Genomic DNA, 144,179 nt, shown 5'->3' on the forward strand with positions numbered 1-144,179 from the left:
CTCCAATTATGGCAGCCACCAGGATCTAACTCTGCTTCCTCCAACTCCATCTTGATCTCCCCCGGAATCTCCTCCTCTTCCTTCTTCCTAGCTTTTTCCCCGCCTACCTCTCCACTGTCCAATCATGTATCACCTTAACATAAATCTACAGCCTTATTATTTTGAAGTCGTGTATAGATAAGCTAGTTCATCCTTTATTTTCTGACCTTGTACCTATAATAAATTGCTCATTTCCAGTTTGTGACCTTTAGTTACCAGATAGTGGCCTCATTCCTAACCTAGAAGGGATGTTTTCCTTGACTGCAAATTTGTTCCAAGCCTGTTTTATTTTCCTAGTACAATTAGTTCATGAAATGATTGGATGATAATTAATATCTTTTCCCCCTTTTTTATTGGGTATATTTTCATTTCAAATGTTATCCCCTTTCCCAGTTTTCCCTCCATAAACCTCCTATCTCATCCCCTCTCCCCCTGCTTCTATGAGAGTGCCTCCCCACCTACTCCCTCTCACCTCCCCGCCCTGACATTCCCCTACACTGGGGCATTGAGCCTTGGCAGAACCCAGAACTTTTCTTTCCCATTGATGCCCAACAAGGCCATCCTCTGCTACATATGCAGCTGGAGTCATGGGTCCGTCCATTTGGATAGTGGTTTAGTCCCTGGGAGCTCTTGTTGGCTGGTATTGTTGTTCTTATGGGGTTGCAAACTCCTTCAATCCTTTCTCTAACTCCTCCATTGGGGACCCCATTCTCAGTTCAGTGGTTGGCTGTGAGCATCCGCCTCTGTATTTGTCATACTCTGGCAGAGCTTCTCCAGAAATAGCTATACTAGGCTCCTGTCAGAATGCACTTTTTGGCATCAGCAATATTGTCTGGGTTTGGTGGCTGAATATGGGCTGGATCTCCAGGTAGGGCAGTCTCTGGATGGCCTTTGCTTCAGTCTCTGCTTCAATCTTTGTCTCCATATTTCTTCCTCTGAATATTTTTGTTCCCCCTTCTAAGGACTAAAGCATCTGCAGTTTGGTCTTCCTTCCTCTTGAGCTTCATGTGGTCTGTGAATTGTTTCTTGGGTATTCTGAACTTTTGAGCTAATATCCACTTATCAGTGAGTACATATGATGGTGTTGGGTTTGGGTTTTTGTTTGTTTGTTTGTAATTAGGTTATCTCACTCAGGATGATATTTTCTAGTTCCATCTATTTGCCTAAGAATTTCATGAAGTCATTGTTTTTAATAGCTGAGTAGTACTCAATTGTGTAAATGTACCACACTTTCTGTATCCATTTCTCTGTTGAAGGACATCTGGGTTCTTTCCAGCTTCTGGTTATTGTAAATAAGGCTGCTGTGAACATGGTGGAGCACGTGTCCTTGTTATATGTTGGAGTGTCTTTTGGGTATATGCCCATGAGCAGTATATCTGGGTCCTCAGGTCCAATTTTCTAGGAACCTCCAAACTGATTTCCAGGATGGTTGTACCAGCTTACAATCTCAGCAACAATGGAGAAGGATTCCTCTTTCTCCACATCCTCGCCAGCATCTGCTGTCACCCGAGTTTTTGATCTTAGCCAATAATTAATGTCTTGTACCCATTTTTTGGTTTTTTGGCAAGTTCCAGATTTGTTTTTGTTTTTGGTTGTTTATTTATTTATTTATTTATTTATACACTTCAGATTTTATTCCCCTTCAGGTCCATCCTCCGACTGTCCTCCCCACCCCCACTGTCTCAGTGAGGATGTCCTCACCCCACCCACCTTGCCAGACCTCTGAATTCCTGGGGCCTCCACTCTCTTGAGGGTTAGGTACATCTGCTCTGACTGAACTCAGACTGGCAGACCTCTGCTGTGTATGTGTTGGGGCCTCATATCAGCTGGTGTACGCTGGCTGGTTGGTGATCCAGTGTCTGAGAGATCTCAGGGGTCCAGGTCAGTTGAGACTGCTGGTCTTCCTATAAGGTCACCCTCCTCCTCAGCTTCTTCCAGCTTCTCCCTAATTCAACCACAGGAATCAGCAGCTTCTGTTGATTGGTTGGGTGCAAATACCTGCATCTGACTCCTTCAGCTGCTTGTTCTTGTACCCTTGCCCTTAGCCTCCTGATATGATTTAATAAAAGCTGTTAGTGAGTGGGTGTGCACCCTGAGGATCTAAGGTAGAAATTACTGGGTTTTTATATATAAAAGCTCAGATTTGTGGTTCTTTTAAGAGTTTTTATAAGATATCCCGTTACGATAAATAATAAAAAGAATCGATTCTTTCTTTGTGGCTGTAAACTGTAGCCCGCCAGTAAGAGAAACTGGCTGAGAAAATTAGCTTGCCCACTTACACTTTGTTAGTCTATAACAAATTGCCTAGTTACAGATGTAAGTGGGTTCTTAGTAATAATTTGGTTTTCACCTGTACATTGTGACTTTTGTATTGCTTGAAATTTTCTGCTGGGATCTATAAGCTATGGGAGAAAAAAATAAAGAAAGTTGTTGGAGCTTGGCACCATCTACCAAATGTGTGTATATGTATGTATGTAAAGTTGTTGGGGCTTGTTGGATCCTTGCTTCATTCATGGTGTGTGGGGGTGGAGAGAGGGAGACAGACAGACAGGGAGATACAGACAGACCAGCTCTTGACCGCAGAGCTTCATGCACTTTAGGCAAGCTCTCTACTACTGAGTTACACCCCAATCCTCCTATTTTGTGTTTCTGCCACAGCAAATGACCACAAGGTTGGTGTATTAAGAGTGCTAGGTTTACAATATTGCCAACCCTACATCCCCAACTTGGATTGGGGACAGGCTGTCAGAGCTGGCCTTTGACAAACCCTCTCTCAGGGCATTCTGAGAAATGTGATGTGACTTAAATCTCACACTGACTTAGGAGAAGGTACTTGAAGTGCACTTGGGTTCTGACATGAGGATGCTTGGGGAGGAAGACCGACCATTGGCCAACAGTGGGGAGTATTGACTAAACAGATTATCTCTGCTCTGCAGAGAACTGACCGACCCACCGGTGACCAGAGGGAACTGTGTGGTGTGACAGAACAGGGCGATCACAGCCACAAGTCATGGAGGCCAGCTGGGGAAGTGAGAGATAAGCAGCAGGGCTGTGTGGGGGCTGGGGCAGAGGGCGTGGCCCTGCAGCTGGGACACTGGGAGGAATGGGGATCTTGGTGTGAGCGCAGAACAGGCTGGACCTGCCTATGGAGGCTTGCTCTGTTGATCCTCACTCCTACCAAGTCATTCCTGATTGGTTAATGCCTACAGCTTAAGGCTGGGCTGAAGAGACTTAGGTGGAGTTTCGGTTCCCAGGCTTGGGGGTCTGAGGTACGACAATGAGAGGGAGGAGAGGGCAGAGACGGTAGAAGACGCCATAGGGCAGGTGACCTATGAAAACTTCACCATGGAGGCTGGCCAATCGGAGTAAGAACGGCCCTGGTGGAAAGTAACAACATGTATCTCAGGGTTATTGACAGGGAAATAGGCAAATAGCTTTGAGGGCAGATCTCTGCCCAGAACTAGTGCTTTAAGGATTATTATAAATATAAAGGTTTTGTGGGGCTGGAGAGATGGTTCAGTGGTTAAGAGCACTAACTGCTCGTCCAGAGGTCCTGAGTTCAATTCCCACAACCACATGGTGGCTCACAACCATCTGTACTGGGATCTGATGCCCTCTTCTGGTGTGTCTGCAGACAGCTACAGTGTACTCACATTTTTTAAAAAAAGTATTCTGACTGAAAACTACTGGTGTAATTTCTATATGACCTAATAAAGTTTGTTAAAAAAAAAAAGATTTACAAAAACTTTAAAAAAAAACAAAAAAACAAAAAAAACAAAAAACAAACAAACAAACAAAAAAAAAAAAAAAACCCAAAGGTTTCGTGTCTTTTATCTGGGAACTAAATGATCCAAGGTGGGGTAGAAACCCCCAATTAATATTTATCACAATATTTGTCTGTCCCACAAAGAGTCTGGAAAGTGCTTCCCAAATGTGGTGTAACCTGTTTGGGGTTGCTGATATCGAGGACAGAAGGGTGGGTTAGCCAACACCCAGGTCTGTGCGGAGGTAAAGAAACAGGGGCATACAGGGTAGAAAATGGCCGTCTTGTGGAGGTAATGGCTGGACTTGGGGAGAAGGTAAGGTCCTGAGCTGTAGCATGCCGGCCTGACTTCAGCGCAACCGGAAGACGATAGATGAGCCTTGAAGGCAGGGTTGGGTGAGTCCCACGCACAGTTCTGAGAGTGTAGCTGGGAGCAGGAGCCAGCCGGTAGAAACCTGCACAGACATAGAAAATTAGAAGCCAAGGCCTGGGAGTCTAAATGTCAGGCTAGGATGCGGAGGAGGAGGAGGAGGGGGAGGAGGAGGAGGAGGGGGAGGAGGAAGGGGAGGAGGAGGAGGGGGAGGAGGGAGGGGAGGAGGAGGAGGGGGAGGAGGAGGAGGGGGAGGAGGAGGAGGAGGGGGAGGAGGAGGAAGAGGAGGAGGAGGAGGAGGAGGGGGAGGAGGAGGAGGGGGAGGAGAGGGATCAGGATCACAGTACTGCTTATATAAAGCCTAGTTTGGCTACAAGTCCACTTGACCTCCTGGAGAATAGTCACGGTACTGGTCAAGTTCTGTTCATCCACTTGGCAAAGCCACAGGTGTGGTTGTTACCTGTGGGTCATTTTCTAGTGTGCATGCTGAAGAGCTCTTGCTCTGAACTACTCCATTTTTTTATTTTGAGGTAGGACCTTGCTAGATTGCCCGAGGCTATCCTTGAATTTGGGATTTTTTTTTTTTTTGTCTTAGCCTCTGTCTTAGTCAGGGTTTCTATTCCTGTGTAAAACATCATGACCAAGAAGCAAGTTGGGGAGGAAAGGGTTTATTCAGCTTACACTTTCATATCGCTGTTCATCACCAAAGGAAGTCAGGACTGGAACCCAGGCAGGTCAGGAAGCAGGAGCTGAAGGAGAGGCCATGGAGGGATGTTACTTACTGGCTTGCTTCCCCTGGCTTGCTCAGCCTGCTTTCTTATAGAATCCAGGTCTACCAGCCCAGGGATGGCTCCACCCACAATGGGCTGGGCCAGGGATGGCTCCACCCACAATGGGCTGGGCCCTCCCCCCTTGATCACTAGTTGAGAAATTGCCTACAGCTGGATCTCATGGAGGCATTTCCTCGACTGAGGCTCCTTTCTCTGTGATTAACTCCAGCTTGTGTCAGGTTGACACAAAACCAGCCAGTACAGCCTCTTAATAGCCAGGGTGGCCTCTGCCACCAGACCAGACTCTTAACTCCTTCCACCGTTTCTTAAGAGTCAGTGCCAAGAATCTGAGAATAAAAGGCAGTGTCCCTAATGTCAAGGGATCTAAGAGCTAAGCAGGTAGAGAGGAAACTGCTCCTTATTTAGGAGGAGGTGAGACAAAGGGACAGTGCTCCAGCTGTAATCTATGAGTGTGAAGCCTGCTGTGGCGTGTGGAATCGTGAGATGACCAGGCAAAGACTTGAGACAAGGATGAGGCTCTGCAATCACACCTTTCAAACCCTGTGTGGAGTTCTTTCAGGTGCTTCAAAACAAGACTTAGACATATTCATGTATTTGGCCCTCAACAACTGTATTTTGCCTACCAAGAAGCCCTACTTCAGCAGATTTCATCATTGAGACACACTACCTCGCTTTTCCTCAACATAGTTTTGTTGTTGTCTGTCTCTGTCTGTCCATTTGTTTGTTTGTCTTTAAATTAACTCTGACTTTACTGGGGCAGTGAGTAAAGGAATCCTAATTTCTATTTAATTAGTGAACTCATTAGTCATCTATACAAGGAGCCATGTCTTCAGCTCCTCACAGACAGACAGACAGAGATGGTAATTGCTCTTATGTCTGCCTCCCAATTTGGGCATTTACAAGAAACCCTTGTGAAGTTCCTTAAAGTTATCTCAGACCTGAATGAACACTCAAGATGCCCATCCTGTCTAGCTGCCCCACCTCCAGATTTAAAAACAAAACAGCTAGTAAATATATTGGCTGTGCATCTATAACTCTAGAGTTTAAAGTCTGAGGCCAGAGCATCGGGAGTTCAGACAAGCCTGGGTTACATCCATAGACCACAAGCAAGCGTGTCAATCAGAGCCTGAAACCCAGAGCCAGAGAGGACCAGAGCAAGGATGGAGAGTCAAGTACAGGGGCGTGCCCAGACCTGCTGAGCCCCCCCCCCCACCTGAAGCTACCACAGGAGGTGTGGGAGGCAGAGACAAGCAGGAGGTGACCAGGACGCTGCAGAAGCAATTAGAGGAACTGACTGGCCCACGGCAGGCCGTGTCTCATGACCTTCCTGTTTTAGAGTCAGCCTCCTCCGGTTTTCTTCTCTTCTTCCCTTTCTCTCGCATGCTAGCTCATACGTCAGTTCCTGAACAGTGGGGAAACTTCCTGACAATATGAAGACGCCCACAGGGAGGTTAGACCCCATTCTGTGCACTAGGCTGGGACCCTGAAGCCTGGAGCGCCCCGCAGCTCTGAGGAGAGACACCTTGAACTACCACCCTGCCTCCTGGTAAGCACCTAACCATGTCCCTAGCTGAGGCCATCAGACTCTGGAATGAAGGGGTGCTGGCTGCCGACAAGAAGGACTGGAAGGGTGCCCTGGAGGCCTTCAGCGAGGTGCAGGACCCCCACTCCAGGATTTGCTTCAACATAGGATGCATGTACACCATCCTGGAAAACATGCAGGCAGCTGAGCAGGTAAGTTGAGGGGCCCCTGTAATTACAGCCTTTCCGACCTCTGGAAACCTCATCTCCCAAAGCCGGGAAAGAGACAGAAGCCTTCCTGAGCCAACCCAGGGGCCCCAACTGCCCCTGGCCTAGCAGGCAGTTTTAAACCTCCCAGGGCAGGTTTTACAAGCCACCTGTGGGTGGGCTTTGCTCTTTACAAGCTCTCTACCTTATCCAAGATCAGTAACCCTCTGTGAAGACTTCAGTTGTGTTTTCTCTGACAGTGCCTCCAGGATAAGCTTTCTCTGTCTTACCCTGGCATCCAGTTGTAAAATGCTTCTTAAGGCTCCCAGGAACTTAACACCCGGGCAGTTGGTCCTGCTCGGAGAACAATTCTGATAAACAAGGCAGGGTACTTCTCTAAGGATTCTGAGGCTAGTGGAGGAAACTCACTGTAATGAAGTCATGAAGTTCAAGGACAGGGCATTTTTAGCATCTTTTTAAACCTTTTAAAATTTCTCTGGCCCGGGGTTGAACATGTTCAATCCTCGTTACGTAATTTTGATTTTCCACGACAGGGTTTCTCCGTGGAGCCCCGGTTATCCTACAACACAATCTATAGATCAGGTTGGCTTTGAACTCACAGAGATCTTCCTACCTCTGCTTCCCAAGTGCTGGGACCAACGGTGTTCAACATGACCGCCGGGCCTCTTGACTGAGTGTGTGTGTGTTTGTGCGAGAGTGTGAGGTGTGGGTGGGGCGGCTACCTATGTCAGGGCACTCGTGTGTGCAGTTATCTCCCTGTTCCTCAGGAGCTGTCCACCAAGAACTTGCCCATTAGACTTGGCTAGGTAGAGCGCCCTCTCTGTCTCCCCAGCATTAGATTAGAAAGGATGTGACCCCCCACACCAGTTAATTTCACCTGGGCTCTGTAGGCTGTCAAGCTTGTGAGGCCAGGATTACTTCACCTACTGAACCATCTCCACAGCCTCCACAGCTCCAGAGAACCAGTTCGCACTGGTCATTCTCGGACCAGCAGGTGAACAAACTCTGTGCGCATCCTGACAGGAGGGGAGAAAGTAACTTGATATGTCAGACTTGACAGTGAGCAAGCAGGAGGCACAGAGCTGCTCCATCCAGCCTCTGCCTGGAGGGAGGGCCGCCCTGTCCATCTCCTCCCCTGGGGGGGGGGGGCTGCTCCTCACCTGAACAAAGCTCTGCCAGAGGCCCTGAGTGCTCATACCCTGGCCAGGACCTGGGACTCTTGGCCAGGCTGTGCCCAAGGCTACCTCACACCCTCAGATCACAGGCTTCTACCCTTACTGGTCAAGATCTTTCCATTTTTCTGTTGCCAGACTTTTCATCCCTTCTATCCTTTTCCTGTTTAATCCAATATGAATAATATTATATATGTATTTTTTAAAAGAGTTATTTGTTATATATAAGTACTCTGTATCTGTCCTCAGACACGCCAGAAGAGGGCATCACATCCCATTACAGATGGCTGTGAGCCACCATGTGGTTGCTGGGAATTGAACTCAGGACCTCTGGAAGAACAGCCAGTGCTCTTAGCCGCTGAGCCATCTCTCCAGCCCCTAACATATGTATTCTTATTTGTTACTATTTTAGTGATACAAATGATTACACAATAAATTTATATCAAGCAAATACAACATCCATTCCAACTATATCACTGTCATTTTGGTTTTTTTTTATTATTTTGTTTAATGAGAGTGGGTGTTTTGATGGCATGTGTGTTCTGATACCATGTGTGGACCCGATTCTCAAGGAGGCCAGAAGAGGCTTTCAGAGCTCCTAGAACTGGACTCGCAGGTGGGTGTGAGCCACTCTGGGTGCCAGAAGAGCAGCAAGTGCTCTTATCTGCTGAGCCATCTCTCTGTCCTCATCACTTATTTTACAGAGAAAAACAGGGAGGTTCAGGAAGATTAGGCAATTCACCACAGGCTGTGTAAAGAGGAAATAACACCCCAGGGCCTTCTGACCCAAAATGTCTGTACCCCCAAACCAGTTTTGTTACATAATTGCTGAATCATTGTGACACACTTCTTGCCTCTCCCTGTCAATATTCTCACACTTCCTCTCGGCCTGGCCCTGTGACCGTGTATGGGCCCTTCCTCCTACAGGCCTTCACCAAAAGCATCAACAGAGACAAGCACTCGGCGGTGGCCTACTTCCAGAGAGGGATGCTCTACTACAGCATGGAGAAGTAAGTGGTCCAGGCTACTCAGGCAGCGGGGGTATGGCAGCGGCCTTTCGGTCTCTGTGCTGGTAGACTTAGTATTCAGTAAGTACCCTCCAGCTTCTGTGGGTAGGAAGGCTGGCTGGCTTTTTCTGGGGAGGGAGGGCAAGCTGACCTCTTTGTAAGTCATCAGGGTAAAGCCAAATTAGCCTGAAATAACCACTGGTTAGTTGGCTACCGGGTCCCCTCTCGACAATGTCCCTAATGAGGACACTCACCATGTCCCAAAACATGGCTCATCATGAAATCAAATCAATCCTGGCTTCACTCATGATGAATGTGTTGCAAAACCCAGTTTAAACTATAGGGTGGGGTCAGGAAGGTGACCCTGTCACAAGAATAAGAATACATACTGTTAGCAGCATGTGTATAAGTTCATACAGACAAACTAAATATGTGTGTGTTCAGGTATATAGATGGATAGATAGATGGATGGATGGATGGATGGATGGATGGATAGATAGATAGATAGATAGATAGATAGATAGATAGATAGATAGACAGATGATAGATTATATTAGTATGGCTTACAGTTAATGGCAAATTTTGAAGAATGACTTTTAAACACCATATTAGTACAAAACCCATTTGTTGCACAGTCTAGAAGGGCATCAGCCAATAAATATACCATTCTAGTTGTTTCTGTATGGTGGGACGATAATAAAGTCCCTTTCCTTTCATCACCTTGTGCCCGTTTTGGGCTACTTGCCATTTTAAGTAAAAAGGCAAAACAAAACAAAACAAAACAAAAAAGCAAACCAACAAAAAGTCTACCCTCAAATGCCCAAAGAACACACACACACAAACACATCAAAGGGATAATATTTCAGACATTTTAGGCAAAGTCAGGAAAGTGTCCAAGTGTGTGCACACGTTCTAGGGAAGAGGAAAATGGCTGAGTGGAAGGACGAATTTTCCAACAGTAAAACTGGGAGAGCATGGTGTGGCTGGGGTGGGGGGGGGGGTCGAGGAGGACTGGGGAGCACAGTGGGGGGGGAATGGACGATGAATCCCTGGAAGTTCTCAAGCAGACCCTGGAGGGATTAAGGGCTTGGGACTGGCACTTGGGAAATCAATCTGAAAGTGAACACAGTCGTCCTTGTGAACAAAGAGGCTCTGAACCAGGGCCAGCACCAGTGACAGGGACCAGAAGTGGATTTCAGAGGTGGTCACCCTGACAAGGCCCAGGTCGGGAATGTTCTGAGTAGACTGTCACCAGAAGTAGCTGGTTGCTTACAGATGGAGTTGAGTGCTTTGATAGAGGGTGGCTCCTTAAGGACCACAAATGGGGGCTGGAGAAGATGATGCCTTAGAGGATAAAAGCACCATCTGCTCTTCCAGAGGTCCTGAGTTCAATTCCCAGCAACCACGTGGTGGCTCACAACCATCTGTAAGGGGATCTGATGCCCTCTTCTGGTCTGCAGGCAGGCATTCAGGCAGAATGCTGTATACATAATAAACAAATAAACCGGAAGGAAGGAAGGAAGGAAGGGAGAGAGAGAAAGACAAGATCACAAGTGGGCTTCCAAATGCAAGCCTTGCTGGGCCAGGTATGTCAGAGAAGACACTTCCTAGGAACCTTGCATCGAGACAGATAAGGCCGAGAAGATGCTAGACCTGCTGGTATTTCCTCACTAGAGAGCAGGAGACCAAAAGATTACATTTGGCAGATTTTTTCCTCAGATTTAGCCATTATCATTCAGATTGAGTTCTGCTTCTTATTCTGAATCCCCCTTCCCACCACCACCTTCTTTCTTTCCTCCTTCCTTCTCAACTTCTCTTCTGCTTTTGAGACAGGGTTTTATGTAGTAAAAGCTGTTGGTTGAAGAAAACCTTGAATCCCTAACCCTCCTACCTCCAATTCCCAAATGCTAGGACTACAGGCATAAGTTACCACACTACCTTGTCTGTTCCCCCTCCCCCTCCCTCGTTGCTTGTTTGTTTGTTTTCCCCTAATTTATTCAAAATCTTAGCCTTCCAGGCTCTGGAACTTTCTGATATTTTTATGTAGGGATGCCTTCTGGAAGTCTGTTCTCTTTTTCTACTGTCTCGTCGTCCTAGGTTGTAGGAGATAATTAAAAGGAAGACCCTTGGAGTTTGTCTTTTGAGATTAAACAGGTAGGGATGGGGTAGCGTGGGATGTGGCTGGCTTCTGTAGACATTCTGCGCCTCTGGAGATCTTGGATTCAGGAAGCAGAGATGAGAAGAGAATGTTTGAGGTGAGGTGAGCAGCCACACTGTAGAAGTAGAGATCTCCATCTTCCCCCAGACCCAGGCCCCCTCTCCAGATGGTCTCCCTGTCTGTGCCTTTCCTTCCAATGAGACTTGCATTTTATTCTCACTCAGATGACTAACCTCTGAAGTTCTGTGAGCACCAGTGGTTGCCCTTAGCAACAGCTGAGCACTGTACTTTACAGGCTGACGGTACCCACAGATCAAAGCCTTCCAGAGCTCATTCACTGAATACAGCGTTGGCCACTGTGTTCATTTGGCTGGCCCACGGATTCCCAGGGTCTGCTTGTCTCTAAATCTCTAGATCTGGAATTATAGGTGCATACTATCATGCTTGGCTTTTCTTTTTAAAGATTATTTTATGTGTGAAAGGACCAGAGTCAGCCCCAGAGTCCCAGACACACCAAGACCAAGTTCTCAACACAAAGAAGATTTATTTGCCCCAGAGGGCCAAAGGGCAGGGAATAAAAGAAAAAGACAGAGGATAGGGGCAAAAAAAAAAAAAAAAAAAAAAAAAAAAAGGAACAAAGGAAAGGATATTTGCCCCAGAGGGCCAAAGAACCACGCATCATAGAGAGGAGGTAGATGTGGCACATAGGCTAGTGGCACTTTACACAGGGAAACAGGAACCCTGTGTTAGGATGGGCTGGTTTGTTTTGATTGGGTTTGGGAGGAAGAAGTGGCCAGATAAGAAAACAGACCTTGGGCTAGCTTTAGGAATGCAATCTAATGGTTTTTAGCAAAGCCACCTGCTCTATGTCCTCCATGCGATCTGTCCATGCCCTGCAGGTGTGTACCGTGGGGATGGCTGATGCCCATGGAGTCCAGAGCTTGTATCAGGTCCCCTGGAACGGAAGTTGTGGATGGTTGTGAGCCTCCATGTGCGTGCTTAGATCCAAACCCCAGTCTTCAGCGAGAGCAAACACCACTCTTAACCACTAAGCTATCTCTCCAGCCACCTTGGCTTTTGTTATGTAGTCCTTGAGATCTGAACTCAAGTTCTTATGCTTGAGGGATGAGGACAACTGAGCCACCTTCCCAGCTTCTCCCTCCCCTCCCCTTCCCTCCCTTCCTCTCCCCTCCCTTCCCTTGTTTGTTCAAGACATCTTTTCTGTAGCTGAGGCTAACCTTGACTTCTTGGCCCTCTTGACTTTACCTCCCATCCCCAGGGATTATGGGCATATACTATGCCTGGCTCTTTTGGAATTTTTTTAAACAACGAAATCTTTACAGACTCTTTGTCTTACATAGGGTTTCATTGCTGTGAAGAGACACTGTGACCAGAGCAACTCTTTGTTTTATATGAGTACACTGCAGCTGTCTTCAGACACACCAGAAGAGGGCATCAGATCCCATTACAGATGGTTGTGAAACATCATGTGGTTGCTGAGAATTGAACTCAGGACCTCTGGAAGAGCAGCCAGAGCTCTTAACTGCTGAACCACCTCTCCATCCTTCAAGGCAACTCTTAGGAAAACATTTAATTGGGGCTGGTCTACAGTTTCAGAGGTTTAGTTCATTATCATCAAGGTGGGAAGCATGACAGAGTCCAGGCAGACATGATGCTGGAGAAGGAGCTGAGAGTTCCACATCTTGATCGGTAGGCAGCAGGAGGTGACTGAGCCACTGCGGAAGTGTTGAGCACATGAGAGCTCAAGCCCAGCCCACACAGTGACACACTTCCTCTAACAAGCTGACACCTTCTAATCATAATACTCCTTATGGGCCTATGGGGGCCAATTCCATTCAAACTACCACACCTATATGTGTTGAGTTAATTTCATTAATATTAAATGAAGTAGACAAATATTTACTTGAAGGAAGGTGTAGATTAAAAGGGGGAACTAAGTCATCGGGGACTGTGACTGTGCCAGAAGTGCACAGTGACCTGGAATGACTTGGTGCTGAATGGGTTACGAGTTTCTTCCCACTGCAGTGGGGTTTGTCTCAACCGTCATTCCCACCGAGGAGGGTCTGTCCCCCAACCGCCATTCACCTGGCTTCAGTGTTGCTCCTCTTAAATTCTAACAGAACGAAGTCAAAGGCGGTTCCCCAAAAGCAGCAGATGGTAGCTCAGGGTGACTCTCTCCCTCCCATCAAACTTCCTGGTCCCCACCTTTGTCATCCCAAAGAAAGGGGGTTGTGAGGGAGGGGGGGAGAACTGTAAGTTATCTTTCATACCACAAGCCTCGCGGATCTTCAGGAAATAAAAGCAGGATGGCACCTTTCAGAGTAAGACAGAGCTGGTCTAGAAAGGGAGGGGCAAAGCCTTCTTCCTGCTGGGCGGGTAGGGTTGGTCCTGTCCACCAGTTGCAGTTGCCTGGGCAGCGTGCTGGGGGTATTGCCTGTTTCGACTCCTCCCTCTCATCGAGACGCTCTTATTCCAGAGTACGAGCTCCGGGACTCTAGACTGTGTGTATATTGGTAGCAAAAGACAAACCGCAGCTTCAGCAGTTACTAAGGAGTCCTGTGGGGCCAAGGGAAAGTCCCTTTGGAGCCCAGAGCCTGCCTGCTCTGGGGGTGTGGCGATTTCTCATCAGATGTCTTAGGAAGCCTCCAGATGGCATAGGAGGGCACTTGGAAGGGGGCCAGCGGGGCTGGGCCTCTTTCAGAACTGATCCTCCTCAGACCTGTGCGGTGGGATCCAGTGCTGTGTGTTAAAGCCATGGGTGCTGCTGAGCTCACAGGCACAGGGGTGACCAGGGAAGCTGCAGCCAGGTGGGAGGGGGCTGCCAGGCAAATGACCTGAGCAAAGGCACGTTTTAAAAATGGACATCAGGGCTAGAGAGATGGCTCAGTAGTTAAGAGCACTGACTGCTCTTCCAGAGGTCCTGAGTTCAAATCCTGACAACCACATGGTGGCTCACAACCATCTGCAACGAGATCTGATGCCCTCTTCTGGTGTGTCTGAAGACAGCTACAGTGTACTTAAATGTAATAAATAAATAAATCTTTAAACATGGACATCAGAGCTGGGAGTGTAGCTCAGTGGGTAGAGCGCTTGGGTAGAGAGGATAGAAGCCTTAGCTCACTTGGTCCCTAACGTAAACTGAGTGCAGCCCAGCATTTGAGACGCAGAAGCAGAAAGATCAGAATTTCAAGGTCACCACAGGTTACATATTGAGTTTAACCAGCCTTGGACACATCAGACTTTATAAAATAACAGCACCGACAAATGGATGTTAGCAGGACTAACCACCCACCAGCTTCTTCACACAAAACAAGCACTCTGGGTAACCCTCCCCCCCCCCTTTTTAAAACCACTGTGGGCAGGAGACAGAGAATTACGCGGAGAACTTCCCTGAGCCCCTACAGTGCCAGGTCGACTCAGGGCATCTCCACAGCTGGAAACCACCTGCTCAGCCGACTCAGCAGGGACCAAGGCAGGATTGTAAGCTAGTGCTGATGACACTTAGAAGTCCCTGTGAGATTGTCCCAGCTCCCAAAACAGCTGTGGAACACAGTGGAAACTGTATCTGCTAGGGGACAGGGCAGCTGTGCCTCCACCTGCCCTCTCCTAGCTTCGGGGGAACAGATAGCCGCACCCAGCCTGTGCGTACAGACAGGGGTCCAGGAAGCCTACCTTCTCGTTCTTTACGGGATGGCCTGAGACAATGCCTCCCTCTTTCCCAGAATGTGTGGAGGAGGCAGGAGGCCACAAAACCAAAAGCTAAACTTTAGGACTCAGCAGAAGATGTAGAAGGCTGTGGGCAGGAGGAGGATACCCACAGCCTTAACTGTAACGAGGAACCCCTGGCAGCTGCGGCCAGGCAGATCTGTCTGCGTGTGAGGGTGGTAAGCACTGCTTTGAGTCTGTCCTGAGACTCTTCCAGGGAGAAGCAGGGAGGTCCTGCTTGGGAGCTCTCCAGCGAGACCAAGAGCTGTGTTTGGAGGTCACTTGGGTCATCAGAAAGGTGGGAATTATGTACACAACACATAGAGAAAACTAATCTCTATTGCTGTCATAGGATGAAGGCCCCTACAGGCTGTGCTTAGCCCCAGTGTGCAAAAATCATCCCTAGTCTGTAGAGTCTCTGAGCTCAGGGTTAGTGACGAGGCAGAAGGTCAGACGTGGGTTCTGCATTTCTTCTCCCCCCTGTCCTGCAGGTACGACCTTGCTATTAAAGACCTTAAAGAGGCCTTGACTCAGCTTCGAGGGAACCAGCTGATAGACTACAAGATCCTGGGGCTGCAGTTCAAGCTGTTTGCCTGCGAGGTAAGGAGGGCAGGGGTGGTCTGGAGAGGACAGTTTGGAAGCTCAGTGGTCCATTCTGGCAGCAGCCTGCTGAAGTCATGTGACTTCTGTGTCCTGAGACTCAGGATGGCTGTTAAGAAAAAAAATGGAGATGGGTGTAGCTTAGAGGTGAAAAGGTGTTTTCTTTGCATGTGTGAGACCTAGGATCTGACCCCAGCAATGGCAAAGGGAGGAAAGAAAGGGAGTGGAAGTCGGGGAGGAAAGGAAAGAGGAGGGGAGGGAGACTTGAAGATGTCAGGCTGTTTATAGAGTCATTAGATACCTGAGACGGAACTTTTTTTTCTTAGTTTCTGACTCAAAGGCCGATGCAAAAAATAAGCTCCTTGTGTGCTTTGATGGGGGACCAGACAGGAATGTTGTGCTGGCCTTGGAGAATATTCAACGCAATTTCCATATTTTACTGGGCAAATCAAGCTGAGAAGCTATTTGCTCAGTGTCTTAGTCAGGGTTTCTATTCCTGCACAAACATCAGGACCAAGAAGCAAGTTGGGGAGGAAAGGGTTTATTCAGCTTACACTTCCACATTGCTGTTCATCACCAGAGGAAGTCAAGACTGGAACCCAAGCAGGTCTGGAAGCAGGAGCTGATGCAGAGGCCATGGAGGGATGTTGCTTACTGGCTTGCTCCCTCTGGCTTGCTCAGCCTGCTTTCTTATAGAACCCAGGTCTACCAGCCCAGGGATGGCACCACCCACAGTGGGCTGGGCTCTCCCTCCTTGATCACTAGTTGATAAAATGCCTGACAGCTGGATCATGGAGGCATTTCCTCAACTGAGGCTCCTTTCTCTGTGATAACTCCAGCTTATGTCAAGTTGACACAAAACCAGCCAGTACAATCAGCATTATTGTAGCATGTTCAAAATCACGAGCTCTCTGTCTGTGATCAACCTGTTGTAGCCCATCTAGGTACTTGGTTAACACTCGAAGAGAGTCTGTGAGTCATTTGGTACAGGTCTGTTGAAGAACAGCACTAAGTACACATTGAAGTAAAGTTCTCCAACAAGGGCAACCAATTCCCTGTATTACTGAAAAGGACAGGCATGGCTGGCTTTGGCTTGTGAGTTTATGAACTTTTCTTCCACAAATAACCTTTCCTATCAAACTTCCAAATATATACCACCAGCTTTAAAAACAAAAAGCCCTGGAAATGTCATTGACCTTTATTTGGAAGCAGTGCTGAACAAACGTCTTCTTTTGCTGCACTTTCTCAGGCACAAGAAGTGAAGCGTTCCCAGGGTTGCTCGGGGCTGCAAGTAAAAATAGATTCTATCTCTGCACGAGTCCCTGGGGACATGTGGCCCATCCTGCTCTGTAGCAGGCGCACAGCTCACAAGGGAAGATGAGCCTTTGCTTTGGGAATTGGCTGGCATGAGCCTGGCTCCCCAAGGACAGGGATTATTCTTCTCCATAAACTGTAGCAAACACTTTGCTATAGGGTCTGCTCTGTACCTTGTGGGATTTTTGGCTCTCTCTCTGGCCTCTCCCCCACTAGACACCAGGAGCATCCTTCCTCACCTTTTGATGACCAAAATGGTCTCCAAACATTGCCATTCACCTTGCTGAGGGCCACTTGTCACAGGTATGAAGGGGGCAAGCAGGCAGCTCTAGAAAAAGAAGTGGACCTTGTGGTACCAAGCAACTCCTTCATGGGAGGGAGTCCTTTCTGTTGTTAGGGTCAGAATGACCCAGCGAACAGGAACTAGTCATTTTCCTATGTAAGCCATTCTGTCGAGGAGCCCCAAAGTCTTTCTAATCATAAAAACTGGTTATGAGGAAGGGCTAAAGAGAAGGTAACTGAGAAAACAAAACAAAACAAAAACATTCAAAGCTTATTGTGGTCTCTTTTCTGTCACATGTCCTAAATAGGTTAGGGCAGCCAAGTTTGTGCCACCTGCTTCCCAACTTATGATGATAGGTTCTGTCCAGATAAAAATCCATCTCTCTGTCTCTCGCTGCCTGTTTCTATCTCTGCTTCTCTGTCTCTCTCTCCCTCAGGTGTCTTTCTCTCTCTGTGTGTTTCTGCTTCTGACTGTCTCTCTGCCTCTCTGTTTCTCTGTCTCTTGTGGTTTTCTCCCTCTCTCTATCTCTCTCTCCCTCCCTCTTTCTTGGTGTCTTTCTGTGTGTCTCTCTGCCTCTCTGTCTCTCTGTCTCTTGTGTTTTTCTCCCTCTCTCTGAATCTGTCTCTCTGTTTTGTCTGTCTGTCTGTCTGTCTCTGTTTCCTTCTCTTCCTCCCTTCCTTCCTCCCTCCTTCTTTCTGAAAGGGACTGCTGTAGCCCAGGCTAGCCTTAAATTTGGTGTGTAGCCAAGTCTTCCTGCTTTCCCCTCAAGAGTACTAAGATCACAGGCAAGCCCCGCCAGTGGGGTTTATGTAGTACTGGGGATGGACCTCAAATGCTACACAAGCACTCTGCCAATTGAGCCACATCCTTAGTCTGTGTAAAGGAGAAAGTTAAGTTGCTTGCAACGATGACCTTTGTTCAAACCCTTGGACCCACATGGTGGAAGGAGAGGACTGACTTCTACAAGTTGACCTCTGACCTCCAAGCATGTGCCATGACTCACACACGCAGTAAATACTCGTGAAAAAAATCCTTATTTTAACCATTCTAGGCCAATGATGACCTGTGAGAAGGTACCAGCTCATCAGCACTCAGAACTGGGTGTGGAAGGGAAGCTAGAGCTCTGCTTCTAGGGTTGATCCTGGCTCCCAGCACCAGCCCTTAACTCCACGGAAACACCAGTCCCATCACGCAGGTGTGTCTAGAATGATAGACCTGTTTGTTGCCCAGAGGCCTTCAGGTCTTGCTACAGAGCATCCCTGCGGAACTGCCTAACGGCCTCTTATTAATATGCATGAAAGTTTAACTGGTTCTGTGCACACTGTGCAACTCCGACCACTGAGCCATCTTGCCAGGCCCAAGGACTTGGGATTTGAACTCAAGATTTTTTTCTAAACTTAACTAGAGTACAAAAGAGAAAAGCATTCAGTAGAAAGAGGACATCAGAGTTTTAATTTTGATCTTTTCCCACACTATTGACACACTACAATACCCTCTCGCAATTTGGTCATTGTCACACAGCCTCCTACGTGGCATGAAACCACAAAGGAAAACAAGTGGCCCACAGTAGGAGGTGAGAAGGTTGGTGTGGTGTATCAGGGTGGGCGGTGTCTCTGCCACCACCACAGCCAGCAGAGTAAAAATCTATGGGACACAAGAAGGCAGTTTAGTTCAGAATGACTAAGTAGCCCATGTTGGTTCAAACTTTGAGAGTCTGACCCCCAGTAGTTTATTTTAGGCATAGTTAAGCACAGCACAGTTTGATAGAAACTCAGTTCGTGTGCATAATAAAGCACAAAGTAAGCTAAGTAAAGATCAGAGGTGATGGCATAGGAACTCTCCAGAGGACATGTGACATCTTCCATAAAGATGGGATCTGAGCGAGCCAGGTGGTGGCACAGGCCTTTAATCCGCACTCCGGAGGCTGGGGCAGTGAATTTCTGAGTTCAAGGCCAACCTGGTCTACAGGGTGAGTTCCAGGACAGCCAAGGCTACACAGAAAAAAAAAAATCTATTATAAAACAAAACAAAGAAAGAAACAAAGGGAAGATTCTATTAATTGGCTAAGAAAAGCCGATTATGAGAGGGTCTGGGGAAATCAAATGTGGTCTGGGCTGCACAGCACAAAGGTTACCAGGCCATTAACCACATCTGACCCAGCCTTCTGGGTTGATAGCGGGTTACACATCCTTTCCTCTGGAGGAACAACACCATGTTTTTAACATTCCGGGTTTCCCCTGTGCTTGTCTGCGAGCACAAGGGACTCCATGCCTGCTACAGCAACATACCGGCGTGCTGCCTCAGAGATCACTCACTGATGTACACGGTGAACCTTTTCCCACCCCGCTGGGCCTATGGCTCAGCCCAGGTTCGATGGCAAGAGCAGGAATTAGAGACCACACACTTTCACTTTCCTTCTCAGTGCTGTCTCCACCCCCCCAAAGGGGCCCCATGAAAGCTCTTCTTTTCTACGTTAGAACACACTAGCTCTCGTCCCCTTGTGCCCTATTTGATTGGTGAAGAATGCACTTGATACTGGCTTTACATGATTCAGTGTTTCCCTAACACCGCTTACGTCTGACATAACTCCGTAGCTAGAGTAATTGTTTCGATCCCCTCATTTCTGGGGAAGGGCACTCTGTCACCAGACAGCATTCCCTATTTGTACATGGGAGCCGTCCCCCTGTGCCTGGTTTTGGAGGAGGTTCTGCTCTCCTAGGTGCTGTATAACATTGCTCTCATGCACGCCAAGAAAGAGGAATGGAAAAAGGCAGAAGAGCAGTTAGCACTGGCAACAAACATGAAGTCTGAGCCCAGGCACTCCAAGATTGACAAGGCCATGGAGAACATCTGGGTGAGTGTGGTTGGTGGATGGGTTTCCTTGGACACCATGATGAGGAGCGTTTCTTTGTTGGTTCTGGCCAACAGATGCTCTTTCAGCATCTTCCATCCTGTATTTGAGCTAAGAAGCCACGTCCTAGAGAATGGAACAGTATAACCCCGGGACCTTCTAGTGGATCCCTGGACAATATCTGTGGTTTCTTAGGGATGCGCAGCCTCCAAGCACCATGAAGACAGGCTGTGTGTGCTTGCCCTGAGTCCTAGGTGTCTGGCACCTAGGTTCAATGTGGCACCCACAGAAAGTTTCCAGTCCTACCAAGGAACTGTGAAGATGACTTCTCATAGTTTGATTACATTTGGAAGCAAAGGTGTGTGTGTGTGTGTGTGTGTGTGTTTTGGAGCTATTTTATTTTCAGTTATGTGTCTATGTGTGAGAATGTGCATGTGTGGGTAGGTGGTCGTAGAATCCAGAAGAGTATTGGATCCTCTGGAGCTGGAGTTACAGGCAGTTGTGAGCTGTTTGATGTGGTGTTGGGAACCAAACTCTGATCCTCTGGAAGAGCAGAAAGTACTCTTAACTTCTGAGTCGCCTTCCAGCCGCCAGAAGTTAGTTTTAAATAAGCTGTATTTAAAGACCAAGAAGAGGGCTCGAGTTTTTGTATGCCTGTGTACACGAACAGTCCTTGTCCCCAAGAGAGCGCTGTCAGAGCCCGAGCCCTCCTTGTGGTGGTGTTCTCTATACTGGGACAGAAATTCAAGATACCACGCAGAGTGAAAAAGAGTCAGTGCTCTAGAGAAAGAGTGGTGGTTAAATAATACCAACATAAGGTGATGGTAAAGCCAGCTGCTGCCAGTGGGCTACCAAGAGCATTGAAAATAGTCTGCACTGTTGTGTGTGTGGGGGGGGGTTTTCCTGGACACTCCTCTCTGATGGTCCGAGGTCAAGTATCCCATACCTGACACGGGTATTCTGGGATGAGCAGAATCCTCCCTGTAGGGCAGCTCCAACAAGACCCCATTGCTTACGGCAGCACACACACTAGTCAAAGGGCCCACGTGGAGAAATCAAGTTGGTACTGACCAAGAAGCTTCCTCCATGCCAGCTGGCTCTGATGGTACTAGAAGATTCTGTGCAGGCTGCTGGGAGCAAAGTCTCCCTCAGCTGTGAGCCTGGTGAACTGAAGTGACATCAGTGCTGTCCGATGTGTCCAGGGCGCAATGGTGGCATCAATGCTCCGGGGCAACCAACTGTTTCACAACTGAATTTAAGGTCCTCTGCACAGGAGAAAACACATGGCTAAAACTGACCACAACCCATTGTTGGGGAGCTCACAGGCACCAAAGGCTAACAGGACATCGTACCACACTGCACTATACACTTGTACTGATGTACCTATAGATTACCAGTCTCTGTCCTCATCAGACGAGTGTCTGTGCTGTGGAGCAGTGGACGGTGGTCAGCACAGAAACCCGCAGTTTGTCCACGTGCAGAGAGTGACTGAGCTGCTCAGACACAAATGGGCCATCGGGGTCACAACCTGTTGTTAAGGTTCAGGGCCATCGTAGATGAAGGGGACAGAAAAGTTGTAAGAGCCAGAGGTGATGGAAAACCAGAGTAGACATGACAGTAGACATTTAACACACAGCCTCTGTGATTGCCTGCAGAGGATCAAGCCAGTCAGAAAGGGGTTCATGAGCCCCATCCCTAATTGAAGAGCTATGGTCAGCTTCTAGGGAAGGAGAGCCAGTCTTTTTTAAGGGGTGTGGCTCCTGATATACAACCATACTCCAGTGGATAGCCACATACAGAAGGGGTTATTTAAAAATAAAAATAAAAAGAGGCTGGATGTGGTAGTGGCACACACCTTTAGTCCCAGGACTTTAGAGGCAGTGACAGAGAGATCTCTGTGAATCCCAGGCCGGCTTGGTCTACATCACGAGTTCCAAACTAACTAAGGCTACACAGTAAGACGCTGCTTCAAACAGATAAACAAAGGACACAGCATTGTGGAGATTAAGGAGGTGAGGGTGGATCTGGTAGGAGTTAGGAGGAGGAGTTAGCTGAATACAATCAAAATGCATTGAAATTCTTGAAGAATTAATAATAAATAAGCCCAACCGCTCCCGCCTAGCCCTCTCAAATAACAAGCCATTATGGTTTAAAAGAGCACTTCTCTTGAGGTGTTTTCTAATAGTCCATTTGATAGGGAAAGCAAGAATGGTTTTCTCACTCCCATTCTTAGACAAGGAGACACAGACCCGAGAGATACAAAGGTGTTTTAGCCAACCAGTCTCACATTCCACAATGGCTGAAGCACCAAGGTTGTCCAGGCGCATTCTATGATGATGCTCACATGAGCTCACCTAACAACTATTGCTCAGAGCGAACCCACACTGCTGAGTGACATGTGACTGATCATTTTTTTACAGAAGCAGAAGCTGTTTGAGCCGGTGGTGATCCCAGTGGGTAGGCTGTTCCGTCCAAATGAGAGGCAGGTGGCTCAGCTGGCCAAAAAGGACTATCTGGGCAAGGCTACGGTAGGTGGGCTGTTCATCTTTCCATTTCTCTGGTGCCCTGGGTTGCATGGGGTCCGGTTGAAGGGCTCTAAGAAGACACACTCCTCTCCCCACCCTGTGGCATTCAGGATCTTGCTGACAGTAAGGAACAAACACTTCCAGTTTATTCTCCTCAGGACCGTCCAGTTTCTTCCGCCATCCCAATCCTCACCAAACTCCTGAGGTTCCTCCTGGGATGCTGAGTCACAGACAGAGGCAAAGGAAAAGAAGACATAGTGGGGGCTCACTGAGAGTCCGGAGGGTGTTATGGGAGAGTCCATGGCTCAATGCTCTTGCAATTGACTGCTCAGAGTTTTGAGGAATCTCCCTCATTTCCACAGCCCTGTGGCCAGAACCCTTCTTTAGCAGAACTTCTGAGCACAGGTCTTAAATTCTTTCAGGCATGACTTGAAGTGAGGCAGTTGCACTTTATCCAATCTGCATTGGACAGTTTGGAAAAGAGAGTCACCCAGTGTGGGTAGCTGGACCTGGCAGAGCCACAGAGACTAATAGAGAAACCCTCCCCCACCAAGAGTCATCAATACTTGAATGAATATATGCAGTGTGATATGTTCATAAGGTGGGCTACTCACCCACAAGAAGTGCTAATGCATGCCACAACACAGATGGAAATGTACGTCATCTAGCAGAAACACAGATGCCGAGGTCCAGGGCTGGGGATAGCTCAATTGTTAAAGTGTTGGCTGTGCAACATGAAGATTGGATTCCAGATCCCTAGAACCTGCTTAATTGCCAGGTAGCCATGGGGATTCCAGAGTCAGAAGGTGGAGGTGGGACCCTCAGTCGAGCAAGAGGACCCATAGTAGCTAGCTTGGAGTTTGAGACCCTGCGCCACTGCAGTGACGGAAGAACAGTTGAGGATGATTCTTTGGTTAACTTGCAACCTCTACATGCACGATCAGACACACATGAATGTGCACCCAGACATAACACACACACACACACACACACACACACACACACACACACACACACAATATAGTCACATACACACACACAATATAGTCACATACACACACACACACACACACACACACACACACACACACACACCATGAAAACTGAGGAGAAAAGGCACACGCTATATGATTCTATTTATATAAAGTCTTTATAAACCTGTGTTGCCAGGTTAGGAGAGAAAACTGCAGTCTTAGTAGCTTCAACATTTTCTTTTGTGGGTTTTCTTTTTTCTTTTTTGGCACCAGATAGCATTTAACATCGCAAAGTATTGTGGGTGTATGAAATACCGCAGAAGTTTTCACTTAAAATGGTCAATTTGATGATTTGGTGTTATATGGACGCCAGCAGTTTTTCATGTTGTTGTTGTTGTTTTAAACTAAAGGAGGGGGCGAGAGTTCTAGTTCAGAAGAGGTGCCTTACCCCCCATCTCCCTCCAAACCTACACAAGTGACAATGGCCCTGTGGTTTGAGGAAGGAGGAAAGGGCAAAGGAGCTGGCAGCCGCAAGCTCAACCGCTCACCCTCTCTTGTCTGTTTCAGGTCGTTGCATCTGTGGTTCACCAAGACAACTTTTCTGGCTTTGCCCCTCTGCAGCCACAGGTGAGGCCGGACAAACTGATCTCAAGGGTTCATTCTTCCACCTCTCGGCATAGCTGAGCATCTGACCCCTAGTCTCAGTCTCGGTTTACACGGTTGGCCAGGAGCCCGTCCAGTCAGCTCTGTCTCCCGTCCTCTGCGGTTCGTTCAGTGGTTCTTCCAGACCTCAGTCACTCTTTATGATCCTAAGAGACCTGTTGGTCACCTCATGGGTTCAGGCGTGTCGGTTGAGGGGGTGGGGTGGGGTATGGAATACCAGGGTTCAGGCGTGTAGGTTTCAGGGGATGGAATACCAGGGCTTGGAGCCTTGGAGGCTTTGACTCTCTCGGCTCTATCCATTTGTACACAAGAGATTCCTTTGGGAACACAAGTCAGGGTGCCAGCACAATTTGGGCTCACTGGTCCCTTATGGCACGTGGCAGTCAGTTCAGAGATGGAGACAACGCTTGTGACGGCAACAGGGAAGCAGATTAAGGAAAACTCACTCTTGGGTAGGAAGAGTGATCAGCACTAGCAAAGGAAAGGACCTTGGACCTGGTCACCTTCCTGCCATCTGCTTACACACCCTCTAGGGGCAAAATGACTGCTGCCCGACCATCATGGGACCTGTGCTTGGGTCATGATGCTTGGGCCATGGGGACAGGAGGAGCAGAGGGGCAGAAAGAGGGCCAGCATCTAGATTCCTTGTCTCCTTTTGGCATGGTAAAGTTGGGGAAAGGTTGGCTGCGGTCCCGGGAACCCAGGTAGAGGACAAGGAAGGAAAGTCCCAGATGGCGGATTCTGTGACACTCAGTGCAGAACAGGGAACACATGTTAAAGGGAGACTCTCGTGGATGCTGAGTTGATTTCAAATATCCAGAAGTGTCACATATTGTGGTGAACATTAATTGTAAACCAGAGCTTTTGGAAAATACTGGGAAAGGGTTGAGTTGAGGCTCGAGGTCAACAAAACCTTCAGACGCTGGCTCTGCGTCTTGCAGCTGCTACAGCGGTGAAGCCCACGTCCAGGCGTCTGGTTTCTCCGAACTGTGCTTTCTCTCCAGCGACCACCCAGAAATTAAGTCTTTGTTTTTGGATCTGGAGCAATGTTCTAAATTACCATTAACGGTCCGTTCTCTCCCTCCCCCTCACTCTTTCTCTGGTCCTCCTCCCCTTCTTCATTTTCCCGAGCGTTCCACAGTCAGCGGAGCCTCCACCCAGACCCAAAACCCCAGAGATCTTCAGGTGAGTTAGATTTAGGTCTGCAGGCAGATTGGCCAACTCTGCGTCTGACTTGATGGGAGACAGGATGTGAAGGATGGTAGGCTTCTCCTGTTTCTAAGGTTAGAACCAAATGATATACTTTGGGATGGGAGTCTCACGCTGGGGTCACCACGGGGGTCCTAGTTGCAGCAACCTGGTGTCCCTGTGGGTGTGGCCACCCTAGAATGGGAGGTCACTGACGTGAATGAAGCCCAGGCCAGAGGTGAGAGGTCAGTTTGTACTGATTACTGGCCCCATAGAAGCTGTCTCCTTCCCGTATGAGCGCTGTCACTCACTGCTGACACACGAAAAGACTCAAGAAAAGGAAGTCTACTCAGTAAACAGAAGCAGAGTGGTCTAACCTCAGCTAAAAAATTCCTTCTAAGGAACAAAGCAAGCCTTTTTCCCCCTCCAACAAAGGAGTCAGAAAAAGTGTGTGAGTGTGTGAGTATGTGAGTGTGTGAGTGTGTGCGTGTGTGTGTGCGTGTGCGTGTGTGTGTGCGTGTGTGTGTGTGTGTAGAGGGGCTTGCTGTGTGGTTCCCAGATGAGGCTTGAAGGAGCTCAATCCCAAGTTCTCTAGGCTGAAGAGGTTACATTCCCCACAGCATCAGGCAAGGATGCTTCAATTGCTCCGCTGTGCCTTTCGTTGCCTGGCTCTCCTCTGGCTCTCTACCCCCTTCCCACAGACTGTCTGAGGTGGTCTCTCCCCTGGAATTCACTGACTTCCACCCTGGTTCTCCCCTGCCTGTACTTCCTGTCTACCGAAGGCAAGACCTGGGAACTAACTTCCTCCTTAGCAGGGAAAGGAGGTTAAGGATTGAGTCCAGCCTTGGCTACGTGGGGGTTTAGAGGTCAGCTAGAGCTAAGTAACCCACCTCCCTGTATGAAAAACAAGCAAAGAAACAGCTGCAAGAAGTTTTACATTGCTTTCCATTCTGAGCAGCGTGAGGTAATCCCAGCTGCTGGGATTCATCCGCCTCAGGGATATATCCTTGCTGTGGTCCGCCTGCTAGCCACTCAGTAGCCATCTGTCTACACAGGATGTCTGTCAGTCCAGGAGAGTACAAAAGGAAGGTTAAAGAAAGGGAGAGAGCGGGTTATAGGACACCTGTAACATGAACACAGGAAGAGGATGGGACGTGTGTGTGTGTGTGTGTGTGTGTGTGTGTGTGTGTGTAAAAGGTCTTCGGGGTGGGGTTTGAGAGAAAGAGAGGAAAAATCAACAAAATCATATTTTATTTGAAAAATACCATCATGAAACTTAATACTGGGTATGTTAGTTAAAGCAAAACGAAATAAAAACAAAAACAAAACAAAAAACAAAAAACAACAACAACAACAACAACAAAAAACATGGTCACGACACGCTCAGAGGGTGGAGGAGCTTGCCTGGTGACCTGAGCTGGGTCCTCAGACTCACTAACAGGTGGAGGGAGAGAAGTGACAGCACACAGTTGTCCCCTAACCTCTGCTCCTGCACTGCGGCACATACGCCCTCCAGACACAATAAATAAAGCTTTACAAACAGAAACGAAGAACGTCCAATTAAATAAAGAAAAGGCAGTGTCTTTTGGGAAGGATTGGCACAGTGCCATGAGGCTTGTCCAAATACCCTTTGTGTTCATTAACGATGGACCCAAAACTCGTGGTACTGAGAGCCGCAACTTGTTTATGTCAAAGCTATAAAGTTGTCTTTACGTTCAAGAGTGAAGGTTGACTTAATAGGGAAATGAGCAAGGTATGGGGCAGAGGAGGGAGGGCTGATGGAAGCCGGGGCCAGCCAGTCTCAAGAAACAGAGACAAAATAAAATGGCTGAGTAATGGGGGTAGGGGCAGGGGTGGTATACAATGTTTTATTCACTAAGTGCGAAGGGAAAGGAATGTATTCTGGGGGTGCACCACAGGCTACAAAGTTACAAGCACGTTATTCAGCTCTGAAGCAAGCATCACATTTGCGTGTGCAGACGCAGGAGAACTCAGGGCACACAGGATTCACCCATCTCTTGGGTTCTTGGCTCGCATCACGCTGGATGGACAAGAGGAACTCCTGTGTGGCTATGAAACACACGCAGGCAGCTTCTTGCCCAGTCTTCTCAGGGTCCGAGGCAGGAAGCTATGGAGTCAGACTGAGTGCCAAGCTAAGTCTCTGGCCTCCAGTTCTTCTCCAGTAGGGGGTGTGGTCCAAGCTGATTGACCAGCCCAGTCCTCTGCTACCCCTCAGGGCTCTGGAAGGTGAGGCACACCGTGTGTTGTTTGGCTTTGTGCCGGAGACGCCAGAAGAACTACAGGTCATGCCCGGCAACATCGTCTTTGTCTTGAAGAAGGGCAGTGACAATTGGGCCACAGTCATGTTCAATGGACAGGTACTCAGGGTGTCAGGGGGAGGTGCTAAGGGCACAGGGACAGTATCCACCGCACTATTTTGCAGAACTCCCAAGGGTGATCATCTGAGTGCTGTACCCTGGGCTGCAGGCTGTTCTGTATTTTGAGTACTGACGAGTCTTTGTTTTCCCTTCTGGATTGTGACGCTGCAGAAGGGGCTTGTCCCTTGCAACTACCTGGAACCGGTTGAGCTTCGGATTCACCCTCAGTCACAGCCCCAGGTACTGTTGGGCCAAAGCCTAGCTTGTTTCTCTTCTTCACACAACTCTCTAGAGGGAAGTGTGAAAGAGATGGCCTCCCTGCCACAGAGGAAAGACTCACTCGTCCTGGGCCACTTTAGCTGGTATCAGATGCCCAGAGCTGATAAGTCATAAAACCGAGGTGCTTTGAAGTTTCAAATGCCCTGCCAGTGGGAAATGGAATTTTCCCTTTCTCAATACACTCTGTAGCCGAGGCAGAAGTGTGTCTTGTCACTCGACATTGGTGGGTTTTCAAGGGCTTTGTTTGTGGGCTAATGCTTCTTACTGTTCTTACTGCTGCTGAGAATTAGTCTCCCTTTCTTTAGTCGTCTCCCTGGGTCATATCGGTCCACTTTTAGAAAGGCATTTGCATCCAGCTTCTTTCCAAGGAAGCCTTCTCACTTTTGTCTGACTTTTTCGTTTCCTCTTGTCACCTCCAGGAAGACACCTCCCTGGAATCTGATATTCCACCACCTCCTAACTCTAGTCCCCCAGGAAGACTCCAATCGTCACCAGGTTGGTGGCCCTGGGGAAGGAGCTCTCTCTCTCTCTCTCAGATGCTTTAGGAAAGCAGACAGATGTTTTCAGAGCCATCTAGGCAACTGGTTTCTTTGCCCAGCATGCCCCTTGCTTTTCCTAGCATGCCTCTTGTTTTACCCAGCATGCCCCATGCTTTACCCAACATACACCTTGCTTTATGACTACATTTTCCCAGAGTTCGGTCTTGCCCAAACTCCACTATCATCCATTGAAACCTGGTGGCAGTGCCCTGCTTAGAAATGAGTGCAGGTAAAGGGGCTGCCAGTGCCTATCATCAGAGCAGTCACTAGATGATCCTTTGTTAATTAATTACCTAAAGCAGTGGGAAGAGAAAGGCTAAAGCAAGTGCATTTTCTCAGCTCTTGTCAAACCACTGAGATGCTCATGTCTGCAGAGCGGACCCCTGGGGCTTGAGCAAAGGACCACTGAAGGTGTGGATGTGAGATCTTTCCAGAAGGATTTCTTGTAATCTGGGGTGGGAAAATGTCTATTTGCTCCTGGTGAGCTTAAGCAGATTGTCATGTAGATGACAGAGGTATCCTGTGTTGAGACCTCCTGATTATCAAAACTGCTTTGGTGGCCCTCTCCTGCATACTTATTTGGAAAGCTTCAAACCTACAGAAAAGTTGGAAGTGGGGTTCACTGAATACTACAACACTTTTCACCTAAATACAGCAGCTAAGGGCCAGCAAGGTACTTCCATAGTCAAAGACGTTTTCGAGAACCTACACAAAGCCGGCACTGGGCAATCGACATTGTCCTCAGGGCGTGTCAGGCAAGTGCGCTTGTACCAGGCACACAATAAGACAGGAATTTAAATGGAAACAACTATCAGTTACTTACATTTTACTTCATGCTCTTGCTTTGTTCTCTACCCCTACTCCCCCAGAGCCACTTAACTGTGTTAGAGATCAGTGGTTGAACCTACCTGGATATAAGTCCCTGTCAACAAGCATGGGCTCTTTCTAAGGGTGCACTTCTCATCCAGAACACCTGCCATTAATGGCTATTGCCCATTCCACATGTAAATGCCTCAGTGCCCCCCCCCCCCCCCCCCCCCCCCCCCCCCGTCCAGCATCCCTCATGGTTTTTTCTTCTCACCCTCTCTGGAGGTTCATGAAGGGACACAGTGGAGAGACTGGAGTACCAGGTTCCTAGGCCTTAGACTGATATTAGCAAAAGTTCCCAAGCGATTCAATAATCGGCCGTAAACAGCCTCAGACTTCTCTCTTATACACACTGATGTGTTAACACACTGTGCATTTTAGACCAAACACACAAAACAACAGGACCATGAAATAGCAATCATTCTGGTGCTTCTGCCTGGGGTCTGGGATCATCAAACGTCTGTCTTGGCTGCTCCTGGCTTAACTGGCCTTTGGGCTAGTGACCGTCGTTACCTGCCTGCAGCTGCCTGGAAGCAGACACCAGCTCCGCTCACATCCTGGTGCTCTCTGTGCTTCTCCAGACGCAGCCCAGACCTGGAGGGTAGGAAGGTGGGCATTGGCGGGTACCACTGTGAGTGTTCATTTACCATCTCCTTTTCCACTTAGGCCACAAGCAAAAAGAAGAACCCAAGGTTAGTTCTTCCTTCTGTTTCCAATTGAAGAAGCCGGGTGAGCATGGCTTGTCTGACGTGGCCTATCACTTAGATTATGGGACATCAATGAAAAGGGTTGAACCAGTTGACACTTGATACCCCATCTACAGGCCAGGGACCCCTACACACGTCATCCTATCCCCCTGAGCACATAGCTCAGTAGAGATTTCTGTCTCAGTGTGTTGGACTGGAGCCCTTTGAAGGCCTCTCGGGGACTCAGTAACCAGCTATTTATTTATTAATATACAGTTGTTTGTTTATTTTTACTTATTGAATTTATTATTAACTGGCAAAAAACAGTTGTTTGTTTATTAAACACCCCCCCCCCTTTTCCTGGGGTACTCCTTGTGCCTATATACAAAGTGGCGGAAGCTGTGGTGGTCCAGGATATTGCCAACAGCCTCAGCCACTAAAGTGTACTTTCTTCCTCCTCACCCAGGAAGTGAAGGTCAGCGTGCCCATGCCTTACATGCTCAAGGTGCATTACAAATACTCGGTGGTCATGGAGACTCAGCTTGGCCTCCCCTACAGCCAAGTTCGGAACATGGTGTCTAAGAAGCTGGAGCTCTTGCCGGAACACACTAAATTGAGGTAAACCCCACAAAGCTAGCACATGGGGGTGCAGGAGGCATGGAGGATGGGGAGGGGTGGGGATGGGTCTTGCCGATGTTCTCTGTGTTGATGCTTTCTGCCTTGGCTCTTACCCATCATCCCTACCAGCTACCAGCGTCGGGACAACACGGAGCTTCTGCTCCTGTCTGAAGAAAGCATGAAGGATGCTTGGAGCCAAGTGAGAAACTACTGCCTGACTCTTTGGTGTGAGCATACAGTGGTGAGTGGAGGGAGCTCGGCACCGAAGGCCATTTCCAACCTCTCCAGCATGTCACACGTTTGCTCAGTGATGGGGACACTGCGGCTCATCCAGTTGTAGCAGGGAGAGGGCTTCAGAGAGGTGGGGCCTAGAAGTGCACAGTGAGTCTCAAGCTGCCTCACTAGATTGACTTTAAAGTGAGATTCACAGGAGTTTTCTGTCAGTCCGTAAGTGGCTTTTAGACAGGACCTTCCCATTCCTTTTCCTTGTTCAACGGCATATGCTGTACGGGTAACCTCAATTTCCTCAGCCAGGGAACATTTGCCTAAAAAGGATTCTGCTCTAATTGTGAATGCTTTCACGTAAAATCTTGTCAGTTACTCCTGTTTCCTTCCACGAGGCCAGTCTATATCCACCTCTGTAAATGGATCTCCCCCATACTCCCGACGTAAGTCTTTTTAGAACACCATCCACTGCTGGTATTCTTTGCCACTATTGCCCATACAGGCTGTGACATTCTCATCCACTAATCAGGGAAAGCAAAGCAAATTACCATTTGCCTTGTGTGTCCACTTAGTGCAGCAACATCTACCAGATTCCAGTACTCCCATGTCCCCCGAACAGACCCGCTACAGAGGAAGTATTCAGTGGGCCAACTGTCATGATGGCACACCCCTCATTTCATTCTTTAGTTTCAATATAGGTGTGGAAACAGGTTCAGAGACGCTACCCTGCTCCTCGGGAACCCACAGCTAGTGTATGAAAGCCTAAACCTAGTAAACCTAGGAACCTAGGACTAGGCTATAGAGATGACTCAGCAGTTAATCGACTGGTTGCTCTTCCAGAAGACCCAGGTTCGAGTCCTGGCACCCACATGGCAGCACCACGCATGCACCTTGTGCACAGACATACATGCAAATAAGACACATAAAACAGAAAACGAAAACCAAACTAGGTCAAGCCAAATCAAACCAGTGCAGACTCAGTGGGGCTATTTCCACCTTACTGGACTACCTTAAAGAGGACGTACAGACATGGTAACACACACTGGTAATCTAACGTAAGAGGCTAAAGCAGGAATACGACTTCCAAGTAACCCTGAGCTACCCCAGACTCTGGCTGAAAATATTTTTAAAAGTCATCATGCTGAAGCTTTAGAGAGTAGCAGAATAATCAGCTCTCAGGAAAGCCGTCTTAGTAGGTTTGATGGATGCTTAGTGTCTGTGCTAGGGAAAGGCTGAGTTCAATGCCAAGCTTAGTTAAGGACAGCGGAACGACCAGCAGGAAAAGCCGTTTGCTGCCCACGCAGAAGAAGTGACCTGCCCAAGTTGTGCCTGATCTACACACACACACACACACACACACAAAAGCTAGCTGAATCTATATCATAGACCACCATTTACTTGGGGCTCAAATTATTTTCCAATCTGACAATGTCTACTCCATCCCGGGACTGTTGTAAGGCGTGTTATGTAAGGCCATTTAGGGTTCTGCACACACTTCGGTTCAGCATTCATACAATGGGTTAGGCCTATAAGGAAGTACCGAGCATCAGCTGCTTCGTTACTGGTTTTCAATATTTGCTGGCCACGAGTTAGCAAATTTAACAGGCCCCTTACCATTTCAGGGTGATCAAGGTTTTGTAGATGAAGCCAAGGAAAGGGAAAACTCTGATGCCAATAACCAGACAACAGGGCCTCAGCCTAAGGAGGGGACCCAGGTGGTAGCAGTCTTCAGTTATGAGGCAACCCAGCCAGAAGACCTGGAGTTTGTGGAAGGAGATGTAATCCTGGTACTATCACATGGTAAGCGCTACTCCAAGAACACAGAGCCAGCCTCATGCATGTATCAGCAAACCACAGTCAAGGGCGGACAAAGGAAAATGTCCACTCTTAGCCAATAGTTTCAACTATTAACAATTCCTTTTGTTAAGAGGAAGCAAAATTTACTAGACACAAAATGACAGCACACTGACTGTTCCAGAATGTAACTGGCTGGAATTATTCTGCGTCTGCTATAAGCCATCAAGTACTTCCTAGAGAGTGGGAGGCTCATTCTGCTGTAGAGGCAGCCAATTCAGTGACATACCTGATTATTAGGAACCCACGGATTATAGTGGCACGGCAGGAAGGGTTAACAGTGGTGGTGCTAGTAGCCATGTGAAAATCTGTGGCCTCACACCTCTAACTCCAGCACTATGGGAGCTGAGACAGGCAGCTTGGTGTCGATTTAGTGAGAATACATTTTAAAGGAACAACTGATAGAGTGGGGCACTCAACCTTTTCTGATCCTTGTGTGTGCAGAGGCTCATGCAACACATACACACGGGCACAACAAAACAGCAGCAGCAATCGAAGAACTCTTCGGTGATCCTTAGTTCATTATGTCTAAGCATCCTTTGAAGGGTTAAGTTTCCTGGCCCATCTTTCAGAATCTGGGTCATTTGCACTTTTTAGTTCCCAGAGGACACTGGTCCAATTACTATCAGGAAGCACTGCTGTGATTTAGGCGTGTCTTATTTACCTGGTTCATGAATGCTGAGCATCAGCAATGCAAAGTAGTGTGTAGCTGATTAGAATAGTAAATCCTACAGACTTGAGAGGTTTGAAGCCTACCTGGAGTATATAAAGACGTTTCCTTCCAAAGGAGATCGGAAAATCAGTAAGGACTGGGCTTAAGAATGCAGCACCCCTATGCGTGTGGTTGGTAGACACAGTATCCCGCTGGGGCGGAGCTCTATCAGGATTAACAATGAGAGACAATTCACATACACGGAGCTGGAAGAGTTCAACTGCTGTCAATCACAGATGCTTTGTTTCATTTATATTCTCTAAACTTTAATGTGTTTGTGACTTGCTGGGAATTTTCAGATGGACTTTGGCTAAGATATGGTCTGAGATTCTGCATTTCTGACATGTTCTTAAAACCCAGGCAAACTAGATGCATCTAACCCACACCCATCCATAAATAAGAATGAAGGTAGTCACATTCCCACACTATCAGATTTTGTTTTTAATTTTTAAAGACAGGGCCTCATTATGTAGCCCTGGCTGACCTGGAACTCAAGAAATCTGCTTGTTTCCTAAGTGTTGGGACTAAAGGTGTGTACCACTATGCCCTGCCCAACTACAGAACTTCTGAGGTCCCCAACTTCTAAATGGCTCTGTGGTCTAGATAATATAATGAACTTATGTGGTCCAATTCGACAATTAAACTCTGTATATCCCTGTCCTTAGTAAAAGCAGAGACAATAGCTGTAACTGAGTCTCTGTGAGGCCTGAGTATGTATTTAGTAAGTACCCGTAGTATTTTACTGAAGGCCTATTATGCTTATTTTTACAAATGTACTAGATCCATCTCTAGCTCCAATTCTTAAGGCATTGATGAATCGTACTCGGGCTCTCACTGACATGCTTTCACGTTACCCAAATGAATTCCAGCAAAGCTCGGGAAGACCTTTGGTAAAGTTGCTTCTTACAGAAAGCTGCGACGCGAGGATCCATGCTGTCTTGCTTATTGCATATTATGGTAATTCATCCTACACTATCACATCTACACCACAACCCCGTTAAGATGTTAAATGCTATTTTCACTTTAACCTCAAATTACCTTCCAGTTATTGTTACCACAAATGGTAACGGGGGTGACCAACAGGGTCTGCGGCCCACTCGTGATGGTACAGTCCCTCCTATTTTTAGTAACTGGTATATCTTTTGCCTATCAGTGAATGAAGAATGGCTGGAAGGGGAGTGTAAAGGGAAAGTTGGCATTTTCCCTAAAGCTTTTATTGAAGGATGTGCAGCTAAGAATTTGGAAGGCACTCGCAGAGAAGTCTAGGATGCTCTACAGTCTACGAAGCTGAAGAAAGTTTTTTTTTTCCCTCCAAGATTTACCTGTCTCTGTTGTGTGCTATAGAGCACACCAGTTTGGAAATGTAGACTGACTTATTAACGTTTCCCGATTAAAACCGAACCTGCCACATGGTAATGTAAAGACTCTGAAGACTTTCTTACAGGTGAAGGGGGAGACAAATTTTCTGGAAGGGAAATGAAGGTTTTTTTTGGGGGGTGGGTGCTGGCTTTGTGAATATACTTAAAGTTCCCAGAGCTGCTTACCAATGGGTGCACCCTTCTGCTATGAAAATAGACACCTAGTGTCTAAGCCCAATAGCTGAGTGAGAAAACATCCTTCCTTTATTAATAGCTTAGGTTCCAGAGCTTGAAGCATTTACACGTAATCCTGAAGGCACACACAGACCACTTTATGCCTTCTCAGATGGACGTTTATTATTTAGAGTTCAATAGTAAAGATAACCCACTAACACTGCTCCACATAACTAAGTCGGAACAATGAAAAAAAGTGAAGAAGGCAGCTCCTGAGACATTCTAGGGCTTTACAAGTGTTATTAAAGACTAACCCACATGACAGGACCCATGTCATTTTAGTGAACCTTCAGGTTAACTGGGGACAAGGACCCGTGAGCACCTGAGCTTGGGACCTCACTCCACTGTCCCTCCTTGCAGCACACGTATGGTTTTGCTTTTTCAAGTGTGTAAAGGTGCAAGTGAAAAGTAGATGGGACAGTGATTCTTAAATGGAATAAAAATCTAGGTGAGAAGCAGTGTGAGCCCTGGTCCTCAGTTTTCTTAAAGTCACCTTTGGACAAACAGGAAGAGAAACCACCCAAGGATAGCAGCCATCACTGGTGGCTTTAATCAGATTCAGTGAATTTTATAGGCCAGAAGATAAACCATCTATGAGTTGCCTCCCCATGAGCTAAAAAATGAACTGTTCTAGCCTTTATAGAAGTCCTCACGTCAGCCGTGTTTAGCATTTCTACAAGAAGTCACTGCATGCTAAGAAAAGCAAAATTCATCCCCAAGTCTATCCAGTTGTGACCTTTGCTTCTTCCTGATGAGCAGTTGAATTTTCACTGTTGTACCCTTTAAGGTAGAATAAATACTCTACACACAGATCTGGTTGGAGAGAACACGGTTTAATTAAAGGCAAAGCTGATTTCAGCAGCTGCAGACCTTGCACAGACAGACATGGGGAAAAAAAAACCCAACCCCAAATCAAATCAAATCAAATCAAATCAAAACACGAAAGTTTATTACACAAAACCAGTTGATGAAGATTTTCCTCCCCTTCATTACCCCACAGTGAGGATGGCAAGGTGAGGAACCCTGCCGAGAGTCATAAACATTCCAAACACCAAATTCTCATGCAGACTGGGGCTATAGATGGGAAGTGGGTACTACCGGGAGGGAGCTGGTAAACCTGTTGGCAGATCTAAGGTGCAAGAATCAGAGACATTTCCAACATCGGAATGTTGCAGCTGTCTGAATGCAGAGCTTACATACACAAACTGGGTGAAGGTAGCAGGGAAGGGACAGGAAGAGGACAAGGATGGACACAGGGAGGGACCGGAGCAGCACAGACAATTTCTTTTGCCATTGAGTGAAGGGTTTCACTTTCAGACCTTTCAAAAACAAAACAAAACCAATTAAAAAAAAAAATCGAAATACCATGTCAAACTAAAAGCGCACAGAGTAAGCCTGGGGCTTTGAGCACTCTTTCTGAGGAGCAATGAGCAATACCTCACCCCGTCTCGTTGTGGGGCTGCCCAGACCCCAGTGACACCTGGGGCTCCCGGATGTGCTTTGCTCTACAGCTGTCTTTCAGCTGAGCTCCACATTAATTCCCACACTTAGCCCTTGCCCTCTGGGAGAGTAGACAGCCGTGTGTGGGGACACACACGCACGCGCGCACACACACACACCTCCCAGAAAATCTCTACCCTAGCACAGCAATTGGACATTTAGATTGTTTCCATAATTTCCCATTAAAATATTACTTTTCCAGGAAATGACTAACAGAAATGCTGTCCGTCCTTCTGTTCCTACGCAGAACATCTTCAGTCCTCTTTCCTCCTAATAAATATCAAATAAAGAGTTTATTCCTTTCTCTTGCCCTCTCCAAAGTGACGTCTGTTGTGTCTTCTTCTGTGCACAGTGTGCATCTGTCGCTGTGGCCTTCAACTTCATCCTTGAGGTGAAGGCCAGGAGCCCGTGACCCGGCAGAGCCCAGCTCCTCTGCAGTGATGCTTGCACTACCACTTCCTTCCTCTTCAGACCTGTTTTTGGGCCCCAAGTGCTGGCACCATGCTGCTGTATCTTGGCGAGACGTTGTACATGGTAGGGAAAGAGAGTGTCTACGGGACAGCGTATGGCTAAAGGGGTGGAGACTGGTGCAAGAGGCTGGGAAGCAGGATGGGGACACAATAACAACTCAACAACAACAAAAAGCCCACACTGAAAGCATCCACCTACTAAAATGGGTTCCAGGCTATGAATGGACCAGCCTGCCTTCTGAGACTGCTTGCTACGATGCTCAAGTGCAGGAATCAACAACAGTAATCTGAAATCGCGCAGCAGCCATCTGCTGGCCTAGCCCAGCAGCACCACCCACACTGCATCCTCGATTGGGGCTCGAGCACCTACAGAGTGAAGGGCATTTCCTGCTAGAGTTTCCAGGCTGGAGGAAGGCCTCTACCAGAACCTTCTAAGAGGCCTTGTACTCTCCCTTATGGAACACTCCCACTGGCTCGAGAGGTCAGTTCCCTGTCCTGTCACCACCGACCTCTCACAGGAGCAGCAAACGGGGCTGTCTTTGCTCCACACTGACTAGAAATACACCTGTGTATGGAAGAATTCAGTGTGATATTTTGCTACTGAGAGTAATAATAAAAGATGTTTAAGAACAATTTCAACTACATTCTCAGTCAGCAAAGCACTCATAATGGGTTCCTATTTTATTCCCCAAAGAGGAAAAAAAGGACTGAGAAGTTCCTATTGGCTTCTCCCATCTGCCTTCCCTTCTCAGCTTCCACTTCCCGCGTGTTGGGGACATGCGCGGTGGAGAAGGTGAGAGGCGTGCTATCAGTAACCGAGTGGGACAAACAGCAGCTCCTCTCTCCCTCCGGAAAGCCCCGGGGGAACGAGAGTTCCTGATGGTTTTTTCTTTTTGTTGCACTGCGAACATTTCGTGCACACTCAGCGGGCTGGTGGAACACTTACACCCTCTCGACAGCAAGAAACAGACAAGAGGGCTGCCACCTGCAGGGACTGTGTGGGCCAGTCCTGCAAACCCAACATGCCATGGTTTATGGAGCCTTCATTCCCTGGGTCGCTACTGTGGCCTCAGTGTGGAGGGTTCATGGCACCTTGTCCCCGCTGCTGTTTCTGCTTCTGCTGCATTAACAACTGCTCCAGAGCGGAGGGTCCAGGATGCATCATGGAACTGGACCAGATCGACTAAAAAACAGCCCAAAAACTTGTCAGCAGAGGGCAAACGCTTTGGCTGTCTGACAAGGATTTATTTAAAATCTCAGCCACCCATAAAGACAAATACGTCCTTTATTTAAATCTAAATGCCAATCAACTCAGGTCTAAGAAAGACACGAAACTCTCAAGGCTAGTTAGTTTCTAACTAAGGTAATTTTAACACTGTCGATAGTGAAATTACAGTTTTTGTTTTAAGCCCAAGCCAGGGTCATTCCTCTTACCCCTACTACTCCGGGATTACAGGCACCATGCCCTGCTCAAACTATGTTTTAAGTCTTTTTACTAAAGCTTGCATGGCATGACAAAGTAAGTTTAACATAAGGTTCTAGGCAAACAAAACATTCAAAGTTACAGACTCTTAATTAGTCAAATAAGGCTAAACTAAACACAACAGAATTTAACATTAGGATGAAACTAAACCCTCTAGCATTTCAGACACCCTGATAACACACTCAAGATGGCTCTCAATCCTGTGGATGAAAGCAGAGACACTGCTGAGCAGGAGCCCTGTGACGTCCACTCACCTTTAGGCTTTCCATGAGGACAGCAGAGGAATCCTCCATGGAGGGGCCGTGGCCTGTCCAGGTGCCACTTGGAGTGCTAGCCTGATGCCAACTGCTCTCCGATGATGACGTTGCTGAGAGGTAATCAACGCCAAAACCACCCATGGCTAGATGACAACAGGAAAGAAAACAAAATGTCTTTAAGTGGCAAATATCAGACTTCAGGCAAAATCAGAGCAAATCATTCCCCTTTCCCTCGTAGATAAAGAAATGTGGATCTCACCTGGTTTATCAGTTTTCCACCTATCTGCAGGCCGCCTATCCCTGTTATCTGGAGTCCCAATGGGTCCAAAATTAGAGAATGGAGCAGAATTATGGTTATGTGTTGGAGGAGAACTGGGCAGGCTGCTTGGGTTAGAGGAATGAGGAGACTGGCTGGCTGGTGTTGAATGATCTGTTGAGTAATAGCAATGTAAGAACATAAATAGGTGTTTCATACACCAAACCAAGAACAACATTTTCTTCAGACGTGGTAGTCAAAGTCTGAATGAAAGCATTATAATAAGGCTTTGGAGAAAAGGCCAAATAAAAACCATGAAGCACTCTGTCTGATCACTGTTATATCTGAGTGTATCTTGGATCCTATGAATTATTATAAATTAAGACTTTATAAAACCGAAATAAAACGGGGCTGGAGAGATAGCTTTGCAGTTAAGAGTACAGCACCCACATGGCAACTGAAAACCATCTGTAACTCCAACTCCAGGGGATCCAACGCCATCTTTCTGGCCTCCATAGGTACTGCACGCATGGCACATGGCCATACACATAAAATGTCCTCAACATTTTTTAAACACACAATATATAATGATATAAAAAAAATCTAGAATCTGACCAATGCTTAGTCCATATGGATGTATAGGAAAGGCAAGTTTTATAAGCTAAGGATGAGAGTTGATACCTGAACTGGCAGGAAGTGACGGAGACCATGGGGTCCCTTCAAAAAGGGAGTACAGTGATGTTTCCTGGGAGGCAACTGAGGGGTTCAGTCCAGCCTTGGAGCTGGATGTCAGGTCTTTTCCGTGTACTTCATTGAACATACTGCTGTTTGGGCATCTTTCCTGAACGGTAAAGTTAAGAACTCAGAGAGACATGTTTACGGGTGCTCAGCAGACCTAAAGTTCTTAGTAAGACAAACTTGAAAACACTTTTTCTTGTCTTTCTTTCACTCTGTATTTTGCTCTATGTAAACTATCTTAGCTGAGGAAAAAAACAAAACAAACAAACAAAAAAACCCCCCAAAACCAAAAAACTAAAAATTAAAAAATAAAAAAGAAGAAAGGAAGAAGTCATTTAATTGTCCCAACAACCAAGCTCTAAGAAATTCAGTATTGATAAAAAAATTTAAAAGGCCCAAACTAATATATAGATTACCAGTCTACCCCAATCAGAGATAAATCAGTCTACATTACAAACATAAAAAGAAATTCTTAACTTTGCTTACCTGATTGACAGAGAACCCAGTGAGGGACAGGAAAGAAGAGGAGTGTGACATGAGCTCGGAAGGCTTCTCCAGTAAGGACTTCTTCATTCCCAGGTAGAGGGAGAAGGAAAAAAAAAAGGTCATTTCTTCTATTTTGAAGTTAAAGACTGATCCTTAAGCATGTGTCTATCTGTCCCTCGGTGGAGGACTTAGGAAAGAAAGGTTAATAAGTTCACTCTGTCAATACCATGACCCCAGCTAAGTGCCAATTGTCATAGGTGAATCAAAACCTTCTTTTCTGGCAGGAACCAGGAATGTTTTTGGGATATGACCCCCAGGAATTCCCTTACAAAAGATGAATTATCCTGGCAGGTTTTATCCTCTAAAATGATAAAACATTGACTTTAAAAAAGCATTTCCAATCCATTGATAGCTGGTTTGTTTTTATGTTTTCTAAAGCAGCTGCATTTGTGATATACCAAGTTGAGTTTCTATTTAATGGCCCTAAAGAAGTTATTGGTGGTGGGGGCAGGGGAGAGAAAGCTGAATCTAATGCTTGCTGTTACTAGATAGCAGTTTAATAATTTGCCGAACACTCACGTATGTAAAGCATTTTCACACGCACTACATTGTCAACTATGTTAAATACAAGAAAGACTATTTATTTAATGTGCTTTTTTTTTTTTTTTTTAATTAAAGCAAGCAAAGAACAGAAACATTTGAAAGGGTCCCATTTGTTCTGCCAGCACCAACCAGTTCCATCCAAATGGGCAGGCATTAGAGTGGAGGACGACACAAAGGCACCATCTGCACACAAGCCACACCAGCTGAGCTGCTACAGCTCTACACTCCACCCTCAGGGAAGCCTTTACTGCCAACCTGCCCAGGCAAACTCAAGTGACCAGCTATTTCTTCTGATGCAGCTATTTCTTCTGATTCCATGATTAATGGATTATTGCCCTATATGTATAGGAAAGAAAAAGCTAAGGAAAAGACCTCAAAAATCTTTCTAAGTTGTTTCAAAGTGTGTGTGTGTGTGTGTGTGTGTGTGTGTGTGTGTGTGTGTCTTCATTATGTTTAGACCCAAACTCTCAGTTGAAATGATGTAAACACTACTGAGCGTAAAGAATGACAATCTGTAGCCTGGGTTCTGGAAGACTATTTTTAAACAGGTATCAGCAACTAAGTCTTTTACTTCATTCTATATTATCCTGATTACTTACATTCATAGCCACTCATTTAGAGTCTTCTAAACCCCTTTTCTAGACAGCTTCTCCATTCTTACCCATTTTGTTTAACAATTCCAATCCTGAATTTAGACCAGGGCTCTTTTTATGGCTCAGTGAGTCAAGCAATTCAACTAATCCATTCTAAAACTTAAGATGTATTTCCTTTAATATTTTGTATACACTTGAGAATTTTAAAAAAGAACCTTAAATCCTTAAATAATATATTATACAGTATCTGAAATGAGTCCAGGTGTACACACTGCCTGAAAAGGAAGTTCATTTGCCAGCATCACACAGATTATGGGCAGACCAATACAAGTCATTTTCTGACTGACACATCTAGTCTATGACTCTTTAATAAGGGAACTAGAGCCAGCACCAACTGGCTGTGCTCCACTACATTATCAGATTTTAGGCAACACAGAAGTATACTTTATATTCCTATACAAAGAAAACCCCCAGAAAGAAAAGCTCACCTATACAAGTCTTATAAAAACCCCAGAACAGAAGCTGTGGTTAGAGCAAGAAGCAGAATTATGTCAAATACATACAAAGAGGCTTCGTCCAGGAAGAGAGGCGAGAGGACCCAGCAGAGCTGGGTAAAGATCAGGAGGGTTAGAAAAGATCAGCTCTTCCTCTTCCTCCAAGGCAGCCAGACTCTTTAACAGGTCCGGAGGAAGCAGAGGGGAGCTCTTGGGGTCCTAGTGACAGAAAGGATCACTGTGAGATGCAATTAGCGACAAAAGCACATAAGAATAGTATAGTAACCTGATTGGTTAGTCAGATACCGTGATCAAAGGCGAGGGTAGAGACATATTGTGATGTAGCACAGAGGAGAAGGCTGAAACAAATGAAAGGTGGTGTGGCCAGCAGGGAAGGAAGAGTAAGACTGTGCAGGACACAGATGTTAATGCAGCGAGTGAGTAATGAACCCAGACAGCGCGTCCTATGTCACGCACCTGCTTCTCTTGAGTGACGAGCAAGAAGATAAATGTATTTGTTTAAATACCCACAGGACCTATTTTTAAGTTTAGATGACTCAACCCAGCTAAGGATCTCTTCTCAGAATTTTCTCTCATGATGCCATCAGATATCTTTCTGCTAGAGCAGTACAGTTCAGTAATAGAGTTTAGCTACTGACCTCTTCAGTCCTCCAAACTAAGCACATTTTGAAGAGGCCAAGTCCTATACTACGAGTAGTCTTTAGAATGTTTACTTCCCATAAATATGTATCCAGTTTTATATGTTAACTTATTAAGCTGTGTGTATCTGAGATATTCTGAAGTTTTACAAGCCCAGACCGATCTCCACAGAACCAGGTGATGGGAAAGAACACATACCTCAAATGGCATCCTGGGTACAGGATCCTGCTCTGGACGGAAGACTCCAGGTGACCGTTTGCTCCTACGGTCCATGTTTGGTTGCTGAGCCATTACTGCTCTGTTATCAGCCATGCTGTAGGAAGAGTCCCAGTAGAACTCTGGGACCTTGACTTCTGAGGGATTATGGTTATATGGCTCCATGGGGAAAGGCTTCATCTTCTTCTCCAGAGGCTGCTGCTGTATTACAGGAGGTTGCAATGACGGCTCAAACAGTTTTAGAGGGTCTTGGGTCTGAAGGTAGTAGGGCTGCTTCACAGGCATAATTTTCCCTAGTGGGCTTTGAACCTGAGGGGGATTCCACAGCTGTTTGGAGGCATCTGCCTGTTGATACTAAAAAAGAGGTACTTATCAATAAGATGAAGATAAACTGTAATCTCATGATGGTTAATACCGTAGGCAAAAACGTAGCTTCCTTACTTCTTCAGGGATTTTGAGAACATAAGAACTCTGAATTCCCACCTTTTCCAATTCAATTATTTAAGAAGCTTAATGAATGTGTACATGAGACAAAATGTGTTCCCTCTTCTGTTTCATGTGCCATAAAATATGACATTTAAGACCGGAATCATATTCATCTTACGCCTTAAGATTCTACTTCCATCCTATGTTTACGATGCAGGGGAGAGAAGGACGAGAAAGCCGGTAAAACAAGTGAGTTCTGTCCCCAGATCCCATGCCAAAGTGCTGTTCATGATGGTGCATGTTTAGACCAATGCTAGAGAGGTGGAGACAGGAGGATCGAGGACCAGGTAGTCTAGCCCAATTGGTGAGTGCCAGCCAATGAGAGACCTTGTCTGATAGGAGGAGTCATTTTTAAGGATGACACTACAGTTGTCCTACAGTTTCCACATTAAAGCACAAAATATATAGAGTTACCTGTGCACCTATATATGTACACACATTAAGAGAGTAAGATTTTTCAGAAACCTTTAATAGAGCTAGCAATTAAGTAGCATGGAAAAAGCATCTGACATATCACCATTTACAAATAAAGCAAGAGGGCAAATATTTAACCTTCCTAACAACACAAACTTAAGTAGTATTTATTGAATGCCTAAACACAGAATTATTTTAGCATTTCTTGCCATTCTAGCTGAGAGTATACATAACTGTTGCCTACCTGTTGGAATCCAGAGTGGTGAGGCGGGCTTTTCCCCAAAGCTGGTATGACTTTTGTAGGGGATTGTTGTTGCTGAGCTAGAGCTTGAACCTGCAATTGGCTTGTAGACTGTGCTGTTGGCTGAGCTGGTAAAGATGTAAGGGGTGGCTGGGAAGGTGGCTGTGACTGTTGAGGTCCCTGGTTCATTGGCCCTGGTCCAGAGGGCCGTTGCTGGCTGTAAGGAATGTGGGACTGTTTCCCAGCTTGCACCTGGTTTCCTGCTGGAGAGTGAGCTGTAGACTGAAGAAAGGTTCCTGGGACAGAAACACCAGCTGGGAAGGTGTAACCTGAGCCCATAGAAAATGCCACAGGAGGGGGGATAACATATGTTGGGGGCGGGAACCCTTCAAAACAGAAGAACACAGCTTTAGTTCTAAAGAAACTTGACAAAAGAAAGATGTAAAATTTGAGAAGAAGGTGTTTCTTACATTATTATAAAAGCAACAATCAACCATGCAGGTCTTTAACATGACGTTAAGAAATATAGACTATTGGTTTCTTTTCCTCTAACATTAATCACTATCCTAGAGATTACTCTCATGTTTTAATGACAGCATGGAGCAATTTTCATAGTAACTGAGCAGCACTGATGTGTTAACTGTAACAAAGAAACCACTCAACCTTTAACCATTAGGGAAGCTGAAGTTCTTTCCCCTCTATAGTTTAGCTTAGTAAAACACTGCCCTAAGAATACAAAGCATCCATGGAGTGAACAGAAAGCCCCACACTAAAGGAATTAGGGAGAAGAATGTGTATTTACCTGGTCGGCTAGGAAGAGGAGGGAAGGCTCCAGGGTGATGGATGGGGATGAACTGAGAATTATTCGTCTGACTTGGAGTTTGCGTGACAGGAGTTTTCCTGGCTTCAGACACTGGAGTCTTTCTTAGTTCTGTCTGGGATTTTACCTACAATCAAGAGAACCAAAACTAGTTATGAAAACCTGGTACCCATGTATTATAAAGAAGCACCTAGTCTAAAAAATAAACATTTAAAACCTAACTATATCCATCTAAATATATGAAAATCAAAATAAATTACAAGGGCTTTCATTACTAATAAAATTGTTTTGCTTTCTTATAATCACAGAAAAATGAGGAAAGGAATGTAGAAATCATTTGTTGTATAAGTGAGATATCTCATACACACAGGATTTAAAAGACTTGTGTACAATCTTCAGCTCTTCACGCTGAATTCTGATTTAATGAAAGTTGTTGTCTCACTGGTGACATAGCACAGCTCCCGGTTTAATTTTAACTAGGTAGAGCTTTTTCTTAAGGCTCTTTAAACAAATACAAGAGTACTTCCAGAAGCAACAAACAGGCCCCAAATTCTAAATATCAAGTTAACAAGGAGGTGCTGTGGTGTTAGCAAGTCAAGGCTGAGCACAGGGTAAGGAAGCAGTTACAAAAAGAGCATGGTAACCGTGTCTGCAGGCTGCTGTTTTGTACGGTTGAGACAAGGTTCTGCTGTAGTCTTGGCTTGCTTAGAACTTGCTATATATACAGCCCAGGCAGGCCTCAAACGTGTAGCAATCCTCCTGCCTGTCTCTAAAGGATGATAGGAATACACAACCACACCTTCTGCCAGGTTTCCTTTTGTTTGTTATCTACCAGTAGACTTAGAAGTAATGAGGTCAGAAAAGGAATTTTTATCAGCTCGGGTCTCACTGAAGGCCGCTACAGAGGACAGTCAGAAGATGCTGGACTTAGTCCTCAAACACAGGTCTAGTTTATTTGGCAGGGTTTTGTTTTTTTGTTTTCTTTGCCTTTCCTTCATACCCTTTCTCTTCAGGCCACTTCCTATATATGTGTGTAGTTTAGAGGATGGCTCAGTAAGTAAAAGGCCTGTAAACACAAGAACAAGAGTTTAATCTCTAAACCCACACAAAACTGCCAGATGCAGTACTTCCAATCCCAGTGCTGGGGAGGAGTCAGGAGGTGGCTTAATTGCTGGTCTAGCTGAACTGTTGAGCTCTAAGCACTGAGAGACCCCCTGTCAAAGGAAGCATAAGGCCTTTCTGAGGATGACACCTAAGGCTGCTCTCATCTTCATACATGCACACGTGTGTACCACCAAAACCCACAGATTAAAAAAGAGGGGAGCCACACATAGTGCCGCTCCCCACATTCTATCAGGCAAGTGAACTGAAGGTCTTGCTGGTAAGCAGCCTTCTGCAGGATGAGGGCCACAAGGCAGACATCAAAACATTAATGGTATCGAAAAAGTCAAGATGCTTTTGTATTATGTGAAATTAAGAGTATCCCCTTGGAAAGGTATAAAAAGGGTTACAAATAGTTGGAAAGTATTTTTCTCAAACAAGATTTGAGTTCGTTTTACCAATTTTTTGAACCCAGATACAACTCTACAACACCATTGGCTCAAACAGGTATAATGTCAAGAAAAGTTGCTTCATTTTTTTCTCCAAAAAAAGCTAACCTTTACTTTGTACAGTTAACCTTGTTTGTTTTTTGAGATAGGGTCACTATGTAGCCCTGGCTGGTCTGGAACTTACTATGTAGATCAGGCTGGTTTCTTATTTCAAAGACCCACATGCCTCTCTGCCTTTGAGCGCTGGGTTTAAAGGTGTATAACACCACACCCAGCCAGCAATAACTCTCCAGGAGGGAAAAAAAATAAAACAGAAAGCTTCGATAGACTTAATTCTCCTAGATGCCGGGAAACCCCAAAACTCTTCTGTTACATTATTAGTTGGTATTACACTTTCCAAAGAAAAACACAACCCTGTGTGGAGCACTTAGTTAAAGAGAACTTCACTGACACAGGAACTCCTTCAAATTGATAAAGTCACCGTCTACCACAGCTCTGTTTATACATACCTTCCTGTGAGGTAAAAGACCGCGCTTAAACTTCAGAATGGCTAATGTACTGCTCTTTATGAACAAAGGAGAGAACCTTGTCATCTGTGTGAGCCTTCCTCTTCCTGCTTTCGTAGCTCAGATACAGCTTACCTGCACCGCCACACTCTGCTTTCCTGTTTCCTGCAACTTTCCTAAGGTGCATGTCTTGGTCTCAGCTCTCCTCTTGCTGCTGTCCTTCTGTTCGTCATCCTGAGTTACAGTCACTCCTTTGCTACAGTCCCTTCTCACCTCTTTGGGAGGAAAGCTTCTTCCTTGGTCTCTGTTCACTTCTCGTGGCTTAATGTTCTCTTTGAAGGTGACCACTGGTTTCTCTCCTGAGTCACAGCTGTTGCTTGGATTTCGGCCTGTAGACAGCACTGATTTCAGCCCTGGGCTCCCATCCGTAGCTAGTGACTCTATTACAGATGATTCTTGTAGGATGAGGTTCTCTTTGGCTTCACTGGGGTCTTCTAGTATTAATTCTGGGATTTCTGTGATAAATAACAATTTCCCTACCTCATTTTCACACTGAATCAGCCTAAAAAAGGAAGAATAAATTATATATATATATATATATATATATAAACACAAACTACAAAAATCAGTAATTCAATTGTGTGTAGCTTAACAATTATTTTAGACCAAAACAAAAAAAGAAGAAACTAACAATAACAGATTCTGTTAGCATAAGCAGTATTACTCAATAACTAAAACTCTTGTGACGATATTTTACATCCCCACATCACACTCAGTCTCCTGTCTTTCCCCTTCTCGTAACTGTGGTTACACACACTGAGCACGATCTAAGACACTAGTCTAAGTCCTTGACCGTGCCTGTAAGGGAGCCATATCTACTTATCTCATAGATAAATGTAGCCCAGAAACAGCCAAAGTTTATTTAAGCATGCAAGCATTTACATGCACAGAGCATGGCAGGAGTTTAAATACAGACATTAAGAAATAATGACTCTCCAAAGGATCTGTCCCATCAGAAGATGCCAGGTTCACAGAGAAGATCAGAGGAAGAAACTGAACATGAACCTAACTGACCCCAAAACTTGTGTTCTCCTCACTACACTGACAACATCTGCTTTGTCTTTAAGCATGCTCTTGCTCTGTCCTGACCAAAACTGACCAGCACATCCCTGCCAAACAAATCACTCAATGGACCCAAGAAATGTCCAATCCAATTCAAATAATACAGATGGCTTACAAACTGGAGCAGCTCAGAAAAAACAAAGGCAAAGTTCTTCTTACAGACAATAGACAGAGAAGAGGCTAAGTACACGTATAATCACTTGGCTAACAATTGCTACCAATACTTAGTTCATCATAGCTTTATACCAAAGTCTAGATATACAGGAGGTACATATGTGTGTGATGCTAAGAGACCAATGAGGAACACAGGAGCAGGCCATGGCATACCGTGGCTGGTTGTCAGCAATCCATTTCCCTATTGAGATCAATCGCTGCTGTCGTATTCGCCGCTGTTGACCCTCTTTGTCTCCTGTAATACCCTGATGGCCTTTGGAAAAATCCAAGTTCCTAAAAATGACACAGCACATTATAGAAGAATGAAAACTGAAGAAAATTTCCAGGCAACCAAATGTAAAAACATCAAGATACTTCCCATATAGGCTGTAGACTGCATGAAGTCAACTGTATTTTCTTGAATTTATATTTCCAAATACAAGAAACAAGGCAAGAATAAAACCGGGGTTCATTATATTAATGTAATATTTTTACTTTCTAGGTAATAAGCCAAAATAATCCATAGGTTTTGTTACGGATGATTCTGTTTGTTTGGGGTCCTAAGATTGAATCCACATCCTTGTTCATGCCAAGTAAAAAGCACTATCATTATATGAAACCCCAAATACCCATTTTCTAAATACTTTGACTAATTAAAAAATAATCATCATACACAGGTGGTGGTGATGCGCATCTTTAATACCAGAGCTTGGGAGGCAGAGGCAGGTGGGTACCTGTGAATTCAAGGCCAGTCTGGTCTACCTCCTTAGCTCTAGGACAGCCAAGGCTTCATAAAGAAACTTTGTCTCAGACAACAACAGCATAGCTAAGGGTCTCTGGTGCACATTTTTAAATTTTTCATTCTTTATGTGCACGAAGTGTTTTGCTATATGTATGCTTGGTAACCATGAGGCCAGAAGAGGGCATTGGATTCCCTTGGACTAAAGTTTCGGGAGCTTTTGAGTTGCCACGTGGGTACTGGGAATCAAACCTAGGTCCTTTGCAAGAGCAAAAAACTGCTCTTAGCCATTTCTAGCTCTTGAGGTCCTATTACAAAAACTGTAACTGTATTTTTTGTTCTCTGATTCAGAAAAGTGTGTGACTATAAAGCACACAGACGGAAGAGTAAATATGCCTGAGGTCTCTAGTCAGTAATTTTAGAAAAAGAGGGGTGATGGTGCCTGCCTGTTACTCTGGCAAATCAGAGTTGGAGACAGAACAGCACGTTTAAGGACACCTGGGCTTCATAATGAAATCATGCCTATCTCCAATCCAAAATGCCATTAAACAAGTTAGGCTGAAGAACACAAAGATAAGTGAAAAACAGTCCCTATCTTCAGAAAAAATTAATTAAAATTAAACCTGATAAACCTTATAATAAAACCACATAAAAAATAAAAAAGCAAAGTGAAAGAATTGAATTCCTTTCAAAAAACTATGGAAAGGTTTCAGAGGGACAGCTGAGCTGGAGCTGAATAGGCAGAACCCCTACTGACCAAGGCAGTAAAGAAAGAGAGCAGACGGGAATGTTCTAACTGAGCAAGGACAAAGTATGGAAAGAAAAGTACAGAGCCATTCAGAAGGACACAGTGAGTGTAGGGTAAATATGAACAGTGGGGAAAGGGGCAGAAGGCAGGGCCGATGGGCTCAGAGGCACTCTGAGGTAGACAGTTGGAAGACTCAGACATCAATCTAAAGGAGATCCCAGGACAACTGACACTGTCTCATAACATTTTAGCAATAGAACTACGGCCCTTGATGAGGAAAAGGGGCTTTTCTAATTTCTGGATTGGTGGATAAAGTGTGTCAGAAGATCTTATGTTACAAGAATAAAAAAGGCACAACTATTTAAAAGACGCTTAAGAAGGAATAAAGCAGGAATGAGGAACTGCTATAAAGGTGTCAAGCAGTAGTTAGGACTAAACTGTCTTTGCTTTAAATTTTTAGAAGTTAAAGTTTACAATCATGTTTTCAGGACTATTTTTTCACAGGCTATTTGTGTAGCAGTTTAAAATAGCTAACAACAACAACAACAACAAATAAACTCATGGCTCTTGTAAGAACAAAGACATTAGAATTTGGCAGCTAAGTGAGGATAGTAGCATGAAGTCAGTAAGGGCAGCCCACACTGCTCGTAAGAAAAAGTACGGTACGGAGGACAGAGAAAGGCCAAGACGGCAAACTTTATTTTATAGAACGAAAGCACAACAAACAAAAACATTAAAAACACCCCACACTTGGCATGTTAGCAGGCTAAAGGAAAACAGCTATTTGGGAAGCAATGGGGGAAAACCCACTGTGAAGCAGAGTAAAAGATGGAGGACAGGTAAGTAAGGAGAGAACAAGATAGAAGGGCAGACTAAGGAAGCAGCTAGGGACCTTGTGTGGCTGGAGCAGGGGAACCCTTTGCCTCTTTGCCACTGATTTTTTTTTTTTTAATTTCTTATAAAATTGGTGTGTGTGAGGCAGAAGGAAACATGTATACACACATGGACAGGAACTACAGGTGACTATATCACTCCCGGCTGCATTCCCTTGAGACAGGGTCCCTCACTGACCTTGTTTCTTATTCATTTATTAGTTCTAGGTGCACACTAGGGTTACAGGCATACTGCATATGCCCGGTTTTATATGGATGCTGGACTCCACACTCATGCTTGCACAGGTGTTCTTTGCCACTGAGCCATGCTCACTGTCTGGTCACTACTACTGACATGCAAAAACGTAAAGTAATAACTTTAGCTAAAATTTAGTATTTGCCAAGTATGGTGTGGTGCAGTGTGAGCCTATAATCTTGGCCCTTGCAGACAGAGGCAACAGGATTGCTGCATGTTCTACACTAATACAGTCTATGTAACAAGCTTCAGCTCACCAATGACTGTAGACTCTGTCTCAAAAAGTAAAAATAGTCTGGTACGGTGGCTCACACCTTTTAATTTTACTCAGGAAGCAGAGGCAGGTGGAATTCTGAGAGTCAAGAACACATAGTGAGACCCTGACTCGAAATATAAGAATATGAATGACCACAAGGATCCCTTCTAAGACATTCCTTAATCTTAAGGGAAGTAAAAAAATAGAATTTGTAAAGTATTGCCTGGGAGAACAATTTTGTTTTTCACCCCTTTATTCTGTATTTCTTTGAAACACTTCATATTGATCTCACCTACCCACACATGCAAACCATGGCTCATACCCTACCGCCTAAGCCCAAAACAAACAAACAAACAAACAAACGTACATAAAAGAAAAGATGACATAGCTGGGACAAATCAAAGGCTCCTCTAGAGGTAGGCCAGACTCCTTCAAAATTTAACACTGGAAACACTTCAAAGTTACTTACCTGAAAGAAGGTCTTAAAGCCAAGAATCCTTGTAATTCAAACTCCTCTGGAAGTGGTGTGGCTAAAGAAAGGAAGAAACCAACATTTGCAAAGACTTTAATTAAATTACCTTGTAGGTATGAAAACAGTGAATAGACAAACACATGGAAGAATGTGTCACGTGTTTTCTGCTTTCTAGTGCCATTGCCCTAGAGAAGTCATCCAAGGAAACCCTGCCTGTCATCTCTGATCCCTAACACTCAATACTAAACACTCAAGTTTTTGGGCACAAAGAACTTCATCATCTGCTCTCTCAAGAATTCACAACATTAGTTAGGCGTGGCAGCTCATACCTCTGATCCCAGCACTCCGGAAGCAGCAGAGAGGCAGAGGCAGGTGGATCCATCCCTGAGTTCAAGGCCAGCCTGGATTACAGAAAAACTTTCAGGACAGCTAGGTCTACACAAAAAAACCCTGTCATGAAAAATGTAAAGAAGAAGCAGAAAAAAAGAAAGACAATAACAAAAACCAAAAAACAAACCAATAAAACCAGAACACTTAGCTTCATTATCAAATCTAGTAAGCCCAATGTTTGGGGTACATGTGACCACTGTTATCCAGTGACAACAGTAGCATCAGTGAGAACGTACTAGAAATAATCTTGAGCATTATCCCAACATTCCAAATCTGAATTGCAAATTACTGACAGTGGATGAAGGAGGAAGCTCCATGTTGCTTAGTACAGCACTATTTATGAAGAAGATGCAAATTGCCCAAATGTGTACATGTGCGCATGTATGTTTGCATGTCGGGACAGCCTCCGGTGTCAGCCTCAGTAATGCAGTCCGCCATCTTAAAGATCTCTTATCGGCCTGGAACTATCCAATTAGGTTAGATTGGTGGACAAGAGAGAGCCCTGGAATCCTCTTATGTTTTTGGCTTGCCAGTATAGGGATTCCAGATATGAAGGGAATTATTTACTGAGTTATCTTCTCAGGCCCTTGATAAGGAAAAATTCAAAGATAGGATAATAGACCATGACACATATATGAAGTAAAATATTAAGTCAGTAGAAACTGGTTAGCAGCAAATGGAAATGTTCCATTTAAAAGCATGTCTAAAGTGGTCTATGACTCCTAAGACCAAGCACTAGCATGGGGACAACTTAACGATTATGCTGTAGGAGATCTACTCGCAGTGTGTCTCTTATGCCGTATGTGCTACATTCTGTGTGATGTGTAGGCATCTGGCTGGCAAACTAGTGCTCACATCATCTTAAAACAAAACCACTAGTGGGTGGGAGACAGCTCAGCAGTTAAGAGTACTTGTTGGACCCGAATTTGGTTTCTAGCACCCACTCCTAACTGTCTGTAACTCTAGTTCCAAGGAATCTGAGCCCTGTTCTGTCACTGTGGACACCAAATACATGGTATGAACACGTACACACAGGCAAAATACTCATCAATGTAAAAAATATAAACCTAAAAACACACAAACAAAAATCCCAAACACCTAGTAATGCTGAAGAGATGAGGAAGAAAATGGATAGAATGTAAAGTCATGACTGCCGACTCTAATGAGAACCAGAGGGGCTTCGGAGGAGTTACCAATATCTAGTCACTTCCTCAGTGCAAGTCAGAGCCTCTTAAACAGCGAACTTAAAGTAAAACAAACAAGCCTAACCAAAAGCCCAATTCCCCTGGCTTTCAGCCTCTCATCACTGATGGAGAACCAGAGAGACAACACACAATTTACACACTTCTTACCATTAGCACTTGAGAGATCATCTTCATGGGGATGGAAACTATTTAGAAGAGAAATTAGCCAGGGCCAAATGCTGTAAATTAAAGAAAATTTCAGATTTTATTATTATACTAGAAAAATTAGAATGCTAATAAATTACAAAAATGCCATCTCTAAGGGCTCCATGCTTTACTTACTGTCTCACTACTCTGACATTTTAAAGCCTATATAAAACCCCAATAGACATTTTCAAAACTACATCGGCAAAAACACATGAGAGTTCCCAATGCCTGTTTAATGGGTGAAAAATAATTTGTCAAAGATTGAATATGAATATATATTTTCAGAATAGTAGAAATGTTCTTCAGCTAGTGAAAAAGAATGGCTAACTAAATTCAAATCTCTATCCAAAGTGAATCACAGTGACTTTTTTAAAGGGTCCAAGTTCACATGTCACTTGTGAATCTCCTTGTCACTACATATGAAATTGAAAGGATCACTGCAGAAACAAAAGTAGCAGCCAAGCCTTATCCCCAAAACATAAAACCTCTGTAAGCCAATGAAAAAAAACAGTCAGTAGTTTAGAGTTCCTGACAAAATTTATTGAATAAAACACAAGTTTGACTTTTAGAATACATATAAGCAAAAAATGTATACAAAAAAAGTAGTACCTAAGAACCTGTACTAGCACTGGCCCATTAATGTTAAATAAAAGGAGACAGGCTCTATCCTATGTTACACTACTTGTGTTTAGGGAGAAGGAGAATTCTAATGAGGTTGCATTATTTATTAGACAGTCTCTTATCGGGGTATGCACCCCAGAACAGAGCAGAGTTAAAGCAACTACCAAGATATGCAGGGAAGGACTCTGCACTGCAGTCTTTGTGAAGCATTATTTCTACAATCAAAAGTGCACTGAAAATGTCACTCATTACTAAAATCAAAGGTTCCTAAAAGCCGTTTCCACTGTCTTGAAGAAGAATTATTTTCAGTCATCTACAGTTAAATAAAGTAAACATTAATATAATTACAAGGCAGAGTCAATTTGTATAAAGAAAATGGAAGTTTATTAGTTAAACAAAACAGAATAGTGTGTCACAGATACGGCTTAAAAAGACAAACTTGATTTTTAATGTCAAGTTCATTTTGAAATGTGCACACTATGATTTCCAACTGCAAACGGGAACATGGGAGGACTCACTACTGTCTATCTAAGATCATGTGCCTAACAAAGAATTCAGAATAAATGAAAGTATGCATGGACGTTTTCATTTCAATTTTCACAGAGTGGACAGAAAACAAGTCTTCAATTGTTCAATATTCTTTTAGAAGGCAGTTTTTCTGTCTCTCTGAATATCAAAAAACCACCTAGCCACCTTAAAATTTTAGAATACTTACTACTGTCTTTCATCCACTACTGCTTCTTGAAAGACTCTAGGTCGGAGTCTTAGCCAGTCCATGGAGACCTTTACTGCAGGAAGGGGATAGGCATTGTAGGACTCCTGACAATCATTCTGGAGAGGACATTTGCACAGGATGCCAAGAAAAGACACTTGGGGGTGGGGTAGAGAAAAAGATTCAGAATGTGTAGACATTTGAAACAGCATACCAGTTTAAAATATTACTATGAGCCTTCTGCTGTACCAAACATTCTATCTTAGTTTCCTTCTGAATAGGTATTTTCGGCTGGGCATGGTAGCCCATGGCTAGAATTCAGTTCTAGAGGCTGGAACACTCAGACCATAAACACTCAGACCTTTCTCAAGGTCAGCCCGAGAAAACATAGTAACACTATCAAAAACCAGAAAGAGACAAAAGGGCAGAGTTTAAGTCTATGATCCAATATTAATTATAGGACTCATTTTATGTATTGTTGCATTTGGCTACATTTACAAAACACACAAATATACAAAAGTATATGTAGAATGCACCTTTCAAAGTTGAATGATTTAATACTTACTAAACAGGGCCAGCAACTGTGTCCAACACAGCTGTTCATCTTGGCTGTAACTGTGCTGCTCTGTTTCATTGCTAAAGTCACGAAGATGATGAAGTTGAAACAGGTTAATGACAGTGACATGAACTAACTGCTGGGAGTTGAAAGCCTTTTGGAACAGCAGTCTCTGTAATGGGAGACAGAGATACTGCATACATTATCAAGACCAGGATGTATCTTAGACACAGAATTACTAATCCTCCATATAAACAAATTCAAAGAAAAAAAACCATATGGTCATCTCACTAGATGCTGAGAAAACATTTGACAAAATTTAACACCCCTTCATGTTAGAAGTCTTGGAAAGAACAGGAACCCAAGGCCCATCCCTAAACATAATAAAAGCAATACACAGCAAACAAATAGCCAACATCCAACTTAACAGTGAGAAACTGTAAGCAATCCCACTAAAATCAGGGACTCGACAAGGCTGCCCACTCTCCCCCTACCGATTCAGCATAGTGCTGGAAGTCCTGGCCAGAGCAATTAGACAGCAAAAGCAGATCAAGAGGATACAAATTGGAAAGGAAGAAGTAAAAATATCACTATTTGCAGATGACATGATAGTGTACTTAAGTGACCCCAAAAATCCCAACAGAGAACTTATACAGCTGATAAACAAATTTAGCAAAGGGGCTGGATACAAAATTATCTCAAACAATTAGTAGCCTTCCTCTACTCAAAGGACAAACATGCAGAGAAAGAAATTAGGTGAAAGATACCCTTCACAATAGTCACAAACAATATGAAATACCTTGGTGTGACTCTAACTAAGCAAGTGAAGGATCTGTATGACAAAAAGTTCAAATCTTTGAAGAAGAAAATTGAGGAAGATCTCAGAAAATGGAAAGCTCTCCCATGCTCATGGGTTGGAAGAATCAACACTGTAAAAATGGCCATCTTAACAAAAGCAATCTACAGATTCAATGCAATCTCCATCAAAATTCCAACCCAATTCTTCATAGAGTTGGAAAGAGCTATGTGCAATTTCATCTGGAATAACAAAAGACCTAGAATAGCGAAATCCATCCTCAACAACAAGAAAACATCTGGGGGAATCACCATCCCTGACCTCAAGCTATATTACAAGGCAATTGTGTTAAAAACCACATGGTACTGGTACAGAAATAGGCAGGTAGATCAATGGAATAGAATAGAAGATCCAGAAATGAACACTCACACATATAGTCACTTGATTTTTGACAAAGGAGCTGTAAACATTCAATGGAAAAAGGACAGCCTCTTCAACAAATGGTGTTGGTCTAACTGGCACTCAGTATGCAGAAGAATGAAAATAGACCCTTCCTTATCTCCTTGTACAAAGCTAAAGTGCAAGTGGATCAAAGATCTCCACATTAAACCAGGTACACTGAAACTATTAGAAGAGAAAGTAGGGAAAACCTTAGAACACATAAGCACAGGGGAGAATTTCCTGAACAGAACACCAATGGCTTGTGCTGTAAGATCAAGAATGGATAAATGGGACTTAATGAGATTGCAAAGTTTCTGTAAGGCTAAGGACACTGTCTGGAAAACAAAATGGCAGCCAACAGAGTGGGAAAAGATCTTTACCAACCCCACATCTGATAGAGACCTAATACTCAATGTATACAAAGAACTCAAAACGCTAGACACCAGAGAATCAAACAATTCTATTAAAAAATGGGGTACAGAGCTAAACAAAAAGTTCTCAATTGAGGAATATTGAATGGCTGAGAAGCATCTAAGGAAGTGCTCCACATCCTTAGTCATCAGGGAAATGCAAATCAAAACAACCCTGAGATTCCACCTCACACCAGTCAGAATGGCTAATATCAAAAACTCAGATGACAGCAGGTACTGGCACGGATGCAGAGAAAGAGGAACACTTCTCCACTGTTGGTGGGGTTGTAAACTGGTACAACCACTCTGGAAATCAGTCTGGCGGTTCCTCAGAAAATTGGACATAGTACTACCTGAAGACCCATTTATTCCACTTCTGGGCATATATCTCAGAGACACTCCAACATACAACAAAGACACACGCACCACAATGTTCATAGCAGCCCTATTTATAATAGCCAGAAGCTGGAAAGAACCCAGATGTCCTTCAGTAGATGAATGGATACAAAAATTGTGGTATATTTACACAATGGAGTACTACTCAGCTATCAGAAACAATGACTTTATGAAATTCCTAAGAAAATGGATGCATCTAGAGAATATCATCCTGAGTGAGATAACCCAGTCACAAAAGAACAGACATAATATGCAGTCACTGATAATTGGATACTAACCCCAGAAAGCTCTGAACACCCCAGAAACAACTCACAGGCTATACAAAGCTCAAGAAAAACAAAGGCCAAAAAATGAAAGCCTCAGTCCTGCTTAGGAAAAAAATAAATGTATAGCACTCTCTCAGAGTGTGGTACACCTGGACCTTAAATCATTAGTAATCCAAGAACTAAGATAATAGCCTTTTGGCAATTTTTGGTATTCACAGATCATTATGCTTAATCTATACTCACCACGAAATCTGTTTCCATGTTACGTTCTGTCCTATATGTACTTTATGTTTATGGTAACTAGTGGTATTTCAATGCATGCTATCAAACCTCTAAAAGAATTAAGTACTGACAAAAATATTCATATAGTGTTATGCCAAAATGAGCTTAAAAATCTGTATATGTATCCCTCTTTTTTTAAAGTTGTAAGAAAAAAAATCAAGTACTGACAAAATATTCATATAGTTTTATGCTCAAATGCTTTTAATAATCTGTATATGTATCTGTTTTTTGTTTTTTATAAAGTTGTAAGAAGGAAAAAAAAAAAAAAAAAAAAAAAAGAAAGAAAGAAAGAAACTGTCCATGTGGGGGCTGGAGAGATGGCTTAGTGGTTAAGAGCACTGACTGCTCTTCCAGAGGTTCTGAGTTCAATTCCCAGCAATCACATAGTGGCTCACAACCGTCTGTAATGGGATGATGCCCTCTTCTGGTGTGTCTGAGGACAGCTACAGTGTTCTTATATATAATAAATAAATCCTAGAAAAAAGAAACTGTCCATGTATTAAAAGATTTATCTATTTTTTATTTTTTATGAATATTGTTTTATATGCTGAGTATACTTTATAGTCTGAGTATACTATCTGTGTATACCATATGCATGCTTGGTACCTAAAGAGATCAAAAGATGGTGTTTGATTTCCTGGAACTGGAGTTATGGATAAGTATAAACTCCCATGTAGGTACTGAAGATGAATCCCAGCTTTCTAGAAGAGGAGCTGAATAAGTTCTCCAGCCCCAGAAACAATATATATTTTTAATATGGCCTGAGAAGAAATTGGGCTATACACTTATTTAGACATTTATAGGTTTTAATCCATGTAGAAGTTATCTTACAAGGTATGTATTGAATAACAAGGACAAATGATTGAAAGCAGAAGTATGTAGTGAAAGAATTCCAAACAAAAATATTCCAAGTATTATTTTGAACTCCTGATACATGAAGCATGACTGAAGAGTTGTTGTAGACTTTTCCCTTTAAGAAAAGAAAACCTTTATAAACAATGCAGAAACCACATGCTTAGGCATACAGGGACAAAGGATATGCTGAAGCTGCCATAAGGATGTCTAATAACCACCTGCACATGATCATGCTGACATTTTCATAGGAAAATCTGCACGATTTTTACCAAGTTTCATTTCCGTTGCTTGTGTACATGGGAACCTGCTAAGCAGTGTATGACATCACCATGCATAGTCTCAGAGCTGGTGGTCTCAATGTGGCCACACTTCTGCTTTAACGTCTGTGATGGGGTCTGATTATCCCTACATGGAATAATTCTAAACCTGATTTCCTAAAACGTTGACAGCTACTAGGATGGATACTTTTATCCAGCTCTTCTCTCTCTCCCTAGGAAGCAGTCTAGAGGACAGCAGAATCAGGCGTCATCAGTCTTCTGGTAAGAATTGGTTACACATCATCATATTTAGTCAGGTTTGACATGATCATAATGAGGTCAGCTAACAGAGTAAGACTTATCTAAACAACAACAACAAAACACACACACACACACACACACATTCATTCACTCAAAAAACTTTAACAAAAAACACCCAAAACAAAGAATCAGAAAAGAGTTTTCCACAGCGGTTGACTGGTATTCCTGCCATATCAAATATATCAATCACCTTCACTGGATTCTGAGATTTCTATCTTCTGCTTTTGTAGTTATAAAGAATCTAGCCTAATTATTTATACTGGTTAAATCCAACAACTCTATTCTTTTTAAGGCTAAGTAATTGAGGGCACTCAAATGATAGTGTTCCTCTTACATGCAACCATATATCTCTATCTATGATTTATAAATATCATGGCCACTGGGTAGAAGAAACCAGAAGACCAGTTATTTTGCAGCAAACTATGTCTATTGTAAATGATCAACTAAGCAGTTATCTGTAATTATCTTACACTGACTATATCTGGCTAATGTATGCTTTTACTGCCCAAGATTGTCATGTTTCTTAGAATATTTTACTTCAGCCCGTTCTGTCAAGTGGCAGGGGTCAATGAGAAGTTGCTTCAACAGTAACTGGACACTACAGTTTAGATAACAAGAGGGAGGTTGGGTACAAGGACTTCATGTATTTCAGATTTAACTTTTACTATGAATTCATAGTTAAGTCGCAACATAGGAACCAGGAGCCAGGTCTTCTGGGCATTGCTCAGTGGGGGAACTATCTAGCTTGTGCAAGGCCCTGGGTTCCATCCCCATACACCACAAATATCAAAGCTATAAGTTAATGTTCTCCAATCTTAAGCCTTCTAATTTAAGAGATGACCAATATTTTTTATTTTTAACTCGAACCTTAAACTGTTCTTCCAGCTTCTCTCGAAGAGGGCTCAGCTTTTCCAAACTCTTACTCAGGTATACATGACCGTGGAATTTAATAAAGGCCTTGATGAAGTCAGAAACACCCCACTTGGTTTTCAACTCATCCCGGCTGAAATGGGAAAAAAAAAAAAAAATTGAATCAGCAAAATTAGCAAAACCCCTACATTGGATTTGGCTTCCAAGTTCCTTGATTCCCCCAACAGACAAGACAAGGGTTCTGTCTGTTCAAGTCTAGCTCCACAGCTACAACTCAGGAGTCAGCAGTCAGCTACAACAAACCACATGCTGGGTAAAATTCAGTGACTACACACAAAATAACTATGTTCTCTAGTTTTACAGATAAAAAGATGAGTAAAGATCACTGCCAGAAGTTCCTAAACAACAAAATTTGAGAGATTAGGGCTCCAGGTTACACAAATTCTCTTGGAAAAGTCATCCCTACCTTTCCAGTGCTTTAGAAAGTGCTTTTTGTAGATTAGTGGAGGCAGCTGGGAAAGGGAATTTCACAGCAATGCTTCTGCAGTAGTAGAAAATTGTGGTCAGGTGGTCTCCTTTGGAAGAAGCTAAAATAGCCAACTGATTGTAAGGCTGACCTAGGGGAGAAAGTTAAGATTCTAGGGTTACCAAGAACCAATCTTGCTATCAAACTACAATGCTCAGTAAAATCCTTGAATTAATAATGCAAAGTATTATGTAAGGCAAATCTCATGACTATCAGTTACAGATGGACATAATGTGAAACTGCACACATTATCAATGACACATCCTATCGTGTGCAGGTTAAAAAGTCACACAATTAAATATTGACTATGGAGGCACAAACTTGTAATCCTAGCACTTGGGAGGCTTAGACAGGAGAATTAGAATGCAAGGCCATATTGGGCCACACAAATAGATGGCCTCAAAACAAACAGTCTTAAAATCATGATCAATACATAAAAATTTATGGTATCATAAAGTTAACTAGTAAATGTCCTTGGCTTTGTAGGTGCTAAGGACTCATCTCAAGCACTCGGCTGTTACTGATACAGGCAATAGAAATGGATAGTGTGTCCAGATAATCTCTACCTGAGACCTTCTATCTAGATCTAAAGAGATTTCAATATGGCTTAGCACAAATGATTTCCAACAGTAAGTATCTGCTGTTAGTTAGGCTCCTTAATTTAATACCTATTTTGGAGTCATCAAAAAAGTCTTACTACCTTTTAGATAACTAGTTAGTTTTCTAAGAAGAAATGGTTATCCTGAAAGACCGTCACTCTGCTGGTCAATTGAAAATAATGGTAGAATTGTAGAAAAACTTTAGACCACATTGATTAATTCCATTCATATTGGCTTACATTCTTAAAAGAAAAAATTAAGTATATGGAATATAAAATTAAAAAGGAAGAAAACAAAACTCAATGCTGTTGAAATTCAACATCTACTGCAATACACTTAAAAAGTGAAATCATTTGCTATGGTGCTATGGGGAACACAGGAACATGTTATGTTCCCTTTAAGGTGGCAGGCCCACTCACCATTGGAGGGGACAAGCTGAGCTGCATGCCTATAGTAGGACTCTGCCTGGCTAGTCTGGTTTCTGTATCGAGCTGAGAAGAAAAAGAAAATTCAGTTTAAAATCATATAGATAGACATAAACATACACAAAAACACCAGGAGGGCTTGTCCAAACAGCTAGAGTTTTAAATTCTAGAGGTAATAGACATTAAAGACAGAAAAATTTAAAACATTAACTATAGGATTATGTATGAAGTGTCCGCCGAGCCTTCTCTACTCAGGACATTCAGCATTAACCAATTCTAAAGCTTACCTAGCCCCCATTTTCAGGTCCTCCAGTGTCATGCACCACCAGCTCCCACTATGGACTATGCTGGTGACCTGGAGCCGGCCCACAAGAAGGGGTGAGTTATATGGCACTTAAAAACAAAACAAAACACAACACACTGTACAGCATGATCTGAAAATGAAGTATTTCTCCCGTGTCTTAGAGTGACTTTTGGAGAATGCCTTGCACCTACTGCAGTACTGTGCGCAAAGAAGACAGAACCAACCTGAACCTGCAGCTCCCTGCAGCGCTCACTGCCGACTCTGATGTGACCTCTCACAGTGCCCCTCATTTATGGCATTAAGAAATCTAAAATCTACGAATTTAAACACACTAATGTTCCTCATGCCTTGGGTATTTCAGGACAAAACATAATCCTATAGTTAATTTGTTTTATAACCTTTTAAGGTCACCTTAGAGGAATGAACAGAAAAATAAGTTATATAATAACCCCAGGTAAAATATATAAAACGGAAATGCAAATTTAACCTTTGAAAGGAAGCAGCATATAAAATGCACCAGTAGGAAGAAATAATAGGTAAACTAGATTTAAAAGAAGTGATTCATAAACTTTACTTTAAAAGAGTACAAATTTCTAATTTAGAAAATACAGCATTACTTTAATAATTTACCTTTGGATATATTTTTTAGTGTCTACCATTTGCCTATACCTGCATCAATTCTGGAGAGAATTTAAATTTTAGTTTGAGAATTTCTCTTCCAAAATTCTGCCAATCTCAAAACATGGAGAAAAAGTTCCTAAAAGTGAATTTACAATTTCTTCATATAGTAAACATGCGTACTGAAAGTTTCTTCCTATGAGTATTCAAAGAAAAGGACGAGCGCGTCACTAATCCTTTCCACAGGCTCACCGATGTCTCCAAGGTGGACGAGGCAGTGCTGGCAAATGTACGAACAGGAGCTAGACTGCGGCTTCACTATGGCGCTGGTGTGCGTCTGTTTATTGCTAATAATTCCCAACTGGGAAGACTTCACACGGCATGGCAAATCTACATTAAACACCGTACACAGTTCCTGTAATAACTGTAGAAAAAACATAAGCAAGATTTAGTAATGTCAGAATGTTTTAACAGTAAGTTTATAAAGATCAAGTGTCTAAGTATCGCATACTGCTGAGACTGTAGTAAGAGCTGTAAGGAGATTAAATGTAATCTTTGATGGGTTGAGTCTCATTTATCACATAAAGCATTTTAAAAAACATTCAGCAAGCACATAAAAATAAGAATGTCCTGAAAGTATCTACTTCTCTTAAAATCATTAAATATTGGTTAGAAATGCTTCTAAAATGCAAGACAAGGTCTTGATATTTATTTCCCCAAGTTCTAGACTGATTCATCACAGAGTTACCCCCTTTGCCTGTGTAGGCCTGTTATTCCACTCTGTTCTATATCCTGTCTGTCCCATCTCCTACCCCAATTCTTTCCTCGGAACAGTATCAAAGTTTCCTATAAAAGGCAAACTAGAAAAGAAAACAAACCCAAAACCTTCTTTCTGGACCCCAGAGTCTTTCTAACCAGACCCTCCAAAGGAACCCACCTCCCCTCATCTCTGTTCTCAGTACAGTACCTTTCCTCAGCTCCTCACTGTATCAAGAATGAAGAGTTGATTATGAAGCAAACTATCACCTGGTTACACTACACAGTAAGGTGACAATATTTTCTTCTCCCATTTTCTTAGACTAAGGACTATTATTGTGCTTTCTTGTTTTATGTCAACTTGATGCAAGCTACATATTTGGAAAGAGGAAACCTCAATGAAGAAAATGTGGCCGAAGAGATGGCTCAATGGTTAAGAGCACTGACTGCTCTTCCAGAGGTCCTGAGTTCAATTCCCAGCAACCACATGGTGACTCACAACCATCTGTAATGAGATCTGATGCCCTCTTCTGGTGTGTCTGAAGACAATACAATGTACTCACATGAAAAAAATAACACATCTTTAAAAAAAGATGCACTACAAGCTTGATTGTTGTAGCAGAACCTGGGCCATTGGTTGGTGCCCAGTGGTTGTGGGGAATCCTAAGAAAGCAGGCTGAGCAAACCTCAAAGAACAAGTCAGTAAGCATCATTCCTCCATGGCCTCTGCTTTAGCCCCTGCCTGTGTTACTGCTTAAGTTTCTGCCCTGACTTCTCTCGATAATGGACTTCAAATAGCAAGTTGAAATAAACATTCTCTTCAAGTTGCTGTGTTCATAGTGTTTTATCATAGAAACAGAAACTTAACTGAGACAATTACTATATTCTTCATGGGAAATAAAAGCATCTTACATGAAATGTTAGGTGCTTTCACTTTGAGCAAAAATTTGGTAGTGCCTGAGGCACTAAGTTTTAGGTGATTAAAAAACTGTTTGCAAAGAAAATCTCACTGTGGTAATCACATATTAAGCTTTCGAAACCTACAACAATATGATCTCTACTACTCTAATCAAATTCCACTTTATCAACCCAAAATACTGTGCCTAAGAAAGGAGCCATCATTTTATATTTAGAAAATCTTGCCAACAGTATAATCCAAAAATTCTATTGCAAGCATATCCCTAGTGTAGAAACACTGATTCTTGTTTTAAGATAGTCTCTCTACAGAGCCCCAGCTGGCTGTCCTGGAAGTCACTGGGATGGCCTTGAATGAACACAGATCTTCCTCTCTATGCCTCCTTAATGCTGAGGTGAGTTGTGAGCCACCTAAAATGTTTTAAAATTTTAAAAAAGAAATATGGTGCACATTAAATTTTTCAATGACTTCTATGAACACCAAATCTAGTTGTTGTTTTTCTTTTCAAAAACTCATCTGGCCAGACAGTGACTGGATGCCTTTGGTCTCATCATTTGGGAGGAAGAGGTAAGCATATCTCTGAGTTTGAAGCCAGACTATCCTACTGAATTACAGGACAACCAGGGCTGTTGTTACACGGAGAAACCCTGTTCCCAAAAACCCAAAGTAAAACAAAAACAGGAACCCGAAACCTTCTCAGACTAACAGCACAGAACAAGGTAAGCCATTTACTCTTTGCCCTCACTGGAACTTTTCTGTTCTGTGGTGAGGAGGAATGTCTTTAGACCTGTCCACATCCCTTACTTTCCCCAACTGTAGCAGTATTGTTCTACGTTTGTTCTCCTCTGGGCTCTACACTTAATTATCTATTTAGCTTAGCCTCTTAAGTGTAAGAAGCATCTCATCTCACTGACTTAAGTCCTGGACACATTTCTTTGACACATGGACAACTATTCAACTTGTTAGTATTGGAATTACTAGCTCTGACTCCTACTAACCCTAATTGCATAAACCTAACTCAATCCATCAGAGGGAGTCTTACTGACTCCATTTCAGAATGTCAATTCTTTCCTTTACTGTGATACACTATCTAGTTTCTATGCCTCATTCCATATGCAGAGTAGCTGGATGGCTATAGGAGGGTGGTGGGGAAGCGCACTGAGACAGGACCTGGATATTCTGGGATTTTGCAGACTAGTTGGCTGCTCTCAAACTTTAACCTGCAGTGAACCACCACACACACCTGACGGACCATTATCCTTCATAGTCTCAGCATCTAACCCAGTACCTTAGAAATAAACACTTTGAGAGTTACTAGAATATAGGTCAATGGCACAGCATTTTCTTCACAACTGTAAAAGTCATAGTAGTAAATAAAACAGGAACAAAATAAAACTGCAAAGCAAAAAAGTACCAAGTTTTCTGACAGTTATCTGCAAAATGAACAAGCCTTTACTAGATGCTTCACTTTCATTTTATCCTTCAAATTTTACTATTTTATAGGTGTATAGGTGCTTTGTCTGCATGTAAATCTGTGTACCATCAGATTTCCTGGAATTTAAGTTTTGAGCTGGCATGTGGATTCTGGGAATGAATCTGGGGTTCTCTGGGAGAAGCAGCCCAATGCTCTTAACCAAGACCTCACACTACATTTTCAAACTTATGTATCTTAAAAAAATGTATTACGAATCATTTCAGATATTTCTATCATGTGATATTATGTGATTAATTTTCAGATGTCTCATATGGTAGTTATATAAAGTGTTTATATGTACAAAAGATGTGTTCAGGGGCTGGAGAGAGGGCTCAGAAGTTAAGGCACTAGCTGCTCTTCCAGAGGCCCCGAGTTCAATTCCCAGCAACCACATTCCAAACCATCCATAAAAGGGATCTGATGCCCTCTTCTGATGTGTCTGAGGACAGCTACAGTGTTCTTATATACCTAAATAAATAATTCTTAAAAAAAAAATGTGCACAAAGAATAAGAGTATCACTAAAGCTACGAGAATTCATACACAAAGTATAACTCACCTGAGTATAGAAGCCACTAGCTGCCTCTAGGAACAGAGAAAGGTTTGCCTGGACTTCACTCCGATTTGGGTTTGCTCGATTCTTGGCTTGGCCTTGTAGTGTTGTGATCTGATTCTTAAAGGCATGATTCCAGCTGAAAAAAAAAAAAAGTAATTCTATTTGGTATAGTAGTGACTTATTGGGCAGACACCGGTCCCCCTGAGAACAAGAAAGAACCGTTTGTTGTATTTATTTAAATAACTTCATGCTTTTCTTTGAATAAGACTTGACACGTGGTAGAATGCAACTGCCTTTAGCACTTACCAGATGCTCCTCCAGCAAGCAGACTGTGGTGCAACTATGAAGCTTTAGAGCTATTACAGCAAGACCTACTTACGAATTCCAGTATAAAACTGAATAAACTATTACCAAGTTTAACTCACTAGGCCAACAGTCGTAACACCCTCAGTCAAGCGACACACACTGGTGCTGTGTGCTGAGTGAGGTCTGCTCCTGTCCCCCAGCTAAGTAGCTACAGCATTCATTCCGATTCCTTTCTAATGACTTTGTTTACTTTATCTTATAGGTTAAGGCTTAATTCTTTAAGAGCATAAAATAGAAACCACATTTCAATTTTGGTTACTTAAACAATACAATGCTGAATTACACTATACTAAAATAACAGTATTATCAGATTAAATTCAATTTTAGTGAAATATAGTACCAAATGTCAACATCAAAATTGAGGTTCTAGAGCCTGAAGGTTTTAAAACTAATTTAGGAGTTATTTGTCAATACTCCCTCAATAGTGGCAATCCTTTCTCATCATGGACTCAAATATTATAGACACGAGTTCTGATTAAACTACTAGATTATGTAAACTATTCAATTCTATAAGTACACAGGGCACAAAAACACAGGAGGGAAAAACCAAATTCACTCCAACTCGGACTATTAGGTCTTACTAGACAGAAATGTTCTTAAAAACTGCCCCCATTTTAATTCGTGAGGCAAGATCTTCTATGGAAGCCTTTATTTATTCACCGGGGAATCTGGTTATATCTGCCATTTCATCCTTAGTAGAAAGAACAAGTGGAATAGTCTAAACACACAAAGTCTTTCTTTGGCTTTCTTGGGAGTATAAAGGAGCCATGTATTTGATTATATAAACTTTTCTTACAATGCAAATATATTCCTGTTGAAGAAACAGGATACTGATCAATGTTTCTTGACCTTTGGACTAAGACCAAATGCAAAATACCACTGATCGAAAAAAAGTTTATCAAGTATAAGAATACAAATAAATTTTTAGAATCTGAGATAACATATATGTTTAGATTTGTTTTTCCCAGAATTTTCATAAGAACTGCCTTTGGTAAAATTCAGATCTAAACATTACTCCTCTTACCTTCAAAGACTACACCTGAAAAAAATACTAATGGTAAAACTAAAGGTTTTGATTTTAAAAAGTATCAAATATTAGAATTTTTTTTTTGGAAAAGCTTATACAAGGGTAAGCTGAAAAACAATCAACTAACCAGAATGTTTCAAAATCTTGAAATTCCTGATTGCATAGTAATATCCTAAATAATAATACTTACAGATCCTGTTCTACTTTCTTGTCTAAAGCATATTCCAGATCAGTAACTAGCATCTTCTGGTACAAGTCCTGCAGAGCTTGCCTGGATGTCCAGACCTCAGCTGGACCCAGCTTAGAATCTGCACAACAAAGCAAACAAAATCATCTCTGTATAGTTAAGTCACTCAATTAGGAGCCAAACCAATGACTTCTCTCTCCATCCACCAAAGCACATTCCAACCACTGCTGCACAGGGTTTAATGTTACTGTAGTTCATTCAAACGACTTTCACTTCTGTCTTTCAGTTAATGACAATATTTGATTTAAAGCACTTTTCTCTGTCTTTTAGCTATGTTGTAAAGCTGCGAGCATGTACATGAAGGTGTGTGTGAGTGTGTGGGGTGTAAGGACTGGGTGGGCAGGGCAGAGGAGGGAGGGCATCAGCTATCCTTTTTTACCTGTCCCTACTGCTGCTTTGAGGCATGGTCTCTCACTAACTTACATATTCAGGTTTTTCGATAAGGCTATCAGTGAGGAAGTCCCATTCCAGGCATGCCCACAATGATTTTATATGTTTGCTGGAATCTAGTTTCCATGTTCATGCAGCAAGAAATCCCATATACTGACCCAGTATTTCAGCTTTAAAAGAACATTATGAAACAAAGATGGCCATTAAAAATGATTCACCCTGTTTTTACTTGGATTTCTGTCTGTTCATGTCACACAGCAGGTCAGATGTTAACTATATATCAGATAGTTAAGTCACTCCATGTGAAAAAAGGGATTTATATTAAGTCCTTTACTCTCAATAATTCTATCAAATCCTGTTTCATTTTTATTTGGAATCACTCCTACAAGTATCCTCACAAATTTTTTCTATCCACTCACCATCCAGCATATTATTCCTATATGCCACCCTACAGAAACAATGAGAATTATTTCCATGAATGAGACATGGCCATTGTAGGCACTTCAGTAATCAGTGCACACTACAGCCATTTAATGTGAAAAAAGACAGAAGCCTGAGATTAAACTACTCAAAATACCAGATGGGTAACTGTGTATAGGGGAAATTAGGGAGTTAGGTTCTGACTATGTATTTATGAACTGGTGCCACATTTCCAAGTCCTATAGGGTGATCAGTTCAAATGCTGACAGTAAGCTGCCTCAGTAGAATTACTTTGTGAACTTATCAATTATGAATTTCCAATATCCAGTTAAGCAATTCAATTTCATCAAGGAGTTTGCTGCTATATGATGCCACAATTTCTATTCCTCTTTAGGTTGGTTATTAGTACGTATAAGTAACCATAAAACCAAACTATTCAGCCAAGAGAACACCTTGGATATGTGAGCTAGGTTTGTTGGCTAGTCTGTTAGTGGTTTCTGTTCCTTTATTTGGAGAGAGGAATCCCACTGCATAGCTAGTGTGGAATTCTCTCTGAGCTCACACTAGGCTTGGGCTTGCGTTCTTCCCATCTTCACTTTCCATGAGCTAAGAATATAGGTGTGTGCCTGCCCTATACACAGGGCTCTAAGGGATTGCAGAAGTCATTCAGATACGTAAATCTAAACTAGTATTCAATACTTTGGGGAAAAAAAGCAAATGATACGCCTATGCAGCTTGATGTTGTTCTACAGATATAACTTTCAATGCCAATCCACGAGTATAAGTCCAAACTGGTGTCATATAACACAGACGATGACCACAAATGTGTCAATAGGAAGGACAACAGTGAATGCACTTGCAAGCCTTCTTCCTCTTTTGTCCCTATGATACAATAATTAGGCTCCTCATAAACATTAGTCTGTAACTGTCAAAGCTGAAGAAACACCACTTCCTTAGCTAGTATATGCCCTTTTCAATTATAAATCTTGGCCAGAATTCTGGTTATTAATCAATAGTAGCTGAATTCTTCATGAGTTAAATATACAACTACATTCCTCCTAAATTAAATACTATCTAACATCATGTATCTGATAGGTTAGGATAGCATATGCTGTTATGAAGGAAATGCTGATCATCAGCTTTGAATTATCTGTTCATTCTAGCAGCTGAGTCCAAAAATTCTTCCCAAAGGGCTTTAGATATTACTCAGAGCAAAAATATGTAAGAAAAGGTAGCTCACCAAATTTCATACTTTCGGTGTAATTTTTCTGAAGGTTTACCTACTACTCTGGTTTGAGTAAATTGAAAAGAGCATTTCCCTATGAAAACAGTAACCAAATACATCATCTTAAGTTATATATAGTGTATATATTATTTTATATCTTAAATTATTAGTGAAAAGTTCATAAAAATTAAATGATTATACACATAGCAACTCAAATATCCATGTAGTATATACGCTTGAGTAGAGGCATATACTACATTAAATTCCTTAAAAATATTTAAGGAAGAATCCAAAGTATAAAACCAAGAGATAGTTAAAGTTATTACTCTTAGCAACCAGCATAGGGTTTGGAACTACATTTTAAGTGAGAAAGGAAAATTTTTTCCATTAATAGAAAAAAGTAAGTGGTAAGAGAAGACAGCCAATACCTGTCATTTCAGCCTTCAGGACTTCTGCCTGCCTAGATAAGAAAAATAAATAAATAAATAAAAACAGAAACAAGAGTTAAAAAAAAAAAAAGAACCAAAGTTAACATAAACACACTAAATCATGCTTTACCATTAGGCAATAAGGTATTAAAATTTATGCCCCCCCTTTAACATTCAGTGTAGCAAATGGTCACTTGACAAAGTGATATCATAACTTAAAAATTACTTCATAGATCAAAGTGGTAACTTCCCCCAAAGTTCATTTCTTGTTCTCCAGATCTGAGTAAAAAGATATTACAAGCCCCGTTCCCCCAATACCTTGAAGACTAGTCTGTTTTCAATTTACTAGTTACTATAAACATTTCAAATTTTCACTCTTCTCAAGCTGCTATTCCTGACCCTTTCCCTCCTGGCAAAGTACAGTCTGGGAAAACAATCTCCACGACTGGGCATGTGCCACACTTACAACAGCGTTCTCTTTATGCGAGCAAAGTTCATTTCAATGGACAGCTCGTTTCCTTGGGATTTCAATATTCTTTCCTCTTTTTGACAATTTTAAAGTTCCCTTGTGATTGGACCTTTCTATCTTTTTGGCATTCAAACATATTCAAGTTTCCCAAACATTTGCTAAAGCCTAATTTCCCCACTCTGAAATTCAGAACTGTTATTGGTGAGGTCCTAGATTGACCTCATGGTCCACTCTTAACTCCATTCTCTAACACGTTTTTCCTCTTGGCAGTTTTATCATGGCTTTCCAGCTGTGCAAGGCAATTCCACACTCCCCAGAAGTCCTTTATGTTGACCTTCTTCCTAAATTTTCACCTTCCTAATATTTACCAACTCCAGGGAAATGCTATCCTGTAATACTTATTGAACTTTTTTTACTGCATTACATCTTTAGCCATTCACCTGTGTTACATCCACCCATCATCTGAACTAATGCGAAAGAATTTTTGAATGCACGCTTGATCTTACCAACTCTCCACCTAAACTTTAAAACATTTAGCAACTTTTCACTACAAAACTTTTAGTGACAAATTCTGTAGTCTCTGAACTGTCACCACTCTTCTCTTAATCTAGTTGGTTTGTCCCTGGGCTAAGAATACCACCCCCATGGAGGGTAGTTGAGAGAGGGAGCACCTTCATGAAAGCAGAGTGGGAAGGCGGATGGCAGTGGGGAAAGGGGATAGCATTTGAAATGTAAATACTGAGAATATACAATTTTTAAATATTGGAAGAAAAAAATAATACCACCTCCACTCTTACTGGCCAGTAATAACTCATGTTTTGTGTCTTTCGAGTCAGAGTACTGTACTTCCTTGGGAAGCCCAGCTCGGGTAAGGAAATTCATAGGCTCCCAAAGTCACTTCAGTAGGTATCTTAGCCTTTAAAAACACATACCATTAGAATCCCTTTCAACTAGTATAATATTCAGCAGGAACTCTAAAACATGCTCTCCCACAGGTTCTGGTATTCTCTTGCATAGAAGAATGATTATGGCTAACAATACATGTTTGACTAATCTCCACAAAGAAGTGATAAATACATGGGGTGAAAACATGCCAAACACCCTGAGACTGGGTCATGGATGTGCCATGATTATGTGCACTCAATATCAATCACCCTGTACCCTCTGTATGTGTGAGTATGTATCAACTAATATAAAACATTTAAGAATTATTACAACTTGAGATTCCATTTCAAAGAACTGACATAAAACTATACTAAAGTATTAAACTTTACAGAAAGCACTGTTTATATAATTATTTAATAGCAACTGTAAGCTTTTAAAAATTATCTTTCATGTGTACATGTGTTCTGTCTGTGTCCTAATTTTTGTCAACTTGACACAAGTTAGAATCATTTGAGAAGCCTCAATTGAGAAAATTCCTTCAACAGACTGGCTCGTGGAAAAGCCTGCAGGACATCAGATCCATTAATGGTGCGGGGAAGGCCCAGCTCAACAGAGAAGGCACTGTTTTTGGTCCTGGGCCTGAGTTTGTGGTCCTGAGTTATGTAAGTGAACCAGATAAGCAAACAAGCCAACAAGCAGTTCCTGCCTCCAGGTCCGTGCCTTGATTTCCCTTTATGATAAATTATTACTGAAAGTCTAAGTGAAATAAATAAACCCTTTCCTCCCCAAGTTGCTTTTGGTTATGGTGTTTATCCCAACAGAAACCCTACCTAAGAGTATATGGCTGTGCACTATTGTGCCTGGAGCCAACAGAGACCAGAAGAGGGTGTTAAAGGTTGCCATGTGGGTGGGAAGAGTGAAGCCAGTGTTCTTACTGTTTCAGCCCCAGTGACTGTAAATTTTAACTTCAGTAAAATATAAAATAAATCCTTCCAGTCTTGTAGTCTTTATAAAGATATCCAATGTTCGTTTTTTATAAAGTATTAGGCTTTTGAAGAGAATCCAGCACAAAAGAACCATCAAATCAAATGAGTGATACTAACTAGATAGCTATGCTTAGTACTAGCATGTTATACACCAAATTTCATGATTCATAAAGTCCGATTTTAGTGATTACTTTAGATCTTCACTTTCAAGTTTAGAAAGTCCTTACAAGCATGTGACCCCAAAAACATCCAAGATCACACAACTTGAGGGAACACAACACATCCTTACCCCATCTTTTCCCCAAAATGAATACTCTCCAGTTTATAGAAAAACAAAACAAATTATATTCTAAAAATTCTTGATAAAGAGCTTCAAAAAATCAATATTAGTTTATAGTCAATGCTTACAGAGCTATACGTCTTAAAAACAAGAGAACAAAAACCTAAAACTTCAAATCTGCCGCAGAACAGCCTGTCTTCGTATTCTCAGCACACACCTGCCTCTACAGTGCCACTTGCTGGACAAGACATGTCTTCATGTTCTCTCTCAGCAGAAAAATGGAGCAAAGGTGACATTTCTATTTGTTTGTTCTTACATTAAGCTGAAGGAATTTAGTAAAAGAAATGAATATTCCAAGAACCCAAAAATAAAATCACCATAAAACAGCACAATTAAATATAGCTGTAGGATATAAAATTTCAAAATACTATTATATACATTATCTTTGAGCTTTTGTTTATTTTGTTATGCATCTCCAGCTGGCCTTGAATTTCCATGGCCATCCTGCCTTAGTCTCCGGAAGTGCTGGGACTACAGGTGTCCCTCCACACCCAGTAGCTCTTAGTTATTTGTTAAGAGAAATAAACTATATCTGCTAATCAATGAAACAGAAAAAATGAAGTTAATGGGCTGAAAACAACCTGGATCAATGATTATAAATATATTGAGAACTACAATCTGAAACAATTCACAAAACAGAATCAAGATTTATAAATATATTTAATGCATTCTAAACACTAGCTACTTCAAGAGCTACTTGCACAGTACTGTAACAGCATTGCTAGACACCGTTCTAAAGGCCTTGCATAAATAACTTTTAACATAAACTATGTGCTATTACTGTCTCCATTTTGCACTTGAAGAAAAGAGATTAACTAACAAGCCCATGATCATGGGGTTAAAAGTAGTTCTTGAACTCAGCAGTCTGGCTTCAGAGTACAGTTCCTAATCAACTGACTACAGCTAATCTCTGAGTGTAATAGCACAGAACCAGAACACAAACCATTTTTTTTCTACTTGGACTTCTGACCCACTTTCCCTGTTTTAACAAAATCAAGTCATTCTAAACTCACAAGTTGTCAAAACAAAACATATAAATGCTAACCCACTTTCTTGTATTTCGGGAGGAATGGCTGGAGTAGTTGGACTTTTCCTTCTTCACCAGGCAAGAGCCAAGATTGGTTTGTTATTTTGTGCAACACTTTGTGCAACATAGAGTTCAAAGGAACAATTTGGGATAATTACAATATTCACTTATTATAGTCATAACATAAAAACCAAATTGTAATTAATTATGCAAAATAGTAGGTCAAAGACTGTGAGGTGGGTATGTACTTATTAACACAGAAAAAGCTCTCTAGACAGCAAGTTTTCTAATAATTCTTTTTCCCTTAATAACCTGCAAAAGAATAAATGCTATTGTTCTCCTGCTGACTGTTATTTAGAAGAGACTCTAAGGGAAGATGCTATTACTAGGGTTTTTGTTCAGTTCAGGTTAACAAACATGAATTTGCTGTCTCTCGGTGTATAAAATCTCTATAAGTGTTCTCAACCTCTAAGTCACAGCCCCTATGGGCATCAAACATATCAGGGATCACATATCAGATATCCTGTATATCACATATTTACATTATGACTCATAACATTAGTAAAATTATAGTTATAAAGTAGTGAGGGAATAATTGTATGGTTGGGGGTCAAAGTCACCACAATGTGAGGAGCTGTATTAAAGGGTCACAGCATTTGGTCACACACATACATCGTGGAATGAGTGTATGCTCTATACCATACATTCATTCCATGACCTATACTGACTATGTGTATCAAGTTTGTTAAGGAATATTCTGATTTGGTAATTTCAAGAATGAGAGCAAAAGAAAACTAAGTAAAACAGATAAAATGCAAAGTCAAAAGCTACAGATGAAGTTGGAGAACCAAGGAAGGCAGCAGATCAGGAGAAGACTTGCATGATGTGTTCAAGAGCTAAAACTCAGTTCTGTAATAGGAAACCAACGCTGATTTGAAAGTAAGAGTGTAACAGCACTGTTATGTTGGCTTGATCTGTGGGCACTGAGTACGTACAGGACAGACACACCATAGGATAATGATACCAAATGCATGAAGCATGGACTAAGTGAAGGTCAAGACTGAAAACGTGGTGAGGATGATACTGCTAAGTAGAAACACTCCTTTCCAAGAACTCTCCAAAGAAACTAGGAAGGGGGGGAGGGTAAGAACTCTAAAGCCACTCCGGGTAGTTAGCTTGAACAGGAGGTAGCTCAGAAGGCTGAGGTGTATACAGGAAGGCATTAGGGGTAATTGTTGTCATGAGGCTCTAAGTGGCCTCTCAAAGGACAATCTGAGACTTCCAAATTGATCTGGATACTGGTCCTAAATCAGGTGTTCCTTCCTCTACTGCTTCAAAGAGCACAATGGATTAAAGACAACAGTTCAAAGTGGCAGTCAAAAGCTCCAGTTCTTTACCCCCACTTAATTCTAAAGTCTAAACAATCTATTTAGATGCCTTAAAACTATGTTCTCAAGAACAGAAAATACAACCACTATATTTTTAGCAAGAGTAGAAAATAACATCGGTGACAGAAACAGAAATTACAAAACTGGGTCAAGATGTTAGGTTTCTGTTATTTCTCTCTAAACTTGTTATGATCATATCTGATTACTTCACGGTAACATTTAAAAACTTGAGAACCAATAACATGAAACAAATGACAAATGATTGAAATGCCATGGTGATGCTAGAGTGCAAACCCACCAGTTAAAAATTAACAGCCTAATAATATTATTTGCTAGGTCATCTTATGCCTACATTTCACCTGGCATAGAGGTACATGCCTGCAACACACCCAGGAAAGAGGAAGCAAGACTGAAAAGGTATGAGGTCATCCCTGGGTGATAGAAGTTCAAGGCTAGTCTTGGCTACATAACAAGACTTTTATCTAAAAACAAAAACGGGAAGGGATGTAACGACAGCAGAACACTCCACTCCATGTTTGATCCCCAGCACTGAAAACAAGCAAACAACTTTAAATTTCAGCCATTCCATCAGTTAAATAGTAATATGCACATTTTGTCGAGGAGGAAACAGGAAGAGAGTGAGGGAACATCCCATTATCACAGGATTGGAAAGTAGGAGAGCAATGTAATTCTAGAACCAGAGTGCATAAACATTATAAAAATAAAGCAGGGGCTGGAGAGATGGCTCAGCAGAAGAGCACTGACTGCTCTTCCAGAGGTCCTGAGTTCAATTCCCAGCAACCACATGGTGGCTCACAACCATCTGTAACGAGATCTTATGCCCTCTTCTGGTGTGTCTGAGGACAGCAACAGTGTACTTATATACATAAAATAAATAAATCTTAAAATAAAAATAAAGCAGGTTTTCTGGGGGGGAAAAAGTAGCTCCAAGTATGACCATCAATCAATAGTAACAACCTACAGGGACAACCATCAGTCCTGAAACCATATTTTCAATATTAATCAAATAGGCCATATTATTATGATATTAGAGCAAGAATATCTATCTGTATTACTTGTATTATCTGTAAATAATATACTTTGTAATAAATTATCACAAAACTCTACAAGGGTGCTTTGAGACATTTAATTCCATCTATATTGACATAGAGAACCCAGAATGGATGTTGCCTGCACTTAAATAAATCATTAGATATATAATAAAAATCTTCTTTAACTCTAAAGGATAATTTCTAAGATTAATCTCAGGAAGCTGGAAAAGCTGGAAAAGCTGGGCTCAGCAGATAAGAGCACTGGCTACTCTTCAGTGGACCTAGGTTCCCATCTCAGCACTGACATGGTGGCTCACGACCTTTACTAACTCCAGTTCCGGGGATACAACGTCCCTTTTTAGACTCTGCATACATGCTTGGGGTACACACACATACACACAAGCAAAACACCCATACATATAAATAAAAGAAACATCATATATGAGAAAGATAAAACCCATATCCCAATGCTTATAAATACTCAGAAACTTTATGTTTAAATACACAAATTCCTAAAATGTATTTTAGTGCAATTCCAAAGTTTCTTTGAACCATAAGACATACATGCTAATGTCAAAGTAATCCTAGATAATTTCTTATAAAGCCACATAAATAAAAATAGAATCTTTAGCATACCCCCCTCAAAAAGTCCCACATTCTTTCCTCAATGTTCACAAAATATGAGAAACTGAACATACATTCTGGAAATTAATAACAGCGCAGAAATCCCTTGTAATTTTTATCCTACCTAATATTACTTGATTTCAGATGCTCCTCTGATTTCAAGTTTTCGGTCCTCATCTGGGACTTACATGAAACGTTTTCTCCCACAATGACTATCTGTAAGAACATCCAATTTTTCACAAGGTAGAATGGTTTAAGACACTCTAGACAGAGGAGAGGAGGAAAATATGAGTTAACACAAAAATAGAGAATGCCCCTGGGGAAAAACTTTCAAAAATTTATTTGAAATGACTTAATACAAAAAAGCAAAGAAATAATAGCAAAGTTTTTTTTCTTTTTATATTAGTTTCTTTAAACACCTTTAAATGTTGTTTGTGTATATTTCTAAAAGATTTTGGTTTTAGAGCCTATATGTTACCTTCATGTGCTTATAAGCTGAGTGATCTCTTCAGGTTTAGACACTAGTTTCCTTCCCAGCAGCAATCTGCGGGTGAGACTGGCCAGGCATAACACCAGAGAGATAAACTCATAACTAACAGAAAACCATATAAAAGCAATTAAAGCACAGGTACAGATGACATTAATAATGTTAAAGTTCTAAGGTTTGCATGTTTCATTTAGTCGCTGAACAGTATTTGGTTATTTTTATGCGCGGGACACTGGACTACAGACAGAATATACAGTGACAAGACAGAGATTGAATATAGAATGTATAAACAGATCAACAAAGCAGGAAATAGCAGGTTAAAAGCATGATCCCAGAATCATCACAAGCTATTAGTGGAGGTGGTGTGCTGGAACGGAAGCCATAGGTAAAGCAACAGTTTCCTGAGGTATTAACTCAAATAATTTAGGTAAAAATAAGTTAATTATTAGCTATTGATCACATTTATAGTTCTTACGTGCTAGACATTATATTTAAGTGTTCTATATATGTGATCTCACAGAATGGGAGTTTAAGAAGAGACACTAAGTGTCTTCTTATTCAGACTTTCTGGGTTCAACTTAAGCTCTGCTATTTGTTAGCCACGTAACAAAGTGAATTACTGCTCTACACCCCAGTTTATTAAGAAGACGGACATAATTAAATAAGCCACCTCACTGAGATGCTGAGGATGAAGTCGAAAAACAGAAGTCATCAGTACCATGAACACTGAAAATAAGTTACCTATCATTGCATTTGCCGTTATCATTTAGTTAATCACAACTCCCAACCACCAAAAAATGCAAACACCTTTCCCCCCTACAAATTAGAAACATGAAGCTAGGAACTCATGCCAATAAATTTTAGAACAGAACACATAGTTCTTCATGTCTTAACAGAAATGTCAAGCATGCAGGAGGGGGCTTTGCTGCTATACTTTCAAAACATATATTCATGGAAAAGAATGAGATAAAGCAATTCCAACTTTCTTGACATATCAAGTCACATGGGAGAGCTGTGACTCTGACCCAGTGAGCCTCTGATACTAGGTATGAGTTCCTTGCTTTCTGCCTCGGTATCTGCATCTTTATTTGTGCCCCGCCCCCACCTGAAATGTACTCCCATTTTTCTCATCTGGGCAACTCTTTCTGAATTTGAAAAATTGAGTACCTCCTGTAAGAGAAGCACGGTTTGGCCGGTTATCCCAGTGCGTATGAACATGCAGTTTCACTGCAGCACTGTATAAAGAAATCACTTATCTATAAATGTTTCCACTAAAGAAAATTGGATCTATTCAGCCTTGTATATATCTAGCACCAGCATGGTGATTACTAGACATTCACCCAAATTCAAATCAGCGTGGAGTGGATGGTATCTCAGTTTAAAGTCAGGATCCTAAGCATTTGGTCACTCAAAACTTGATACTAGTTTTCAGGATTTCAGGGGAAAAAAAAAATCCAAGAACCAAGAATAACAAAACTTCTTTTAAAGTCCAGGAATCACCATCTTATACAATTAGAGAAAAACACAAGCACTTAGTTATCCTTCTAAAATCCAGATTCTCTTTTCATTTAAGTGGGACCTATGTATTGATCAGTAAATTAACTGTACAGAAATTAACATCTGAGGCATACAATAAAACAATTCAGTAGTTCACATAATTAAACAAGAAATTTAGACTGTGCCATCAACAACCAGAAAGCTATTTCTTCTCACCTCAATTTTCAAATTAGATGAGACATACAAAAGTAAATAGTTTTCAATTAGCTTTTTAAAAATTCTTCTTTGTAATAACCCCTAAATTGTCCTGAAGTATGTAGGCAATGCAAACTACTACATTAAAAATGAATAAATGTCCTACATCAGAGGGAAAAAAATGTAAAGGAAAGCAACTAAATTCGTTATCATAATAAATGTTCCGAAGATTACCTTAAAAGGCAACAATGAAGTAATCAGATATTATATATGTGAATAACAAATGTAGGATTAACAGAACACTAAATCACTGTAAGAAAGTAAAAAGGAAATAAGCCTGCTGTGGCTCTGCAGATGCGCTCTCTCCCTGACTGTTAAGTGGTAGCACAAAGTAGTAACAGCCAATGGAGAGAAGTCTTTCTGTTTCTCATACTTCATGCTCATCACAGAATTGGAAAAACTGTGCTTCTAGCACCTACATAAACAAAATGAAAACTTAGGTCTACACAAACCTACACACAGATGCTTACAACAATTCATTATTATCAAACCCTGGAAGCAAGCAAGATGCCCTACAATATGTGGGAAATCTATGGCACACCCAAACAAGTGTTTATTATTGCACATGATAAAGGAGAAAGAAACCTTTGCGCATTGCTTAGGGAACAACACCTATCTGACACAGTGATTTTAACTGTAGGACAAACTTGAAAAGACAACTATGGTGACAGAAATAACTTCAGTGAGAACCTAAAAGTGCTCTGAGAATGTTTCTAAGTCTAAAAAGGAAAACAGGAGTATGATTTCATCCTTTAACACTGGACAAAGTAACCACAGTCCTTTACATAATGTAAAGCACCAGTTATATTCACACTGGAGAGGTACAAAGTCCAACTGACTAACCTGCAGCATAAAGACAATACTGGAGATGAGCCAGTTAACAGCAACAATATTTAAGACAGCCAGCTAACTACGAAAACAATCTATATATATGGTATACAAAGAATATTCTCTACTTATAGTTGGTCTCTGAAATTTTTACTAGAAATCATTACTTATCTTACACTTTTAGCGAGACAATTCCTTTTTATTGCCTTTCATATCTGATTAAGAAATGGGTTTCATATTTAAATAAATTAATAAACTAAACCCTATGAAACTTTATTTTGGCCCCCAATGAATCACATACTTCTTGACATCTTCACCCTTCAACTCTCTGCAGATACTGGCCTTGGGCTTTGCCTTGTCACTTTCTTTGACAGACCCCGAGCTGCATTTGTGCTTGCCCTTTTCTAACACTGTCACCACAGAATGAAGCTGAGGATGAGCGAACACACCAAGAGGTCCCATTTTCTCAACTGTTACAGCCATCCAAGTCAAGTGAACGAATTAGACCATGAAGGTCAGCAACTTGAGCTAGTTAGTCTGAGAGAAGAAAGGCTTTTGAGCAAAATCTTTGCACATGATTATGAGCCTTAGTTCCACTAGGTTGCTACATGAAGCCCTGAGTGACTAAATCAATAGGCAGCAATGAGGAGATGATAGTTGTGATCGGTCTCTCTAAGTAAATAACAGTTGCCAAATGACTGATAGTCCAAGGTGGTACAATGATTCTGAAAAAAAACCCAAAACAAAACAAAACTGGGACTTACCATTATTTATCGAGAAGACAACAGGAATAGGTGTTAGAAGGAAAGAGTTCATTGGGAGTCAGCATTACTTGGCAGGTAAATTAAAAACATCTGCTATTATTTTTGATAACAATAAGATCTGAGATTACTAAATATGCAATGGCTCTTTTAGGTATACAGGGTTTGGAGGAAATTGTGAGTACTGGTGCTCATCCAAGAACCCTACCAGTATATAAACATCATTTAAAGTCTAAGACAGCATTGCCAGAAAAGTGCAGAAGAATAAGAGTCCATACATTTAAAGAATTCAGAATACAGGATAGAAAACATTAAATTGTTGAACATGATTGTCCTAGAAGCCAAGTGGACAATTGAGCATCAAGAAGGCAGTATCTGTAAATAAATGCTGACAGGTAAAGAGTAAGATGAGGTCTACTGACCATTGGATTCGACAATGAAGTTACTGAGAATCTTATTAAAACAAGTTTTCTTTGGAAAAGTGGGGCATAATAAGACTATAGTAGTCTTCAATTATGACTGAGTATAGACTGCTCTGATGCCCAGGCTGGCCTGGACTCATGGCAATCCTTCTGTTTCAGTCACTTCTAGCTTACAAAAGGATTTAAAAAATGCAAATATAACATTTCTTTATAAGACAGGATAGAATAACAACATAAAAACGATCTAGTAGAGGGAAAAGATGTGTAAAACCATTTCCTGATAGTCACAAGGGACTTGACTGATATTCTATGTGACTGGGAATGGCAGCAGCTACCTGGGAAGGGAAGGACCGAATGCTTGAGAACAACCTGCACTATGATACACGTTCCAGACCAGTTTAAGTGGGTGGGGACATAGAGATGTATAGTTTAGGGCAGAGTATTTGCCTACCACAAAGAACTTGGGTGAAATTAACAGTGAATTTAGAGAATGAATGACAACTAATAATCCCTTGGAGCCTACAATACATATAGTAAAATACATAAATCAGTTTTTTTCCATAGCAACTTGAGACTTCTCCAAATATAACAAGAAAAGACTTCATAGGAAACTTTCAGAAGGCCACAGAGACTGTTACCATTGGGATTCAAACCCAGAATTCTAGAGCCTAAACATTTTCATAACGCAGAACCTTTCACTTTTCAATGGCTCAGGTAGTCAAACCTTAATTACAAGTATTATTCTACTGCTTATGATTCAGGTTGTCAATTTATCAGCATATGTTCCACACCTACATGTCTCCTTTTCTTAAATGTAAAGAATTTTTTAGGAAACTGTCTTGGTTTTTAGTTTCTAGATCAAGTTCTTAGACAGGTTTCTCTATCCCTCTCCTCTAGCTTATCCCGCAAACACAATTTTAGAAATGACCTGGTTAAAAAGTCAACTACCATAGAACACAGATATTCTGTAATTATTTTTGCATGTATGGTATAGAAGAACTATAACATACATGGCAACTGTAGAAGGTTCCTGGAAGAAGCTAAGACATCACAAACATTTTATGGCTTGCTCTGGCCCACAGTCAAGGCTGTTCATAGAAAAAGGTCATAATGTAACAAGTCTTTACGCTATTCTACTTCCTTCGGTAGCATCCTAATAAATAGACATCAAACAGAACATAAACTTGAATCTTTGTTATTTAAATATTAACAAAATTCAGATGTCTCAATTTGCCTGAAAAGATAGATTTCTATAAACTGATGAAAACCATATACCCACAGAAAAAGACACTCAAGCTGTAAACCTATGCAGTCATTTTAATAAAAGAAGTCTTTAAAAGCAAATAAAGAAATAAATGTCCTAAAAAAAGAAAAAGAAATAAATGTCCTATAGGGAATAAGAAAGGTAAGAATCATGGCTGAATTACTATCAGAAAAAAAGCAAGCTAGAAGCATCATTTTCAAAGTACAGAAAAAAAGAAAACTTCAACCTATATAATTTTATATCCAGCAAAAATATCTTTCAAAATTGAAGGGAAAATAAATATTTTCAGAAGTAAAAGAGCAAAGGAACCTTTAGGCCAACAGATCAATACTCACAAACAGTATTAAAAACAAAAGCTTCTCTCAGGATCAAAAAACATACCAAATGGAAACTTGAAACTAAGCAAAGAGGTGAAGATTCCCACAAAAGACCTTTGCATAAAATACCACATTACTTCTTGTTTTATATTTACTTTAAAATTGTCTAAGCAAAAAACAAAACAACAAAAACCCAGATGATAGACATTAAAACAAATGTAGACATTTCACAATAGGACAAGCCAAAACAAAACAAAAAAGGATGGGGTAATAAGGCCACACATGGTAATGTTCATTATTAATTCTAGGACTTTGGAGGCATAAACAAGTGGAGGCCAACATGAGATCCTTTCTACAAACACACACACACACACACTCACACACTCACACGCAGAAAAGGGGAAGAGTAAATGGAATGAAAGCATAACTTTACACACACACAGGAAAAAAAAACAAAGAGGAGAAAACATAAAAATCTACAATTACTTAGATACTTCAAATTTTACCTTTCAGTAAATAATATAATAAGCAAGGCAGAAAGCCAAGGTTAGACCAATACTACACAACAACCTGGTTAAATTAATATCTACAGGATATTCTGCCAAGCAAAACACTTTTTCCCAAGTGCACATGTCACAAGACAGACAAGCTGCACCACAAAATAAGTCTTTAGAAATTTAAAAAGAACTAAACTCATATAAATACAGATCAATATAGAAAGCCAGCTGCAATTCGTTGGTCGCATTACAAAATGTATTTCTAAAGAACCAAAAGTCACAATGTTTTGAACCAAAGGAAACTGACAATGTGCAGTGTATAGTGTGAAGCACAGGCAGCAGTGAGGCCTTCTGAACTTGAGTGCTATTTATACAAAGAGAAAGGTCTGAAAGCACTGAGCTAATTAAGCATCTACTATAAGAAGCTGCAAAAGGGGGCACACTAAGCTCAACTCATATGAAATGAAAAAAGTATATAGAAAATGAACAGAAAATTAGTGAGAACCAAAGTCATCTCTGTAAATACTGGTGAGTTATTCCCAAATGATCTGTAGTTATAATGCAATTTTAATAAAAACCCTGTATGTGTTTTTTTGATAGAAACTGGTAGGTGATTTTCATGCTTATCTGGAGACAAACGTATTTTTTATTACTGGGATGATTTTTCAAATGAATAAAGTTTAGGAATTTGTATGTTACCCGATCTCAAAACCTACTAAAAGAGCTATGGTAATCAAGGCAATGTGAGTGGTGATACATAGATACCTTGATTTCAAGAGTCAGAAACCAACATCTATTGCTATACTTACTGTGGTTTAAATAAAAATACTTCTCTCCCCCTTCCCAACCACCCCGTAGGTTCACATAGTTGAATGTTTAGCAGTTGTCAGGGAAGATTTAGAAGGTGTGACCTTTTTGGGGTAGGTGTGGCCTTGTTCAAAGTGTCACTGGGGATGGGCTTTTGAGGTTTCAGAAGCCCAGCTCAGGTCCAATGGCTCTCATGCCTGTGGATCTGAACATACAACTCTCAGCTACAATTCCAGCATGTCTGCCTACAAGCTGCCATGTTCCTTGTCTTGATGATATTGAACTAAACCTCTGAAACTATAAGCAAGTCCCTATTAAATGCTTCCTTTTAATAAGAGTTTCCATGGTAATGTGTCTTTTCACAGCAAGAGAGCACCAAGACACTTATATATGTATGTATGTCAATGGTTTTGTGTATAGCCAATTTTTGACAAAAGTACCAAGAAATTTAAAGGAGAAAATATATTTTCAAGAAATGATACTATTAACTGGATGAAAAAATTTGACCAGAAAACAAGCTCAAGTAACGTATCACAATATATACAAAATTCATTCAAAACAGACTGCAGACTTAGGCTATAAAATTTCTACAAGAAAATTTAAAAATGGAATGACTTAAACTACCAGCTCTTATTTGAATGCTGTATATCTCCTTCCAAATGCATGCTGAAACTTTATCTCCAGTACAAAAATATTAAAAGATGCTGACTTCTGAAAATGAATACCATATGAAGGTTAACCCCTTAAGAATGGGATTAGTGCCTTATAAAGGGGCTAAAGAGAACTAGCTATGGTTTTTAATGACCATGCTCTCAGACCCCACACGCAACACCCAGAATAGGCTTCATACTCCAAAACAGGAAGAAATAAATTTCTACATATACTTAAAGCCACCTTACAATGCTTGTAATACCTGGTACTGTATGTTATGTAAATAGTTCTATATTATTTAGAAAACAGTGATGAAAAGCCAAAGTCTGTGTGTTTAGTTCAAACGTGATTTTTACACGGTTTTTAAATCTGTTTGGTTCACAGATATTAAACTCACAGATACAAAGGAGTACAGAAATGAAGATTTAATTCTACGCCACTAGCTTTGGTTAGATACAATTAATAGCACTGATTTATAATAAACTACTGGCATGTAAATACAGATTCCCACATCTATTCTCTTAGCTAGGAGAGATACCAAAAGATCTCAAATTCCTATGTGTATCTGTGGCAGAGTTAACAGAATCCTCACTCCAGGGACACAATACTTAATGTATTTCTTTTTTAAATTTTTTATTGGATGTTCTCTGTATTTACATTTGGATGTTATCCCCTTTCCCCCAACCCCATCTCCCTCACTCCATTACCTCCATGAAGGTGCTCCGTTTCCCAACCTCCCTCTCCCACCTTAGTGCCTTAGCATTCCCCTACACTTAGGAAAATGAGCCCTCCCTGGACCAAAGGTCTCTTTTCCCACTGATGCCAGAGAATGCTGTCCTCTGCTGCATTTGCACCTGGAGCCATGGGTCTCTCCATGCAAACTCATTGGTTGGTGTTTTAGTCCCTGGGAGCTGTGGTGGGTTTGGTTTGATAATTTGTTCTTCCTATGGGGTTGGAGACCCTCTCAGCTCCTTCAGTCCTTTCTCTAGCTCCTTCATTGGGATCAATGTGATGGTTAGCTGCAAGCCTCCTCCTCTGTATCTGTATGGCTCTGGCAGAGCCTCTGAGGAGGCATCCATATCTGGTTCCTGCCAGCAGCACTACTTAGTATCAGTAATAGCGCTTGGGTTTAGTGGCTGCATATGGGATGGAACCCCGGGTGAGGCAGTCTCTGGATGATCTTTTCTCCAACCCCTGCTCCTCTATTTGTCCCTTTATTTTCTCCCATGAGCATTTAGTTCTCCTTTCTAAGAAGGACTGAGGCATCCACCCATTTCTGTGAATTGTTTGCTGGGTATTTTGAGCTTTTTTGGGCTAATATTCGCTTATCAGTGAGTACATACCATGAGTGTTCTTTTGTGTATTTTCTTTAGTGATCTTTTTAGAAACCTAACATATGACTTTTTCTTATTTTTTATAAGAAATTTGTAAGGCAGAATTTGCTTCCTGCTATAGATTTACCAGCTTCCCACTCAAATAGAGCCAGACACATAATTTAGAAGTCATCAGTAACTTTCCTAACTCCATGTTTTAAGTGGAGCTAAGGAGAAAGAACAGAAACTGTAGCTACGTCACCATAGATACTGGCAGTAACTATACAACTTCTAATTGCAGTAGAATGGGGTGAGAAAAATGAGGTCAGAGATGCAAATTACTGATAGAATCAAGGTTCTACAGTATCTTTAGAAGCAGAAATCTAGGTTATTTTAAATTGGGGGCACTGCTCCACAACACATAGCTATTGTTGACAGGTCTCTGTCCCTTTCATGCTTAAAAAGTAAAGTGTTTTTTTTTCCTTTTTTCTTAACAACTGAAGACATAATAGACTATTTTCTCATCCTTAATCTTTACAGTCTTTCAGCTTTTAAAATACCATGATCCAGTTTATGCTTCCATTCCTTACAAAGTTACAATGAATTTCAAAGAATCTCTTCTTCTGCTCCCATCAGTAACCCACCCCCCAGGGGGAAAAAAAAAAAACCACTCTAGCTTCTACTCCCTTAAAAAAAAAAAAAATGCACCTTAGAGTTGGGATTGACTTCTTTTGTACCCAAATTCTGCCGGGAGAGAGCTGGTCTCCCATGAGTGTGCTCACTCCTAAGCCCACAGGTGAGACCCTATGTTTGCTCAAATAACTGTCCAAAGATGTGTCGGGAGTGTGCAGGGCACAGGAACTGCAGAGCAGCCTGGGATAGAATCCTTCCTGTCTCCATCTGTGCCCAGCGCTAAGGCTTGTCCTACAGCCCTACATGCACAAATCCTGCCTGGAGAGAGCTGGTCTACCAGGAGAACTCTCACTCCTAAGATCATAGGCCCAAAGGAGGGATGAGCTCCACTCAGAAACAGCAAGGCAAACTAACACCAGAGATAACCAGATAAAAGAAGATAGCACAGGAACATAAGTAACAGAAACCAAGGCTACTTGGCATCATCAGAACCACATTTTCCCACTACAGCAAGTCCTGCATAACCCAACACACTGGAAAAACAAGATTTGGATTTAAAACCACATCTCATGATGATGTTAGAAGGCTTTAAGAAGGACATTATAGATAAATAAGTCCCTTAAAGAATTACAGGAGAACACAGGTGAAGGAATTGAACAAAACGATCCAGGATCTAAAAATGGAAATAGAAACCACAAAAAGACACAACCCTGGAGATAGAAAACCTAGAAAAGAGATCAGAAGTCATAGATGCAGCAATCACCAACAGAATACAAGAGATAGAAGTGAGAATCTCAGGGGCAGATACCATAGAAAACATTGACACAATAGTTAAAGAGAAGAATCAACAAATGGGAAGAAGTCATAAAACTGAAAAACATTTGTAAGGCAAAGGATGCTGTCAATAGGACAAAACAGCACCCAACAGATTAGGAACAGATCTTTGACAATCCTACATCCAATAGAGGACTAATATCTAATATGTACAAAGAAATCAAGAAGTCAAGATTCCAGAGAACCAAATAATCCTATTAAAAATGGGGTACAGGGTTAAAGAATTCCCAACTGAGAAATACCAATGGCTGAGAAGCACCTAAAGAAATTTCAGCCACACAATTTCTGGGCGCCAAGGTCTGCACCGAAACATGAGAGGTTGGGTCCAAGTCAGTGCTGTTCATGTGTTTCGGTGGCATTTGCACCCATTGCAGAAGCAGTGCTCAGAAAACTGGTCATTGATGAAAAGATTTCAGATAATTGGACCATTGGCACCTTTTCCGAATGGAATGTGGGCTGGCCCCCAGACTCAAGAGCGGTCAGCTGCTCTAAGAAGTCATGGCATTAGCACAGCCCATAAGGTAAGACAGATTACAAGAGAAGACTTGAAGACTTTGCTACATTCTGTTATATACTATGTATGGATGAAAGCAAACTGAGAGACTTGAATAGAAAAAGCAATCAAGTTGAAAACTGCAAAGCTAGAACTGAGCTACTTGGGAGCTATGATCCATAGAAACAGCTCATTGTTGAAGATCCCTGTTATGGCAATGACTCTGACTTCCAGGTGGTGTACCAGCAATGCCTTAGGTGCTGCAAGGGTGTCCTGGAGACAATTCACCACCACTGCTATGCCCAAGGGTGGTGGCAGTCCTTAGCCCCACACCCCACCTCTCTTTTCAGCTGACTTATCTTTAAAATAATTGTAGGTGGAAATAAGGCATATGTTCAGAGGGATAAAAACATTTGAATTAGACAGTTTGAGGTGTGGCTAAGAATTCTTATTGTAACAATACCTCCACCCAGGACAGCCTCTCATTTAACATTAGTTTAAACTCTGAGGGTACCAGGTGTTTGAGAGGGAGAAGCTGGATGTGATGATGGGCATAGAACTCCAGCAGGCCATCCTGGGCTATATAGTGACAACCTGTCTGAAAAAGAAATAAAAATAATAAAAGATGGGACCCACAGATTGGTTAAATTAACAACTTTAATCTTACTTGTTTTTTTGTGTAGTTTTTTGAGCTTTGTTCCTATTTGAGTCACTTTGCTTTAAAAAAAAATAAGTGTATTTAAATAGTAGTATGAGTTTGTAAGTGTTCTCTATCAACATTTTACAAAGTGACAGGCAAGTAATTTTAGTGTATTTTCGGAAGAGGGAACTCATATATAGATGTATGTTAGAAAGGATTGTGAATTAAAAGTGTTCAACATCCTTAGTCATCAGGGAAATGCAAATCAAAACAACCCTGAGATTCCACTTCACACCAGTCAGAATGGCTAAGATCAAAAACTTAACTGACAGCAGATGCTGGAGAGGATGTGGAGAAAGAGGAACACTCCTCCATTGTTGCTGGTATTATAAGCTGGTACAACCACTCTGGAAATCAGTTTGGAGGTCTTTCAGAAAATTGGACATAACTGAGGACCCAGCTATACCACTCCTGGGCATACTCCAACATAACAAGGACACCTGCTCCACTATGTTCATAGCAGCCTTATTTATAATAGCCAGAAGCTGGAAAGAACCCAGATGTCCTTCAGTAGATGAATGGATCCAGAAAATGTGGTACTTTACACAACTGAGTACTACTCAGCTATTAAAAACAATGAATTCATGAAATTCTTAGGCAAATGGATAGAGCTAGAAAATTTCATCCTGAGTGATGTAACCCATTCATAAAAGAACAAACATGATATGCACTCACTGAAAAGTGAATATTAGCCCAAAAGCTAAGAATACCCAAGAAACAATTCACAGACCATATGAAGTTCAAGAAGAAAGAAGACCAAAATGTGGATATTTCAGTCCTTCTTAGAAGGGAGAACAAAACACTCATGAGAGAAAATACAAGGACAAAGAGTGGAGCAGGGACAGAAGGAAAGGCCATCCAGAGACTGCCTCACCTGGGGATCCATCCTATATGCAGCCACCAAACCCAGTAACTATTGCTGATGCCAAGTGCATGCTGACAGGAGCCTGATGCCTCCTCAGAGGCTCTGCCAGAGTCTTACTGATACAGATTAAAATGCTTGTTTGTAGCCAATCACTGGACTGAGCATGGGGACCCCAATGGAGGAGTTAAAGAGAAAGGACTGAAGGAGCTGAAGAGCTTTGCAATCCCATAGGAAGAACAACAATGTCAACCAACCAACCCACCTCCCAACCCCCAGAGCTCCCAGTGACTAAACCACCAACCAAAGAGTACACACAAGGGGACCCATGGCTCCAGTCGCATGTTTAGCTGAGGATGGCATTGTCTGGCATCAATAGAAGCCTTTGGTCCTGTAAAGGCTCATTTCCCTAGGGGAATGCCAGGGTATAGAAGTCAGGATGGGTGGGTGGGGGAAGCATCCTCACAGAAACAGGTGGAGAGGGGACAGGAGGGATAGGAGGGGGGAGGACCGGGAAAGGGGATAACATTTGAAATGTAAATACACACACTATCCAATAAAAAGTTGGGATTGATAAATTGTCAGATTAAATGTGTAATTATGAATGTTATGCTTTATAGCAATGAATATAACAAACAAAAATTTACAATCCCAAGCAAACTATATAAAATCAAAGTTAGTCAGAATGATGCATAGTTAAAAATTATTGACTCTGAACTCCCAGGCTCAAAACTCAACTCTGTCAATCTTAGAATGACAATAGCCTTAACTATTTTGAGTCTGTTTACCTGTATGTAAAGCCAAACAACAATGGTACATAACTCATAGGATTGCTTTAAAAATCCAAAATAATAAACAGAAAGTGTTTGGTATAGTGTGGCATAAAATAAAACCTTAATCTGACTGACATTACTACTCATGCTGAGGTACAAGCTGGCCTCTAAAGCTACTCCTCACTGTTGGTCTACATTGGCCTCAATGGCATAGCCAGAGGACAACAGGTATGACTTAAGACTAAAAGAAACCAATGCTAATGTGTGACAGTCTAATTAATCATCAAAGCATTTTAGCAACAGGTCAGAATTATTATAAAAAATGAATTATTATAAAACATACCAGTCAGGCATGGTAGCACACATACCTTTAGTCCCAGAACGTGAGGCAGAGGCAAATGGATCTCTAGGAGTTCCAGGCTAGCCAAGGCTACTACATCGTGAGCTCCTGTCTCAAAAACAGAACAATACAACGTAATGTTAATATGGAGGGAGACAAAAGCCAAAATAGGGAGGAGGGTCCAGGAATATGATCAGTGCCACCAAAACAGTTCTACTTTTATGCCTGATATAAAGGCCATCTACTAAGAGTAGTCAATAAAGCCTCGAGAAATAGTAAACGTGTAAAAATAATGTTTATAAAGAAGTAGACAAGCCAGTAAGGGGAAACAGACACTGAAGACTGCATGTAAGTGGCAGTTAACTAGTTAGGAAGACTTTTTTAATGACAGGATACCCAAAGAAACAGGCTGTCAGAATAGAATCATTCAGCTTACTGAAAAATGAGCCTACTTACTAAAAGAAGGAGAAAACTCAAATCCTGCATATCCCAAAGAACCCTGCCTTTCTCTTGTATTTCCTTTCTTTCTATTTAACTTCATTCTTTAGAACTACGTATGTCCAGGCTGGACACAATGGCACATGCCTGCAGTACAGCATTGAGAACAGAAGAAATTACTTGAGCTTAAGAGTTCAAGATCAGTTTAAGCAGCATACCACAACCATGTTTCAAGAATACCACCACCACAACCAGGGACTGGAGAGATGGCTCACTGATTAACACTGGCTGCTCTTCCAGAGGACCTTAGTTTGATTCCCAGCTCACATTTGTGCACATAACCATGTAACTCCAGTTCAGGGGATCTGATGTCTTCTTCTGGCCTAAGAATTACATGCATGTGGTATACAGACATACATATAGGCCAAATATCTATACACATAAAAAAATTTAAAAATGAACACAACCACCAAAAAATAAGAACCCCTCCCAAATAAAAAACAAACAACCATAAGTGTTCATGTTTGGAGGCTTTCACTGTACCCTAAGAGAGAACTTGCTTGTGAAGACTTGTGCCAACTGTAGAACACATGTGACAGGTGTGGAGACCCCATCCTGTAGCCTCATATCAAGAGGCTGAGGGAGGAGTACAGCCTGGCTACAGGAGACCCTGCCCTCAAACACCTAGAGAGATAAGCAGATAAGCAGACAGAGGACACATCCTCTGTTACAATCCAGCTACAGTGACTAGCATATAAAAATAGAAAAATTAAAAAGAAATCAACAGTAAACAAGGAAGTCATTGTTTAAAAGTGAAGTATAACTAGGCTAACGGAAGAGAGAGAACTTCTTATAGTTCTAATCTGAAATAAATATGCTGGGTTCAGAGAAAACGGGCAAATCATTTTGTTTTTGTTCCTGACACCACTGACTGAAGTAATCAGCTATTGTATGAAAGGTCAACGATGCCAGATTAAGGAGTATAATTATGAGAAAGCAATACATAATTTTTTTCAATATTAATTGAAAACCAATGCAAAATAATGTATTTGTGGTAGGACAGAGGTGTGGAGTCTGAAGAAACTAGACTTTAGTCTGAAGGAGAACTAGAATGTTACACGATTTCTTCAGATCCATGCTTCATTTGACAAACAACAGAGGAATGAGCAGTTCTTAAAGCCCGGTCAATACTTAATGTTTCCCAGGAAGAAGTACAGGCAAAGCACTGGCTGGAAGGGCTTGAGTAAAACATGGACGGAATCAGTGAGGAAGAAGGAAAAATGAGAAAAGCAACACTTGCAGAATAGTACAAAACTCAGGAGGGTAAAAAACTCATGACAGCAAGTCTGAACTTAGGTGGGTGGGGGGAGGGACAAAATCCCAAGGAGCACCTCCAAGGAGGAAAAGGAGAAAGCTTGAGAACTATGTGGGAAGAAGAGATGGATAGAAAGCTTATTTATTGTAAGACAAGGTCTCACATATCCCAGACTGACTTCAAACTCACACTGGTGAAAAGTCTGATACAACAGTGGGATGTTTAGCTTGAACTGTCAATCCGACATAACTTACCATCACCTGGAAAGAGTTGGCCTCTTAACTAGTTAACTTATGTGGGAAGACTCAGCCCTGTTAGAAAGCACCTCTCCCTGGGTTAAGGGGTGGTGTCCTGCACTCTGTAAGAATGAAGAAAATGAGCTGGGGATAAGCAAGTAAACATGTATGTATTCATTTCTCTTCAATCTTGACTGTGGAGATTGTGAGTAGCTCTTTCAAGTTCCCACTGCCTTGACTTTCCCACATATGAAAGGACTGTAGTGTAGAATTGTGAGCTAAAATAAACCCTTTTCCCTCTAAGCGGCTTTTACAGCAATAGAACAAAGACTGATAATAAGACTTTAAATGACATATGCCCAAAAGGAAGAGGCACAACATGATTAGTCAGTGTCACTCTTTCAGACTACTAACATCTAAATATATGGCACTTATTGTGTTCCAGAACCACTCTCAGGACATGCTTGGCCCAGGGATCAGCACTAGTAGAAGGTGTGGCCTTATTGGAGGAAGTGTGTCACTCTGGGGGTGGGCTTGGAGACACTCCTCCTAGCTGCCTGAGGATGCTCAGTCTGTTCCTGGCTTCCTTTGGATGAAGATGTAGAACTCTCAGCTCCTCCTGCACCATGCCTGCCTGGATGCTGCCATGCTCTTGTCTTAATAATGGACTGCACCTCTGTAAGCCTGCCCCAATTAAATGTTGTCTTTTATAAAACTTTCATTGGTCATGGTGTCTGTTCACAGCAATAAAACCCTAAGACAGAAGTTAGTACCAGGGACTGGGGTATTTGCTGTGATAAGCCTGACCATGCTTTTGTCTGGGAGAATGTGGATTTGGGGACTTTGGATTTGGAAAGCTGTGGAAGGTAGTACACACCTTTGATCCCAGGAAACTGGCTTACAGATCTCTAAATCTACAGCCAAGCTTAAGTAGTGCAGGAAAGGAACCTAGTGATAATGTAATGGGGGGGGGGGGATGTTCCAGCTCCTGCAAGCAGCAGAACTTGGCAGCTTCGGCCATGTGGCTGAGATCTTATATTCAAGAGGAGAAGGAGACACTGGGACAATTGATGCTGGTCAGCTGGAGCTAAGAAATTAGTGGTGATTAAGAAGAGACCAGCATCCCTGAGGTGAAATCTTCTGGGAAGTGTTTTCTGAGAGGACAAAAAAAACTGTGTTCCAGAAATAGCCAAGGCTGTACCTCATGCTGCAGCTGTACTTGGTAATGTTTAAGAATCACCCAGATGGTACTGGTTTTGAAGGAATGAAGGTGTCATGAAGAACAGTTGAGGCTTGGGACTGTGAGAGGCCATGGAAAGCCATTGGTGAAAGTGCAGCCTCAGTTGTAGTTGATAATCCAGGATTGAAGGGGTTATGCAAAGGATTTGAGGCTTGGCATCATGAAGGGAACCTATAAGAGGCTATTGGTGAAGCCTAGTTGCAATGGAAGACCCCAGTATATTAAAGATGCCAGAACCATGGGCTGATCACCATGAAAACAGCAAAGGTGTAGTGGATCAACCTGAGCTACAGAGGACAGAGCTGGAGAAGTGAAGCCAGCCCTTGAAGGAGCCCAGAAGAGTATATGTGGATCCCAGACATTGAAACAAGAAGCTGTAACATTGAAATTGCCTTGGAGACCCAAAGATGTTAAAGATGCCAGAGTGAGGGGATACCTATTAAGGAAAGATGCTAACAGGGAGTGGAACCAGCCCAGGTGAGAGAAGTTTGTTGCTGTCAACAAAGATGAAAAAGAAGTTGAAGATTTGAAGACTGCTTTGACATCAGGCATGGAGATGGCAGAACTTGGAGTTTGCCCAGCTGGTTGCCTGACTTAATTCAAGGATTACAGTTAAGTGATTGGATGAACTTTTAACATTGTTGATACTGCTACAGACTATGGGGACTTTAGAAGTTGGACTAAATGTACTTTTTATTATGCTATGTTTAGGCATGGCCCCCATAGACTCGTGTGTTTGAACAAGCCTATGGGGGCCAGGGAATGGCACTAGTAGAAGGTGTGGCCTTGTTGGAAGAAGTGTGTCACTCTGGGGGTGGGCTTGGAGACACTCCTCCTAGCTGCCTGAGGATGCTCAGTCTGTTCCTGGCTTCCTTTGGATGAAGATGTAGAACTCTCAGCTCCTCCTGCACCATGCCTGCCTGGATGCTGCCATGCTTGCCTTGATGATAATGGACTGAACCTCTGAACCTGTAAGTCAGCCCCAAATAAATGTTGTTATTTATAAGACTTGCCTTGGTCATGGTGTTTGTTCACAGCAATAAAGACACCTAACTAAGACAACTCTTTACAACTTTATGTAACAGGTAAGAAAACAGACAAACGAGGCACAGAAAGTATGAGTGGACTGCCTGGGACAACTGAGTGACAGAGACCATGCTGCTTTCTTTGCTGCTGTTTTAAGACACACTTGTGTAGTCTGGAACTTGCTTATGTAGACCAGAGATCCATCTGCCTCTGTCTCCTAAATGCTGAGATTAAAGATGTACAACACCACTTCCAGCTGTGATTATACACTTTATAGAAGAATATTCAACTGATTTATTTTTATCTTTGTGCCCATCTCATTAAGGGGTTCATGAGTCTCTGAAAGGAAAGAATAACATCTTAGGCCAATCATACACCCAAGACTATCAAAATGGTTTAGACAGTATGCTTGGTAAAATTTAAAGAATGGTGATCCAATACAGTAAAAGTCTGGGTAGACACAGTATTTAAAAAAGAAATGCTGTTGGGTGGTGGTGATTACTTACCCCTTTAATCCCAGCACTCGGGAGTTCGAGATCTACAAAGAGAGTTCCAGAACAGCCTCAGATTCAGAGAATCCCTGTCGAGGGGAAGGAAGGAGAGGGGAGGAGAAGAGGAAAGAAATAACAGGGCATGCCTTTGTTTTTGCCACTGGTTGGTGAAATGGGACAGAAAAACAAAACAGGACCAAGTAATCAGCATAGGTTTCGGAAAGCAGCAGAGCTTAAGAACTTTCCATGTGGCTGTGTATATACATCACAGCTAATACTAGCTCTATGGTAACTGAGTACACGCATGCTTAGTTAAACTACCCAAGTAAGGGGTATACCAACTTTAAGCCCAGCAATCAGGAGGCAAAAGCAGGTGGATCTATGTTAAGAGGTTAGCCTGATGGACAGAGTGAATTCCGGGTCAGCTATGGTACCCAGCGAGACCCTGTGTCAAAACAAACAAGAAACCTCAACAGCTGGAAGTATGGTCTCTTTTTTAAAAATCTCCAGAGTCCTGGCTCAAACAGAACAGTGGGATAGTATAGAGGAATATAAGGACACACCATCAGAGGGAAGCAAACAAAGGTGTGAGGCAAGAAAGAAAATAGTTGGTAAACTGGGTAACTAAGATTTTTGGCATCTTTGATGATGTCAGTATCAAAGAACAAGAAAAGAGTTCAGAGAGTTCATAAGATAACCTTGGGGAGTCAGGATGGTTTTCAACTCCTGAGCCACAAGAGTTGTATGGATGTTAGTAGAGAGAGCCTTTCACAGAAATATTAGGCTTACAAGTCCTTTCTGGTCCATGTGTTCTGATCCTAGTCTTACTATGCCCTGAAAAACAAATCATGTTGACTCAGTTGTACTTTAAAATAATGAAGCCCTACGGTGATGTGGAGTTGAAAATTTTTCTTTTAAAGAGGGATTTTCAACTCAGCCTTGGTGTGCCTAATTATGCTCCTAGCTTCTCAGAGGTTACTAACAAATTGATCCGAGGCTGGTCTGGACAATTATTTATATACCTTCTTTCTAAATAAAAGGAAAAAGTAGGGCTGGAGAGATGGCTCGGTGGTTAAGAGAGATCCTGAGTTCAAATCCCAGAAACCACATGGTGATTCACAACCATCCGCAATGAGATCTGATGCCCTCTTCTGTGTGTCTAAAGACAGCTACAGTGTACTTATATGTAATAAATAAATCTTTAAAAAGTAAGAACAAAATAACAAACGGAGCACAATAAAAGGGTAAACAGGCAGCAGAATAAAAGCATGAAGAACAGAATTCAGTGGGAAACAGGCTTTTAATTAAAGGAAACTTGAGATTGTCTCACAGAAAACACCAGTAAAGAAAGTAACACCACAACTGAAATAGGTCATGAAGGAATAGTAGGCGTAGTCAAGAGCACAGGCAAAAGATGAGGCTTGCAGAAGACACCTAACTAATTGCTTTTCCCGTTTCAAGACCCATGCCAGACACCAAATGTTCAAATTGACATTTTCACATCTTTGCTTCTCCTTCCTATCTGTGAGAAACTTGTGCCCGGTCAGAACATATAATAGTATGCATCAGGGCAGATACAATTTTTTAAAAGGTACTTGAAGGAAAAAAAAAATGTATGAGCATGTTCAGTCTGTATAATCTGAAGTGCTCAATCCCCTCCCCCTTAAAACTCCTAATCATCTTTGAACATTCATGTGAAATCTCACCTTTACCGAGGTGCCCTCTTCGCCCGTCTCCACCTGCTGGAACAAGCAGCATCCCCACATTCACGCCACCTTTGCTTCTCTATTACAGCTTGTAGTTAGTTGGCCTCAAGTGTCAAGTGTCTCCAGTAACTTTAAACCTGCCACTAAAAAGCTCTGGAATTGTGCTCTACATGTAATATTCAGCAACTGCCAGTATAGCAAAACTCAAATTCACAAAACCAAGCTGAAATATGTACACATGTCTACAAGCAGGAACATGGTAGCTAGCTTAGTGCTACCTAAGGGAAAATTGGTGTGAAAGCTTAAGAAATAATCCATGAGGAAAAAAGGCACATGCTATGTCTATTTGTAACTGGAATAAGCACAAGCGTTAAAGGTTTGGTCCCTGGGTTGGCACTTCTGGGAGGTAATGGAACTCCCAGAAGGCAGGCGTGGGGTTCCTCATAGGAGGCTTTAAGGTCACTGAGCACAGGTGTACCCTCCTCAAAGGAGACTGGGGTATGAATCTCTTGTTCTGATTCCCAGCCACTGTAACATGAATGAACAAACAAACATGAACACACACACACACACACACACACACACACACACACACACACACACACACACACACACACACACACCCCTACCTACTACCTCACCACAGGCCAAAACTCAACAGAACAACTGACCATGGTTTGAAACCTCCAGAAACTTAAGCTAAAATAAACCTGCTGACTCTGTAAGTTAAGTATTTGTTATAATGATGTAAAATTAACAATACTATGCATATATACTTTTTAAAATCAGTGTTCTAAGCTGGTGGAGAATTTACACTCCAAGGAACACCTCAGTGTAGGGTGGCATTAGGGGAGGAAGATATTGGCATTTGATGGGTACAGGCTAAGGAGGCAAAACGTACACAGGACAATGTCCACCCAAATGAATCATATCTAGCCTACTATGTCAACTAAGTGCTAAGCTTTGTAAAAAATCCCTTTCAAAATGAAGCAACCAAGAAAAGACAACCAGAGGTAGAGGTGTTACTTATATACCTGAGATTTCTAACTTTCCTTAATAATTAGTTACTTCTGACTAAGAATTTGGTGTCAAACAACTTTCCCTGAGCAACTTCATTTGAATCTTAACTAGTTAGGAGTTTGTTACAAGTTCTCATTTGCCATGTGATGTTTCTTACTTTCCTGGCTATGATTAGTTCTTCTTAGTTACAATCTACGAGGCCCTTTGCTAAGTCAAACTACAGCAACTAAATATACCTTCAGAGCAAACAGCACACATATGAACAAACCACTTCCTTCAGCACACCTGTTTGCTCATCCCCGACAAGAGGATCCATTATACTAGCCCATCTAAATTTTCAGGCACAAATTCACACAATAAAAACTTGAAAGTCTAGTCATTGTTAGAGACGTAGCTGAAGAATCAACAACTTAATACAATATAAAACAAACTAGTGCGTTTACAGTATGAACCATTCTCCACCCCAACAAAAGCTTCAGAGGAAACGGGCTGTATTAGTGGGTCCAAATCTCACTATGATTTACCCATTAAAAACATCAACAAAAAGTTCAGTGGCTGCTTCCTCCATCATAAAGACAGATGAAGGCAGCTGTGCGAAAGCTAAGAATGAAATGTAGCTAAGACATGAAGTATACATTTTAAATTCATCTGAAACCACAAAAAAAGCAGGAATTAACAAACACAATCCAGCCAGTCAATATACAAGTAAGCAATATGCCATTAACATTATAATAACAAAAACTTCTCAGCATCAAGTTATTTTTTAAATTGCCATATTTGGTAGGACAGCCATGTTTGATGATTTTCTGGAATTGAGGCTACTTCATATCCTAGGAAGGCTAAGAGTGGTGAGAAAGAGTGGGTAGGTGGGGAAACAACACACCAAGTCTGTGGACCACAAGTATTTACCAGTCTTCTTAGTCAGGGTTTCTATTCCTGCACAAACATCATGACCAAGAAGCAAATTGGGGAGGAAAGGGTTTATTCAGCTTACACTTCCACATTGCTGTTCATCACCAAAGGAAGTCAGGACTGGAACCCAAGCAGGTCAGGAAGCAGGAGCTGATGCAGAGGCCATGGAGGGATGTCACTTACTGGCTTGCTTCCCCTGGCTTGCTCAGCTTTCTTTCTTATAGAACCCAGGTCTACCAGCCCAGGGATGGCTCCACCCACAATGGGCTGGGCCCTCCCGCCTTGATCACTAGTTGAAAAAAATTCCTTACAGCTGGATCTCACAGAGGCATTTCCCCAACTCCTTTCTTTGTGATTAATTCAGCTTGTGTCAAGTTGACCGAAAACCAGCCAGTACACCAGCGTACACCTTACAATTCTGAGGTTTCCCATCAGACTCAGTATTACCAGATTGTTCTAGAAAGCAGAGCCCATTCCACTTAGTTATCTCTTCCTCCTAATGGTCTGTCCTTCTGGTTCTCACCTTACCTAGCCCCAGCCAAGATTTACCATGACTTTTTTTTTTGAGAGATTTATATTTTGTGTATGAGCACACTGTCGCTGTCTTTCAGACACAGAAGAAAGCATCAGATCTGGCTCTAAAGTTTCTAACATGGAATGACACAAAATAACCCTTAAATAGAGGGTACCAGGGGAAATTTGACAAAGCAGACATTTATGGGCCATTTCTATAAAAGAATCTAACACCAGGGAATCAACTTGAAACTGAATTTACTTTAACACCCCAGCATAGAAGAAAATCTAAGACAGAGAAAAACGAAAACAAAGTTGGAAAGTATACAAAATAGAAATAATAAATACCTCTCATAATGACAATAGTATTTGGTAACTCTCTGACACATTTTATAATAGGATTTGACCTGTTTGACTGGTATTATCTATGGCTTTGATTACTCCACATTCTCATCTACTAGAACAACTTTGATGTCTTCTCTTTCTCATACTTCAATACCTGCTTCTGCCTCTGTCTGTCTGTCTGTCTGTCTGTCTCTCTCTCTCTCTATACACACACACAATTTTCTGTGTTTCCTGGTTAAATTTTTGTCATAGTGACACAGGTTAACGTCACCTGTGAAGAGAGTCCTCAGTGAGCAAGTGTCCCCATCAGATTCCCTATAGGCAAGTCTTCAGGGTACTGATGTGGGAGTGGTGGTACCCTGGAAAGTGGTCACATGGTATAAGGAAGCAGGCTGAGTCAGCCATGGACAATCCACTAAGCAGAGCACCTCCATCACTTGTGTACCAGTTACTGCCTTCAATTCCCTGAATGATCAACTGCAAAGTGCAAGGTAAAATAACCTTTTTTCTCCCCAAGCTTCTTCTTGGTCATTATCTTTATCACAGCAATAGAAACTCAAGAATGCGCCTTTGGTATGTAATTTCCAAGTTCTTTAAAAAATGATAATTTTAAAGTATAGTAAGCCTTACTTATAATCTCATCCATGACCTACCCTCACCCTTCTGCACATAACAGAGAAACTAAACTCAATCCACTCTTTTACTCAACAAAGTGTCTTTAAAAAAATCATTTTGTCAAATCAAGAGAAAGAATCTGACTTCTGCTTCAATTTGGGTAATATACTCATAATGCTTCCTGCCTAGAATGTTTGTTTAAGAACAGTTCTTATTTTATAAAAATTAAGTCTTTCAACATCTATTTGGGCAGGAGTATGCCAGTCTACTAGGAGAGGAAAAGAGTACTTTCCTGCTGTCTTGCTCACAGTGCCATCTCTTCCCTCTACAGGGCTTTTCTTCTCATCTCCGCTGTTCTGAGATGAATTCAACCCTTTTAATGCTTAGTCCCTTCTTTTCTTGTTGACCGTCATAGTCATACCTCACTGTTTAAAAGTGCCACCTTGCCCTACGCTTCCACTACCCCACCATTTCAGTTCTAAACACCCTGCTCACTTACTCTAACAAACTAAAATTTGGCTAAGAGAAAATAAATTTTCATTCTATACAAGGGAAACTGCAGGTATGCAGTTTAAAAACTGTCCAGTCATGGTCTTCTCCCACTGACCAAGGTAGGCAACAAAACTCTTCCTAAAGTCAAGGTCAGAGGCTACCTCCCCTAATTTCTACTAAAAACCCCAAACAACCCAACTGTGCTGGGGACTGGAGAGACTGCTCTACAGTTAAGAACTCTAGCTGCTGTTCCCGAGGCTAGGTCCCCAGCACCCACATGGCTACTCACAACCATCTGTAACTTCAGTTCCAAAGAATCCAACACCCTCTTCTGGCCTCCATGGTCACCTACATGATGCAGACATTAATGCAGGCAAGACACCATACATATGAGATAAAAATAAATCTACTTAAAAAAGAGAACACAACCTTCTATTTTCAAAGAAATTCAAGGTAGTATTTACTTGAAGACAGTCTTCAGTCTCCTGTCAGTAGTCTTTAATTAAAATTAAGAGGAACACTGAAGCTAGCACAAATGTTTTTATTACTGCCCCCCCATATGCCTGTGAGTATCAGACTTAAGATTTGCTTTCTTAGGGCAGATCTGCAGAAAAAGCAGCCCTGGGAAATTTGGAAGGCATTCTATATCTCATGCTCTCTTTGCCTATTGGATTGCAGCTGGAGATGTAGCTGTCATCCCATTTTTCTTCATTCTTCAGAGCCAAAATTGACACCAACCCGTCGATAACTCCATAACCTATGGGTAGTTCTTCCCTCTGAGCAGATTTATGCAAAAGAAGGTATGATGGCACCGCAGCTTCTCAAAGCCAGCCATCTCTGTATTACAAGTATCAGCACTGTCCTGTGTTTGTGATCACACAGTCCTCCAACCGCCAAGACCTTATTTGAAGCCCTAAAGGTCCATGTATTTTATGACTCAGTAATTTTCTGAGCTGTGAACACACAGACTGCCTCTTAACAAGTCATCTCAGATTTCTTTCATTGAGACGGGCTCAGGAAGTCCAGGGCGGCCTTGACCTTGCTAACTAGTGGATGACCTTGAACTCTTGATCTTCCTGCTTCCACTTCCAGAAAGACTGGATTACAGGCTGACTGTATCACACCCAGTTGTACTCAGTGCAGGTTAGGCTAGCATGCTACAAGTGAAGCTATATTCCTCACCACAAAACTTCTAATGTCTACTTATCTCATCTATAAACTAAAGATCATAAAATGTAAGACTCTTAGCATCAGATTACAGAATAGGTTTTCCTGTGTTTACATAAAAAATACATAGCCTTATTTTCCCTTCTATCATTTCAAAGGACCCTATAGTGTATTTATCTGCTTATGTTTACTGACTTTCTATCTCCCCCATGCTCACCCTTCTGTTCACCAGTGAAGCCTCAGCTCCTAGAATATAGAAAGCCCTCAGTTCACACTTGGGCACAGAATGAACAGACATGCAGCACAGAACACTAACATGAAGCTAGCTACAAGACAGGCAAGCATTTGAAATCCACAGGAAAATCTAATCTGTAAAAGAAGTTAGAACTGCATTCAAGCTTTCAAGTGGTATCATTCAGCCTTCCTGCCCTAAATGAACACCACTCTCTCCGTTCCATTTCCTTAGTAGTATCTATGGCCTTCCATTTAGAATCCCCCTTTCTTAATCCAAAGCTGTCAGAAGATTGTCCATCCTAAGAGTTCAAGTGCTCCTTTTCTTTTAAAACCTATCAAACTTGTAAATTCTCTAAGAGGGTGGAGTTCTTACTTTCTATTCTTAGCAGTTGGTACAGAGCCTTACATACAGGTGCTCAACCAAACCACCCGTGAATCACAGGAGTATAAATGAGCAGGTGAACCAAGAGGGCCTTTCCCGAGGCCATCCAGGGCTCATCAACCTGGTACTGTTTTTGGTGAAAACTATTTACTCACCTATTGGATATTATGATGCAAATTCCTTAAGATTTACAACCGTCCCGGCAGTTTCTATTTCTGTTTACAGCACCTATATTCACAGCTCATTGTAAAGTTTAAAGTAGTAATAAGGATAACCAAAAAAAAAAAAAAAAAAAACATACCTTCTCTTTTAATATTTGTGGAACAACTCTCACACCTTGACTCTTCCAGCACACTAATCTCTAAACAGCTCAAGTAACTTATCATTCAGTTATCTAGCCATTCAATTCCCTCCTCCACAAGGTACAAAAGTCACGATTTAAAAGCATCTTCCCATACATGACCTGCCTTTAAAAAAAGTTTCTCAAAGCCCAGAAAAGCCTCAGTTAATCTCTGCCGCTAACCTTCTTTCCTTTGTCATCAGTGCTCATTTTTCCCTCTAGTTCCCTCCAAGTCCTCACTCAGAATCCACCAAACTATTCTGACTGCACACCAGCTGCTGTCTTTCCATTCAAAATGTTCTTGACATCAGTGTCAATACACGTGAGCCTTTTAAAGTGTGCATCAACCCCTGCTTCCCTCCCTCACCCCAGACACACACACACTCATACACACGCAACACCAGTATCCATGCGTCACTCTATCTCCTTCATACAAGTTCCTTACATCGCACCTAATGAATGCACACGACTCTTCAGAATGGTATCTTCCAACTACAGTTTCTTTCGAGAACATCACCTTGTTCATAGCACCTCCCTCTTCCCTCGTTTCCCCATCCATTTCCCCCCTTTCAGGGCTCCCCTACCCCTCCAGCCAACGACGGAAGGCATTATTTCTCCAGCAACCCGCGATAAAAGAACAAGCTCGCGTTTCCTGCGGGCTCCCCTTCCTCTAATTTGCCCTCCAGTCTGCGCCCTCCCAACCCCCCAGGTGTGCCGACTTCCATCCTCCACTCTCCGCATGCATCGCTCCAGCCAGCACACCACGTTTCCCCTGCAGTGGGCTCCAGACCCCATCACACCCACCTCTCCGGGTCGCTGCCTGCTCTCGGGGTGCCTCTCCCTACCCCGGCCCGCAGCCTGAGACCACAGGCGCGCGCGCGCTCACGTTCTCCCTCACGCTTCCCCAACCTCCCTCCGCTCATCGCCGGGTTTCACCGGAGCTCAACTCGCCCGGCGGGGGCCAGGGAGCCATGTGTGTGTCCGCCCCCTCCCGCAGCTGCCTGCTCAGCCCGCGCCTCCCGGCCCGGGGGACAGAAGGACGCTGCAACTCCCCCACCACCTCGGAGTCCGCTGTTTCTGGCCCCCAAACCTCCTGCCGTCCTCACAACGCCTCGGCCGGGCTTCGGCGCTCACCGGAGATACTGCGCGCTCTGCAGGCTCATCCTCCGCCGCCGCGTCTCGCCACGAAGCCTCCGTGGGTTTCTCAGGCTCCTCGGAGCGGCCCCGCGACCCCGCGGGTGCTGGCGGCCGCCGCCATCTTTCTCTCCTCCGACTCCTCCTCGCTCGGCGCGGGGTGGGGGGAGAGAGTGAGTGAGGCGAGGGGGAGGGAGTGGGGAAAGCTGCTCAAGCTGCGGCTCTGGCCTGTGGGACACAGGGACGCTCCGGCTCGGGAGGGGGGAAAGAGGAGGGAGAAGGGAAAGGGGCGGGGGAAGAGGAGGGAGAACCAGAGGAAGGAAGTCGGGTTCGCTCTCGCGAGACTTTAGCAGTGCCAGTCCCTCTGGGTGACTTCCGCTTCTCTATATCTCTCCCTTTTAGGATCAGCAAGTTGTGTGGCACCTGCGTGCTGGCTGAGAGATCTGGTGATAGCGCCTGGCGGCTTCCTAACGATTCGTCCTCCTCCCGTGCGAGGGGGCAACCCCAAGCTCACCGCAAACATCGAGCCCAAATCAGCCGGGAGTTACACTCAAAGCCTTCCGCCCTTCCACCCACCCACCTCTCGCTTCCTTTTTCCACTCCTCCACTTTTCCCCACCGGAAACGCCACCCCTTCCTCCTACAGTTCCGCCCGCCAATTCCTCTACTCCTGTCTTCCCTCGCGCGCCAGAGAGTGACGCAAAGGCCTCCCTCGTCTCAGCTGCCCCTCCCCAGGCACTCTAGAAGAGTGTTGGAGGGGGTTAGGGCGGAGCCCAGGGAGAAATAGAAAGAGAAACCAATCAGATTGGGCAGGCCGCTGCCATGGAAACTGGAGGCTGTGGTTGTATTGTCATAGTAACTGCTGTGTGTAGACCGGGTGACCCTCCCGTGGAGAAATGGGTTACCGGGAAACCGCCCAGGATTTCCCGCTTGGATTCCCTGCCTTTTTAAAAGGCAGGGAGTCGAGATTATTATCCAAGCAGGAAAGTCCATTTCTTCCTTACTCTCCCAGCAAAAATTGGGGGAGACCCCGAGGCATTCGTTCTGGGCATTTCCAGCCTTCCAGTGTTGGAAACCACCTCCATAGTCTTCTCTCAGAGCCGGGTGAGGAGAGGTCCCGGCCCGAGAAGAAAACGCAGGTTATCAAGGCTGGCGGGTGGTGAAAGGGCGATACTGCAAAGTCAGGGTACGAGGAAAGGGAAGGGGTTTCCCCACAACTGCTTGACGCTGGGAGTCTGGATCCCGCCAGCACCGGGTCCCTAAAGGACTGGGACGGAACACGCGAGATATGGCAGTCGAGAATGTTCGACTATTTCCTAGGCGGTCGACCCTTGCCTAATTCTTACTCGATATCACCTGCGAGACCTCCGGGAGGAGATTCAGCGAGAGCTGGAACCCAGCCTAGGAGGCTAACTCGCAGTTCTTGGGCTTTTAGAATTGAGAGCGATCAGAAAGGCTGATGGCATTCTTTCCTTACCCCCAGAGAGAAATGATGCTCCACCATCGAAGGTTAATCTCCAGAGACTCTCTCCTCAAAAACATCTGCAGTGTTTTAGAACTTGCCACTTCTTAAAAAATTAAATAAGTTCCTAGATTTATCAGCATGAGGGAGTCTAGGAAAACAATTTTCTATTTTGAGAACGAATATTTTAAGTATTTTGTGTCAGTCTTAGGATTAAAATAGAAATAATGGATCCTGATGTGGAGTCATGTAGAACAAGTCATTCTGATGGAGTGAAGTGATTATTGACATGTTACAGATTTTATTTCCAACTGATACTGAAAAATTATATAAGCAGCTATCCTAAAATGTTTTAGAGTAAGATCCAAGAATGCAGTCCTCACCGTACGGTTAAAATCAGCAATTCAATGGGATTTTGGTTTGGGTATCTGCTTCTGTTTCTCCACGCTGCCTGAAGAACCGCTTTCCAGGTCTTTCTCTGAATCCACCGCCTATTAACCTAGAACAATGTTTATTTGAACCGTGTTTCGGTTCTCAGAAAACGAAAGTACAGCCCATTTGGAAATAAGTCTCAAGGACAGCTTGTCATTAACGAGATAGAAAGTGAACTATGCTTTCCCCCCCATCCCCCCTCCCCCATGCTGCAAGCAAGCGCGAGTATGATGCGCTATGACGCAAGGCAATTGCAGCAGTACAATGGCCCCTATCTTCGACCAGCACCAACGCGCCGCCCACGCATGGGAAAGAGAGCCACCTAGTGAGAAACTGTTCACATCTCTGGTGTGTAGCATTCTACTTCAACTCTGAAAGTCAAAGAATGGAAGTTATTACAGTATATACTCAACTATTCTAATTTTTCTAAGTTAGCAGACAGGGTGATGGGTTCCATTATGGCTCACAGACCTCAGACCTTTTTTTTTTTTTTTTAATTCACCCTCCCCACTGATTTCCTCCGTATTATTTTCTTCCCCCTCTTCCTGGTGCCCTTCCCCTCTTAGTCCTCTATTCTGCTTTCATTGTCTCGCCAATTCCATTAGATTCCCCTTCCTTGAGACCTTTTCTTCCCTGTTCATGGTCCTGTTTGGACTTTCATGACACATTTTAAATCTAGATGCTGTGTATGAGAGAAAGAAAATGTATTTGTCCTTTTCGGTATGGCTTATTTTTCTTAATGTTTGATCTCCAGCTCCTTCCTTTTTCAAAAACTTGGTTTTGGGGGGTTTGTGATGGGAAACATCCATTATATAAGTGCATCTTGTCATCTGTTGATGGACACACGCTCGTTCTATTTCTCAGCTGTGAGGAATAATGCAACAGTAAGGACGGGTGTGCCAAGATCTCTGCTGTGTTGACTTAGAGTCTTTACGGTAACTTTTATGGTAGTTCTATTTTTAGTTTCTTGGGGGACTTCCACACTGATTTCTGGAGAAGCTGGACCAGCTTACATTACCACTCACAATGTATAAGAATTCTTTTCCTGGTTACATCCTCACCAACATTTGCTGTGACTGGTTTTTGTTTTCTCTCTCTCTCTCTTTTTTTTTTTTTTTTTTTTTTTTTTTTTTTTTTTTTTTTTTGTTCTTTTTTTTTTTCTTTTTGTTTGATTGTTTGTTTTGGGGTGTTTTTTTGTTTTCTGTTTTTTTTTTTTTTTTTTTTTTTTAACAGACTGGTTTTCTCAGTATAGGATTGGCTAGCCTGGTCTCTTTAGGACCAACCTGTCCATGAACTCACAGAGATTGTCTGTCTGGGATTAAAGGTGTGTGCCTCTGCCACCCAGCTGTGATTGGGTTTCTTATTAAGAGCCTTTCTGAATGGTGAGATAGAATCTCAAGGCAGTTTTAATTTAATTTCTCTGATGACTGAAGGTACTATATGCTCCCTCATTTACATTTCATATTTTGAGAATCACCCATTCTGCTTATTACCCCATTTACTGATGACTTGTCTTTGGTCTTTACTTTGTACAGTTCTTTGCATTTCCTAGATCAGCTGTTCTCAACCTGTGGGTCATGACCCTTTCCCAGGGGTCAACTAGCAGATATCCTGCATATCAGGTAATTTACATTATGATTCCTAACAGCAGCAAAATTACACTTCTGGAAAAACAACCTCATGAGGAACTGTATTAAAGAGACTGCAGCATTAGGAAGGTTGAGAGCCACTGTTCTAGCTGTTGCTCCCAGTTGATGCATAGTTAGCAAAGTTTTCCCCCTATCTGCAGGCTGTCTCTTCGGTCAAGTAGCTGTTTCCTTTCAGGTAGAAAGGCTTTTAGTTTTATGCGATCTCATTTGTCAATCCATGAGGTCATACCCTGTGCTCATAGAGTTCTTCTCAGTCCCTTACCCATGCCTACACCTTGAGGGTTTTTCCTGCTTTCCTTTAGTTGTTTCAAAGTTTCAGGTCTTATAATGCTGTTGGTACATTTTCCATTTGTTTTTGTGCACAGTAAAATATGTTTCAAGTTTCATTTTCCAATAGTGTCCAGCACTCCTTTTCCTGCTTATAATGTTGATTATTTTGTTGCTATATAGATTTGCTTGTGGGTTCCCGATTCTCCTCTATTGGTTTACATGTCTGTTTTGTTTTGTTTTCTACCAGAGCACATACTTTTTGTTACTATGACTCTGGTAGAATTTGAAGATTGAGTACTGTAATACCTGCAGCATTATTCTTTCTGCTTAGGACTGATTAGACTGTGATCTCTGTACATCCATATGTACTTTTTAATTTGTTGTTGCTGCTGTTTTGTGAAGAGTCATCAGCATTTTGTTTGGATTGCATTGGATCTGGGGACTGAATCTGCAGAATGTCCCTTGTTACACCCTTAATTTTGCCAATCCACATTCAGGAGAAGTCTTGCTGCAGTGTCTCAAAGTTTTTATTGTAGAGGGCTTCCATTTCCTTGGTTGAGTTTATTCCAAGGAATTTTAAAAATTATTGTGAATGGAATTTTTCCTGATTTTTTTCTGGAGCTAAGGACCAAACCCAGGGCCTTGCGCTTGCTAAGCAAGTGATCTACCACTGAGCTAAGTCCCCAACCCCTTTCCTGATTTTTTTCTATAAGCAACTTCATTATTGCTATATTTAAAAGGCTACTGATGTTTGTGTGTAGATTTTGTACCCTAATGTTTTGATGAAAGTGGATAGATGGTCTAAAAGTTTTCTGGAAGACTCTCTAGGATCTTTTAAGTACAGTATTATGCCATCTACAAGTAGAAATACTTTGATTTTTCATATATATATATATAACTTTTTATCTTTCTCTTGTCTTATTGCTACATCTATATTTCAAGTACTATGATAAATATTCTGTGGGGCTTTATTTCTGAAATGCATTGGTCAGATTTTTACCAAAATGTAATTTCATACTAAATAAAATAATGATCATAGCAACCTTTATATGTTCAGGGCATATCTCCAGTAAATAACAAGCATGTCATATACTGGTACTAACTATATGAAAATGTTCATATCTACTAATTTTGGAAACAGAAAACAAGATAAGAAAGATAAATCCTTTTTATTACTACTGACTCATCCATTCACCAAACATTTACTGAGAATTATTATATTGCAGGAACTGTCCAGGTTACTATGGATACCACAGTGAAAGAGAGACCATACTTAGAATAACTCACCTTCTGATCGAAGTACAAGAAGTGAGGAGAATGTAAAGTGATGGATTTGGCAATTGAGATAAGAACAAATCAGAGGCACAAATGAGGTCAGAAACAGTCTTACAGAATATAAAACATTGATTCTTTAAAATTATCTTCAAAAATTAGTCGAATCGGAAGGAGGATCACTACATGTCTAAGGCAGCCTGTTTGTCAGAGTTGGGATTTCTATTGCTGGGATGAAACACTATGCAAGTTTGGTTGTTCATTCTACATTGTAGTGTCACTGAAGGAAGTCAGAACAGGAACTCAAGCAGGGCTGACAGCTGAAGACAGAAGCTGGTGCAGTGGCCTTGGGGCAGGGTGGAGTGGGGTGGGAGGTTCTGCTCACTGGCTTGCTCCTGTTGGCTTGCTCAGCCTGCCTTTTGAGAGGACCAAGGACCACCAGCCCAGGTGGCACCACCCACAATGTTTCCCCAACAATCACTAATTAAGAAAATGCATCCAGCTGGATCTTATGGAAGCATTTTTCTAATTGAGGTTCCTTCCTTTCAGATAGCTCTAGCTTGTGTCAGGTTGACATAAAACCAACCAGCAGACTGTGTACATGAGTTCTAGGGAAGGCAGTACCACGTCAGAGAGACCCGTATAAAGATGATACAAAAGGCACAACAAAGTGCACACATCCTCCTCTCTTCCCGGTGCTCTAACCAAGAGCTTGGGTTGCCAGTCTCCATGAATCAACACCCAGTGGGGTTACAGAATACAAAGGACCCTGCGGCTTCACTTAGTCACTTGCAGATATAAGTTACATCTAAACTGAGGAAAAGTTGCAGCTGCCTCTTCTACTAACCCTCCTGGTTTTACAGTTGTTCAGTGTGTCTTTAGCTAAGTGATCTCTTGAAACATTCACAAGCTGACAGACCTGAGTGTGCCCCCTGGCTCTGCCATCTTGGTATGTGAACTTCATTTTGCTAAAGACATTATCTATTACAGACTTCCTGTAAGCTTTAATGATACATGTGATCTGATCATTCTACATCAGATCTTCTCAGTGTCTGATACAGAATGCTGGTTCTTAAGAAATGTTCATTTTTCTTTGTTTTTCTCTTTTATATCAAGATAAAACTTAGAGTAAATTACAGACACTGCAACATAAAAATTATTTGTAAAGTAATTTAAAAAATAGTGCCCTGGTTTTTTTTCTGTGATACTCTCAGAGCTGAGTACACTGTCAAATCTCTTGTTATTCAGTGCTAGGGTATAGAGTTTTGACATACATGCTTCTGGTTACCAAAAAAGCTGTGGTCACCAAAGCATTGAGTCTTTCTTTAGATATTTGAAACATCAAAAAAAATTATCACTACCAAACGGCCAAATATAACCATTTACCTAAGAACATGAAAAGGTGACTTTTCCAAAAAATACTAAGAACTTGTTAAGGAGCTACTTTTTTTTGAGACAAGGTTTCTCTGTGTAGCCCTGACTCTCTGGTACTGGCTCTGTGGACCAGGCTGGTCTCAAACTCTCAGATCTGCCTGCCTCTGCTTTCCCAACTGCTGGGATTAAAACATTAGCCACCACTGGCCTTCTAACCTTTTCTGTTTGTTTGTTTGTTTGTTTTGACATAACACTTTTATTGATTCTCTGGGAATTCCCATCATGCTCCCTGTTCACACACACTTCCCAGTCCTTCCTTAGCCTCACCACCCTTGAGACCTCCCCCTACCACCACAATAAGAGTAAAAGAAAAAAAAAATCAAACAAGTCCAGTGTTGTCTATATATTCACTGGAACATGGTCAAACTCTCGGTGACCTGCCCCTTAAATAAAACTAAATAGAAGATGCTACTTTGGTTTATTGAGACAGGGTTTCTCCATGTAGCCCTGGCTGTACTGGAACAGTCTCTGTAGACTAGGTTGTTCTTGAACTCACAGAGCTCTGCCTGCCTCTACCTCCCAAGGGCTGGATGAAAGGCATTTGTCGCCACCACCCAACTCAGGGTGCTACTCTAAACATTCCTATTTCATAGGAATAAAACCAGAGCTTCTATAATCCAACAATACATAGCAAGGCTCCTCCCTGTTTATAATAATAGACTTCTCACCCATTGCATAAGACTAACAGGCATTAATTTATTCTAATATTTAGCCTAAATACTCTGAATACTTACAAAACATATGCATGCAATTGGCTATTAAGTACATGCTTCTGTTTTGATGAGATGAATTTATCAATCACACATCCTCATTTACAGTACACATGAAGCTCGTTGCTGTTGCTGAGGGCCACACCTCAGAACATAGAGCTGATTCAGTCAAATGAGTGATTTATGCTCTTCAAATAGTGGGTTAGATACAACTGACATCCAAACTCAGTCCTCCCTAGATCAGGGGTCAGCAGCCCTCCTCTAAGAGTTTACCAAGCATTTATCTATTTATTCATTTCTAATAGTCATTTAGCTTGAAAAATACTTGCGAAGCCCTAGAGTCCAAAGTCCAGGTTAAAAAAACTTTTGAGTTTGGGACCTTGGGGAAATGGCTCAATGGATAAAGCACTTTGGATCCCTGGCAGGGAGGGTGGTGGTAGAGATGGTGGTGGTGGTGGTGAAGATGGTGGTGGTGGAGATGGTGGTGGTGGTGGTGGTGAAGATGGTGGTGGTGATGATGATGATGGTGGTGGTGATGGTGGTGGTGATGATAGAGATGGTGGTGGAGATGGTGGTGGTGGTGGTGGAGATGGTGGTGGTGGTGGTGGTAGAGATGGTGGCGGTGGAGTTTGGTGGTGGTGGAGATGGTGGTGGTGGAGATGGTGGTGGTGGTGGTGGAGATGGTGGTGGTGGAGATGGTGGTGGTGGAGATGGTGGTGGTAGAGTTTGGTGGTGGTGGTGGAGATGGTGGTGATGACATTTTTAGAAGCTGAGCAGGCATCAAAACAGTCAACATCAAACTGTCTTCCACACATATGCACAGACATATGTCCGCACAAGCACCTCTGTTCTCTGTTTTTGCTACAGAAAACTTAAATTTCCAAGAATTATAGCTGACCTTTGCTACTTTACCGGTTCTTCTTTCTTCCTCCTGTCCAACCTCCTAACACTAGATAAGAGAGAAAAATGATAGAAAAAGGACATATATCTCTGAATGAAGTCAGGGGTTGGAGAAAGGGCTTGGGGCAAGTTTGGTCTTTGACATCAGGGGCCTTGACACTTACATAGCCTCTGAAATGTTCTCAGAATTCCAAACATGACACAATTGCAGAAATTGTCTAAAGATGGAAAGGTCTCGTCCCTGCTAGAGCATGAGGCAAATCATAGTCAGCTGCTGTGGACAATCTGAAGAAGCCCCAAATTCCTAGTCTGGGATAAAAACAAGATATTCCTATAATATTTCTGTTCTTTTTTAAAAAGAAAACAAAAATTTAAAATTGTTACTACAAAGAAGTTTTTACAACTACCAATAAGCAAAAACCTCTCAGAAATTATAATACCAGAAAATCTGCTAAAGTATAGAAACAGAACCAGGCACAGTAGCACGTGTCTTTAATTCTTGCACTTGGAAGGCAGTGGCAGGAAGATATTGCTGTAAACTCAAGGACCAACCTGGTCTACATAGTGAGTTCCATGACAGCCATGGCTACACATGGAATCCCTGTCTAAAAACAAATAAATATAATAAATGAAGTGTAGAGGAGACAAGTATTAGGAAAGGTAAAAAATACTAAAAACAAGACAAAAACTTAGCCTCTCTCTCATACCCTATTGACAGAGGACCTTAGTGTTCACACAACATTTTAGTATACAAAGCACAAGACTACCAAAACTGGTCCCAAGCCTAAAAAGAATACAGTTATGTCAAAATTAGTGTTACTACCAAAACTGCCACTTTTTTCTATGTCATCTAACTATGAGAACATGATCGATGCTTTCTATTATCTTATTTCCCAGAACAAGAACGACAGTACTGATACTCAGTGTCATAAATCTGCTCTTTAAAATCACTAGAAAACATGCAGAGATGCAAAATACACGTGTCTTTCTTCTTTTCCTGCCATTAATATGTTAGCATTTCCATTTGCTATTCGTGCCAAAATGGGATAAAGATCACTTCAAAATATAACCAAGGCACTCCCCTACTTGGCCTAATTCACCACAGTCTTGATGAAAAAAAAAAAAAAAAAGACTTCTGAATATCAGAAACTTGGATAGTTTGTTCCATACTTGTAAAATGGCTCAGCAGTTAAGAATACTGCTCTTCCAGAGGTCCTGAGTTCAATTCCCAGCCACCACATGGTGGCTCACAACCATCTGTAATGGGATCTGAGGCCCTCTTCTTATGTGTCTGAAGACAGCTACAGTGTACTCACATACATAAGATAAATAAATAAACCTTTAAAAAGATCTTAGTAGTGCTGAAGTAAGACATGAGCCCATGCTGTCTTCATAAGAAGCGTTTTTCTTGCACGGCCTAACATCTGTCTCTTGGCTTTCTCCTCATTGCTCTTATGGCAAAGTTGCCAGCCTTTAGATGATTCCTAAAGAGACACAGGTAAACAAGGAAACCAAAAAGCAGGCTTTTTGACATAGCTGCTTCTTGTTCCCAGCACACCCTGTGAGAAGAAAGGAGACATAGGGTGAGTTTCTAGACAGAACCCATAGTGGAAAGGGAAGCTCTACACTGGGGAGCCCAGGGGCTTCATAACATGCCGAAGCCAGCATCTGGTTAAGATATTTCAGCCCCAGGCTTCTCCCATCCCACAAGTATAAAGTTGGTACTCTTTTCTGCTCTGTGGCAAGCTCTGCTGTTTTTTTTCTGGTCTCTACTTCTTTTGTTTGTCAGCACTGAGGAAGGAAGGAACTTGGCTAATTTGGCTATCCCCTAGACAGTCCCAGAACAATCTGATTCTGATCAGCTTGAATATCATTCCCTTGACCCCTAGAACCTTGAGTAGATCTTTTTGTCTTAGAGCCTTTGACACAAATTGCCCCCCCCCCCCATATGTTGCTGCCTCTTCTTTCCAGACTTCTTTTCTCATGCATCGGGCCGCAATCTGAACTCTCCTGAAGGAACTTTCACTCCCCCCCCCCCCCCACAGCTGCATCAGGGAAGTAGCCACACTGTCTTTTGTATGTCGCACAGTGCTCTGCTCTGCCCTTCTTCCGTCATGTGGGCACTTACGTGTTCAGGTTTGTTTCTGTGGACTGTAAGCGCCATAGCATTAGATACTGTTCCTCTTGTGCTGACTGTAGCCCTTCCCCTGGAAAAGTGGCTGGTATACCACGATCAAGAAGTGTCTCTTAAATCAGCCAACTTAAAAGATGCAATGGAAATTTGGACCACAGCTTTTGAAGACATGCTTAACTGTCCTTGTCACTTCATCGAGTAATGTTCTCTAGAGGAAATCACTAAGCAATTAGAAAAGAATTCTACCAAACCCTTAACTCAACTGGATAATTGAAACCTGCTCTTACAATCAACAAAATGGAAGTTTTAATTAAATAAAATTTATTTAGGCAATGAATAAAGAGAAATATAAAATTCAGGTTACTTCATAGCAAGATTTCGTCCCTCGGTATAGAAAAGGCATTCAAAATTCGTGTTTTAAATTTAGCTTTGTTTTTAATTTGGGACAGTCTCAAGCCAATCATCACAGGGCAGACAAAAGGTGAGCACTTCCTTTCTAGAAAGGAAGAGGAAAGGCCATCAGCTAGTGAGAAAACAGTACAGACAACAGACCTTTACCAAGTAAAGGACCTGGACAGGTGGCTGTCCTTTGTAATCCCAGTACTGGGCTAGGAGGACCGCTGTACAGTCCAAGCCAGCCTGGGATAGGAACCGAGACCATGTCTCAATAAAATAAATAGCAAATAATAAAAATAGCTCAGTGGATAAAAAGCACCTGCCACATAAGCCTTTAATATCTGGAACCTACAAAAAGGTAGAAAGAGGGAACTGATTCCAAAAAGCTACACTCTGACCTTCTCTCTGCCCCCCCCCATCATGTATGCATCTACGCACGCAGTAATAGTATTTTAATAATGGATTTAATAGGAAAGAAACTTGCCTCAGGGCATAGGATGAAAAGTTCAAGAATCTCTATTTTTTTTTTCATCAGGAAAATGTTACTAAATTCTAGCATTATCGTTATTTTTCCTCCCTTAATGGGATGGAGCTAAGTAAATTGATATAAGATTCTTGAAAAGTCACTTTAGCTTTCTAAGCAAATGAGATCATTGAATTGTTTCTGGAGGCAAACTGTCCAATCACAGTGACTAAGATCTATCCGAGCATTGCTGGTACTTGGTAGACGCTAAGCAAACGCTGCTGCTCTTACTATGTACACGAAATGAAAGGGAACTTACATCAATGTGGGTTAAACAGATCTTTAAAAACAATGAACAGGAAGTGATCCAGGACTGCATTTGAGAAGAAGGTGGTAAAGCGTACATTGCCCCCAACTCAGTCATGGCTCATAGCCAAGGACAAACCGCCAGGAAGGAAGACAGCCCTCATCTGCAGATGGGGAATGTCTCAGCCCATTAGCTGTTTCATGTTTTGAGATGAGTTGAAGACCCGTCTGAAAGCTAAAAAGAGTGGGAAGCTTCTCCGGAGCTAACCCGGCTGGCCTGGCTGTCACGCTGCCTCGTTCGTTCGTTCACTCACATGTGCTCACTGAACCTTTTGTTTGAGGTGTTTCTGTCCTAGTCCCCCAAGTTGCTCTATCCTTTGTTCAACAAGGCACACATGGGTTTAAATTTTCAGTGTCGGTCCTGTGGTCGGGTCTATGCAGTATTTCCCACTGTGCTCAGTAGTGTGCGTTAGCTGTAGAAAGGAGGCAGGGTTACGTTTGGGTAAACATTTACGGGTTCACCAGTTCATGGACATCAAGTAGCTGTAAGAGTTTGGGATGTGAAGAGACTGTCCGATCAATTCTTACACAGGAGTGCTCTGCTCTTCCAAGACAAATATCTAAGTCTGGCACGTGATCTATGAAACCCTGTCCCCCAAACAAAACTTAAGAATAGATAAATCTACCTAAATCCCATTTTACCCCTGGCAACCCCAGTCGCTGCACATCCTGCTGTTAAGAAGCTTGCTGGAAGAATCGCCTAGTGTCTGCTTATTTCTTCTTTCGTGCAACCCTCAAATATGTATTGAAGATTCCTCTGCGCTGGCTTCTATGCTAGTGCCTAGAGCCCTGCTCTCAGTGCTTAAAGTGGAGGGAACTACGTAAAGGGGTGCGGTATTTTAAGAGAGGCCACTGTGGTAAAGAGCTTTGAAGTCATTCCACTTTGAGACGAAATGTAGATACGTAAGCAAAATAAATTCAGACTCTCTCAGAATGAAATGTTGGGCTTTTTGCTTTCAAATTTTATTTCCCACTTGGGAGGGGAAAATCTACAACTAAACTTTGCAGAAAGAAGCAGTTTTCAAGACTGAAGTGTTAGATGCTAAGATGTACCCAGGAGTCTGAGAAGTAGAACGTGTCACTGTGAAGTCGACCTACGGAGAGTTTGGTGAGGACGTATTGAAGTACTGGCAGCAGCCATTTCTGCTGCTCAGCGTCTCTGCGCGGCTTTCCCCGCCACGTCTTCTTGGTGTCTCTCACGAGCACAAACGGCTGATTCTATCTTGGTTTACCTTGTTGTTGATATGGTGAGACATGGCCTTAAATTCGCATTCTTCCTTGAATGAAAAATGAGGACATGGCTTCTCCTAGGTCTGGTTTATGGTAGATATGAGGGTGAGTATGACCAGAAGCATCTGGAAGACTCTAGACTGAACAGGACCACTACAGAAGACAGAAGGGGATGGGGAGGGAGAGGGAATCTAGAGGCCAGAGAGGAAAACAAGCAAACCAAGAGAGATCCAGGAGCAAGCTAGCCAAAATGGCCGCCTTATATAGAAATCTGAAACCGGGAGAAGGGAGGCGAAAGGTTTGGGGAAGGAGGCGCAGTGACAATTGCTGGGAGGAGCCACAGATGTGGAGGAAGACTTATTCTGTTTTCTCTGAAACCTAACACTCCTGTCCCAGCTTTCTTCATGAGCAGCATACTTAGCTCCAGCTTTAATTGTCATTGCTACTGCTTTTTAGGAATTTCCTTGTTTGTCATTCTGTGAAGCTGGGGCTCACACCCAGAGCCTCATGCATTTAGTAGTCTGGAGCTGGCCTAAACCCCAGCCCTATTTGTTTTCCTTTTCTTTTTTTAAATGTCTGCACTATCTGCTGTGTTACAGAAGCCTGAAGGCAATATGGAAATTGGAAAGGAATCTGATTAAAATCAATGGTTTTCTATAATGTGATGATTCAAGGATTTTATTACAGGCAATCCTGTGGTTCTAATGCATGTCCAACACTGATTGGTACAGGCTGATCATTTTCTAATACACTGAGACTCACCGACAGTCTATGGCGGTGTCGGATTCACTCTTGAGAATCATCGCAGGCTAAAAATGACGGTATGCTCTGAGTGAATTTACATGGCAACCACTGCCTCTCTTTAACCTTCCTGCCTTCTCTTACCTTTGTAACTCTCTTCTTCTCCCTTAGCTTTAAGGCATAGTCAGGGCCTTGCCTAACCACATGAACTTCCTTGTTTCTCCGGAATGTCAGGGACCTCAGCGTTTGCTTGTGGGTTATTTCTTATTATCCAGAAGGAAATAAGAGCAGAGCCTGGTGATGCAAGCCCTTAATCCCAGTACTCAGGAGGCCTCTGAGTTCAAGGCCACCCTGGTCTACAGAGCAGGTTCCAGGACAGCCCAGGCTAACCAGAAAGATGCCCTACCTTGACAAACCAAAAAAAAAAAAATTAAAAAGAGAGAGAGAAGAAAAGAAGAGACAGGAGGATTGAACTTCGAAAGGAATACACACGAGGAGAAAGGAAACCATGAAGTCTAAAGGAAGAGAGGAGAGACAGGTGTGTAAGGAAGTACACCTCATTGTTAGGCTACCTGCTCTTCTGGATTGTGTGTGTGTGTGGTGTGTGTGCCCATGTGTGCGTATGCATGCACAGGTGCATGTGTGTGCTTGTATGTTTACATGAACACCCATGCTCTACCACTTTCCCACTTACTTCCTTGAGACAAGGTCTCTCTGTACCTGGAACTAATAAACCCCAAAGAGCTGCCTGTCTGTGCCCTCCACAGTCCACACTCTGCCCCCCACCTTTTTTTAAAGGTAGGGTTTTTCTGTGTAGCCCTGGCTGTCCTGGATCTCACTTTGTAGACCAGGTTGGCCTTGAACTCAGAGATCCACCTGCTTCTGCCTCCCGGTGCTGGGATTAAAGGCCTGCACCTCATGTGTAGCTCCATGCTTTGCCTTTTATACAGTGCTGGGAATTCAAACTCAGGCTCTCATGTTTCCCTGCCTGTCATTTAGAAGCTACTTGTCATCAGAGGTTTAAGAATTCGGGTCCACTATCTTCCTGAGAAGCAGAAAGGGCTCTGGTCTCCAGAGCACTGCAGACTTGGCAATCTCTAGCTCCAAGTGGGGCACTCACTGTATCTGTGATAATGAGGCTTCCAGGTAAGACCCAGTTCAAGAAGCCTGACATACCCTGGAGGAACAACCTCAGGGAAGAGAAGAGTAAGGACAACTAAGAAGACATGAGACAGGAAAAGAGCCCTCACTCTGGACTCTTGTTTAAATCACTTGCCAGCAGAGTTAAGGATTCTTGACAATTTACAAACTTTTCTCCGAAGGTTGCCTACAGAGAGGGGCATTTCATCATCCTACACTTTTTATTATTTACTTATTTTAAAACAGTCTCCTGTAGCCTAGGCTACAGTGTGTGTGTGTGTGTGTGTGTGTGTGTGTGTGTGTGTGTGTGTGTGTGTCCCTGCGCATTCGAACACTAGCCAGTATACAAATGAAGGTAAAGGGACAACTTCAGGAACCTGTTCTATTCTTTTACCAGGTGGTTCCCAGGAGTCACACTCAGGTTGTTAGGCTCCCAGGTTTGGAATTTCAGGCACGCACCATCCTGCCTGGTTTTATTTGGAGTTATTTCCAGTGAAGATGCTGAAGCACCAGTGAATGACGCTTAAGAACTGAGCAAGCATGACGTTGAAGTAGAGCCTCACTCCTTCCCAGATGTGGCCTTCAACGTTCTGGACACGTCACAAGATCACAATTTCGTCTGTAGTAAAAATGTTTCTTAGCTCTCTTGGGTAGCCCTTGTGATGTGGTTTCACTTTGTCACTTACCATGTAATCTCGCTCCAGGCCCCTCAGGAACCACCGTCAGGAATCTTCAGAAGCCACTGAACCATAAACATGATTACTGTAAGGACACTTCAGTATGACTCTCTTGAGGAACCTATGTCCTTGCTTGGTTTATACAATCTTTTCTCTCCGTGCCTCTTTTTGTTAACCCTCTGATTAAATCTACATTAAGGTTTCATTTGATAATCATAAGTGATTATTAGATGTGTGATTATTAGATGTACACACACACATACACACACTTGCTTCATATGACTCATCCTGAAATCCTTTTTCACTGAAAAGTCAACAGCTGGCTTCACCTTAGAGGTCTCTCTACAGAACTCCTCAGGCTGCTACAGGCGCTAATGTAAAGCTGTGAGGTTGACATTACCATTTAAACAACAACAACAACAATTTTCTGCCAAGCCAAACAGCCTAGGCTGGTCTCAGATTCACAGCAGCCCTGCTTCCTCCTGGGGAGCTCTGGGGCTACAGATCTGGCCTGTGGGGGCTCAGTCTGTGCTGCTTTAAGTTATAACATTAAAGATCTTAAATGGCTTTTATTCATGGTTCTAGAACCAGGCAGCCTCTGAGCCAGAGCAGTGTTTAAGAAGTGTGGAGTAGAGTGACAATTTTGGAATTCTGGTTTCTTTAAAAAACACAAAGATAAACCAGGTGGTGGTGGTGGTGCACACCTCTAATCCCCGCAGAGGCATGCAGATCTCTGCATGGGAGAAGTGGGTGGGTCATTGGCTGTTGGTTGCTGGTGTTCCCAGTTTGTCAAGTACTCATTCACAACAAAGAAACCAGAAGAAATCAGATATCCTCACATGAAAGATCAAACTCGTCCCTAGGAACTCCATGCTCCCAAGCAGCAGGAAGTAATCTAACAATAATGTCACCTTCTTTCTCCTCTAGCCTTGTTTCTCTCTTATCTAATATGATGGAGTTGAAAGGGTGGGAAAAGGGTGAAGAAGATCAAAGAACAGAGAACCTACAAAGCAGCCATAGACAGGCTACACTGGAGCTACAAAGTATCAGTATTTGTGGATAGAAAACGGAAGTGAGGTACACAGCCTTAGCTGAGCATGCTTTGAACAGTGGACCACTGCTCCCGTCTGCTGTGAGCCGCGGGTGAGCCTGCAGGCTGAGATTGACATTAGGCTTCCTGTATAGAGTCACTCTCAGGACCAGTTTAGTTCAGCGTAACAGCACTTACTGAATTTGTGGTTGCAAACATTTCATTTGTTAAGTGAATATAACCAATAATTTATTGGCTGGGAAGGAATCAAGAAAACACCCAGGTTTCTGCTTGGGAAACTAGATGAAAGTAGGAGGCAGAAGGGAAGGAAGATTTAGGGGCACGTAAGATGGAGAGAGGAATTAATTCACACTGGATGTGTGGAACTGCATTTAAAACGTTAAAGTGTGCATGCGTTGCATGCACGTGCATGCGTGTGCATTCGTGTGTGTGTGTGTGTGTGTGTGTGTGTGTGTGTGTGCACGCTCAGTGGGGATGTGTGGAGGCTGGAGGATTACTTTGTGGAGTCAGTTTTCTCCTTTAGCCTTTATGTCAATTCTGGGACGGAACTCAGGTGTCAGGTTATATAGTCAGAGCCTTTGCCCACTGAGCTCTCTGTCTCGATCACACTGGCACGACATCTGTTTGGATTAAGAGTTTATGAGTCTGGAGAATTTAAGAGGAGTCCAATTTGGAATCAATGGTTTGTTGGTTGTCAGCCTGTAAGGTGTTAATTGAAGGTTATCTGGATGATAATAGAATTTTGCCATATAATGAATGAGAGGTATGAGGGGCATTGTCAAATTAAAAGACCAAGGAAACAGCCAGCACAAACAAGTAGAGTTAGGAGATACTAACAGGTAGGAGTGAAGTCTCTGAGGAAAGTGAGGAAGGAGATGGCACTAGAATGCAGATGCAGAAAGGCATCTATGGTGGGACGATGAGGTAAGATAGTACTTTTACTCTACTGGAATTTTACCAAACCTGCTGACTTTGTGAATGGTTTTTACATTTTAAGATTACAAAATTTTATGGACTATAGACATTTACAACCAAGAATGGCAACTTAAAAGCAACTCTTTTAGCATCAGAACACACAGACACACAGTCAGGGAAGGAGAAAGGCTTTATATTTTGCCTCCCACCTCAAGCCAGATGTCCTGGGGAAATTTACAAAGATTCTTGATAGGTTGCTGGCATTTGAGAGTAGGAGAAACCTGATGCCAAGTTAGGCTAGACATTCCCAAATCCACAAAGCCAAGGGACAGTAGTGAGATGCCCTTGCTGTAAGTGCAGACTTGAAATTTCTACATCCTCTTCACAGTTTATCCTTCATTCCATTTCTTTTCCTTTCTTCTTTCCATCCTGAGACAAGTTCTGAGTTTGTAGCCCAGACTTGCCTTGAACTCACAACAACCCTCCTTTCTCATCCTCTGAGATTCTGGTTATACAGGATCGAACCACACACTGTTTCTAAAATTTTCAATATTGAAATAAGTCAAGATGCTAGGCAATGGTAGTGCATGTTTTAATCTCAGCACTTGGGAGGCCGAGGCAGGGGCATTTCTGTGAAGCCAGCCTGGTCTATGGAGGGAGTTACAGGAAAGCCAGGGGTGCACATAGAACACTGTCTCAAAAACCAGACAAATGAGCAAAAATAAAAGTCAAGAAATAACATTATATTCATTAATGTGATATTCCACTTCTAAGCATTAGAAATTAAAGGTTGCCCAATATAATGGTCAGGGTACACATGTAATTTCAGCTTTGGGGAGGCAGAGACCACAGGACCAATAAATAGCTCAAAGTTATCCTTGGCTACATAGTTCCAGGCAGGTTGTGAGATCTCATCTAAAAAATAAAATAAAATAAAAATAAACATGCCATGATTAGTCGTCTACAGTGATGGTTCTGATAGTCTTCTGGGTCTGGAGTTGTGGGCTGAGATTCTGACCTCTCACAGGTGTGAAGTTGGGACTTAGGAAAAGGTGTAAATTCTACCCTGGACTGGAGTTTAAAAAAATAAATTAACTCTTAGTTCAAATCTCTAGAACCTATATAAAAGCCTGTTGCTGCAGGGTGAGCCTGAAACCCTCAGCCTGGGATGCTGAGATGTGAGCATCCTGGGGGCTGCTAGCCAACTCAGTGAGCTACAAGGTTAGCGAGAGACCTAACTCAAAAAATTAAGATGGAGGGACATAATGTCAACCTTTGGTTTTCACATGCATGTGCACACACATACACATAGAACAAACAAACAGCCCACCCTGGGAGTTGAAGAAAACAGAGTGACACATACACAAAGAAACTCAGGTCAATTGGCTCTCAGTTTACCATATCTCCCATGTCTCTGAGAGACCCCTACGTCAGGACTAGGGTAATGGTCTGTTGTGTAACAGTATCCTATGAAATTACTGCTTTCCATTTTGAGAGAAAGCTTGTTAAGACACAAGTGTTAGAGAAGAAATGAAACAACAGACTATTTGAGACAATGTTAAACAAAGGGAAAAACAACAGGATGTTCTAAGGCAAGGGCTCTCAACTTTGCTAATGCTGTGGCCCTTTAATAGAGTTCCTCATTTATATTTGTTACTTCTTCATAACTGTAATTTTGCTACTGTTATAAGTTGTAAATATCTGATATGTGACCCTGTGAAATCATTGTTTGACTCCCAGAAAGGTTGCAAAACACAGTTTGAGAACTGCTGTTCTAAGTGGAGATTAAACATTCCATTCTGCAAGAAAGCCCCTTAAGCTCAGATCAGAAAACAACTCAGAAGACTTCAGGAAGTCCCTGAAACTGGTCAGATACATCAGGCTCCTCCTTTCCCAAGTATATATAAGCAGTAAGGACTGCTGAAAAAGACAAAAGCTATGCTCACTTTGGCAGCATGTATACAAAAAAGAAAGAAAGAAAGAAAGAAAGAAAGAAAGAAAGAAGAAAGAAAGAAAGACAAAAGCTGAGTTTCCTAGAAGAGTCTTGGAGCAGCCAAGCTCTCTGGGGAAAAGAAGAAATCACCTAAGCTGCCTAGAAGAGGTTTAGACCAACTGAGGACCTGGAAAGGACACAGCTGTGTAGTGCTGTCCCGATTTCCAGCTTTGGTGAGCTGTCACCCATGCTGGGTTGACTTTACTGATATATCTGAGTCATTTCCACTCTTGTAAGTAACCCCAATAAAACTTACTGACTCACCACATTGTATTTTGGTAGTATGTTTACTTTGGATTGATGACAGTTTCCTGTCTAAGTGAGAAGGTATTTGTTCATGTTTCCCCAGGGACAGTGTCACACAATGTGGTCTTGAATGTAGAGAGAAGCAATGCTAAAGTAGGAAGTGGGTGGAGAAGGTAGAAAGAGAGAAGAACTGTCATGGGAAAATAAACTGAACTGGTGAGACTGGACAGGCAGCAAAGCCAGGCCCAGTGACCTGAGTATGATCTCTGAGAAGCATGCTGTGAAAAAAAACTCACAACTACAAGTTGTCCTCTGACCTCCATACATGGCATGGGCACGTGCGAGCACACACACGCACACCCCAAACATAATAAAACCATCTTAAAAGATGCTTTTTTGTGTATTGTAGTACTTTATTAAGAAGGAACCTATGTCAGCACCACTATGGAAACAATGACAAAGGGAAACACATCAGGGGGTCATAGAGATGGTGATATACATTGTTCCTTCTATAACCAATGGATAAGGAATGTTTAATCCTTATTAGGCACACAGTTTTGCATACACTGCCTTTGTCTTTCTGTGCCTTCATCATTTGCTCGATAAGCAACTCTGCCTGGATGGCTTTATCTCCTGGGGCTAGCTCCTGTGCCTTCTTTAGATCAGCCAATGCTTGATCACATTCTTTTCATCCTTGCTCTTTTTGGTACAGTGCTTTCGTATCTGAAGGGTCCATCTCAAGAACCTCCAAGCAACTGTCAACTGCCCCCTGCCAATTTGACATCTTCAATTTACAAGCACTGATATTCATCACACAACTTAAGGTTGCTTTCTCAATAACAGCCTTTGAACTATCCACGTACCTTAAAACCTTCAAATATTTGTTAATAGCCATCTCCCAGTTCTGAGACTTGAAAAAAATATTTCCAAATTTTTTAAGTCTCCAGATATTGATAAAATTTTATCTACATCTTTTAGATCTATATCTGCATCCTCAGGGAAATCTGATGACTGTCACCACAGCCATCTTTGGGGAATACTCCTGAGTCGTCCCCTCTTTCAGCTCTCCACATTCTTCAGTAACACAGTCTGGCAGGTTTTCACCATTCACTTCCACATTCTCAAGCGTCCTTGCCACACCTATTCCTTTTATTACTCAACCAAATACCACATGTCCCATCCAAATGAGGAGTTGGAACTGTTGTGATAAAGAACTGATATGTACTGCCTGCATTTGCCATGCCCAGCAAACCCTTCCGATCATACTTCTAATGAAAATCTCATCTTCAAACCATAGACACCTTTTCAACCTGTCCCATTCTGATTTGAATCATAAATTTCTTAACACTTTGGTGGAAAGGACATCTTTTCAAATGGAGAGGTTTACCAGTTGTGGATCCAGTGCCTTTTTCTACTGTACACAAACATTTTCTGCAGTTTTGGGAACAATATCTGCAAGCAATTCTAAAACAAGTCATCCAACTCACTCCCCGCCAATATCCACGTCAAAGAAGACTTGAGAGTTCTTGGGATTGGAGGGCTTGGCTGCTATCTGGACATCTTCACTGCAGGCACTGGAAAGCAGGACACAAGTACCTCATGTGGGAGAAGCTCAAACTCCACTGCACCTCTACGCTATCAAAAGATATGCTCCTGACCATGACTTGTGCATGAGGAAAACTAACACGAAACTTCTTCTGACCTCTCAGTCTTTGTTTAAATAATATGTGTTGCTCATAAAGATACTGTGGTGGTTTGAATATGCTTGGCCTGTGGAGAGTGGCACTAGTGGGAGGTGCAGGCTTATTGAGGAGGTCAATGTGCAGGCAGGGATCTGAGGTCTCATATATATGTTCAAGTCTGGCCAGTGCGATCCAGAACCTCCTAGTCACCTACAGAAGATGCTCCTCTTCTAGCTGCCTTTGGATCAAAATGAATAGCTCTCAGCTCCTCCGGCACCATGTCTGCCTGCACACTGCCATGCTTCCTGCCTTGATGATAATAGAACGAACCTCTGAAACTAAATGATTCCTGTTGCAGTAAATAATAAATATAGGGCTTGGTTATGCCAAAAATAAATAAATAAAGGAGGATAAAATTTAAAAAATACTAATAAAGTAAGGGTTGAGGCTTAATAGTGATGTGTTTGTGTGTAGAAAAGAGGTCAGTTGTATTGGCTGGTTTTGTGTCAACTTTACACAAGCTGAAGTTATCACAAAGAAAGGAGCCTTCCTTTCATTGAGGAAATGCCTCCATGAGATCCAGCTGGAAGGCATTTTCTCAACTAGTGATCAAGGGGGGAGGGCCCAGCCCATTGTGGGTGGAGCCATCCCTGGGCTGGTAGACCTGGGTTCTATAAGAAAGCAGGCTGAGCAAGTCAGGGGAAGCAAGCCAGTAAGTGACATCCCTCCATGGCCTCTGCATCAGCTCTTGTCTCCTGACCTGTTTGAGTTCCAGTCCTGACTTCCTTTGGTGATGAACAGCAATGTGGAAGTTTAAGCTGATTAACCCTTTCCTCCCCAAATGCCCCTGCAGTCTCACTCTGAGGACACCGCTCTAGCATGGAGCAGAGCGCACAGACTCTGTCACTCAGTCCATGAGCTACACTCTCGAGATTCCTTTCCCAGGTGGTTCACTCCGCCTTTCCTGGTGCTTCTGTCCCGGGTGGATACGACCGCCCTGGGGTGTTCCTTTACTCCACCGCCCTGCACAAACATTACCCTAAATCCCAGTAGCTTTTAATGGTTGTTTTATATGTTAAATTCTCAACCCACAAACCCTCTACACAATATGATTATATCCAATGGACAAAGATACAAACTGCCCTTCTATATGAGATTAAAGACCTATAGAATCCCTTAAAATATTTATATCTACCTTTCGACAGTTAAGTCCACCTGGATCCAGCTCATCCTTTTCCAGCTCCATTTTGATTTTTTCCCCCTCTCTCTACCCTCTCTTCCATTTTCCTATCTTTTCTCCACCTACCTCTCCACTGTCCAATCATGTATCACCTTAACATCCATCTACAATTCCCTTTTTAAGAGATGCCTGGATCACAGTGTCTATTCACCACAATAAAACCCTAACTAAGACAGACACATTAAACCTTTCCAATATTGTTGTTATATTTTTCTTGTAGTTCTGTTAGTTCTGATATCATGGTTATACAGTAAGCAGGACAGGACTTTCTTGTGTTACAAGATTTCTCTACCATTATTAGTATGTTTGCTTAATGCTCTTTTGTCTGATAGTAATATTTGACTTGTTTGTGTGCAGAACGCTGCAGGTGGTCATGGCAGGCAGGAAAGTGAGGCACACATGGGGAACAGACACCATCACTCAGTTTAGATTGACTTTGTAAAGCTGGATCAGGCTTCAGGGAGTCTGATAACAGGTGGTTATCTATGCCTATTACCAGCAAATTTAAACCCAGTATAATTTGGAAAGAAGGTTTCCTGGTGTAATACAATCCTCAAGGCACAAGGAAACATAGAAACTTGGCTACAAGTCATTTCTTCCGAGATGAGTTTTAGAGATAGGTAAGAGCTTAAGACCTAAGGAAGGATCAGTCATACAGATAGTGTAAAGGTCATTATCAGCAACCTCTGGTCCTGGTTGTAGAAACTTGGGAGACCCTCTGACTATACAGATAATGCAAAGGTCATTTAGACTATTCGGTATCTTTGGTGCTGGTTGAGGGAGCTTGTGGAGGCCCCAGTTCTCAGGGTAACTTAGATTACTAGCCACCTTTGGTCTGGGTTGTAGGGGCTTGATATGGCCTGGCCCAACAGATAATGCAGATCACCAGGCATTAGACACCTCTAACCCCCAGGTTTCTGGATAGAAGTGCAGGTTCTATATCTTTCCCACTGAAAGGACAATCCTGTATGCTCAGCATTCCTTGTTCCTCTAGAGATCTGTGGGTACAGGGATCTACGGGCTGCACTCCCAACACTTTTATTGGCATGTTCTTTCTGGAACTTTCCCCTTTATCTTCAGCTTTCTTTATTTCTTTTATAGCCACCTCTTTTTTTTTTTTTTTTTTTTAATCAAGAGCAGATAATTGTGGTATTATTTTATCTAAATCCTGACACTTCCTGATTATAAGTGCAAATTCATGGAAGTATAATCAATCTGAGGTGATCCTCTATTAGCCTCTGTCTTAGTCAGGGTTTCTATTTCTGCACAAAACATCAGAACCAAGAAGCAAGTTGGGGAGGAAAGGGTTTATTCAGCTTACAATTCCACATTGCTGTTCATCACCAAAGGAAGTCAGGACTGGAACCCAAGCCGGTCAGGAAGCAGGAGCTGATGCAGAGGCCATGGAGGGATGTTACTTACTGGCTTGCTTCCCATGGCTTGCTCAGCCTGTTTCTTATAGAACCCAGGTCTACCAGTCCAGGGATGACTCCACCCACAATGGGCTGGGCCCTCCCCCACTTGATGACTAGTTGAGAAAATGCCTTACAGCTGGATCTCATGGAGGCATTTCCTCAACTGAGGCTCCTTTCTCTGTGATAACTCCAACTTGTGTCAAGCTGATACAAAGCCAGCCAGTAAGTTTTCATTATGAACCTTAGTTTGTTTGTTTATTCTTTTTTGTTTCTTTGTTTGTCTTATTTGTGACCCAGGTTTACTATGCAACCCTGTCTGACTTGGAATTCTTTATGTAGCCCAGGCTAGCCTCAGACTTTCGGGGTCTCACTTGTTTTGGCCTCCCAAGTGCTAGAATCAGATACATGCATCACCATCCCTGACTCTCTCATGTGCTTTTGACTTTTTTACTTGTAATTTGTTTTGATGCATAACTAAAAAAAATTCCATTTGATTTCATATCTGCTGATTTGGACTTTGTAGATTTTTTAAAAATTGAACGTTTATTTGTTATTGTGAGCAGGGTGAGTGGGTAGAAGTCAGAGGAGAACCTGCAGAGGGGTCTGATTTGTCCTTCCACCAAGTGGGTCCCTGGGATCAAACTCAGGTGGTCAGGGTTTGGCACCTTTACTCAGCCAGCATCTCACTGGCCCTGAAGACTACATTTTGTCTATAGTTTTAAAAGCTACCATTACATTTCTGACAAGCATACCTAATTCTTTTCCTCATAGTTTAAAAATATAGCTATCCGTATGCTCTCAAAAGATATGTACCTTTTAGTTCCTTGATGTATTAGATAGAAGTTAACCATATATTTGCAGGAGCATAAAACCACTACAAAAGCAATGAATTCAATTTATGAGCATAATTTATTGCTTTTTATGTTCACCATTTATCTGTGGTCAAATTTCATTCTAAATTCACTTTATTTGTTGCAACACATACTTTAGTAGTTTTTTTTTACATTAAAAAATGTAGGGTCTGGAGAATGGCTTAGCAGTAGAGTGCTTGCTGCTCTTCTACTAGAAAGGGAGACAATTCTCAGTGCCTCTCTTGGTCGTATATGCAATTCCAAGAACTTTAGAAAATTCTCAGTATCATCTTTGATATCATCCCTTACTATGCTGTTTCCTGAAGATACTATTAGATATGCTCTTCTTGGGTTCTGTGTGTCTCTGTGTAAGGAACTACCACAGAACACACAGGCAGGAAACAGCAGCCATGTTACCGGGCTCATAGATCCCACATGATAGAAATTCCAACAGATACACCAGGCATAGTTAGTCTCCATTTTACAGTGTCCAGGATGTCACAAGAGAAAACCTGAACTTAAAATTACTGGGGAGTTTTCAAAGGACAAGGTTGGAGTGACAAGGGATGTATTGGAATGCTGCCATATGGTGTTTTTAAGTGGCTTGGATGTCATCACATCATACTGGCATCATAATGACATCATAATGACATAATGATTGGACTTCTTACATGGAGGCTTAGGGATTCAACAGAGACTGTTCCAGCAAATGGCTTTGGTGGGTTTTGGACATCCAACCTCAGAAGTCATAAGGTATCTCTTGGGGTTGGGGATTTAGCTCAGTGGTAGAGCGCTTGCCTAGCAAGCTCGAGGCCCTGGGTTCGGTCCTCAGCTCTGAAAAAAAAAAAAAAAAGACAAAATAACATAAGGTATCTCTTCTACCTTTAGTTGCAAGCTCAAGATGCAGGGCTTGGCCCATTTCTAAGCACTAGGAGAATCCGTAGGCATAATTTAAGGCTATCATAGTATGTCCTCTATTTTATACAAGATTCTGAATTTTTTTTAAAGATAGGATCACACTAAATAGTCCTGGGTGGACTATAACTTGCCATGTAGACCAGGCTAGTCTTGAACTCCCAGAGATCTGCTTTCTTCTGTCTCTAGAGTACTGGGATTAAGGTATGAATTACCATACCTTAGTTTTTTTGGGGTTTACTTGCATATTTGTTTTTTGTGTTTTGGTTTGTTTATTTGTATTTGAGGCAAGTCCTCACTCTAGCCCAAACTGGTCTAGAATTCGCTTTGTAGCCTAGACTGGCCTCAAATTTTTGGCAGTTCTCTTGCCTCAGCTTCCCGAGTGTTGATTACTGGAGTTAACCACCTTATACACGTTGAATAGCAGCCTAGGCTCTGGGCTACAGGAAATCTTGTCTCAAAATAAAAGAAAAGAAAATGATAAAGGGGCCTGTAAGATGGCTCAGCAGATAAAAATGCTTACAGCCAAGCCTGATGTCCCAGAATCCTCATAGTAAAAGAGCAGAACCAACATCTAGAAGTTGTTCTCTGATCTCCATGGTATCATGTGCACACACACACACACACACACACACACACACACACACACACTACAGCTTTAAAAATGAATCTCACTTGTGAACATCCTCCTCCCTTCCCCGAAGTGTCTCATTACTGCAGCTAAAGATGACCTTGAGCTTCTAATCTTCCTGTTCCACTTTCCGAGTGCTGGGATCATGGGTCTACAGCACAACACTTGGTTTTATTTATGCTTGAAATTGTACCTAGGGCTCTGGGCACAGGAGGCAAGTCTTTACCAACATTAGACTACAAATTCTAGTTTCTCTAGTTAAGAGGGGGAAAGGCTTTCAGAAGCACATACCTAACCCAAATACAGATTCCTTAAAATAGCTATGATATCAACTCCAGCAAAGAGTATAAAATAATATTAATATATCAAGGACAAATATTTGCCACAAATGTAAAGATGGCACTGCAATTGTTTTTTTTTTTTTTTTTTTTTTTTTTGGTTTTTTTTTTTGGTACTGCAATTTCTAAGAACTCTCTAAGCTAACTTATGATAAGACTGGGGAGAAACCCATAGCTTCTCAATTGGTAGAAATAAAGCAGTAAGGCCCAGTAGAATGGCCCAGAAGGTAATGGAGCCTGGCAATGTAAATCTGATCCCCAGGGCCCACATGGCAGAAGGAAAGAACTCCCTTAAATTGTTCTGTGATCTCCACCTGTACACTGGGCACACATTTGCCCCCATCCTCCCCGAACACAAACACGTAAATTAAAGTTCAAAGGAATAAAACATTAAAGATTAAAAAATCATAGTTAAAAATAAAACTGCTTGGCTACCTCCATCTAGCAATGTATATATAGGTAAGTATATATGGACGCATTCCTGCCCATATAGCACAGCAAGCTTGCTGCGGCCTGTGCAGGTAAACATTGCTCTATGTCCTGTATACAAGAGAACAAAGATGCGAAAGCACAAACAAAAAAGGTAAGAATTATTTGTAGACATTACTGTTTCTTACCAGAGATTCAACAAGGAGAGAAATGAGGTAGCTGTCTTAGCATTATTGATAAATATGGGATCAATAGGCAAAATCAATAGCAGCTCTTCATTCCCTAGTAACAGGGAACTCCATCCACCTGTGCACAAGTGGAGGGATATCTCATTTACAATCACGACAGAAACAACCACAGACACTTAGTAACATAACCAAGAATGTGCAAAACCTTCATGAAGAATATTTTGAGTACCAAAAATCAAAAAGGGGATTAAAATGAAAAGTATATAATATTCAAGTCAGAATAGAAAGTCATTAGGATAAATAGTATTTCATGGTTCACTGTGTTTTAAAAAAATCTCTGTGTGTGTGTGTGTGTGTGTGTGTGTGTGTGTGATTTGACAGGCTGACACTAAAGTCACTTATGTATAGAAATGCTCTAAGAGAAGCCAAAACAATTGTAAAGCGTGAGTGGAGTTTGTCCCTTTTCACCCAAGGAAGGTGTGTCACTCTAGATTCCGGTGATTAGATCCTGTCATGTAACATTAAAAAAGAGCAACAAAGGAGGTCACAAGTGAATGTGGGGCTTGATAACTGATAAGGGGGATGTCATAAACCTGGTGGCTTCAGGACATGTTTACTTTATGTCCTGATAAGAAGAAGAAAAAGAAATTATATCTTTCTTAAGCCAGTAGTTTTCAGACGGGTTTCAGAATGCCTATTTTGCTTTAAAAAAAAAAAAAAACTAACTGAAAGACCCACACCTATTTGATTATATTCATTGATCTTTATTACATTATAAATTAGAACAAACTTATAAATTATATGATGAGATAACACACATTTCATCAGCCATCAAAATTAATGTGTTGTTAAGCCTCAGAAAGACTTCATTGCTCACAGAAGAATCAGAATGAAAGGGACAGTATTTTAGTGATATAAACATGTCTTTGGCCATGCAAAGGTCTTTGGGGGTTTCAAACTTCTTTATGTTATAATTTAAAAACAAATTTGACAAATTAAAACTTACAAAATACTCGCAGGAGGAAATACGAAGACAAAATGTGGAGCAGGGACCGAAGGAAAGGCCACCCAGAGACTGCCCCACCTGGGGATCCAACCCATGTGCAGTCACCAAACCCAGACACTACTGCAGATGCCAAGAAGTGCATGCTGACAGGAGCCTGATACAGCTGTCTCCTGAGAGGCTCTGCCAGAGCCTGAGAAATACGGAGTTGGATGCTCTTAGCAAACCATTAGACTGAGAACAGGGTTCCCAGTGGAGGAGTTAGAGAAAGGACTGAAGTGGCTGGAGAGGTTTGCAACCCCATAGGAAGAGCAACAATATCAACCAACCAGACCCCCCTCCCACGACCCGAGCTCCCAGAGACTAAATCACCAACCAAAGATTACACATGGAGGTACTCATGGCTCCAGCCATGTATGTGGCAGAGGATGGCCTTATCAGGCACCAGTGGGAAGAGAGGCCCTTTGTCCTATGAAGGCTCAATGTCCCAGTGCAGGGGAATGCCAGGATGGGGAGGTGGAAGGAAGTAGGTGGGTGGGTGGGGGGTGGGGGGCACTCTCATAAAAGCAGGGGGAGGGAATATGGGATAGAGGGATTCCAGAGGGGAAACTGGAAAGGGGATAACATTTGAAATGTAAGAAAAGAAAATATCTAAGGGGGGGAAATCTAAGTTTGGATGATGGGGGCATACTCCCATACTCCCAGCACTCTGGAGGCAGAGACATGGCGTTTAAGGCCAGCTTCATCTACAGAGGAAGTTCCAGGACATCCAGGGATATACTGAGAAATCCTGTCTTGAAAAACAAAGAGAAATATCTAAACCTGGAAGGAAATAAAAGCTTTGTTAACTATTAGGAATCATTGGCTTTAGAGGCATGGCCTGTCTACAACAGCCGGGAAGGCCTGGCATGGGCAGGAAGCTGGCTGATTGCATTGTATCTGCATACAGGACGCAGAGAAAGTTCAACAAGTGGCCTGTGGTGGTTTGAATACGCTTGGCCCATGGGGAAGTGGCACTATAAGAGGTGTGGCCTTGTTAGAGAAAGTGTGTCACTGTGGAGGCAGAGCTTTGAGGCCTCATATACATGCTCAAGTCTGGCCAGTGGAATAGGAACCTCCTCTGGGCTACCTGTGGAAACAGCTTCCTTCTGCTGCCTGCGGATCAAGATGTAGAACTCAGCTCTTTCTTCAGCACCATGTCTGCCTGCACGCTGTCATGCTTCCCGCCATGATGATAGTGGACTGGATCTCTGAAACTGTCAGCCAGCCCCAGTTACATGTTTGCCTTGAAAGGAATTGCCTTGGTTGTGGGTTCTCTTCACAGCAATAAAGCACTAACTAAGGCAAAGCTATAAATACTTAACACTACCCCCCTCCACCAGTGACATACTTCCTCCAGGAAGATTGTACCTTCTAAAAGTTCATAATTTCCCCTAAACAGCACCACAAACTGAGGAATCAGTAAGGAAGGACACAAGCCAATAGTGTATTCTCATTCAAACCACCACACTTGGCTCTCTGGCCTTCATAGCCTCCTGGCCATCTCATGAGGCAAGATGCATTGAGTCCAACTTTAAAAGTCCTGATAATATTTAAGCCTTCGCACTGTTCAATGTCTAAAGTCTCTTCTGAGACTCAAGGCAACCTCTTTAACTGTGACCTCGTGTAAGAAAAATAAAACAGTTACACAATTCCAACTTAGAATAGCATATATGTTTCTACTTCAAAAGGGTGGAGTAATGGGGAACCGTAAAGAAACACTGTCCCTAAGCAAACCCAGAATCCAGCAGGGCAAACATCAGATCCTATAGACCCATGTTTGATATCTGGGGCTTCGGTTTCAAAGAACTGAAATGGCTCCACCCTCAGTATTGTTGCCACATGAATCTCTCTCCTGTGCTGCTTCCTCTTCCATCTCGACACTCTTTTTGGCAGCCATCTTGGGGTCTCCATGGAAACCCAGAGTTACTTTCAGAGATTCATGCAATGGCCTCTCAGTCCCTTTTCACAGTGACCCCAGCACTGCACATATTTCCTGGTCTCAGCCGATGTCTAAAACCATGGAGGTGCTGGAGAAGTAGCTGAGAGCTCTACATGTAAATCTGCAGGCAGCGGGAAGAGAGAAACTCTGGACTTGGAATGAGCTTTTCGGAAACCTCAAAGGCCCCTCCCCCCCACCTCGTAACCTACCTCCTCCAAGAAGGTCACAGGTTCCAAACCTTTCTTTTTTTTTTTTTTTAGAGTTAGAGACAGATCTTTATTTTAAACTCTGATCTACCAATTTAGCGTTTCCCACCAACTCTGGGAGCAGAGACCTTCACAGGCTTCACAATCTTTTGTTTAGGTGCTGCCTTTGTGGGGGCCTTGGCAGCAGCCATTGCTGTCTTCTTTGATGCCTGCTTAGCCTTTTTTGCTTCCTTGGCAGCCCTTATGGCCTGCTCTCGCTGAGCTTTCCTAACTTCTGGCTTCTGATTCCTCTTGGCCATTATATCAGCAAGAGATGCACCAGTGACGGCTCGCTGGAACTTGACTGAACGGCGGGTTCTTTTCTTTTGAATTTCTTCCGACTGTCCTTTCTTGTGTTTTCTTCTGTAGAGGACAGTCCAGTTTATCTGCCGAGGATTCCTCTTGGACAGGAATGCAGACTCGCATTTTGCATTAAGAAACTGGAAAACCTTCCCGTCGGTCCTGGCGTAGCGCCGCCCGTGTCCCGGGTAGATCTTGTACCCGCTAAAACTGCACAGCTCGACCTTCATGGTGGTAGATGTCCGTTCCAAACCTTTCGAATAGTGCCACTCCCTGGTGATATATATCAGACAAAGAAGCATACAGACAAAATGTTACCCTTATAAGTAAAAGGAAGATAATGCAATTAACTAGAAAATTAGTAAAATATGCTCAGCCTCACTAGTAATCAGAAGAGGGCACATCAAGACATTTCTCAGTAAAAGTTTCAAAAGTTGATGTCATTTGATGACAAAGTTCTAGGGAAATGAAATATATCATCTGTTGCTAGTGAAACAGTACATCAGCACGACTTAGGAAATGATATAGAAATACCTTCTCTAGGTAAAAATGCTTATAATCCAGAGACATCTAAAATTTAGAAAAACATTAAGACTATATGAGAAGCAATACTCAAGATTTACTTCTGGGTTACAATACACGCGCGCGCGCGCACACACACACACACCTAAATACAAAGGAAAATAAACATTCTATAAGCATCTAAGTTTACACTACGTTTCTGAAATGTGAAGAAAAGCACCATGTGTTGCCCTAGCCCTCAGCCTCTTAGGGTGGTCCTGGGGGTAGGGAGTAAGGAGTGGGGTCAACAGCAGCATCAGCAACACATATACTCCGGAAATCAGGTGAGAAGCAGAAGCAGACTCGGGGAGTCCCTTTATACCCTCTACCCATGCCCCATTGGTCCATGGCATCTCGCCTCTTGTTGCTGGCACCATTTGATTGGCTGACCAGGTTGTGTGCTCCATCGTCATTTGTCTCCATGTGCCAGGCAGATCTTGTAAAGGTTGTAAAATGCGACTGTAGCCGTTTCGCCCGCGTGGATCGTTACGGGCCACCAGTCAGGGTATGCTGACTCATTTCTCCTGTGAACATGGATGGTATTGACGGAAATGCGGGTAGTCCTGTGAAGGAGCGGAGAGGAACCTGGGAAATGAAAGAACAAACATGGGCAGTGATGAGTGTTTACAGGGAGCAGCTCTGGTGTTGCCTTCAGCTCATTTAAGGTCCCAAGGATGGCCCAGGGCTGGGAGGCTGGAGCGAACCAGAGAAGATACGTGGATTTCACCTGGACAGATCTTTTTCTTCTCATTTGTATTTAGTAATTTCTAAAATAAGTGTTTTCTGCTCATTTCATAAACTACATTTATGGGTAGGCTGGTAATTGACAGTGGAGGCTAAAGACCCCATGAAGCCCCTTCCAACCTGTCGAAGTCTGAAGTATGCATATGTGAGGGCTCTTGCTACAAAGCGTCTTTAACTTTTTGAAGTAATCTATCTTTGATCTATTTCTAACTTTTAAAACTTCTCTCCTGCTCTCTCAGGTCAGCCGAGTTCAGTAGATGAGAAAGTCTGCTTTCTCATATCAATGAAAAAGTTAATATATATCAATGGAAAAGTTAGAGTCAAGGACTGCCTTATAAACCCTCAGGTCTTTGGCTCCTGTGTGGGTTAGTTTTCTGTAGCTATGACCAATATACCTGCAAGGACCTCTGAAAGAGAACACTGTTTTTGGCTCATGCTTTTAAAGGGGTCTTTCTGTCTATGGTTGGCTGTATCCATTAATTCGTGCTTGAGGTAAAGCTGAACACTGTGGACTCTGGAAATGAGGGGAGAAGAACATGGCCTCAAGGACCTGTGCTTACTACCGGGCCAAGGGCACCTGACAGAGCCTAGAGGCATTAAACCAAACCAGTTGGAGGGGCCTCAGCAAGATTGAGGCTGTGACAGTTTTGGTGAGAGCAGTCAGACTTTTTATACCTTTATCAGAAACAGATTATAGTGGCAATTTCCAGAATCAATGCAGTAGTTGCCAGGATACAGTGGCAATGTCCAAGTTACATAGGGTACACAAGGCTGGTTTTCATGCTTTCTTGAAAGCCAAGAGGACATACAGAGAAATACAGAGCAACCTGAATGTCTCTCAGGAACTAGAAGGTACACTGTGCCCAAGGAGCCATGGAGTTTAACCTGAAAACTTGAAAATACATGCCTCTCAAGGAAGCCAGGCCAAGCCGACTCCATGGTTCCTTGCAACGGGAGACACGGAACATAGAGAGAGGAAGGGATTAAGGATTGTGTGTAACCTTCAAAAGCACACTCTTTGGGAACTACTTTCTATAGCAAAGTGTCCCCTCCTAACATTCCTACCACTTCCCCAAATACCATCAGCTAAGGCCAGTGTTTTTCATGTGAACCTGTGAGGGATGTTTCAAATTTTAACCAAGCCAGTCCCTATGTCTCGTGTCTGTCTGTCTCTGTCTGTCTGTCTGTCTGTCTGTCTGTCTGTCTGTCTCTCTCTCTCTCTCTCTTTCTCTCTCTCTCTCTCTCTCTCTCTGTGTGTGTGTGTGTGTGTGTGTGTGTGTGTGTTCACTCTCATACTGTCAAACATCAAACTTTTTGTAAAATGCTCGTTTGATGACAGGCTTAGGGAAGTAGCAATACATAGTTGAGGGCTGTGTAAGGGACAAAAATTATTAGAGCTATCTTTCAAAATAAACATACACATGCTTATGAACACAAAGTCTACTTGTGAGACTCAATCAGCAAACCTGTGGCTGACAATACTCTCCAAAGAAACTGTGACCTAAAATGCCCTGTCATTCACTGGGAACCAAGTAGCTGATAAAAGAGCCCAGCCTTCCTTCTGAACTAAGGTAGAGGATGCCTAAAATACTGAAGACCAGCATAGCAGTGTATCTACTGTGTTATCTGTGAGAAGAAAAGAAGCCATGCATGTGGGGAAAGCCAGACCACTGCTATAGGGAAAGTCAGGGAGCTGGTAATGGAGGTTACATCTGGGGAGAGAAAGAATAGGAAGGGAAAATAGATTTCATAATGTGCTTTCTCCTGCCTTTGATTTTGTGTATGAGCTACATGTTTAAAAGCAAAAATTTTAAATCTTCTTGGAGTCAGAGACAGCCATTTGTTCATTCATCAGTTAAAATAGAAGTCTCCCCCCACACACACACAAGTGAAGAAATGCACCACACACTCAGGCATAAACCTTCAAGGAGAACACCATCTTGTAGACCAATTCTTCCTCATCTGAGGAGAAGCCACTCAAGTATGGCGCTCTTACCATTCCTGAACCACCAAGGAACCAACTAATCTAAAACATTTCCCCCTGTTTGTTTTCGTTCTGAGAAGTCATGTTTTATTTATTCACTTTTATGAAAGCATTCCATATCCAACAAGCCCGTGTTTCACTGTTGATATTCAACATGGCTCATCTGGTAACATGAGTGTGGGTGATTCTCTGGAAGAAAGCTGATTCTTTTCTTAAACTAAGCTAGATAGTTGTGAGAAAGAGGAAAAACTTTCACAGAACTCTATAAAGAAGTTGACATTTAGATGTTTGCCACAGGACTTTCTGGGTAGTGCAAGCTACCATGAGGACACTAAGCATTTAGGAGAAATTGAGGAAAGGTTAATTTTTATACTGGTGTCAGATACAAGTTTATGAAGCACACCCTGATTTATATCTGGGTGACGCTCTACACTGAAGCTTTATAGAAAGGTCAAAACTCTCAGTGATTGATTCCTAGGGGCCCTGGGTATTTCAGATGTGTGGTGGGTAGGAATGCTGTATAGGAATAGTATGCCTATTATAAAACTTTTATCTACATCATCTACTCTAAGCACATTAATGCATATTCTGAAAATACTAGTGTTTTGTAGAACTAGTAATGTTTCAAACATAACATGTGTTCCCAGGAGCAATTCATTATAGCAGTTCGAGTAGATTTTCCTCTTGATGGTATTTCACAGAGATCCTAACACAAAAGTATGCACTTCCCCAGTGGGAAAAATATGCAGTGTACCAGAAACTGGGTTCCCAAAGAGCTCTTTTTCATAACAACATAGGTCAGACTGTTGTTTGGGACACTGGATTTACTATGAGTGCATACTTGGCCCCTTACCTCCCATTTCTATTCCATAGTCGCTTTTCCCTTGTCTGGTTGGACTCTCCCCTGAATGACCACACACCCCAAAGGTTGGTTCATGCCTTGAAGCCATTGATGATGTTAAGTGATGTGGGAGCTGACAGTTCCCGTTCAACATTAACAACCACATTTCAATGCATGGGTTCAAACAGGAAGCTCTTTGTGGTTTTTGTTTGAGGATTTGGGGGACAGAGTCTCATAGTATGTCCCAGACTGGCCTTGAACCTGGCTAAGTCCTGTGTATTTCTTCTGAAATAATAGCAATGTATGACAAGATTCAAGAACAGTACCAGATAGGAGCAAGTCTGCACACTGTATCTCAATGCAGCCCATTCTTTGGGCACCATGGTGTTCTCTGAAATGTTATCCTGCCTTTTTTAGACCTCAGATTTTGGCCTCGGGGTTCTCTGAGAAAATTGTGCTGTTTCTCTTTTCTTTTTTATCACTCCTATTTCTTTGATTCACCTAATTTTGTTTTAAGTCTGTTGAGGTTAAAATTAAATTTCAGTAGAGTCAGAGGTTCTGGACCATAGAAGGCTGGTGTACGTGTAAAACAATCCTGGCCAACAGTCTCTAATGGTAAGAGATGGAGGTTGATGGGGAGGAGGTTTAGGGGTTGGGGGGATGAGGATGTGTCAATTTGCTTTCTGTTGCCATGACAAATCGCAACCTGGAGAAGTTAAGGTTTATTTCACCTCACAACTTACAGTTAATTGTGAAGGGAAGTCAGGGCAGGAACTCAAGGAGAGAATCCGGAACAGAAGCCGATGCAGAGGCTGTGGAGCAAACACTGCCTACTGGCTTGCTCCTCATGGACTGCTCAGGACGGTTTCTTATACAACCTAAGACCACCTGTCCAGGATTGGCACCGCCCACAGTGAGCTGAACCCTCCCTCAAGAATCAATTAAAACAATGCTCCAATCGAGTTGCCTACAGTCTGATGGAGTAACTTTCTCAATTGAGTCTCCTCTTTTTAGATAGCTCTAGCTTGTGTCAAATTGACCCAAAACAAAACAAAACAAAACAAAAAACAAAAAACCCCAAACCCCAAAACCAACCACTCAACAAACGAACAAACAAACCCCAAAACCCTTTATCTGGACAAGGTGCAAGCACGCACACACATGTAGGGATGTGGGGGGAGGGAAGAGTAGCTGCAGAATAAGAGGATGGACTGTCTTCAGGCTTGTCTATTTTGTTCGATCTTTTAAAATTACAAAACCGTCTTTAAAGAACTTGAACAATAACCCATTTCCTCCAGTCTCTGGAAAACGTAGCAAGCTGGTGAATCATGGCCCAGAGCGAGCAATAGGACTTACAGTCTTTCCTGTTCACTCCCTGAAGGCCCACAGCACAGCTGCCTCTCATGTCCTTTCTACACCTTTCTTCTTCCTTCTAGATCTTTTCCGTTGTAATTTCCCTCCCTCTCCCCTTTCTGGAGACAGGGTTGCAGAGTCTGACCTTTCCATTCTAATCCTCAGCAGTGTTGGGATAACAGGTGTGAGTTCCCACCTAGCTTTATCTGCTTCTTTTTTCCCTCCTCTTTCCCTCTTTTTCGTTCTTGCTTTTTAATTTATGTTAGCGTCTCTTCTAATGTTTTTACAGTATTGCCCACCCATAGGCTGGAGAAAAACAGGGAGATGATGGCCAATTGTTCTAAATCCACTTGTCTCTGAGCTACAGAATCTATGCAAAGCATTTACCCGTATATCCTTACAATACAATGTGCTTCCTCCTGTGTCTATCACCTGTGCATTATGTGCATGGTGTGCGTTGTGTACATTGTGTGCATTATGTGCATTGTGTGCATTATGTGCATTGTGTGCATGGTGTACATTTTGTGCATTATGTGCATTGTGTGCATTATGTGCATGGTGTGCATTATGTGCATTGTGTGCATTGTGTACATTATGTGCATTGTGTGCATGGTGTGCATTATGTGCATTGTGTGCATTATGTGCATTGTGTACATTATGTGCATTGTGTACATTGTGTACATTATGTGCATTGTGCGCATTATGTGCATTGTGTGCATTATGTGCATTGTGTGCATTATGTGCATTGTGCGCATTATGCCATATATCCAGCACAGTGCCATTATCCAGCCCTTGTCACTTGCTTCAAAAACTGACACATGAATGGACCAATAAGACATTTTATTGATCCTCCTGCAACTAGTTCATTTAAAAACATTCATACACCTATTCAATACCCCGGTACAGCAAATGATACTCAGAGTCCCCCCCCCCCCCAAACAGCAATTAAGTGGTACAAGATTAAAGCAAATGAACAAAATATCCAGGTATTGGTCAATTATGAGAATAAAGCTTCCGATTCATCTTCCTCTAGTAAGATAATCTGAACTCGGATGAAAAGACCCTTTGTGTCTTTCCTGCGCTGAACATGATAAGAAAGTCACTGAGCAGGAACTAGGTCAGCTGCCTTCCGCTGCTTATCGGCCATCAAAGCCTATTTCTTAGCCTTAGAAGGTTCTGTGACTCCTGATTTCTTTTTTAGGATTTCTACCTCTAGGATTGTCTCTTTTAGTGTTTTCTTTATTGTGTCCATTTCTGGTTTAAATTCCATCTTCCATTCCTTCATCTCTTTGGTTCTGTTTTCTTCTAGTTCTTTGACTTCTTTGAGTGTTTTTCTTGTTTCTTCTTTAAAAGCTTCTAATTCTTTATGCTTTTTTTTCCTCCCGTTCTTGTTTAAGGATCTCTATCATCATCTTGAGGTAGGATTTCGGGTCTGAGTCTTCTTTATCTGGAGTGTTTGGCATTCCACTGTTTGCTGTGATGGGAGAGCTGGGTACTGGTGTTGCCAGGTTGTCTTGGTTTCCCTGGGGTACGTTCTTTCGCTTTCCTCTTGCCATCTTGTTGTCAGTGATTGGTCCTCACCTTTCCCTTGTACCTGGTCTGTGTCCCTGGATCTCTGCTGTTCCTGGTGGCTGATGGTCCGAGCTCTGTTCTGCACCCAAAAGCCGCCAGCTGGGAACGGAGGGCCTAATGCTGGGTTCCTGGTCCCTGGATCAGGCAGGGCAGGGGCGCACTTTCTACACACGCTTGGCAAAGATCTCTCTGCCCCCTGGCTAGTTGGAACCCCTTCTCACCAGGCCTGTGTCTCTCGCCTTAGAAGTTTCATGTCTATTAAATGGAATCCTTGTTCTCTTCTCTCCAAGCTAGAAAGCTGTGAGCTAGTCATGCACATTCAATAAAGTTTTGTAGCACAGTGTGTGTGGAGGGGGTAAGTCTCTGTGATTTTTTTCCAAGTTATGATTATTTTTGACTTGCATATAGAATTGTTTACTGAACAGATACTTCATATATAAATTATTTAAGCATATATTCAAGCCAGGTCCAAGATTACAGAGTCAAAAGTAGGAATTTTTTTCAAAGAGGAAACAAACAAGAACTGGGGCTTGGCCCTCACTTATAGCTCTAGTACACGTAAGACTGGCACAAGCCAGTCGGAAGTTCAAGACCAACCTTGGTCTCCAGCTGGCTGGGCTGTTTTAGAAGTCGGGAACCTTGGCTGGAGGGGAGCCGGCAACTGGGGGCTACCAGAGGGTTATAGTTCGGTCTCAGCTCCTGGTCAGTATTTGCTTCTTGACTAGGGACATAATGTAAGCACCTATCTCATGCTCCCACCACCATGGAGCAGCTGGTGTCACCCCTTTTCCAGCCACGATGAACTGTATCCCTCGAGCTACAGGCAGAAACAACCGTCCTTCTCTTTGGTAGCTGCTTTCCATGTATTCGGTCACAACAACGAGAAAAGTAACTCATCCCATTGTTGCTTGGTTTTTGGTCACAATGAAATGATCCAATGGTGAGGACCATATCCCGTTGCCATGGAGATGATTGTGCTGTCAGAAATTTAGTGTGGCTTCACAGCGAAGAGAAACAGATGGTCTGGAATAGAATGAAGGGCTGTGTGTTTAGCACAGCCCATTGCAGGATCAGCCATCTCAGGTGCATTTTGGAAGGACACAGAGGTATAAATGACAAGCAAAGAGGCCCTCACTGCAGCTTTACAAGAGCCACTGAGCAAGAAAGAGCTCAGCCGGATAAAACTACAAAGCATTTTCTAGTGAGAGGGAAACCTCGGAACGTAGAATAGAGTGACCGCAGGGAAGCAAACAGCCGACAGTGCATCCACATCCACAGCTGACTCTCATGATCACCCAGGCCCTCGCTGTACTGACCACCATTAAAGTCAGAGATGTGGTGGAAGGTTAGTGTCTGCCGTACATTTCAAGCAGCCTCATTTTTAGACCTGCTTGTTTTTTGATGAACAGTCTGAAAACATAGGCTCAGAAAGCTGTGTTGGTAAATTGAGAGCCTACACAGTAGTCAGGTGCCTATTCGGATCCATTCATCTCTGGAAAACAGTGTCCACTGACAGGGCAATGAAGCCCGGGTTGTGAGATGGACAATGTGCTAAGTGTCAGCCTGGAATCTTTCTGTCACAAACTGTTCGTTTAAAGGACAAATAAATCCCCGAAGTTAACGGTTGTGATATGAATGTGTGCCTCCAAACTTCCTGTGTTGAAACTTTAGAAATATTTGTTTTATGTGTATGTGTGCCCTAGTGTATGTATGTGCACAATGTATGTGCAGGAGTCCACAGACATCTGAATAGTTGGATCTCCTGGGGCTGTAGTTACAGATGGTTGTGAGATGTAGGTAGGTGTTGGGAATTGAACCCAGTTACTCTGCAAGAGCAGTAAGTACTTTAAACTCTTGAACTGTTCCTCCAACCCTCCTATGTTGAACTCTTAACCCCTAAGAAAATGACCTCCTTCTGCTCTGTTCATTCTTCTCTTTCTCCTTCTTTCCTCCTTGCTTCCTTCTCTTCCAAACAAGCACACATATATGTGCACATCAAACCTCTGTTTATGTCCAGTCTTGTCCAAGCTTGCCTTCTTCCTTAGGAACTTTCAGGATCAGGCATGAGCGAGTGCTCACACACACACACACACACACACACACACACACACACACACACACACCTCCACCCAGCTCCACTTCTTAGACGATGAACAATGCCT

The 144,179-nt window shown here is 42.5% G+C and overlaps 3 protein-coding genes and 2 pseudogenes across 16 annotated transcripts; 2 read left to right on the forward strand and 3 right to left on the reverse strand.

Annotated features, from left to right (window-relative positions):
* Nucleotides 1–6,453: 6,453 nt before the first annotated feature.
* Nucleotides 6,454–34,741, forward strand: NCF2 (neutrophil cytosolic factor 2). Of its 3 annotated transcripts, none has more exons than XM_080918409.1 (15): nucleotides 6,454–6,697; nucleotides 8,812–8,894; nucleotides 15,267–15,375; nucleotides 19,692–19,826; nucleotides 22,244–22,351; nucleotides 23,890–23,949; nucleotides 25,127–25,170; nucleotides 27,410–27,551; nucleotides 27,723–27,791; nucleotides 28,250–28,325; nucleotides 29,903–29,928; nucleotides 30,389–30,540; nucleotides 30,670–30,781; nucleotides 32,388–32,565; nucleotides 34,112–34,741. In XM_080918409.1, the coding sequence occupies exons 1-15, from the start codon at nucleotides 6,524–6,526 to the stop codon at nucleotides 34,330–34,332; spliced, it is 1,689 nt and encodes a 562-aa protein (XP_080774535.1). In that variant the 5' UTR covers nucleotides 6,454–6,523; the 3' UTR covers nucleotides 34,333–34,741. The 3 variants fall into 3 exon arrangements, with proteins under 3 accessions (XP_080774535.1, XP_080774536.1, XP_080774537.1); XM_080918410.1 differs by having other exon boundaries at nucleotides 34,485–34,741; XM_080918411.1 differs by lacking the exon at nucleotides 32,388–32,565 and having other exon boundaries at nucleotides 34,485–34,567.
* Nucleotides 34,742–36,772: 2,031 nt separating this feature from the next.
* Nucleotides 36,773–104,467, reverse strand: SMG7 (SMG7 nonsense mediated mRNA decay factor). 10 transcript variants are annotated; one of them, XM_080918165.1, is made up of 24 exons: nucleotides 104,265–104,387; nucleotides 77,049–77,187; nucleotides 70,154–70,185; nucleotides 67,634–67,751; nucleotides 66,054–66,186; nucleotides 62,603–62,774; nucleotides 61,423–61,494; nucleotides 60,345–60,495; nucleotides 59,876–60,011; nucleotides 54,994–55,156; nucleotides 54,432–54,585; nucleotides 53,057–53,127; nucleotides 51,312–51,372; nucleotides 48,146–48,265; nucleotides 46,970–47,258; nucleotides 44,623–44,767; nucleotides 43,824–44,206; nucleotides 42,662–43,033; nucleotides 41,873–42,022; nucleotides 40,114–40,194; nucleotides 39,571–39,730; nucleotides 38,893–39,063; nucleotides 38,631–38,776; nucleotides 36,773–38,076 (listed from the first exon to the last, which is right to left on the reverse strand). In XM_080918165.1, exons 2-24 carry the CDS (start codon nucleotides 77,150–77,152, stop codon nucleotides 37,963–37,965), a joined length of 3,498 nt encoding a protein of 1,165 aa, XP_080774291.1. In that variant the 5' UTR covers nucleotides 77,153–77,187; nucleotides 104,265–104,387; the 3' UTR covers nucleotides 36,773–37,962. The 10 variants fall into 10 exon arrangements, with proteins under 10 accessions (XP_080774291.1, XP_080774288.1, XP_080774289.1 ...); XM_080918162.1 differs by having other exon boundaries at nucleotides 46,832–47,258; XM_080918163.1 differs by lacking the exon at nucleotides 77,049–77,187 and having other exon boundaries at nucleotides 46,832–47,258; nucleotides 70,154–70,181; nucleotides 104,265–104,467.
* Nucleotides 80,500–88,337, forward strand: LOC308421654 (low molecular weight phosphotyrosine protein phosphatase-like; annotated as a pseudogene). Its single transcript has 2 exons — nucleotides 80,500–80,505; nucleotides 87,809–88,337. The product of its transcript is annotated as a low molecular weight phosphotyrosine protein phosphatase-like (transcript).
* Nucleotides 104,468–124,186: 19,719 nt separating the features above from the next.
* LOC308421682 (peptidyl-prolyl cis-trans isomerase D-like) lies at nucleotides 124,187–126,656 on the reverse strand (annotated as a pseudogene). Its single transcript has 2 exons — nucleotides 126,622–126,656; nucleotides 124,187–125,318 (listed from the first exon to the last, which is right to left on the reverse strand). The product of its transcript is annotated as a peptidyl-prolyl cis-trans isomerase D-like (transcript).
* Nucleotides 126,657–134,679: 8,023 nt separating this feature from the next.
* Nucleotides 134,680–135,192, reverse strand: LOC308422121 (large ribosomal subunit protein eL24-like; the record flags this gene model as incomplete). The annotated part of the gene is made up of 1 exon (XM_080918564.1): nucleotides 134,680–135,192. The coding sequence occupies one exon, from the start codon at nucleotides 135,190–135,192 to the stop codon at nucleotides 134,719–134,721; it is 474 nt and encodes a 157-aa protein (XP_080774690.1). The 3' UTR covers nucleotides 134,680–134,718.
* Between the last annotated feature and the right edge of the window lie 8,987 nt (nucleotides 135,193–144,179).

The sequence above is a fragment of the Micromys minutus genome, assembly GCF_963924665.1.
Source record: "Micromys minutus genome assembly, chromosome: 6".
Taxonomy (NCBI): domain Eukaryota; kingdom Metazoa; phylum Chordata; class Mammalia; order Rodentia; family Muridae; genus Micromys; species Micromys minutus.

What these genes read in the sequence shown, in the direction of transcription:
- NCF2 (XM_080918409.1), top strand. Translation starts at nt 6,524, where the DNA reads ATGTCCCTAGCTGAGGCCATCAGACTCTGGAATGAAGGGGTGCTGGCT. An exon ending in AGGCCATGGAGAACATCTGG is followed by an intron (nt 19,827 to 22,243) that starts GTGAGTGTGGTT and finishes ATTTTTTTACAG; the next exon opens with AAGCAGAAGCTGTTTGAGCC. An exon ending in TTGCCCCTCTGCAGCCACAG is followed by an intron (nt 23,950 to 25,126) that starts GTGAGGCCGGAC and finishes AGCGTTCCACAG; the next exon opens with TCAGCGGAGCCTCCACCCAG.
- SMG7 (XM_080918162.1), bottom strand. Translation starts at nt 77,152, where the DNA reads ATGTTCTTACAGATAGTCATTGTGGGAGAAAACGTTTCATGTAAGTCC. An exon ending in AAGAAAGTAGAACAGGATCT is followed by an intron (nt 66,187 to 67,633) that starts GTAAGTATTATT and finishes TTTTTTTTTCAG; the next exon opens with CTGGAATCATGCCTTTAAGA. An exon ending in CGTCCACCTTGGAGACATCG is followed by an intron (nt 61,495 to 62,602) that starts GTGAGCCTGTGG and finishes TTTTCTTCTCAG; the next exon opens with CTCGATACAGAAACCAGACT.